Source organism: Gorilla gorilla, chromosome 2 (assembly GCF_029281585.2).
Source record: "Gorilla gorilla gorilla isolate KB3781 chromosome 2, NHGRI_mGorGor1-v2.1_pri, whole genome shotgun sequence".
In the NCBI taxonomy this organism is placed as follows: Eukaryota; Metazoa; Chordata; class Mammalia; order Primates; family Hominidae; genus Gorilla; species Gorilla gorilla.
Window position 1 is genome coordinate 197,853,747 of NC_086017.1, and position 129,297 is coordinate 197,983,043.

Sequence of the window (129,297 nt, forward strand, 5' to 3'; positions counted from 1 at the left end):
TTAGAAAACAAACAAGCAAAAAAAAAAAAAAAAAAAAAAAAAAAAAAAAAAACTTTTTTTCTCTAATGTCTCACTACAACAATCAACACAAAAGACTTCTGTCACCAGACATATGGAGATGTCCCCACACACACCAAGCAGAGGACACCAGCTGAGTGTCTTCCAGTTTAATTCAATTCTGACGTTATCATCCTGGATAGCCTCAGAAACCACAGGTCGAGGGCTCAGTCCCGCAAGTCTGCCCCGCCCCTTCTCACCATTCACAAGTCTATGCCTTGGGAATTTCTGACCAACAGGCTTTAGGTTGGGGTTCCCACAAACTCCTCTTTGGGTTTGATTAATTTGCTAAAGTGGCTCACACAACTCAAGGAAACATTTACATTTACTGGCTTATTATAAAGGATATTTTTAAAAGTATGAATAAACAGATGAAGAGAGAGAGATACATAGATACATAGTGAGAGGTCTGGAAGGGTCCCGAGCCCAGGAACTTCTGTGCCCGAGGAGTTGGTTGAATGAGTTCTTTTTTTTTTCTTTTTTTTTTCTTTTTTTTTTTGAGATGGAGTTTTGCTCTTGTTGTCCAGGATGGAGTGCAATGGCACAATCTCGGCTCACTGCAACCTCCGCCTCCCAGGTTCAAGCGATTCTCCTGCCTCAGTCTCCTGAGTAGCTGGGATTTACAGGCGCCCACCACCACGCCCAGCTAATTTTGTATTTTTAGTAGAGACAGGGTTTCTCCATGTTGGTCAGGCTGGTCTTGAACCCCCACCTCAGGTGATCCACCCACCTGGGCCTCCGAAAGTGCTGGGATTACAGACATGAACCATGGCACCTGGCTGTTGAATGAGTTCTTATTCACCTTCCTGTCAGCCTCCATGTGTTCAGGTCTCCAAAACTCCCTGAACCCTGTCCTCTTGGGCCTTTTATGGAGACTTCTTGGATAGGCATGACTGAAGCATGGACAACCATGTTGAAATGTGATTGGACAAAAAGGGAATGATCTAAACCCAGCAAGTCCTGTCTGTTCAGATTCTTCTTGGCTCTTCAGTGCAGCATTCTTACCTCCAGGTAATGAGGCAGAACTTCCTCTGGAATGGAGAGTTTTATGAGTCACAATTAGATTAGAAGCCTGCATCAGGCAGGTGAAAGAAGGGCAAGAGAAGGTCAAAGAGAGAGATTCTGTTTACTGTGACATGGGCTATGGGAGTTATGAGTCACGAACCATGGATGAAAACACATACATTGGCCAGGTGCTGTGGCTCATGACTATAATCCTATAGCACTTTGGGAGGCTGAAGTGGGAGGATCACTTGAGCTCAGGAGTTCTAGACCAGCCTGGGTAACATAGTGAGCCCTCATCTCTAAAAATAAATAAATAAATAAATAAATAAATAAATCACACACACATATAAAAAATAATATCACAAGTTTCTGGGAAAGCAAAATGGAGGGGTGTGTGTCTAACCTAATGGTCTGCAACCTGGCCTACAGAGGAAGCTGGAAGAGTTGAAGGAGAGTATTCTGGCCGATAAATTCCTGTCTAGTAGAACTGACTAGAGCAGCAGAACTGCATTGCACTGGGCATGCTCAGCCAGACACGCAGAAATTGTTGAATTTTTGTTGCAACTTGGAGTGCCAGTGAGTGATAAAGGCGATACAGGTTGGTCTCCTCTTCATACTGTGGCTTCCGCTGGGCAGGATGAGATTGTAAAAGCCCTTCTGGGTAAATGTGCTCAAGTAAATGCTGTCAGTCAAAATGGCTGTACTCCCCTACATTATACAGCTTCCAAAAACAGGAATGAGATTGTTGTCAAGTTACTAGAAGGCGGGGTTGATCCACATGCTGAGGACCATTGTGAGGCTACAGCAATGCACCGGGCAGCAGCCAAGGGTAACTTGAAGATGATTCCTATCCTTCTGTACTACAGAACACCCACGAACATCCAAGACACTGAGGGTAACACTCCTCTACACTTAGCCTGTGATGAGGAGAGAGTGGAAGAAGGAGCAAGTGTCCAAGGAGCAAGTATTTACATTGAGAATAAAGAAGAAAAGACACCCCTGCAAGCGGCCAGAGGTGGCCTGGGTTTAATACTCAAGAGAATGGTGGAAGGTTAAACAGCTTGGATTTATTCTTACCTTTTTTTTTTTTTTTTTTTTTTTTTGAGACGGAGTCTCGCTCCGTCACCCAGGCTGGAGTGCAATGGTGTGATCTTGGCTCACTGCAACTTTTGCCTCCCTGGTTCAAGCAATTCTCCTGCCTCAGCCCTCTGAGTAGCTGGGATTACAGGCATGTGCCACCATGCCCGGCTACTTTTTGTATTTTCAGTAGAGACGGGCTTTCACCATCTTGGCCAGGCTGGTCTCAAACTCCTGACCTCAAGTGATCCGGCCGCCTTGACCTCCCAAAGTGCTGGGATTACAGGCATGAGCCACCATGCCCAGCCCTATTCTTACTTTTTATGTTGTGTTGTTGTTCCCAGTGTCCTGGAAACTAATGTACTTGTGCACAAGACATCATCTATGAATGATAAAGTTTTCTCACCTTCAAAGTCGTATAAATACGTTGACCATTGTTCCTGCTGAGTAACTTGTTCTAAGCTTACAGCTTTGCTTTCCAGGCAAATAACTGTTGAGATTGTTCTACTGCTGTCATATATTCTTGTATATTGAATTCTGGTTAATTTTGAATAACTAATTCTGTGGCTGTTGTGAGTTTTCAGCACCCTCCCATGTACCTTATATCCCTTTCTGAAACAGAACCGCTCCAATAGAAATAAGCCAGTTGTTCTGCCAGATGTTTCTATGTGGTTTCTGTAATGTGCCTCCATATAGTTAAAACATCCTAACTTGTTTTTCAAGCTTTCTCAGGCCTATGCCAACATTTCTGTTTGTTTGTTTGTTTGTTTGTTTTTATTTTGTTTTGTTTGTTTTTGAGATGGATTTTCACTTTTGTTGCCCAGGCTAGAGTGCAATGGCACGATCTCGGCTCATTGCAACCTCTGCCTCCTGGGTCCAAGCAATTCTCCTGTCTCAGCCTCCTGAGTAGCTGGGATAACAGACACATGCCACCACGCCTGGCTAATTTTTGTATTTTTAGTAGAGACGGGGTTTCATCACATTGGTCAGGCTGGTCTCGAACTCCTGACCTCAGGTGATCCGCCCACCTCGGCCTCCCAAAGTGCTGGGATTACAGGTGTGAGCCACCGCGCCCAGCCTAAAAATTGTTGTTGTTGTTGTTTGGTTTTTTTTTTTTTTTGAGACGGAGTCTCGCTCTGTCACCCAGGCAGGAGTGCAGTGGCGCAATCTCGGCTCACTGCAACCTCTGCCTCCTGGGTTCAAGCAATTATCTTGCTTAGCTTCTTGAGTAGCTGGAATTATAGGCGCATGCCACCACGCCTGGCTAATTTTTGTATTTTTAGTAGAGAGGTTTTTCACCACGTTGGTCAGGCTGGTCTTGAACTCCTGACCTGGTGATCTGCCAGCCTCGGCCTCCCAAAGTGCTGGAATTACAGATGTGAGCCACCATGCCCAGCCACATTTCTGTTTTGTTCAGCCATGAGATTTAATTTATTTTTGTGATAGGAGGAACATTTCTTTTTCTTTTTCTTTTTTTTTTTTGAGACAGAGTTTCACTCTTGTCACCCAGGCTGGAGTGCAATGGCATGATCTCAGCTCACTGCAACCTCTGCCTCCCGGGTTCAAGTGATTCTCCTGCCTCAGCCTCCTGGGTAGCTGGGACTACAGGCATGGGCCACCACACCTGGCTAATTCTTTTTTGTATTTTTAGTAGAGACGGGGTTTCACCATGTTGGCCAGGCTGGTCTTGAACTCCTGACTTCAGGTGATCCACCTGCCTTGGTCTCCCAAAGTGCTGGGATTACAGGAGTGAGCCACCGCGCCCAGATGGACATTTACATATTTTAGTGGACCAAATTTTAAGTTGGAGGGTGTGCTCTGAAATAATAAACAACAATAGCCCATGTACCCACGTATTTTTTTGATGAGCTGTTTACTCTAAAATAAAATGTATGGCTTTTTAAAAATACCTATATTGAGTCATCTTGTATTGAAAAGAATGTTAAGCTTGTTAAAATGATATGTAACAAAAATGTATTTTGATTTGTATTTCGGAAACTAAAAAATAAGATGTTGAAAGAAAAAAAATCACAAGCCTGATAAGTTATAATGAAGTTTTTCTTCACCAATCCGTTTCCTTTAATCCTGATATCACCAGACTGTACATATTCCTCACCCCTTCTTTTTATTTATTTTATTCTGTTTTATTGTATTTTATTTTTTGAGACAGGGTCTCACTCTGTCGCCCAGGCTGGAGTGCAGTGGAGGATAACAAAGTAATGGTGAATACTTTGAAAATTTGAAGTACTCGACATAATAGCTTTCTTACAAAGCATATTAAATGATATTGTAATTTATAGTTTCTTTCATTGAGATCAAGGCTAAGCCCAAAATTTTAAAGGAAAATAAAAATGAAAGGGCACTACCCCTTGACTCTTTTCTCTCTTTAGGGAAGACTCAAAGACCTTCTAGTAGATAGTATCAGAAAGTACCAGCGACTTATGCATCACTTCAAGTGTTTCAATTGGGACAGACAGGAAAGTGGCATAGTGGTGGTTCTAGGAGATATTTTCCCCCAAATCCTAGTAGTTAATCAAAAATAATCGTCACCAGCAACAACTGAAAATACTTATGTGTCTAGTCACAGACTTCAGCAGTCCCACTATTTAGAATTTTACATTGAAAGCAAGATCTAGCTGGGTGAGGTGGCTCACGCCTGTAATCCCAATGCTTTGGGAGGCCGAGGCAGGCAGATCACCTGAGGTCGGGAGTTTGAGACCAGCCTGGCTAACATGGCGAAACTCTGTCTCTACTAAAAATACAAAAAATTAGCCAGGCATGGTGGTGGATGCCTGTAATCTCAGCTACTTGGGAGGCTGAGGCACAAGAATTGCTTGAACCTGGGAGGTGGAGGTTGCAGTGAGCCGAGATCGTGCCATTGCACTCTAGCCTAGGAGACAGAGCTAGGCTCTGTGTCAAAAAAAAAAAAAAAAATCTACATTTGCCTCTGCCATGATTTGGCTAATGACTACAGATTCCAGTAGGCTACAATCTGTCAGTACCAGCATATCCCAGTGAGAAGATTTCAGATGGAGTATTTATTTTGATAGTTATGTGATTATTTTAATCAGCATTGGAAAAAATATAGCAAATTTAACCTGTGATTTCACTGAAGCTAAGTAAATGCGAATTGTAACCTATAGTTACAAAAATTTGTTAAGAAAAACTAGGCATCCCAGCACTTTGGGAGGCTGAACTGCGAGGATTGCTTGAGGCCAGGAGTTTGAGACCAGCCTGGGTAACACAGCAAGACCTCATCTCTTAAAAAAAAAAAAAAAGAAAAAGAAAAAGAAAACTTGGGTAAATATGTCAAAGAGTACTCAGGTATAGCAAAAATTATGAAGCCTGAATAACTGAAGAATGATTGGATTTATACCAAAAAATAAGGTCTGTAAACCGCTGCTTTGCTTCTGAGTTGACTGCGCCTCAGGCTTAGATGCAGGGACTACATTTAAAGGGCACCCTCACCAACCCGTGATACAGGCTCAGCTTTGAATCTGGGCAAACACCATACAAAGTCTACAAATAATATCAGCAGAAGTAACAACACAAAACAACGAATGTGGGAGTAAATAGGAGGAACTATTCTGTCACTCTGAGCTTGGTTCCTTAATGTAGTAGGAGGCGGAGGTTGCAGTGAGCAGAGATGGTGCCACTGCACTCCAGCCTGGGCGACAGAGCAAGACCCTGTCTCAAAAAAAAAAAAAAAAAAAAAAAAAAGGCTGGGCATGGTGGCTCACACCTGTAATCCCAGCACTTTGGGAGTCTGAGGTAGGTGGATTGCTTGAGGTCAGGAGTTTGAGACCAGCCTGGCCAACATGGTGAAACCCCATCTCTACTAAAAGTACAAAAATTAGCCAGGCATGGTGGCTTATGCCTGTACTCCCACCTACTTGTGGGGCTGAGGCAGGAGGATCACTTGAGCCCAGAAGGCAGAGGTTGCAGTGAGCAGAGACGGTGCCAGTGCACTCCAGCCTGGGGAACAGAGTGAGACCGTCTCAAAAAAAAAAAAAATCTTGAGATGGAGAGATTATCTTGGATTATTCAGGTGGGCCCATTGGAATCACAAAGTCCTTATAAGAGGGAGGCAGGACACTGGTAGACCAACGCAGGCGGATCATGAGGTCAGGAGATTGAGACCAGCCTGGCTAACACGGAGAAACCCCGTCTTTACTAAAAATACAAAAAATTAGCCGGGAGTGGTGGTGGGTGCCTGTAGTCCTGGCTACTTGGGAAGCTGAGGCAGGAGAATGGCGTGAACCCGGGAGGCAGAGCTTGCAGTGAGCCGAGATCGCACCACTGCACTCCAGCCTGGGCGACAGAGCAAGATTCTGTCTCCAGAAAAAAAGGGAGGCAGGAGGGTCAGAGTCAAAGAAGGTGTGACAATGGTGAAAGCAGAGGTCAGAGTGATGTGGCTATGAGCCAAGGAATGTAGGCAGTCTCTAGATAATGAAAAAGGCCTGCCCTGGAGCCTCCAGAAGGAACACATCTCTGCCTACTGCTTGATTTTAGCTCTGTGAGACCCATTTCAGATTTTTGATTTTTTTTTTTAACTAAATATCCAGACTTCAAGGAGACCATTTCAGATTTTTAACCTCCAGAGCTGTAAGATACTAAATTTGCAGCCGGGCACAGTGGCTCATGCCTGTAATCCCAGCATTTTGGGAGGCTGAGGCGGGTGGATCACCTGAGGTCAGGAGTTTGAGACTAGCCTGACCAACATGGTGAAACCCTGTCTCTACTAAAAATTCAAAAATTAGCCGGCCGTGGTGGTGGGCACCTGTAATCCCAGCTACTTGGGAGGCTGAGGCAGAAGAATCGCTTGAACCAGGAAGGCAGAGGTTGCAGTGAGCTGAGATCACGCCACTGCACTCCAGCCTGGGCGACAGAGTAAAACTCCATCTCAAAAAAAAAAAAGATACTAAATTTGTGTTGTTTTTAAGTCACTAACTTGGCAGTTTTAGTTATAGCAGCAACAGAAAACTAATACAAGCACCAAGGCACTGGGCTTTATATTGTGGGAGATACAAAGATTAATAAACATAATCTACCCTCTCAAGGTGGATACAATTTAGTAGAAGAGATGAAACACATTACTAAATATGCTAGAACATATCATAAAAGCAGCAGAAAGAATGGCTATGGGAGTCCAAAGGAAAGAAACCACTCTGTTTCTAGGGTTATTCATACTGGAGGAGGAGGTTTTTGAGCTGATCTTGAAAGGATAATGTAGATTTTCTTTTTCTTTTTGGAGACATGGTCTCGCTCTGTCACCCAAGCCAAAGTGCAGTGGCGCGATCTCAGCTTACTGCAGCCTCCACCTCCTGGGCTCAAGTTATCCACCCAGATCTCGGCTCACTGCAGCCTCCGCCTCCTGGGCTCAAGTTATACACCCACCTCAGCCTCCTGAGAAGTTTAGACTACAAGCGTGAGCCACTGCACACCGCACCCAGGCGGGATAAGTAAAAATTTTTTTTTTTTTTTTAGATGGAGTCTCTGTCGCCCAGGCTGGAGCACAGTGGCGCCATCTCGGCTCACTGCAACCCCCGCCTCCTGGGTTCAAGCAATTCTCCTGCCTCAGCCTCCTGAGTAGCTGGAACTACAGGCATGCGCCACCATGCCAAGCTAATTTTTTTTGTATTTTTAATAGAGACGGGGTTTCACCATGTTGGCCAGGATGGTCTCAATCTCTTGACCTAGTGATCCACCCGCCTCGGCCTCCCAAATTGCTGGGATTACATGCGAGAGCCACTGTGCCCTGCCAGGATAAGTAAATTTTTAGAGATGAATTTAAAAAGCTGGAGAAAGTGGCACACTTTTACAAATTAAATCACAATATAAGGCATTTTTAAATAAACCTATTATTAGTCATTTGATAAAGGAAATACTCCCATAATAAAAAACAATCATGCCCTAACATATCTTTTGTTTTAAGGAAGACACAAGGCCGGGCGTGGTGGCTCACGCCTGTAATCCCAGCACTTTGGGAGGCCGAGGCGGGCGGATCACAAGGTCAAGAGATCAAGACCATCCTGGCCAACATGGTGAAACCCCGTCTCTATTAAAAGTACAAAAAAAATTAGCTGGGCGTAGTGGCGCCTGCCTGTAATCCCAGCTACTCGGGAGGCTGAGGCAGGAGAATCGCTTGAACCTGGGAGGCAGAAGTTGCAGTGAGCCAGGATTGTGCCACTGCACTCCAGCCTGGCGACAAAGCAAGACTCCATCTCAGAAAAATAAAAATAAAAATAAAAAATAAGGAAGACACAATTAGATTTGCTCGAACCTAAATAATGACAGCATTGTAATTATAGTTTTAAAAATTATAAATGTCACTGGGTCCAGTGGCTCATGCCTGTAATCCCAGCACTTTGGGAGGCTGAGGTGAGAGGATTACTTGAAGCCAAGAGTTCAAGACCAACCTGGGCGACAGAGCAAGGCCCTATCTCTACAAAAATAAAAATTAAAAAATCACTGGGCATGGTGGCACCTGCCTGTAGTCCCAGCTACTTGGGAAGCTACGGTGGAAGGATGGTTTGAGCCCAGGAATTTGAGGTTGCCGTGAGCTATGATTGAGCCACTGTACTTCAGCCTGGCAACAGAGGGCGACCCCATCTAAAAAAAAAAAAAATTATAGTTGTAATATATGCTCATGGTACTAAAAAAACATAAACTGAACAGTAGTGTGTCAAGCAAAAAGTAAGTTTTCTGGCCGGGTGTGGTGGCTTACGTCTGTAATCTCAGCACTTTGGGAGGCCAAGTGGGGGCGGATCACCTGAGGTCAGGAGTTCAAGACCAGCCTGGCTAACGTGGTGAAACCCTGTCTCTACTAAAAATACAAAAATCAGCCAGGCATGGTGGCACACGCTTGTAATTCCAGCTACTTGGGAGGCTGAGGCAGGAGAATAGCTGGAACCTGGGAGGCAGAGATTGCAGTGAGCCAAGAGCATGCCAATGCACTCCAACCTGAGTGACAGAGTGAGTCTGCCTCAAAAAAAAGTAAGGTTTTCCTGTCTGTTTCCCATTTGCACTCTCTATTAGAGGAAATCACTGTTTCCTTCTAGAAAAGTTTGATTGAAATAATTATGTATAATACATGTTTCTCTGCATAAACCTACGCATGTACCCATCCATTTTTTTTTTAAATATAGAGATGGGGTCTTACTATGTTGCCCAGGCTGGTCTCAAACTCCTGAGCTGAAGCAGTCCTCCCACCTCGGCCTCTCAAAGTGCTGGGATTATAGATGTGAGCCACCATGACCTGCTTATCCATCCATTTTTTTAAATTATTACTATTTTTGAGACAGAGTCTAGCTCTGTCGCCCAGGCTGAACTGTAGTGGCACAATCTCGGCTCACTGCCTCCTCCACCTCCCGGGTTCAAGCAATTCTCCTACCTCAGCCTCCTGAGTAGCTGGGATTACAGGTGTGTGCCACCATGTCCGGCTCATTTTTGTATTTTTAGTAGAGACAGGGTTTTGCCATGTTAGCCAGGCTGGTCTCGAATTCCTGAGCTCAGGTGATCCACCTGCCTCAGCCTCCCGAAGTGCTGGGATTACAGGCATGAGCCACTGTAGCCGGCTTACCCCTCCATTTGTTCACACAAACAGGACCTTGCAAAATATAATGATCTTTGAGAAGTTACAATATATAAACATCTTTGCATATTGGTACACAGAGATCTAGAGACTTCATTGTTATTGTTATTTTTCACTAATGTCATTTTGTTACAGGAAGGGGGTCCCGATCCAGACCCCAAGAGAGGGTTCTTGGATCTCACACAAGAAAGATTTCAGGGTGAGTTCACAGTGCAAAGTAGAAGCAAGTTCATTAAGAAAGTAAAGTAGTGAAAGTACAGCTATTCCATAGACAGAGTAGAATGTTCCCGAAAGTAACAGGAAGAACGCATCCACCCTAGGTACAATACTTGTATATATAGAATAAAAAAAGATCATGGGAAGATGTGCTGTGCTCAAGAGTTTGTGATAAAGGATTAATTTTCTTAATTACTGTATTTTGCAAGAATCGATATTATTATCTTTAAAGCAAAATTAGGAATGCCTTTGTTCTCAAGATATTGGGATATCAGGACACTCCCAAGTCTGGGTCTGTTTAGTAAACATTATCAATTTGTTCCCTTACTAAACATCTAGAGGCTAGGAATACCTTTCTGGTACAGCAGCCCAGCAAGTTCCAGCCTCATTTTCCTAGCCCTCACTCAAGATGGAGTCTGTCTGGTTAGAACGCCTCTGGCAATTCTATTGTACCAGTATTCACTCTAGGAGGCCATATTACATTTAACAATCATTCTCTCTCTTTATTTTATTTTGTTGGAGACAGAGACTCACTCTGTCACCCAGGCTGGAGTGCAGTGGCACAATCACAGCTTACTGCAGCCTCGGACTCCTGGATTCAATCAATCCTCCCACCTCAGCTTCCTGAGAAGCTGGGACTACAGGCGTGCACTACTATACCCAGATAATTTATTTTTAAATTTTTATTTATTAACTTTTATTTATTATTTATTATTATTATTTTTTTGAGATGGAGTCTTGCTCTGTCGCCCAGGCTGGAGTGCAGTGGTGTAATCTCGGCTCCCTGCAAACTCCCCCTCCTGGGTTCAAGTGACTCTCCTGCCTCAGCCTCCCAAGTAGGTGGAATTACAGGTGCACATCACCATGCCCAGCTAATTTTTATATTTTTTAACCCCTGACAATCACTACTGTTTTCTATTTCTATAATTTTGTGTTTTCAAAAATGTTATATCTTGCAGGAGGTAACTATTTATTTATTTATTTGAGACAGATGTTTACATATTGTAAATGCTCAAAGATCATTATATTTTGCAAGAGACCAGGTTTCACCATGTTGGCCAGGCTGGTCTCAAACTCCTGACCTCAGGTGATCCATCTGCCTCAGCCTCCAAAAGCGTTGGGATTACAGGTGTGAGCCACTGGGCCTGGCCCATGTTGCCCTTTAATAGCCACAGTTCATCTGTCTCCTGCCCCCATTCTCTCCTTAACCCCTGACAACCACTTGTGTTTTCTGTTTCTATAATTTTGTCTTTTCAAAAATATTATATCATGCAGGAGGCAACTATTTATTTATTTATTTATTTATTTATTTATTTATTTATTTGAGACAGAGTCTCACTCTATCACCCGGCTGGAGTGCAGTGGTATGATCTCAGCTCACTGCAACCTCCACCTCCTGGGTTCAAGCAATTCTCCTGCCTCAGCCTCCCGAGTAGCTGGGATTACAGTCATGCGCCACCATGCCCAGCTAATTTTTGTATTTTTAGTAGAAATGGGCTTTCCCCATGTTGGCCAGGCTGGTCTCGAACTCTTGACCTCAAGTGATCCACCTGCCTAGGCCTCCCAAAGTGCTGGGATTACAGGCGTGAGCCACTGCGCCTGGCCAAGGGGTAGCTTTTTAGCATTGACTTAAAATTCAGCATAATAATCTGGAGATTCATACAGGTTGTGATATGTAATAATAAATAGACCCTTTCTTTTTATTACCAAGTAGTATTCCACAGTATGAATATATCACAGTTTACCCATTCATCCATTGAAAGACATCTGGATTGTTTTCAGTTTCTGCCTATTACAAATAAAGCTGCTCTGAACATTCATATCAGAGTCTTCATTTCTCTCAGCTAAATGCCCAAGAGTGAAATTGCTGGATCACATGGTATGGTGGTGGTTACCTGTTTAGCTTTTTAAGAAACTATTGCTGCAACCAGGCGTAGTGGCTCACGCCTGTAATCCCAGCGCTTTGGGAGGCCAAGGCGGGCGGATCACCTGAGGTCAGGAGTTTGAGACCAGCCTGGCCAACATGGTGAAACTCTGTCTCTAATAAAAATACAAAAATTAGTCAGGCATGGTGGCGGGTTCCTGTAATCCCAGCTCCTCGGGAGGCTGAGGCAGGAGAATCGCTTGAGCCTGGGAGGCAGAGGTTGCAGTGAGCCGAGACCATGAAACTGCACTCCAGCCTGGGCGAAAGAGCGAGACTCCGTATCAAAAAAAAAAAAAAAAGAAAGAAAGAAAGAAAGAAAAGAAAAGAAAAGAAACTACTACTGCTTTCCAGGTGGCTACACCTCACTTTACATTTCCATCAGCAGAGGATGAGAGATCCAGTTTCTCTGCATCCTTGTCAGAATTTGTTGTTGTCACTTTGTTATTTTAGCCATTCTAATAGGTGTACAGCAATATTTCATTGTGGTTTTTATTTGCATTTCTCAAATGGCTAATAGTGTTAAACATCTTTTTGTATGCTTGTTTGCCATCTGTATATCCTCCTCAGTGAAATGTTTGTTTTCTTTTTTAAATTTTGTTTAATGTTTTAAAAATATGCAACACTTCATGAATTTGCATGTCATCTTTGCGCAGGGCCCGTATTGTTCCGATTTTTTAATACATGTGCTGCGGAAGTGAGCACAGAATGTTTCTCAAATCTTTTGTTCATGCTGTATTAGGACTGTTTTGTTTTTGCTTTTGTTTTTGAGACAGAGTCTTGCTCTGTTGTCCAGGCAGGAGTGCAGTGGCTTGATCTGGGCTCATTGCAACCTCCGTCTCCCGGGTTCAAGAGATTCTCCTGCCTCGGCTTCCCGAGTAGCTGGGATTACAGGCGTCTGCCGCGACGCCCGGCTAATGTTTATATTTTTATTAGAGATGGGATGTCACCATGCTGGCCAGGCTGGTCTCGAACTCCCAGCCTCAGGCAACCTGCCTGCCTCGGCCACCCAAACTGCTGGGATTACAGGCATGAGCCACCGCGCCCGGCCAAAACTGTTGTTTTTTTACTGTTGAGTTTTTTTGCAAGTTTTTATCTATTCTAGATACCAGTACTTTGCCAGATACGTGGTTTGCACATATTTTCTCCTCTATAGCTTATATTTTCATCCTTATTTTAACAGGGTCTTTCAAAAGCCAAGGTTTTCCTGTGCGCTCGGAGGAGCCATAGCTGCCAGCTGGGCTGGCGGCGGGGAGAGCTGGCCTGGGGGCCGGGTCCCGTGGAGGGTCGCGCAGACAGTGTGTCCGGAGCGCCCCCGGCGGGAGCGCAGGCTGCGGGGCGAGAGGGGAGAGGAGGCGGCGGATAAGGTGATGGCGAGAAGATGGAGGAAGAGCAGACGAAGGAAGAGAAAGGAGATGGAAGAGAGAATGTCACCAGAGGAGACCGAAGGGACACATTTTGACGCTGCAGGAGAAGCTGTGGGCCAGGCAGAAAGAAAAGGACCAGCTTTTTCTGCAGCTCAAGAAAGTTTCCATGAGGAGGAAAAACGGAGGCGAAAGGAGCAGAGCGACCTGACCTTCTGACATCCGCTGTGAGCCGGCGGAGCCCGATTATTCACGCGGGGACTCGCTTCCTCCTCGGCATGCAGGCAGCGCTGGAGGGCACGATCGCCCGGGCATTGTCATAGCAGCTGACCCAGCCAAGCAGATGTTCAGACCCCACGTGCTTACGACCCGGAAGTCCGTGGGCTCAGCGGCGGCTTTTGCAGGGACCCCAGAGCAGGCAGCCTGGGCGGTGCCGCTGGGACTGCTCAGCCCCTACCTCAATATGGGCCCACATAGCTAGCCTATGGCCCTAGTCGGCAGCTCAGAGCAGTTCAGTGCTCCCTGGGGTGCATTCATGTCCCAGCCACAACCTTATGTTCTGCTGGGCCACTTTCAGCACACCCAGACAGGGTTCCTCCTCTGGTGCTGCTCTGTCTTTGAAACCGCAGATAGACCATGCTAACCAGCACACAGGTTTCCCTGGTCCATCCTCCCTGACCCCCATGCATGCCCAGGCTCTGCATCCAGGCCCTAGACTCCTTGCCTAATCCCAGCTCCCCGCGAAGATGCAGCCAGCAGGAACGTCTAGGTTTTGCAGCTACCAACCAACCAGGCCCTCAGCAACTCGTCATCCAACACAGCCAGAACGTGTCATGCTGCAAGTGACCATCAGATAGCTTCAATTTCGTCCTGCCCACACACACACACCATGGGTGTGGGTTCCCCCCGAGTGTCCCAGCCCAAGGCCAATATAATCTACTTGCCATTGGGAGAAGGAGAAGGAGAAGGACAAGATGGAGAAGGAGGAGGAAGGAAGAAGAGAGCAACGGGTTTTAAGGATAAGTCCAATTTATCAATTTTTCCTTTTTATTTTTTCATTTGTCTCAAGCATGTTCATAATTGGTCACCAAAGCATTTTCGTCATGGCTGCTTTACAACCTTGACCAGTATAATAATTCCAACATTCCTATCATCTCAGAGTTGGCATCCATTGTCTTTTTCATTCAGTTTGAGATCTTCATTTTTTTTTTTTTTTTTTTTTTTTTTTGAGACGGAGTCTCCCTTTGTCACCCAGGCTGGAGTGCAATGGCACAATCTCTGCTCACTGGAACCTCCACCTCCTGTGTTCAAGCAATTCTCCCACCTCAGCCTCCCGAGTAGCTGGGATTACAGGCACCTGCCATCATGCCCCGCTAATTTTTTTTGCTATTTTTGTGGAGATGGGGTTTCACCATGTTGGCTAGGCTGGTCTTGAACTCCTGACCTCAGGTGATCCTCCCACTTTGGTTTCCCAAAGGGCTGGGATTACAGGTGTGAGCCACCGCGCCCGGCCACGATTTTTGGCTTAAGTGATTTTTTTTGTTTGTTTTGTTTTGAGACGGAGTCTCGCCCTGTCCCTCAGGCTGGAGTGCAGTGGCGCAATCCAGGCTCACTGCAAGCTCCGCCTCCCAGGCTCACGTCATTCTCCTGCCTCAGCCTTCCCAGCAGCTGGGACTACAGGTGCCCGCCGCCACGCACTGGCTAATTTTTTGTATTTTTAGTAGAGACGGGGTTTCACCGTGTTAGCCAGGATGGTCTCGATCTCCTGACCTTGTGATCCACCCGCCTCGGCCTCCCAAAGTGCTGGGATTACAGGCGTGAGCCACCGCGCCCGGCCGGCTTAAGTGATTTTCTATTGAAATCTGGAAACTTCTGTATTGTTATGTGACTCAAGATCTTTTTTTCTCTGTGTATTTTTCTTTCTTTCTTTCTTTCTTTTTTTTGTTTTTTTTGAGACGGAGTCTCACTCTGTTGCCTAGTCTGGAGTGCAATGGCGCGACCTCAACTCACTGCAACCTCCGCCTCCTGGGTTCAAGTGATTCTCCTGCCTCAGCCTCCTGAGTAACTGGGATTATAGGCGCGTGACACCACACCCGGATAATTTTTGTATTTTTAGTGGAGATGGGGTTTCACCATGTTGGCCAGGCTGGTCTCGAGCTCCTGACCTCAAGTGATCCACCCGCCTCGGCATCCCAAAGTGTTGGGATTACAGGCATGAGCCACCGTGTCTGGCCTGTTTTTTAAATCAGTAGACTAACAACTACAATTAGGTGGGAAAACAAAACATTCTAATGGATTAACTTCCTTCTAACTAGATTATCTGGCTAGGAATATATTTTTATTTTGGTAAAATAGGAATAACATAAAAAGTACCATTTTAACCATTTTTAAGCGTATACTTCAGTAGCATTGTGCATATTCATGATATGATACAACCATGACAGCTATTCATCTGCAAACCTGTTTCCCCAAATTGGAACTCTGTTCACATTAAACAGTAACTATTCATTCTCCCCTCCCCCAGTCCCTGATAACCCTCCTACTTTCTGTTTCTATGCTCTTATAAGTGGACTCATATACTACTTGTCCTTCTGTGTCTGGTTTATTTCACTTAGCATAATGTCTTCAAAGTTGCATTCGTACTGTAGCATGGATCGGAATTTCATTCCTTTTTAAGGCTGAATAATATTCCATTGATGTATAAAGCACAATTTGATTTTTTGTGTTGTTTGTTTTTTGGAGACAGGGTCTTGTTCTGTTGTCCCCGGGCTGGAGTGCAGTGGCGTGATCATGGCTTACTGCTGCCTTCACCTCCCAGGCTCAAGCAAGCCTCCTGCCTCAGCCTTCCCCGAGTAGCTGGGACCACAAGCACATGCCACCACACCTGGCTAATTACTTGATTTTTTTGTAGAGATGGGGTCTCCCTATATTGCCCAGGCTGGTCTCAAACTTCTGGACTCAACTGATCTTCATATCTCAGCCTCCCAGAGTGCTGGAATTACAGGCGTGAACCACCGCGCCCAGCCACACTTGTTTTATCTACTGATAAAACAGTAGTCAATGAATGCTTGGGTTGCTGTCACCTTTTGGCTATTGTGAATAATGCTGCTATGAACACTGGTGTACAAATAATCTGTCTGCATCCCTGCTATCAATTATTTTAGATATATACTCAGAAGTGGAATTGGTGGATCATATGATAATTCTTTAATGTTTGGAGTAACTGCCATACTGTTCACAGTGGCTATGCCATTTTACCTTTCTACTAGCAATGTACAAGGATTTTGGTTTTCCACATCCACACCAACAATTGTTATTTTCTATTTTTTAAAAAAATTAATAGTCATTTCGGTCAGCCGTGCTGGCTCACACCTGTAATCCCAGCACTTTGGGAGGCCGAGGCAGGAGGATCGCTTAAGCCTAGGAGTTCACGACCAGCCTAAGCAACAATTGAGACTCGCCTCCCAACCCTTCCCACCCCGTTCTCTATTTAAAATAATAATAGTCATCTTAATGGGTGTGAAGTGGTATCTCACTGCGGTTTTGATTTGCATTCCTCTAGTGATTAGGGATGCTGAGCATTTTTCACATGCTCATTAGATCTTACTTCAATCTCTGGCTCTGGCTGGCTTTCTCTGATGCCGCTGTGGCCGGGGAAGGACAGCACAGCCTTCCTACTGCCAGCAGGAGGTACAAGTCCAGATTTCTCACACACACACCAGAAGGGATGATCCTTGTTACTGCTGGGTGGGGGCTGGAGTTCCTCATGTTGTCTCCGCCGACACTACAATGAGGCGGCCTCATGATGACTGTCGATCAAGTCCTGATTTCCCAGCGGGCCTTGTATAACACCACCTTAGTGGGATCTGAAGGATCACCTTTGTTCCTGCCCGGTGGGCCTGGAAGTTGAAGCTGCTCCATGGTCTCCTCTGACAATGTGGTGGTGGTAGTGGCGGGGGTCTGGGGGTGGAGGTTGTCAGAGAACCTCATTACAGCCTCCCAAGGGTAGAATCGTGGGCTCCCCAGTTGGATTTGCTGGCATGGGTGTGAGTAGGACCACAGCTGCTTCTGTGGTATTTGGCTGAAATAATGGAATTACTGTCTACAGCTTTTCTATCTTCCTAGAATGCCTCTGTCCTGGGTGGAGAAAGCAGCCTTTTGCTGGAGCTTTTCTAGTCTATGCCGGTTGGCTTTTCTGGGTTGCTAGCTTCTTCAGCATTTTTTTTTTTTTTTTTTTTTGAGGCAGAGTCTCGCTCTGTCGCCCAGGCTGGAGTGCAGTGGCGCGATCTCGGCTCACTGCAAGCTCCGCCTCCAGGGTTCACGCCATTCTCCTGCCTCAGACTCCCAAGTAACTGGGACTACAGGTGCCCGCCACCACGCCCGGCTAATTTTTTGTATTTTTAGTAGAGACAGGGGTTTCACCGTGTTAGCCAGGATGGGCTTGATCTCCTGACCTCGTGATCCGCCCGCCTCGGCATCCCGAAGTGCTGGGATTACAGGCGTGAGCCACCGCGCCCGGCCGCTTCTTCAGTTTCAACTCAGGATGTGTGAAGGAAGAAGAAAACCCAGGGAATTCACTATCATGTGTATCTTGAGGTTCCTACCTGTCTGCCTTCTTTTCCCCACCTCCCAGAGTCTTCTTGTGTTTGCTTTATATATAATGTCCAGGGTTTTCAGTTGCACTTGGTAGGAGGAACAGGAAAAATTTTGCCAACTCCATCTCTCCAGAAGTAGAAGTAGACCTCATTGTTTGTAATGACTGATACACACGGCATACAATTTACTAACCAATCTTCTTTTGACAGCCATTGAAGTCGTTTATAGTTTTATTATTTTAATAGTTTTTTTTCCTATTAAAATAATGAATGGCCAGGTGCGGTGGCTCAGCCTGTAATCCCGGCACTTTGCGGAGCCGAGACGGGTGGATCACCTGAAGTCAGGAGTTCGAGACCGGCCTGGCCAACATGGCAAAACCCTGTCTCTTCTAAAATACAAAAATTAGCTGGGTGTGGTGGCATGCACCTGTAATCCCAGCTACTCGGGAGACTGAAACAAGAGAACCACTTGAATCTGGAAGGTGGAGGTTGCAGTGAGCCAAATCGCACCATTTGCACTCCACCCTGGGCAACAGAGACAGACTCTGTCTCAAAAAACAAAAACAAACAAACAAAAAAAGAAAAAAGAAAAAGAAAAAATAGAGGAAAAATTTTTTACCTAAAGTATGATTTCCATTATGTTTAAAAACAAACAGACATTCTTGGGGTTGGTGATTGTTTTCTGTCATTTCCAAAAAATGATATAACTATTATTTTTAATGAACTATATAGGAATATATGTATATATATAGTTTATATATACATATATAGTTTATACATATATATAGTTTATATATATGTATATATAGTTTATATACGTATATATAGTTTATATATATGTATATATAGTTTATATATGTATATATAGCTTATATATACATATATAGTTTATATATGTATATATAGTTTATATATACGTATATATAAACTATATATTTATGTATACGTATATATAAACTTTATCTCATTTATACGATAAAGATGAAAGATGAGGCCGGGCAACGTTATGAGAATTAAAAGAGATAAATTCCTGGCCAGGCATGGTGGCTCACACCTGTAATCCCAGCACTTTGGGAGGCGGAGGCGGGCGGATCACCTGAGGTTGGGAGTTCGAGACCAGTCTGACCAACATGGAGAAACCCCATCTGTACTAAAAATACAAAATTAGCGGGGCGTGGTGGTGGATGCCTGTAATCCCAGCTACTCAGGAGGCTGAGGCAGGAGAATCGCTTGAACCCGGGAGGCAGAGACTGTGGTGAGCCGAGATTGCACCACTGCACTCCAGCTTGGGCAATGAGAGCAAAACTCTGTCTCAAAAAGAAAATAAACAAACATGAAAGATGAGTTGGTTGTGTCACATGAAGAGGGTAGTATAGAGCCCCAGGTAATGGGGCACAGGAGTGGGATTCCAGATACCAGGCCCACATTTCTGGGGTGAGATTGCCAATCATGGTCTTTCTTCCATCCCTCACAGAGGTGTAGGTTTGTCCTGAAGACAAACCTAATCCTGGAGACTTCATGCAATCTAGAAGAGATGTGCAAACTGATGAAAAACAGTGATTTTTTTTTTTTTTTGAGACAGTCTTGCTCTGTCACCCAGGCTGGAGTGCAGTGGCGCAATCTTGGCTCACTGCAACCTCCACCTCCTGAGTTCAAGCAATTCTCCTGCCTCAACCTTCCGAGTACCTGGGATTACAGGTGCCCACCACCATGCCTGGCTAATTTTTTGTATTTTTAGTAGAGACAGGGTTTCACCACGTTGGCCAGGCTGGTGTCAAACTCCCGACCTCAGGTGATCCACTGGCCTTGGCCTTCCAAAGTGCTGGGGTTACAGCTGTGGGTCACCATGCCTGGCCAAAATAGTGAATCTTTGAGGTAAAATAAAGATGTCGCCCAGGCTGGAGTGCCATGATCATGCCAGTGCACCCTCTGCCTCCCAGATTCAAGTGATTCTCCTGCTTTCCTGCCTCAGCTTCCCCCGTAGCTGGGACCACAGGTGTGCGCCACCATGCCCAGCTAATTTTTGTATTTTTGATAGAGATGGGGTTTCACCATGTTGGCCTGGCTAGTCTGGAACTACTGATCTCAAGTGATCCGCCCACCTCGGCCTCCCAGAGTGCTGGGATTATAGGCATGAGCCACTGCTCCCAGCCTTAATTTTTCAAAATCAGAAGCCGGCCCCACCTCAGTTCAGATCCAGTGAATCTGGGTGAGAGGGCAGAGACCACAAGTATCTGCATTTCAAATAGATGTTCCCATTGATTTTTATGCATACCACAGTTTCTGATCACCTGATTTGAAGTACAGCAATGTACTTGTATTTTAGTCTTCCTCTATAATGGTAAAAAAACTTCTGTATCTTGGCTACACAAAAGAGTTTAATAACCTTGGATCAGCGGATTCAAAACTAGTTCTTAGCTAGTTTAAAAGTCCTTCCATGGTCCTCCTCAGTTTTCTCCATTTTCTTCAACTCTGTTAATATCTTTACCTATCTTGATGCAAATTATTATTATTATTATTATTTTGAGACATAATCTTTCTCCATCGCCTAGGTTGGAGTGCAGTGGTGGGATCTCAGCTCACTGCAACCTCCGCCTCCCGAATTCAAGCGATTCTCCTGCCTGAGTAGCTGGGATTACAGGTGTGCGCCAACACAACCGGCTAATTTTTGTATTTTATCCCCCCCGAGACGGAGTCTTGCTCTGTCGCCCAGGCTAGAGTGCAGTGGCGTGATCTCGGCTCACTGCAACCTCCGCCTCCCAGGTTCAAGCAATTCTCCTGCCTCAGCCTCCTGAGTAGCTGGGATTACAGGAGCACACCACCACATCAGACTGATTTTTGTATTTTTAGTAGAAAGGGAGTTTCACCAGGTTGGCCAGACTGGTCACGAACTCCTGACCTCAAGTGACCCACCCGCCTCGGCCTCCCAAAGTGTTGGGATTAGGCATGAGCCACCATGCCTAGCCTAATTTTTTTATTTTTAGTAGAGACTGGATTTCTCCACGTTCGCCAGGCTGGTCTCGAACTCCTAATCTCAATTGTTCGGCTCGCCTCAGCCTCCCAAAGTGCTGGGATCCCAGGCGTGAGCCACCATGCCCAACCACAAATGTTTTTTAAGTTATAGTGTAAGAACATGGCAGTAAGTTCAACCCTCCAAATTGTGTCAGGGATCACAGGCAAGCAGAACCTAGCCTCTAATTTCCTCAGAAACTGTGTAATAAAAAGAGGTTACAGAGATTATCCTGGGTTTGCCAAAAAAGAAAGAAAGGAAAAGAAAAAGAAAAAGAAAACGAGGTGAGTAGCACCACCATCTCTATCCAGCTCTGGGCAGTTCTTTTTTTTTTTTAAGGTGGAGTCTTACTCTGTCATCCAGGCTGGAATGCAGTGGCGCGATCTCTGTTCACTGCAATCTCCACCTCCTGGGTTCAAGTGATTCTCATGCCTCAGCCTCCTGAGTAGCTGGGACTACAGGTACATGCCACCACACCCAGCTAATTTTTTATATTTTTAGTAGAGATGGGCTTTCACCATGTTAGTGAGGATGGTCTCAATCTGCTGACCTCGTGATCCACCTGGCTTAGCTTCCCAAAGTGCTGGGATTACAGGCGTGAGCCGCGGCGCCTGGCCCAGTTATTTTTAAACACTGAAATTACAGATGTAAGGACAGCATGTACTATATACTTTGTGCTTTATACTTTATTATTACTAAATGACAACATTAATAAGTAATAATTAGATCCAAAACACGTACCTTAACAAATGTCTATATATCAATAGATTATCTAGACACCGCTTTAAATGTGCAGCTATCACTTAAAATCAACTGATGGGTTCAAAATAATGTAAGAATCTCAAGATGGCATACAAATGCGCCCTGAATGATGAGAGTACATGGTACTTTTTATAGGAAGATGTCACTATCAACACAAAGCATATTTTTTATTTATTTATTTATTTTTAGACAGAGTCTCGCTCAGTCACCCAGGCTGGAGTGCAATCTCCGCCTCCCGTGTTCAAGCGATTCTCCTGCCTCAGCCTCCGGAGTAGCTGGGACTACAGGCACACACCACCACACCCAGCTAATTTTTGTACTTTTAGTAGAGACAGGGTTTCATCATGTTGGCCAGGATGGTCTTGATCTCCTGACCTCGTGATCTGCCCATCTTGGCATCCCAAAGTGCTGCGATTACACGCATGAGCCACCGCGCCCGTCTGAAAGCATATTCTTTTAAGGTTTGTTATTGTTTTTCCATGTAGCACTGACAGATTTGTACTAATTCTTTGCTTCTCTGGTTGCTAGATAGCTTTAGAATTGTCAGCTGAGGCTCTTGAAGAGCAAAACTAAACTACCTTAGTTGGCTTAGATAGGGAAATAATCTGACTTTTAGGATTATTTGCAGTATAAATGATTTCAAACACTAAAGGTTGACAAAGAAGCATTTATAGTTCACTGAGAAGGCTATCTTATTTCAGATTCCAGGTAAGCAGAATCACTTAAATTTAAAAGAGCACGCTCTGTGTTGATATGCAAAACTTTGTTAAAGTATACGTTTTGATCTTTAATTCATTTATTAGTTACAAATGTTATTTACTATTTAGTAAGCACACGCAAATGTGGTAAGCACTGCATTTATTAGGAATACACTGTAAGGTTACAGGCAGTGTGGGTGTGGATTTTGACTGTATTTGAAGTTTTCTTACCTTGAAACTTACTTAGCACTTGTAAACCTATACCATAGAGTTTAGCCTTTATTTCCTCTTAAGAGACTTGAAAATTCTACACCATCTAGTGTAGTGCTAATCCTAAAGAAAACAACCAACGATAAAGTGTTAATTGTTGATTGGTATCACCCTATGATCAATTGTTTTCACCCTAAGGCTCAAGTGAAACCAAACGGTTGGTCACTTTTTCGATTTAGTATTTTTTCAATTTCTTAAATCTCAGGATATTTTTAGTAGATTTTGGATGAGACAACAAGGATCTCTGACGACCATCATTCTCAGAAAATATCTGGCATCACCTCAAATCTGGATTTCGAACATTACAGAGGGATGAATGAGGAGCAGTACCACTGGACTGAGGGCCTGGCCCACTTTGCCATCTTGGTATTCTTAATCTTTGTCCTAGTTCCTGGCACGGTAAGAATTTTCAAATAAATAAATAATTTTTGTATTAAAAAAGTAGTATTTAGTACCGAATATCTTCTATAATATAGAAAATTGAGTCAGCTTTCCCAGTAATGATTCTTTAAGTTGGCCTTCTGAAATATGAGAAAATGTTACCCTGATAGTCTCGATGATATTTTGCACCATGGGTAGGGTTGTACTTTAAAGTTAAATGACTACATATATTGTTTTTTGTTTTTGTCGAGGGACCTGAGATGGGGCTAATTGAAAACGTCTGGAGCTTAAAGACCCGTGCAGTTTACGCAGCAAGGATATTATTGCTCTGAATTTCAATAAATCAACATTTCACTATGTATCGGCAAAGTCTACAGCCTTTAAAAAATGACCAATATAGACGGAATCAAAACCGATGTAGTCCCAAAGCGGCACAGAGCTGTATCTGCCAAAGCGTCCATTTAAATTCGTGCGTTCCAAGGAAAATTACTGCTCCTTAGTTTCTATCCATTTGCAAAAGTTTATGATTTTTTCAGGCATTCCTCACACCTGTTAGGTTAAAATCAGTAACACTCTTAAAAAGAAAGCGAGAGACCGGAAATGATATGAGAATAGAATTGGCCACTCCAGAGACATCTGCAAATGACACTCCATTTTTTCTTCTCGCGCTGCAAAATGTACCGGTAAACCGGACTTTCCGGGACTCGCTGGGTGGCCGACATTTTCCCTAGCAGGAATTTTACGTTTCCAAGATCTGAATGGATGTTAACGGTCGGGCTAAATGCCAGGCAGGTCTTCATTGTCGAATTAAACAGCGGTGGGAGCAAGCGGAATAACCGAGTTCCCCTCCCGCACCTGAGTGCCGGCAGCGAGCCGCGAGCCGGGACCTGTCGCCCGCGGGAAGCCCCGGCCGCCCGACGAACAGCATCTCCGGTTTCCGCCTCCGGCTCCGGCGCGGCTCCCCCGGCCCGCCTCTGCGTCAGGGACGCGGAAACCCCGTAGGAGCAGGGCGGGCGGGGAAAGCGAGGTTTAACTAACGCCGCAGCGATATTCTTCCGCCGCGAGGTAAAGAGTCCCAACCCAACCCGGGCCCTAGGATTTCCAGCGACCCTGTAATATCGAGAAATTACCACATTTGGATTTTTCTACCAACTTGCTTAGGATTTTATCCGAGGTAACGACCCCAGGATCACAATTTTGTAGCTGACCGAAGCACGGCGAGAAAATTCCTCCGCAAGAAACGGGTTCCGGCCACGAGCCTATAAAAAACGGGTGGCTGGGCGCTGCTGTCTTTTCAGTCGGGCGCTGAGTGGTTTTTCGGATCATGTCTGGTGGCTCCGCGGATTATAACAGGTATGCAGTCTGTCGGCGGTCGCGGTCTGTAGTGAAGGTCAGACGGCGCCAGGAGAGATGATAGTGGATGGCACGGAGGCAAAAACTCTAAATTAATGGACGTTTTCTTAGGGTACAGCACTCCTGTGCCCTTCCAGAAGCTTCCATGATGGGTAGGGCCCGGATTGTGGGGAGATAGGACGATGGTGCGAAAGCAGTGGCTAAAGGGCGTTTTTCCTCCCTAAGACATTACGAAACTTCGGCTGCTTCCCTTCCCAGTGTAGAGCACGGGAAACATGCAGTAAAAAGCCGTGGCGCAGTCCGCGTTCGGTACAGTGTAACCAGGACCCGAAGCTTTATTTTCGGTTATCCACACGAGTGGGGGGAGGGTCCTAGGCTTTAGTTGGGGAAGGGTTGGAGGCAGCGGTCTCCACTCGGCCACGGCGCGGAGGCGACGGGACAGGACCGGTGCCGGTGAACCGTTGGCATCGCCCTCGCCAGGCCGCTCCGCCCGCGTCAATCACCCGGCTTGCGCATTGTTGGGGGCGGAGTTCGGCGCTCCGAGCTCTCGCGAGACGCTCCGCAGTTGAAACGGGATCGCCATGCGCTCGGGCCCGGGGGGCTGGCTTTCGGGGCATCCGCAGGCCCCAACCTTTGGGGAAGGCGCACAGTGTGATATTCGCCCTGTGGCTGCTGCTTTAGCTTGTGCGGGGGAGGCTAACGTGCTGAGACGGGTTGCAAAGTGCTATCCGTTTAAGGTGCAGTTGAGGTGGCTTGGAAGGGGTGTCTGACTGCAGTATTCTTGTCAGCAGAGAACATGGCGGCCCAGAGGGAATGGACCCCGATGGTGTCATCGAGGTAAGAAACGGTTGTGGATCTTGAAGCTTTGGAAAGGTGAGTGTGTTCATCTCATTTATGCGTGCATTATTTTTTCTAACTTACAGAGCAACTGGAATGAGATTGTTGATAACTTTGATGATATGAATTTAAAGGAGTCTCTCCTTCGTGGCATCTATGCTTACGGTTTTGAGAAGCCTTCCGCTATTCAGCAGAGAGCTATTATTCCCTGTATTAAAGGTAAAAGAAACTGGCATTTTTTAGGAAATTGTTCTACATAGACATGAACCATAAAAGGGAAAGTAACCTCTGGGGGACTAGCACCTGTTTGTATTCCTTAAAGTGAAATGATGGCAATCATCTTTCGGGACTGACCTGAAATGAAGAGAATACTCATTGCTGATCACTTGATTATTTGGGCATAATTCATGTTCCAAATGGAATACATGGTGTGAAGTAGAAGTGACAATTTGATGTGGGATCGGTAAATGTGTATCCTACTTTTTTTAGGGTATGATGTGATTGCTCAAGCTCAGTCAGGTACTGGCAAGACAGCCACATTTGCTATTTCCATCCTGCAACAGTTGGAGATTGAGTTCAAGGAGACCCAAGCACTAGTATTGGCCCCCACCAGAGAACTGGCTCAACAGGTATTGATAGTGTAGTTCAAAAAAACTGCTTGCGTGTTGCATAGGTTTCAGGTTTCACAACTGTGAAGAATTTAAAACTTAGTATAAATTGGTCCTACCAGATCCCTCCTTTTAATTGTCCATGCATGCAGGGAGTTTTTGTTGAAAGTTTTAAAAGAACTGGGTATGCAGGTATGGTTTGTAGGGTTGTATACTAATAGATTGAGAATCCGAAGCGCTCTCTTGGATGTACTAGATCTGTCCCCATTTTTTAAGTTTGAATGCAGTTGTGCAACATGAAAACTGCAGTGACATGTTACCATTTGACTGTCTCCGTAGTTTGTGATGCATCTGTTGCATGCTATGTTTTCAAAGCTCACTGCTATATTGGCTTTGAAGTAAACCTTCCTAATAAAGCTGTAGGCTTTATTGAGGTCAGGATTATATAAGGCACAATACCCTCTGGGGGAAAAAAACATTTGCCCTAGCTGTAATTACAAAACATAAATTTCACTACGTACTCCCTACCTACAGTGAAGAATAATGTAGGAAACGTTATTCTTGAATTGTCTAGCTGATGCGTGGAGCAGCAGCATCCCAAGTTTGACAAGGCATAAGAAAGACATTAAGGGAATTTTACCTTGCAGCAGTTAGGTCGTCTGCATTTTAAGCTTGGAAGTAGTTTTGTGCTGTGCATGCATAAAAGCTGTTGGCAGACCAGATTATATTTGCCATTATGCTTTAAAAATTAGTCATTATCTGCAGGATAATAATTAAGGCTTGGTTTTTAGATCCAAAAGGTAATTCTGGCACTTGGAGACTATATGGGAGCTACTTGTCATGCCTGCATTGGTGGAACAAATGTTCGAAATGAAATGCAAAAACTGCAGGCTGAAGCACCACATATTGTTGTTGGTACACCCGGGAGAGTGTTTGATATGTTAAACAGAAGATACCTTTGTAAGTATTGTCTTTAAGAGAGTTTTTTTTGGTTTTTTTTTTTTTTTTTTTTTTTTTTTTTTTTTTTTTTACTGTTAACATAGTTGAAAAGTCAAATTGTATCACTGAGTAGATCTAGAAATGACAGTATGACTTTGTTTCTAACAGCTCCAAAATGGATCAAAATGTTTGTTTTGGATGAAGCAGATGAAATGTTGAGCCGTGGTTTTAAGGATCAAATCTATGAGATTTTCCAAAAACTAAACACAAGTATTCAGGTAAGCATTACTTCACCCCCGTCTTAAAGGTAGAGAGGGGGTTGATTTAATGCAGGTACTGTTACAATACAACTGACATGTTGTACTGTCGTTCCCCCTGCTTAAAGCACTTGATGCTCTACCTCCATTCCGTAGTAAGAGACGCTTGGCTTCAAACATGTTCCTTTGGGTATTAATGTGTAAGTTGTGCTACAACATAATTTTCTCTTTTTAAGGTTGTGTTGCTTTCTGCCACAATGCCAACTGATGTGTTGGAAGTGACCAAAAAATTCATGAGAGATCCAATTCGAATTCTGGTGAAAAAGGAAGAATTGACCCTTGAAGGAATCAAACAGTTTTATATTAATGTTGAGAGAGAGGTAACTGTCTGATTGTTAGACATTATTTTACCTTCTTGTATAAGCACTGTGCTAAAATTGCAGACACTAGGACCATGTCTTGGTTTTTGCAATAATGCTAGCAGAGTACACACAAGAAGAAAAGTAACAGCACTAGATTGTAAAGACTGGGGTGGACCTCTTTCTTAATGTCCAATGTCCTTTGTCTTAAGATTTGGTGCAATATCTCATTAGACCTAACAGAATGAAGTTAATTTTTATAATTTCTACGTTTTGAGACTGGGTTATGAGACTGGCTAAGACTGGCCAATTTTGGTATTTTGGGTAGAGACAGTTTCACTTTCTTGAAACCCTGGTCTGGTTGGAACTCTGGGCTCAAGTGCTGGGATCCCAAAGGGCTGGGATTACAGGCATTAGCACTGTGGCTGGCCCAGAATGAATTTTTAGCTGAAGAAAGTTGGAAAAACTAAATGACTGTTAACTTTATCTTCTAAACATTACAGGAATGGAAGTTGGATACACTTTGTGACTTGTACGAGACACTGACCATTACACAGGCTGTTATTTTTCTCAATACGAGGCGCAAGGTGGACTGGCTGACTGAGAAAATGCATGCCAGAGACTTCACAGTTTCTGCTCTGGTAAGAGGTGTTCTAAAATGTCTGGATTTCCACTAAAGCAGGATTCAGACTACAATATAGCTGCTAAGTGCTGTGTTGTCGTTCCCCCTGCTCAAAATAAAGTTGTTTCTTAACTATACCTGTCTGCTATTCTCCTGTAGCAGCCAGGGACGCTTGGTCTCATACATGTTGATTAAAATTAAATACTGACCTGACTGGTGATTCTTGAATTAAGGTTTATTAATTTGCAGCATGGTGACATGGACCAGAAGGAGAGAGATGTTATCATGAGGGAATTCCGGTCAGGGTCAAGTCGTGTTCTGATCACTACTGACTTGTTGGTAAGTCTCTTAATGCTTTTTAAAAATCTACCAAAAGTTAGCTTTTTGGGGGGCAGGTTTTTAAGTAACCTTTGCCAACTTGGGCTATTTGGAAGAGTAAAAGACCACACTCCACAGTGGGCTATACCACTTAGTATAGTTCGCTACTATTTTGTGGCCTACATGACAGGTGTCAAGTTTTTTTGAATCAATTTTTAAAACATGCCATTGTGTTTCAGGCTCGCGGGATTGATGTGCAACAAGTGTCTTTGGTTATAAATTATGATCTACCTACCAATCGTGAAAACTATATTCACAGGTGAGAAGCCAGCATCTTGGCTGTATTGAAAAAAATTCATACGTTTTTCTACTGTGATTTGTATGAAAGGTAACATCAAATCAAGGAATAGATTCAGTAAAGTCAGTAGTGTTAAGATGATGTAATTAAACTTGTACTAGGGAAGGTTGATGAGAACAAAGTGGGAAAACTTGTAAACATTGCCCAGATTGTGGACATAGGTTTTTTTTCCACAATTGTTGGTCTTACCTTATGCTTGAGCTTTTAGTGATGTTCTTGTGTCCATGTGTTTTTCTTGGTGATTTTTTCTATAGTTGGGATTTTCTTGGTGTCGCCTGGTAGCAATTTGAGTGAACCCTGGTTTAGTTATAGTGGCTTTATCCCTAAATAAATTGAATTGTACTTTGTTATATGATGTAAAAAAAGACTTTTTAAAAAATACAGGAGTCGATAGCAGCAGTTGATGACGAGATGGCACTCAGAAACGGCGTTGACGTAATTTAGGACGTGGAATCATAAGCGAAACAGCACACTGTTTGAATAAAGAGCGAGTCGGTATTTATATTTGTTTTTCTTTTGTCATGATTATTTGATTATTTTTAAGTTGCTCCAGCTAAGGCATTTTTTTGTATTAGTATTTCTATTAGGGAACCTTTCTTATTAGGTGGTTTGTATTGTCTGGTTTCTAACATGCAGGTAGCTGTTTGGCAGTTAAACACGTTTAGAGTAATTTGAGTTACAACGTGTGAAACTGAGCAAAAAAGCAGTGATAAGTTTGGGTTACCATACCAAATATTTGTTTTCCCACTGGAAAAAAGTAAGTTTTAGAAAATAGTTAACCTTTGCAGCATTTGTTTACAGTTTACAGTTCCAGAAGTGCGTCGAAATGGATTACATAACTGCTCTTTTATTCCTGGTGTTCACATCTGTCCCAGGCTGACACCTGCTCTTGGCTGGCCCACTTTGGTATGGGCTTTAATTTCACTACCCCAAACACGATACTGTCATCTGCTTTATAATAATGCTCAAGATGCCTGATAAAAATCTCATTTTGCAGCCAGACAAGCCTTGAATCCTTTTGGCACTAACTGCAAAGGAAGATTTTTTTCTCTAGATATGCATTAGCAGCTAGTGCTCCAGTTAGAAGCACGAACTATAACCTTGATAAGTAAACAGCAGCTGGTGGTTAACAAGTGGATCGTCATGTTCAGTAGTTTATACATTATGTGAGAAGTAACATTCTGATTGTTTCTTTTTCTTACACAGAATTGGCAGAGGGGGTCGATTTGGGAGGAAAGGTGTGGCTATAAACTTTGTTACTGAAGAAGACAAGAGGATTCTTCGTGACATTGAGACTTTCTACAATACTACAGTGGAGGAGATGCCCATGAATGTGGCTGACCTTATTTAATTCCTGGGATGAGAGTTTTGGATGCAGTGCTCGCTGTTGCTGAATAGGCGATCACAACGTGCATTGTGCTTCTTTCTTTGGGAATATTTGAATCTTGTCTCAATGCTCATAACGGATCAGAAATACAGATTTTGATAGCAAAGCGACATTAGTCGTGAGCTCTTGTGAGGAAAGTCATTGGCTTTATCCTCTTTAGAGTTTAGACTGTTGGGGTGGGTATAAAAGATGGGGTCTGTAAAATCTTTCTTTCTTAGAAATTTATTTCCTAGTTCTGTAGAAATGGTTGTATTAGATGTTCTCTATCATTTAATAATATACTTGTGGACTAAAAGATATAAGTGCTGTATAAAATCAGCCAATTATGTTAAACTAGCATATCTGCCTTTATTGTGTTTGTCATTAGCCTGAGTAGAAAGGCCTTTAAAATTTTTTTAGAAAGTATTTGAATGCATTTTGTTTGGTATTGTATTTATTCAATAAAGTATTTAATTAGTGCTAAGTGTGAACTGGACCCTGTTGCTAAGCCCCAGCAAGCAATCATCCTAGGTAGGGTTTAATCCCCAGTAAAATTGCCATATTGCACATGTCTTAATGAAGTTTGAATGTTAAATAAATTGTATATTCACTTTAAAGGTGCTTTTGGTCATTTTATTTTTATTACAACCCCATCATTTACAAACCCCCCCCATCCAGATATATTCACGTTAACAATTCTGAGATAACTGCTGCATCACAGTTGCACAAAGGCTGATGAGTTGCAAATGTTCGTCAGCACCATCTGCTAGGCATTTGTCAACTTCCTACAAGAAAAATTTAAGAAATTAGCATCCTTCAGGTAGTTAAATGTTCCATTGACATGTGCAAAGTACCTACTTACGGCAAGTTTTTCTGTGATAATAGACTTCTGTTTATCAGATAAGTTATTTTCTACAACCACATCATGGAGTTGATTGACGAGCTGAGTTGCTGCATGACCCTCATCTATTAAATCCTATAATAAAAAAAACTTTTGGTATGATGACTTAATATTCCTTTCCCCAAAGTTAGTAAGCTGACTTTACCTTGACCACAGCTTCTAGTTTGTCAAAAGAGCCACTCTGACAGGCAGCAAATACTCCATCAATTTTCTCAGCTGGTATTACCTAGGTAATTGAATGTTCGGTATTAAAGATGTTTCTAGGTGAGACTAGATGTACATTCTGCCAACTGGCCCCCGTGCCCCCAGTCCTTTCTGTTCCACACCTAAGTTCCATACTTTTCTGGGAAGGCTTTGGGAGAAGAGAAAGGGCCAGAGTAACTCCAGTCACCACTAAGCAACCAAGGTGCTAACAACTGTGCTTTTAAAGCCCTTTAATGGCTTCTTTGTGAACTTCCAAGTTTGGGCACACATGGATTATAGCTTGTTCTGGTCAGTGGATGAAGATTAAGTTTTCCCGTAGTGGCTATAACGATTCCTCAGAACAGTGGCCAAGATCCACCAAAAAGACTGATATCTTTAAAGGGGAAGTGCCCTTTCTCTCAAAATCTCTCCATGTAAAGATGCCACTAATGAGATTGGTTTAAAAAGTCCACAATATCCAGAAAATTAAAGAGGATTAGTGGTACCAGTCTTGTCATATGGAAGGCCTACTGTGAAGGTGAAAAACGTCATAGAAACAAAGGATTAGTGGTGCCAGTCTTGTCATATGGAAGGCCTACCGTGCAGGTGAAAAATGTCACAGAAACAAAAGTTTTTAAGTAGCAGTGATTCTGAAGTGAGTTTTTACATGGGAGTATCCAAAGACAAGTGGGGTACTCCATTCTCTTTAATAAATGATTACTGTAAGTTGGATATGCCTTTTGTTTATATACAACTGGCAAAATAGTTTTCATGTATAAGAACACCTGCTAAAATTGATTTAACTGCCAAAGGCATCTCTTATAAAATGTAAAAACTGAAGGCTGGGCGCGGTGGCTCCCACCTATAATCCCAGCACTTTGGAAGGCTAAGCGGGGGGCGGATCACCTGAGGTCAGGAGTTCCATACCAGCCTGGTCAACCAACATCGTGAAACCCCGTCTCTACTAAAAATACACAAATTAGCTGGGCATGGTGGCAGGTGCCTGTAATCCCAGCTGATTGGGAGGGTAAGGCGGGAGGTGGAGGTTGCAGTGAGTCGGTATTGCGTCACTGCACTCCAGCCTGGGCGACACAGCAAGACTCTGTCTCAAAAAAAAAAAAGAACAAAAAAACTAACAACTGAAAGTGTCCTTTTCTTTCCTGAAATGTCTGTTACATGCCTGACAAACTGAAAAGTCAGTGCTATCTCGTCACCTCAAACACTCTGATACTCCCAGGTTATTCCCTTAGACTTCCTAGTGCAGTACTTGGCACTTGCTAAACACTCAGTATTTGTTGGATGAAAATTTCCTAAAAGCCACAAAAAAGCCAACTAAAAAGAAATTCAGAATATCCAGTACTCTTACCCCAGCAATGTCTGTAATCACTTTCTCTGTGATCTCCTTTCCACCTGTTAATCGAGTAGCGCTTTGAAGAAATGTAATGGCTTTTCTTAAGTCTCCTTCTGACACTTTAACAAGATAAGCTATTCCCTGAAGAGAAAAGAGTTGTTTTTAACCTATGATGGCCAATTAAGGATTTATAACTTTAATTTTAAAATGTTTAATAAAAGTGAAAAACCCTATGTTTTAGAGTTAATGAGAAAAAACATTTCTGTTTTGGGAGAAAATATGATCAGTCTAGGGGCCAGGTACAATGGAAGGATAGAGATCTCTTGCTTCTGAAATAAATTTGCAGAGATGAAAAAATGTTCCATATTTATACCATTTTCTTGCTCACATAAAGCTAATTCAAATTATGGTTAAATTCTGTTATAATGAATAAGGGCCTTATGTTTCTATCAATTTTAGGGAAGTACTGAAGTATTAGCTAGAAGACTAAAATCTTGTCATCATGCAGAGATTTATGTTGCAGAATTTGCATTATATGTATGAAATCCACCTCAGTTTCGGGTCTCTGATATATTAAAAGATAATTAACTCAAAAAGCAATAGAAAAGCTAAACCCTGTAATTCCTACACATTTCAATTGTTGCCCCTTTAGCTTAAGTTTGTCTGAAGAACTGGCATCAGGATTGAGGCAACACACATTTAAATCTTTCAGGGCCTCTTTATATGCATTCATCAAGGGAATTAGTAACTCTAATAATTGTAATAATTAGTAATTACCTCATCACTAATTTTGACATTTTCCTTCTTGGCAATGTCTAGTAATCGCTGCTGTTGAATTTTATCTGACAGAGGCTTGAAGCGGAATTTTGAGCATCTAGAGGTCAGGGGTTCAATTATTCTGTGGAAGATGAGAAAAACCAAGTTGGTGTCTAAAGAAAGAATTTCCCCAAAAGAACTCATTTTTATCAAGAACAAATCAAGATTTGATGGAGGAAAAATTAATGTAGCCTTGAAAATTCTAAATTTCCTTTCCCTAATTGGGTTATGAAAATAAGGCTGCCTCGCATCTGTCTTCAGGGCAATATACCTACCGACTGACATAGTTACAGATAAGACAGAATCGGGTGGTTTTCGACTCCTTCTCCATGGTACGTCTTAAAGCTGCCTGAGCAGCTGAGGTCATAGAATCTGCTTCATCCAGAATCACAATCTTAAAAGGCGGACACGGCTTCCCACTGATTCAGAGAAACACATAAGAGTTGAACATTAATATGTATATTGGTTTTAACAACTTTGTTGAAATATACACATACCATACAATTCACCCATTTAAAATGTACAATTCAGTGTTTTTCTGTATGTTCACAAAGTTGTGCAACCATTACCACAATCTAATTTTAGAACATTTTTATCACTCCTAAAAGAAACTTTGTACCTATTAGGAGTCACTCTTCTTCCCCCAGTCATTCCCAGCTCTAGGCAATCATTAGTCTACTTTCATCTCTATAGATTTGCCTATTCTGGACATGATATGAATGGAACATATAATATGCAGTCTTTTGTGGCTGACTTCTTCCACTTAACATATTTTAAAGGTTCATCCATATTGTAGCATGTGTTTGCGTCATTCCTTTGTATTGTCAAATACTATGGCAAATAGATACACCACATTTATTCATCCATTAATCGGTTGGACATTTGGGCTGTTTCCATGTTTTGGTTATTAAGAATAATGCTGCTGTGAACATTTGTGTACATGTTTTTGAGCAGACATGTCTTCCAAGAGGCTGCACCATTTTACATTCCAACCAGCAATGTATGAGGTTTACCATTTCTCCACATCCTTGTCAATGCTAGTTATTTTCTGTATTTTTTATCATAGCCATCCTAGTGGGAGTTACGTGGTATTTCAATGTGGCTTTGATTTTCATTTCCCAAATGGATAATGATGTTGATGAGCATCTTTTAATGTGCTTATTACACATTCACGAAATGTCTATGCAGATCCTTTGCCTTTTTTTTTTTTTTTTTTTTTTTTTTGAGATAGAGTCTTGCTCTGTCGCCCAGGCTGGAGTGCAGTGGTGCGATCTTGGCTCACTGCAAGCTCTGCCTCCTGGGTTCACGCCATACTCCTGCCTCAGCCTCCCGAGTTGCTGGGACTACAGGCGCCCACCACCACACCCAGCTAATTTTTTGTATTTTTAGTAGAGATGGGGTTTCACCATGTTAGCCAGGATGGTCTCGATCTCCTGACCTCGTGATCCGCCCGCCTCGGCCTCCCAAAGTGCTGGGATTACAGGCGTGAACCACTGCGCCCGGCCTTTGCCCATTTTTTAATCGGGTTATTTGTTTTTATTACTGAGTTTTTAAAGTTCTTCATATGTTCTAGATATAAGTACCTTTTTAGGTATATGATTTGTAAATATTTTCTCCCACGTTGTGGGTTATTACCTTCTTCTGTACATTGATTTTTGGTAATCTGCCATTAAAGTTTTTCTCCCACCAAAAGTGGCATTAACATAATTGTATGAAAATTATACCAAGAAAACAGATTTGAAGTATTAATGGTGGAAGGGATCTCAGAGTCTTTCAGTCCACCTCCCAGTCTTCATTTCACATAAAGATACATCAGGTGCTATAGCAGTTGTGACTGACTGCACCGTCAATTTAAGGTGGATATCAAAAATTAGTCATTCACTTTCACAAATTTTGAAATGTGCTCATGTAAAATTTACATATATGTCTAGGTACCACCAATGTAATCCTGGACCTTTGCCACCTAAGGAGCATAAGTAGTTGATTAAATTCCTGTTTACCTCAGGCAGGATAGTCTTCTAACATGAAAAGGAAGTTGACAATTTGGCAGAAATACACTTGATCTTAGCCAAAAGGCTGAGGAGCGACGGCAGAAATACATATTTAAAATAATACACGCTATGGAGGAGGGAGGGCAAATTTACTTACTCTGAACGACTTCCTGACACAGTTAATTGAGCAAAATTTTTCACTTTCTCTCGAACTACTTGTATTCCACGTTCATCAGATGCATTTAACTCAAGAACTCTTAATCGGAAAAGTTCAGGCCTATTTCAAAATGAAACAAATATGAAACATAGAGCACAAGTAGGCTTAAATCACATTTTAACATTTTCACACTTTGCAGACGTTTAAAATCCACCTAGTAAACAATATGGATAGAAGGCACACAATCACTTTTGCATTCTCGCTTCGGCAGAGTGCTGCAGTTAACATTTTGGCTTTTTTCCATGCATTTAAAAAAATGTAGACATTACATAACATATACAATTTCTTTTCTTTTTATTTTTTTGGAGACAAGGTCTTGCTCTGTCACCCAGGCTGGAGAACAGTAGCATGATGATGGCTCACTGCAGCCTTGAACTCCTGGGCTCAAATGATCCTCCCACCTTAGCTTCCCAACTAGCTGGGACTATAGGCACATGCCATCACACCTGGCTAATTTTGTTTACTTTTTGTAGAGGCAGGGACTCATTATGTGGCCAGGCTGGTCTCAGGTGATCCTTCCACCTTGGCCTCCCAAAATGTTGGGATTACAGGTGTGAGGCACCACACCTGGCCCCACATATAAAATTTTAAATCGATTTTCCACTTTGCATTTATAATAAGTATCTTGGCATATTATCAAAACCACTGTAAATAACATTTTAATAGTCATATGATATTCCATCCTATGACTGTACCATCATTTATTTCACATTCTTCTATTATTAGACATCTAGATAGTTTTAAATACTGTAATTTTAAATAATGTTACAATATAGCATATTTTAAATTATTTCCGGCCAGATGCGGTGGCTCATGCCTGTAATCCCAGCACTTTGGGAGGCCGAGGCGGGTGGATCACGAGGTCAGGAGTTCGAGACCAGCCTGACCAACGTGGTGAAACCCTGTCTCTACTAAAAATACAAAAATTAGCTGGGCGTGGTGACAGGCACCTGTAGTGCCAGCTACTCAGGAGGTTGAGGCAGGAGAATTGCTTGAACCCGGGATGTGGAGGTTGCAGTGAGCTGAGATCGCACCACTGCACTCCAGCCTGGGCAACAGAGCGAGACACTGTCTCAAAAATAAATAAATAAATTCCATAGGGTAGTTTGCTATAAGGAAACCTACTGGATTAAGGAAAATTAATGGATTAAAACATGAGCAGGTTTTTAAAGTGAGTTTTAATAAAAATTACTAAAAGTAATATATGCTTACTGTAGAGAAATTTGAGAAATCAAAAGAAAAAAAATGGGCACACTGTCAAAGCACTGTTTTTGAAACTTCCCTCTAGTCTTTTACACATACAGACACACACACACACACACACACATTTAAATAAAAAACAAGAGTTGTGATTTAGTTTCATCTCTATTTTTCCTAATCAGCATGGTATCCTAAGCATGTTTATGGACATAAACATTTACATGCATCTATTTTGTATTTTAAAGCCACAATATTAAATATGAAATTCACTGTTAAAGTAAGTTCTTTAAAGACAAACATTATTTCATAAAGGATATAGAAAAAGTTGTATAATCTGGACTGAACTACTCTAAGTAATAATAAACAACTGTTAAGGCTGATTCAAATTGGTTCTATCTGACTGAGTTGTGGAATAATCAAAAAAGTTCTTGTATAATTTTACTGAGAATAAAAAATTGCTGTCAAATAAAATATTAGGCACATAGCAGCTTCTCCCTTTGTCTTTTACATTTTGACATAACTAATATTCCTTACACATTTGGTGATTTCAGTGGCATCTTTTTTTTTTTTTTTGAGACGGAGTCTCGCTCTGTCACCCAGGCTGGAGTGCAGTGGCATGATCTCGGCTCACTGCAACCTCCACCTCCCGGGTTCAAGTGATTCTCCTGCCTCAGCCTGCCGAGTAGCTGGGACTACAGTTGCATGCCACCATGCCTGGCAAATTTTTGTATTTTTAGTAGAGATGGGGTTTCACCATGTTGGCCAGGCTGGTTTCGAACTCCTCACCCCAGGTGATCCACCTGCCTCGGCCTCCCAAAGTGCTGGGATTACAGATGTGAGCCACCGCACCCAGCCTATTTTCATATGTAGGATTTCAGATATTTCTATCAGTTGTATGTCTGATATTAATTCTGGATAAACTCAAAATAGCTTTTGTTATGTTGGTGCATGTTTCATGTATATCAGACCCAGCCCACTACACATCTTTTAACTCTAGGTAAAAGGCTCCTCTAGAATGGCTGGTTAAGCCAAGATGGTCAATCTAGGAAGAGGAACATAAGAAGGTGACTCACAGGAAGATTTTCTGGTGTACCTGGAATCATACTACACCAACCACCACTTATGCTCAGGAGACCTGAGGCAAGGAGCTGGACTGGCCACTCCAGAGTCAGAGCCTAGGAAGTCCAGAGCAGGACTCAAGAATGGATCGTGCAAACAGTACCATCAGAAACAGCAGATTCTATCATGTAGCCACACAGATGTGAACACAATCATTAAGAGGGTGATAAAACTATCAGCACAATTGGACATTAAGTTGGGCCCTCTGGACTCCAAAGTTATAATGGAAAATTTAAAGAAAGTGATGGAAAAAATCATAGGCTCCCAGTGTTGTAGTACATTCAAACACTTGAACAAGATTCAGAATGAAGATCACAAAAGACGCAGGCAAGCTGATTTCTTCAGGGGAGTGAGGGAGGAACAAAACGGCTCATGGGATTTTTAAAAATCACAAATAGAAAACTATCCTACAGAAAACGAAATGCAAATTTTTAGAGGAAAAAAAGCAATCAGAGAATTTTGATGTCAAATCTTTAAAAAAAGAAAAACAGACCGATTTCAACGTACCCAAAGAGTTCTCTAGCTGCTGCCAAAATAGTGGATGTTTTTCCAGTTCCAGGTGGTCCGTAAAACAAGAGATTAGGAAGCTGTAGAAATTAAATTTTATTTTTAATAAATGGTATTCTGGCACAAATAGATGAAAAGGAAGATCAAAAAAATTGTCTGTGGAATAGTGCAATGACTTCTCTAATAGGGCACGTAATTTCTAAGTATAAAGTTTTCTTAATATAACTGATATCATAGTACTGACAGATTTAAATCCTGCTTTTTCATATACTATCACTTTTTTCCCCAAGTGTCTTTTTAATCTCTTAAGCTGAACCAATATTTATGCTTGCTCTATAGCTAATCCACTTAGGTGAAATTTTCAAAGCTGGAATGAGAAACCTTTTATTTCTAAAGGGAATCTCAGTTTCCTGTCCCACCTCTATGCTCAAGATTAGGTAAGATTTTATATTACACAAAATGTCAGCTGCTTCAAAGGGGAAGCAGACCAAAAGAGTAATGGGATTTGGCCAAAACTGAGGAAAAAGGACTAAAAAAGACATAATTAGGGCTTTGGATGAGCAGAAGTACCAAGAACAGAAATATTAACAAAAAATCCAAAACTAGATATATATTAAATACTAGGCACTGTTCCACATCATGATTATGTACTCTGTAAGGATGCTTGCATGTATCAGGGAGAATTCATTAGAAGAGGAAAGGATAAGATTAAATCACTAGCTACCTTCTTTTATACCTTGTATCTAGCTAGTTTGGCTCCTATCAAGCAGTCGACTGATCCGTGGTGAAAATTAATAAGTCAACTAAATTCTAATGAGCTCTGTTATGATACTGTGCAATCTTCAGTATGTCCTGTCACATAAGGAAATCAGTGTACACAGGAAACTAGGCATTAGAGTTTGTTTCCACTCTTGCCTAACCCTCCTTCTTCCTGTCCATTCATTCTTCACCTAAATCAGACACCACTCTGCTTGCTACTTAAAACTATTCCACTTAGAAAAACAAAAACAAACAAAAAAACCCTCAGCTTTTTACCATGGCCTAAAGGACTTCCATGATCTGCCTACCACCTCCTTCACCTTCCAGGCCCTAGCTTACAATGGCCTCTAACAGCTTGGCACTTTCTGGCCCGAACATATGTTGCTCCCATGACCTGGAGTCTGATCCTCTTCTTTCTGCCTGGCCAACTCCTAATGCATTACAAATCAGAAACCATTCAGTCTAAAGTAGGTCTCCTCTCCTATTCTCTCATTAGTGTTTGTTGCATTTTGCATTGGTTTATTGTTATTTAACTGTGGGGCTTAATTGTAAAATGCCTGTCTACTTCATTAAAAGACCAAGAACCTTATTTATTCTATTCACATCTGTATTCTAGCATCTACTACAGTAGTCAATGTTGGCCAAATGAATGAATAAACCAATACATAGACAAATATGTTAATTAGAAGACTATTACTGTTACATTCATAACATATAGCTTACAGAACAAACTATGAGATTCATAACTTAAAAACCTCCCAGGCTTCTTAGTAATTAAGGTCTACAACTATTATTTTGATCTGTGCATCCCTTAACAATGTAACGATTCATCCAGGTTAACTATCAGATACAATAATTTAAATTCTTTGAAACAGGGTAAAATTATTAAACCTTAATTATACACTAGTCTAATATATGTAGTACATTCAAGAACTGTATGTGGAATACCAGTTCTTAAAATCAATTTCTGAAAAAATTATCTTCTTATAATTCTTTACAACCTTTCAAAATAAATTGAATGAATTGTTTTCCTTTACTCTTTTGAATTAAAAAAAACTATTTCACCTCTTTACAAAACTTAGTCTGAAAAGATGCACAAAATATTAAACTGAAGTTCTTACTTCAGCCTCATAAATTACGTGGCATAAAGTCAAGAACTAGATCTTAGGCTGGGCATGATGGCTCATGCCTGTAATCCCAGCATTTTAGGTGGCCAAAGCGGGCAGGTCACTTGACATGGCTAAACACCATCTCTACTAAAAATACAAAAATGAGCTGTGTGTGGTGGTGCATGCCTGTAGTCCCAGCTACTTGGGAGGCTGAGGTGGGAGGATCACTTGAGCCTGGGAGGCAGAGGTTGCAGTGAGCTGGTATCACGCCACTGCACTCCAGCCTGTGTGACAGAGCAAGACTCTGTCTCAATTACAAAAAAAAAAAAAAAACCACAAAAGAACTGGATCTTAATCTCACTACATTTGCTGAAGATACTAGTAATTAAATTAGATATTGTCCTGCAATCTGTGTAATTACTATGCAACTGCAATTAAAATGGTATATACTGTTACCAAGATATGCAAGCAGAATATACCAAAAAATAAAATGCTATACTATTATAAAATTAAAAGGTATAAGAGTATTTGTGTTATTTATTTTTCATTACTTATTTATTTATTTATTTTTGAGACCAGAGTCTCACTCTGTCACCCAGGCTGGAGTACAGTGGCACAATCTTGGCTTACTGCAACCCCTCCGCCTCCCAGGTTCAAATGATTCTCCCGCCTCCTGAGTAGCTGGGACTACAGGTGTGTGCCACCACGCCTGGCTACTTTTTCTAATTTTTGGTAGAGATGGGGTTTCACCATGTTGGCCAGGCTGGTCTTGAACTCCTGACCTCAAGTGATCTTCCCATCTCAGCCTCCCGAAACGCTAGGATTACAGGCGTGAGCCACTGTGGCCGGCCAAAAAGGTATAAGAGCATATGAGTCAAATCAAAACACATACTGGTAAAGAAAAAGATTCTAAATAGTTTTATAAATTTAACTTCTTTCAAAATGTGTACTGTAGTAATATAATTTCAGCAAGAGAATGATGGCAGCAAAACCCAAAAGAACTTCTAATTAAAAGCAGCCAGATTGAGAGGAAGGAAGCAAATCTTGAAACTAAAGCAAAAGCCACATCCCACTTCACCACTTTACTGAGCTGTTAAAGCACTTTGGGCATTCATCATAACACAACTTTAAGTTGCTAATTCTTCACATGGGTTTATCTTATCTCAGAATAATTTACAATGCAAGTTATTCATGGATATTTTATCCCCCATATCACAGCAGAAGAGAGAGCTATAAGCAGAATTCAAAGCTCGATTTTTTTTTTGTATTATAGGTCAATCCAAATACTGAAGTTAGTAAGCAATTATACTTTAGAGGAATCTCTGGCTCTTCTTTATAGCACATATTACTACCTATAATTATTTATTGGTTTACTTGTTTATTCTATCTTTCCTTACCAATAAAAAGCCATGAAAAAAGGGGCATAGTTTGTCTTGTTCTATGTTTTATGTCTTGTTCTATGTCTATGTTTCATAGTTTGTCTTAATTACTATGACTTTTACTTGAATACTAGGTAACACTGCTATGTAAGATTAAATAGGAGATGCTCAATAAATATTTGAACTAATTATCATTGTACAAATAGTTATCAAGGACCTACTGTACACAGAGCAAGATATTTAATGAGGGCTAGAAGTTATAAAGGAAGAAAGAGGGTGAATAAATTAAGTCTTAAATATCCCAGTGACATTAAACACCATTTGCAACTCACATCTGCTCCTTCTAAAGATTTTTTCAGCACTGCAACCACTTCTTCCTGGAAAGCAACTTCATCCACACATTTTGGGCGACTTGCGGGGTGGGGAGGAGGAAAGAGGTTATTTACTATATTATAGTAGCCACAGAAAACTCTCAAGTGTTCCTTCTACTAAAATACCAATGACCATTCTTAAACATCAGCAATGAAATGAGAAACTTTTTCATAATCGGAAATAGGTGGAAACCCCACTTGTTTTTACCGTAACCAAACACATTCTGAAAGAGTGAAATAATGTTTTACTTCCTATCTGCATTGCTCGAATCTGTTATACCCACAAAAATTAAAGAAAAAGGATTTTATTTTATACGCTACAAACACTAATTAGAAATTAAAGTGGGGGATTAAGACCATCCTAGCTAACACAGTGAAACCCCGTCTCTACTAAAAATACAAAAAATTAGCCAGGCGTGGTGGTGAGCGCCTGTAGTCCCAGCTACTTGGGAGGCTGAGGCAGGAGAACGGCACGAACCTGGGAGGCAGAGCTTGCAGTGAGCTGAGATCGCACCACTGCACTCCAGCCTGGGTGACAGAGGGAGACTCTGTCTCAAAAAAAAAAAAAGAAATTAAAGTGGGGCTGGGTGCGATGGCTCACACTAATCCCAACACTTAGGGAGGCTGAAGCAGGTGGATCACCTGAGGTCAGGAGTTCAAGACCAGCCTGACCAACATGGAGAAACCCTGTCTCTACCAAAAATATAAAATTAGCCAGGCATGGTGGTGCATGCCTGTAATGCCAGCTACTTGGGAGGCTGAGGAAGAAGCACTTGAACCCTGGAGGCAGAGGTTGTGGTGAGTCGAGATCGTATCACTGCACTCCAACCTGGGTCACAAGAGCGAAACTTCATCTCAAAAAAAAAAAAAAAAAAAAAAAATTAAGTGAACACCTGCTTAGAAAGCATTATTATTGGCCGGATGCGGTGGCTCACGCCTGTAATCCCAGCACTTTGGGAGGCGGATCACCTGAGATCAGGAGTTCGAGACCAGCCTGGTCAACATGGTGAAACCCCGTCTGTATTAAAAATACAAAAAAAATTAGGTGGGTGTGGCGGCACACGCCTGTAGTCTCATTTGAACCCAAGAGGCAGAAGTTGCAGTGAGCCAAGATCGCACCACTGCACTTCAGCCTGGGCGACAGAGCAAGACTCTGTCTCAAAAGAAAAAAAAAAAGCATTGTTCCACTTTGACAAAATAAGATCACGAATCTTAAGATGAAAAGGGAAAACCATTTAGTAACCTTAGTATAGGTAACTATTTTGGTTAACGTAGTTACATATATACTTAGTATGTGTTAACTGGTTAATGCCAATTTTTTCCATCATCTAACTGCATAAAAAAATGAAGACCTATTCATTTCATTGAGGGCTAACAAAAACAACAAGCTTAACCAATATGAAGTATCATATATAATTTTCATCTTACAACAGTGATTTTTAAGAGAAGCTAGAACAAAGTTACACTTCCAACTCTAAGCTTAGGCTTTGTGCTTAGTTAACTAATCAAAAGTTCTTTGATCCATACTTTTCGATAAATCAGGTTAACACTAGGTAGGAATTATGATTTTTTTTTTAATGTCTTCTCTTGGGAATCCAGTATATGTTATAAAGCAGGGACTCATATTCAAATACCTGCAGAGATTAAGCAGATAACAAGAGTGAGGAAGGCAGAGTGTGATGCAAGATATAGTAGGGACCATGGCAAACTGAGGAACACACAACCTTTCCAAAAGGAGAAGCAGTACACAAGTCCATATAACTCTTGTCATGTGAGAACCTGCCCCCAGTGTTGCCTGATCTCCTGAGAAGCTGAAAATCCAGACCCTCCTCCACATAATTAAAAAAATCTAGATTTTCATGAGGTTTATTGGTGCCAAACAAAACATATAAGGGGCTGGGCGCAGTGACTCACGCCTGTAATCCCAGCACTTTGGGAGGCCAAGGCAGGCAGATCACCTGAGATCAGGAGTTGAAGACCAGCCTGGTCAACACGATGAAACCTTGTCTCTATTAAAAATACAAAAATTAGCTGAGTGTGGTGGCGCATGTCTGTAATCCCAGCTACTCGGGAGGCTGAGGCAGGAGAATCACTTGAACCTGGGAAGCAGAGGTTGCAGTGAGCTGACATTGCGCGACTGCACTCCAGCCTGGGTGACAACGCAAGAATCTGTCCCAAAAAAACAAACAAACAAACAAAAAGGCAAGCAAAAAACAAAAACACAAAAAACATATGAGGTCCTTACTCGGCCTATAAGTAATCTGTAAACATTGGTAATTACCGAGGCTACATTCAACCAATAGTTACAATTACTTGTGGTAATATCACTTAGATGACTGACAATTTTATTTATTTATTTGAGACAGAGTCTCGTTCTGTCACCCAGGCTGGAATGCAGTGGTGTGATCTCAGCTCACCGCAATTTCTGCCTCCCATGTTCAAGTGATTCTCGTGCCTCAGCCTCCCAAGTAGCTGGGATTACAGGTGCCCGCCAACACGCCTGGCTAATTTTTTTTTTTTTTTTCAGTAAAGAGGGGGTTTCGACATGTTGGCCAGGCTGGTCTGGAACTCCTGGCCTCAAGTGATCCTCCCACCTTGGCCTCCCAAATTGCTGGGATTACATACAGGATTATAGGCATGAGCCACCATGCCAGGTGGTGACTGACAATTTAAATGCTAATTCAAGTGTTGTTTGGACAAAAATGTATGAGCTAACCAAAACTGAATTTCCAGGGCTGGGCGCGGTGGCTCATGCATGTAATCCCAGCACTTTGGGAAGCCAAGGCAGGTGGATCACTTGAGGTCAGGAGTTTGAGATCGACCTGACCAACATGGTGAAACCCCGTCTCTACTAAAAATACAAAAAATTAGCCAGGTGTGGTGGTGGGCACCTGTAATCCCTACTAATTGGGAGGCTGAGGCAGGATAATCACCTGAACCCAGGAGGTGGAGGTTGCAGTGAGTCGAGACCATGCCACTGCACGCCAGCCTGGGCAACAGAGTGAGACTCCGTCTCAAAAATAGTAATAATAATAATAATAATAATTTCCACCTATTGTAATGAGAAGAAGGGGGAACAGATTACATATTTGGATTTAAGTGGAACTCCTGACCTAGTATTTATAGCCAGTTTACAGAAACTTTTGTTTTCTTCACTTCTGTATCCCAGCCCCTAAAATGGAAGCCTCTGCTTGTAGAGATCTCAGTTTATCTACAAAATAAGGGAGTTAAACTAGATTATTCTCAGGTAACTTTAGTTCCAGGGTTCTATGACTTATATAAGTGGGTGATTTTTTTTCAAAGACAACTTCTAAACAGAACAAAGCATTCCTTCATAAGTTAAAAAAAAAAAAAAGTGATCAGTACTGGTTAGAGAGATAATTTATGAATTATTTTAACAAAGACACAAGTGTTCTTACTATTTTTCCACCCAGGGAACGGGTTTGGCTTTCTTGTTCTCTCCGCTACTTCCCGCAGTGGCAGCTACTCCTCGATCCTTGGTCAGCGGGGGTTTAGTACTGATGGATGTACCTTTAAGAAATGCTTGCATGGTACTTCACCCTGGTCAGGTGCAAGACAGAAAAAAAAAGCTTTTATTGAAACTTTTATTGCGAATCAGCACCATAGGAAAGCGGGGGTGGTGGTGGGGAACCATTATGAGAAAGTACAGCCCGAAAATACACTTAGCCTTGTGCAAAGATGTTACTTAATAAAGGACATCACCCCATGACCTAGGACACTCTGAATGCACTGTACTGAGGGCTACAAGAACAGAAAAGTGGTCAAAGTCCTTAACGAACTTAGAATCTATTTCTAGTGCAGGAGTTATAGAACAAAGATCATATGTCACAAAAATGTTTAATGAGTTCCAAATGCATTGATAAATATGATGTTGCTAATGACCAAACCACATGGGCCTCCATGGTTTCTTTCACAGTCATGGGCCTAGCTCTAGCTCAGACCCTGAAATGGACTCTTCAGCAATTAAAGGTGCTCTGCTTGCACCACAAATGAGAACCTTCACTCCTTTCCTTGGGTCAGAACCCAAAGACCTTTTTTTGTTGTTGTTGTTTTTGAGACAGGGTCTCACTCTTTTGCCTAGGATGGAGTGCAGTGGCGCAATCATGGTTCACTGCAGCCTTGACATCCCAGGCTCCTGTCATCTTCCCACTTCAGCCTCCCCAGTAGCTAGGACTACAGGTGCGTGCCACCACCCCCGGCTAATTTTTTTAATTTTTGGTAGAGACAGGGTTTCACCATGTTGCCCAGGCTGGTCTGGAACTCCTGGGCTCAAGTAATCCTCCTGCCCCGGCCTCCCAAAGTGCTGGGATTACAGGTGTGAGCCATCGCCCCTGGCCAGGGACCTATTTTAATGGCAGAGTCAATGCTTACCTACCTTCAGAGACTTTCTGTGGGGAAGGGAAGGTGGGGGACTCTGTTGTTAAAATAGAAACAGCTGTTTTTCTCATAACACACTCACTTGAAGAAATCAAAACAATGCATAAAAGCATGAGAGATTTAAAAAAGTAATACAAAATCCCACCCAGAAGGTAACTATTTCTAACATGCAGGTAAACATTCTTCCAGGCTGTTTTCAGGGATAAAAAGCACCATTAGCTCGCCTGAAAAGTCCCCGGTTAATTCTATTTTTTTCACTGCTACATGCCCTGGTGCCTAGAACAGTGCCTGGTACATGGTAGATGCTCCGTAATATTTGGTGAATGAATTACCATCTATGATACCCGGTTTCCTTTTCTGTTAAAGGAGCTAAGGCCTATTCCACAGGACAACTGAGTTAAATAAAAGAATGTATGCAAATACATAGTTCCTTGCTTGGCATATGGGGATATGCTCAATAAAATAAAATTTTAATATCTGTTAGCAGCCAAGGTTTTTATAACGTTACTGGATTAGTCCATCCCTGCCTCGGGCTGTTAAACATTAATACAGCCCAAAGCCGGGGTCTGCAAGATGCTGTCCGGAACCACCATTTCACCAAAGGGCGCGGCCAGGGCATGAAAGGGCCACTAGGCTGGGGCCCCGAAGGAGGTGGAAGACCTCACAAGGGCATCAAGGGCAGGAGTGGGGAAGGCGAAGCGGGCTTGCAATTCCTCCAGCAGGTTACCAGTTAGCCTGGCTTCTCGTGCAGGTCACCGCCGCCGGCTCGTTCCTCAGGTTTCCGCGATACAAAAAGGACGAGATGGTCTCAAAGTCTTAGCTCCGTCACCTAATCTGAGAATAACGGGCCCAGGAGACTTACGATCACTGATGTCCCCACAGTCGCCTCAGTTCCCGCCACGGAACGGCGGGCGAAAAGCAGAGCGGGAATACGCCGGTAGGAATACGCGGGCACGTAACGCGTCACTTCCGGTCCTGCGGCGCGCTGCTTGCGGAGGAAGTTTGCACGTATAAGGTTTTATTTAAGCAGGTGATGAGCCAGCCGGACTTTCAGGCAGAACTGGACTGGAACAGGCATGGCCTAGGAGGTGTCCCTGTCCCGGTGCATTGCTCCCACTTCAGACGTGAGCGCGACCCTCCCGGAAGGAGTAGAGGTCGCGCGGGCACGGCGCTGGGGCTGCTTACCTGGCAGGCTCAGCAATGAGGGCGGGGCGGCGGCGCGCGGGCCTCTGGAACCCTGCGGGTCCACCGAAGGTCCCGAGCCCGCTATCTTCGTAGGTGCGGGCCTCCGGAGGTGCAGGTCCCTGTCCTTGTCCTGCTTCGTCGCAGAGCAGAACGCGTGTGCTTTAAGGGCAGAGACATCTGAAGATGCCTTGCCTTGCCCTCTTGAGGACACGTGGCTTTTACTTCTAATAGTGTCTGCCTGTTGTGGAGAGAGAAGACCATGCAGCTGTGGACATCTATTATAATTCCTGAGCCCCACTTAGAAATCTGGAAGTGAAGGCGTTCAATAAAAGTTAAAGGACTGATAATCATGTTTAGCCCCACCAAGGTTCATGCACAGTGGGTTCTAGGCTGGTGTCTGAGCCCACTGCTTTTATCTCTTCCAAGTACTTGGTTTAGCTCTGAAATGCTCCTTAATCCTATTGAAACCTGACCCTTCTCAAAGGCCACCTTCTCTACTGGTCTTTACTAATTAGTAACCCATAAGGTTGTTCCGGGTCTTCTTCAAATGACTGTTTTTTTTGGCACAAAATTGTTAACTTTGTACGTTTTTTCATTTATCTTGCAACAAATGCTTACGGAATGTCCACGCACTGTGTTAGATGCCTGCAGATACAGCAGGGAAAACGCTAGAAGATGCCCTCAAGTAGTTTTACAGACTAGGAGAGTGACAGACAATGTGATGTGTGGTTATGCAGAGGAAGTAGGGGGCTGTGAGAATTTATATCCCAGGCCTAACCCAATCAAGGGTTTAACCAAAGTAAGGATACTTTATGCTACTTTGTAATTTCCACAGGGTCTGATACAATCTCTGGACAGTATAAAAAACACACAGGTTACCTATCTGGTCACTGGTTTACACTACCATAACTCATCAAACTGTATACTTAATGCTTGTATATTTTATTGTATGTAAATTATACCACAATACAGTTGATAAAACAAGGTCTATGAAAATAGATGGTATCCATTTGCTACCTGAAGGAACAGCACAACCACAGAGAGGGGGATGTTATGATCTCATTTAACAGACAAGTTGGGCTGGGCACGGTGGCTCATGCCTGTAATCACAGCACTTTGGGAGGCCGAGGTGGGCGGATCACCTGAGGTCAGGAGTTCAAGACCAGCCTGGCCAACATGGTTAAACTCCATCTCTACAAAAATACAAAAATTAGCCAGGTATGATGGCGGGTGCCTGTAATCCCAGCTACTTGGGAGGCTGAGGCAGGAGAATCGCTTGAACATGGTAGGTGGAGGTTGCAGTGAGCTGAGATCACGCCATTGCATTCCAGCCTGGTGACAGAGCGAGACTCCGTCTCAAAAACAAAAAAAAAACAGACAAGCTGATGGATAAGTGGTCTTTGTCCATTTTGGCTGCTATGTTTATAAGCCATAGATTGGGTGGCTTATAAACATCATAAATTTATTTCCCACAGTTTTAGTGGCTGGGAAGTCCAAGATCAAGGAACCGTAAGATTCAGTGACTGGTGAGGGTTCACTTCCTCATTGACAGCTGTCTTACTGCTGTAACCTCACTTGGTGGAAAGGGCTAACTAGTTTTCTCCAGCCATCTCCTTTATAAAGGCATTTCTCCCATTCATGAGGGTTCCACTCTATTGACCCAGTCACCTCCCAAAGGCCCCACCTCCTGATACCATCACCTTGGGAGTTATAATTTCAATAACTATAATTTGGGGGTGTGGGGACAAACATTCAGGCTACAACAAAGGTTAATAGCAAGTAAGTGGCAAAGCCATAATCCACATCTTGGACTGACTCCAGACTCAAAGCTTGTGATCAGTCACTGGGCAGGTTCAGGCTGGCATAGAGGTGCCTTAATGTTAAATAGAAAAGAGAGACCTGAGTGGTATCTTGTTTTGGCAATTGGTTTAAAAAAAGTGCCACCTTTCTGCAGGTACATTCAGCCCTTGGTGGGATGAAAGACTTGGTGATAAGAGATTGGGCTGGATTTCTATCTCCACTTGCCCCTCAGCTGACTACTCTGTTATTGTACACAACTATAGGCAGCATCCTAATCCAGGTAGTTGAAGAATTTGTGTGCACACCAAGCATTGTCTCTCTCACCAGAATAAGAAATGTCCTTATATAAATACTTATCTTTTTTTGTGTCATACATATGTGGGTGTTCACATGATTAAACCAGTTTAACAAGTTTATAATAGCTTTTATTATTTATTGTAATGGGCATTCATTCAGTTACTACTATGATACTATTATGTGGCAATTTGTAAAGTTTTTTTGTTTTATTTTTGTTTTTTCTTTTTTGAGACGGAGTCTCACTCTGTCACCCAGGCTGGAGTGCAATGGCTCGATCTTGGCTCACTGCAACCTCCGCTTCCCAGGTTCAAGTGATTCTCCTGCCTCAGCCTCCCAAGTAGCTGGGACTACAGGTGTGCACCACTGCACCCAGCTAATTTTTGTATTTTTTTTTTTTTTAGAGATGGGGTTTCACCATGTTTGCCAGGCTGGTCTCGAACTCCTGACCTCGTGATCGCCCACCTCGGCATCCACTCACCTCGGCCTCCCAAAGTGCTGGGGTTACAGGTGTGAGCCACCGTGCCTGGACCCTGTGAAGTTTTTAATCTTAAAAGAGGGCTTTGAAAAGTTGAGTACAGCTTTATTTAGTGCGTTGCCCTTTGAAACAGATGATACAAAACTGTACCTGCATGATGTGTGTGTGTGTGTGTGTGTGTGTGTGTATATATATCTATAGAGAGAGAGAGAGAGAGAGAGAGAGAGAGAGCACGAGATCTCCCTATGTTTAGTCTTGAACTCCTTGGCTCAAGGGATCCTCCCACCTCAGCCTCCCAAAGTGCTGGGAATACAGGTGTTAGCCACTGCCTCTGGCCCTGGATTATGTTTTTTTTTAAATTTTTTGAGACAGAGTCTCACCCTGTTGCTTAGGCTGGAGTGCGGTGGCACTAACTCAGGTCACTGCAACCTCCACCTTTTGGATTCAAGTGATTCTCGTGCCTCAGCCACTTGATTACAGACACATGCTGCCAAACGTGGCTAACTTTTGTATTTTTAGTGGAGACAGGGTTTTACCACGTTGTTGAGGCTGGTCTCAAACTCCTGACCTCAAGTGATTCTCCCGCCTCAGCCTCCTAAAGTGCTGGGATTACAGGCGTGAGCCACTGTGCCTGGCCTGGATGATATTTTATAAGGTCACTAGGAAAGGAAAAGAATTGGGTAGCAAATGAAAAAAGAGAGCTGTCAGGAGTGGAAAAGATCAGATAGTGGATGATACTGTCATTTTGAAATCAGAAAATGCAGGCTGAGTGCAGTAGTTCATGCCTATAACCCTAGCACTTTGATAGGCCAAGGTGAGAAGATCACTTGAGCCCAGGAGTTTGAGACCAGTCTGGGCAACACAGCTGAGACCCCCATCTCTAGAAAAATAACAAATAAATAAAATAGAAAAAAAAATCAGAAAATGCAGGTGTAGTGGATGCTCTGGTATGCTACCTTTCAGGACTGAGATACTCACTCCCCCAGCTGCTGGGAGGGTTGCCGGCCAACTCTTGAATGAGTCCCTGTCCAGCAACTGTCTTCAGCCAACAAAACCACTTTATCAAAAATTGCATTCCTTTTGTGGAGGCAGCCCACCTCCAAGGGCTAGTCTAGGAGGATGCTATAGTTTGGATGTTGTTTGTTCCTGCCCAAACTCATGTTGAAGTTTAATTGCCAGTGTGGAGGTGGGGCCTAGTGTGAGGTGTTTGGCTCACTGGGGTGGATCCCTCATGAATAGACTGGTGTCATTCTCAAGATAGTGAGTGAGTTCTTGTTCCCGGGAGATTGTATTCGTTCTTATGGAAATGGATTAGCTCCTGAGAGAGCAAGTTGTTATGAAGTGGGTCAGCCTCCTTGGTCCCCTCACTCAGCACATGCCTGCTCACCTTTCTGCTTCTCCTCCATGTCATAAGGTAGCATGAGGCCCTCACCAGAAGCTGAACAGCCTGGCGCCATGCTCTTGGACTTTGCAGCTACCAGAATTGTCAGCTAAAGAAATCTCTTTTCTTAATAAATTACCTGGCCTGACAGTCTGTTATAGCGACAAAATGGACAAAGACAGAGGGGTATAAAGGTTTAGCCCTTTGTCTTAAGGTGGCACAGTTCTTATGCGTTATTCAAGCTCCAGATCTTCGTTGCACCTGCATCACAATACAACTTCTGCCCAGTCCTGCCTCCCTCATCCCTCTCTTGCGTTGATTCTTAGAGTACCACACCATTAAAAGCCTGCAGGCAAATCGCAAAATCTGTTTCCTAAGGAATCCAACCCAGAAGTGGTCCTTGAAAAAGGCTCTGAGACGGGATTTTGAAGCTGTATCCCCTCCCAGCCTGTTGGTAACGGAAACCCCATCACTGGTGGTGGTGGAGCTCCCATGGCCCCTGGCATCCTATGGCAATTGTTAAAATGTTCATCAGTGCAAACTGGAATGGGGTGCCAGTAGAAGGAAATGCATAGCAGATGTAATATCTCAGGGGTTGTAAGAAAGAGTAATTATAAGAACTTTGGAATTGGGTGGACATGGCTGGGGGGGATGTTACTAATTCCTTAAAGATAATGAAGGGTCGAGTGTCACCAATTGCCAGTGAGACCAAGGATGAAAGCCAGAGGGTCTGTCTGGCTGGGAGCAGTGGCTTACGCTTGTAATCCCAGCACTTTGGGAGGCTGAGGTGGGCAGATCACCTGAGGTCAGGAGTTTGAGACCACCCTGGCCAACATGGCGAAACCCTGTCTCTACTAAAAATACAAAATAATCCCAGCTACTCAGGAGGCTGAGGCATGAGAATCACCAGAACCTGGGAGGCGGAGGATGTAGTGAGCCGAGATCATGCCATTGCACTCCAGCCTGGGCGACAAGAGAAAAACTCCATCTCAAAAAAAAAACCCAGAAGGTCTATTTGGCAGCATATAAAATTATTCACATATCCTGCAGCCAGAGGGGAAAACAATCTGTGAGCCAGACCCCAAAGATCAATTATATTAGTGGCAGGGTTTGAGAGAAGGTTAAATTCTCAACTCCAGTAAATCTACCACACCAAGTTCAGGACCCTGTTGGGAAAAAAAAAAAAAAAACTGAGACGCTGAGACTTGAATTGGGGCCATCTGGGTCAATGCATTTGAAAATCTTAAATTTCCAGATTCCTCTGAATGCTATTGATCTACAGAAGTAGCCCATTCCTCTCTGTTAAGTGCTGATGCTCCTCTCTTAAGGATATATGTACAAGCTTCTGCCTTGTAAGACAGCACATATCTCCCCTCATCCCCCATCATTTCACCCTCTTCTCCACTCCACCAGCACTGAAGGGGAGGTGATTACCCACAAGTGTGAACACCTGGAGGTAGGGACCATGGGAGCCACTCTAGAGTCTGCCTGGCGCAGAATACGTGGAGGATTCCTATGACCAGATGACAGAGGAGAAAAAGGCTAAGCCTGGTTCGTGGATGGGTCCGTTGGTACGTAGGTATCAGACAAAAATGGGCAGCTGCTGCGCTACAGCTTCACTTAACGGTAGACCTCAGGGACAGCAGTGAAGGAGTGTCCTCCTAATGACAGAGCAGCACACAGTGCATCTGTTCATCCACTTTGTGAAGGCAGAGAAGGGGCCTGAGGCAAGGTCATACAGAAGACTCATGGGCAGGGTGAGTAACTTGGCCAGTTGGTCAGGGACTTGAAAGGAGGAAGATTGGAAGATCAGGGATGAAGGTGTCTGGGGAAGAGATGCGTGGCAAGTGTACTAAGGCAGCGGGAATGGAATGTGAACATCTTTGTAACATATGTTAACACCCAGCAGACAGAATTTCCTATGGGGGAGGCACTCATCAAGCAATGAAACAGAATGGCTTTTCCAGTTATTCTCAGCCACCTTCTTCCCTCGGCTGCCCTAGTGTTGGCATAAGAAGTTCATGAACACGGTAGTCATGGTGGCAAAGATGGACACTATACATGAATCCAACAGCATGAACTGTTATAGCTACTGCACTACTGATAGTGTAACCTGACAGAAGGTTAGACTGTATATGTTAGAACTTTCACTGCTAGCCGAGCACGGTGACTCACACCTGTAATCCCAGAACTTTGAGAGGCTGAGGTGGGTGGATCACTTGAGGTCAGGAGTTTGAGACCAGCCTGGCCAACATGGTGAAACCCTGTCTCTACTAAAAATACAAAAATATGGTCAGGCACAGTGGCTCACGCCTGTAATCCCAGCACTTTGGAAGGCCGAGGCGGGTGGATCACCTGAGGTTGGGTGTTCGAGACCAGCCTGACCAATGTGGAGAAACCCTGTCCCTACTACAAATACAAAATTAGCCAGGCGTGGTGGCATACACCTGTAATCCCAGCTACTCGGGAGGCTGAGGCAGGAGAATCGCTTGAACCTGGGAGGCAAAGGTTGCGGTGAGCTGAGATCGTGTTATTGCCCTCCAGCCTGGGCAACAAGAGAGAAACTCCATCTCAAAAAAAAAAAAAAAAAAATTAGCTGGGCGTGGTAGCACACACCTATAATCCCAGCCACTGGGGAAGCTGATGCAAGAGAATTACATGAACCCGGGAGATAGACGTCACAGTGAGCCTAGATCACACCACTGAACTCTAGCCTGGGCAACAGAGCATCTCAAAAAAAAAAGAACTTTCACTGCTGAAATTCCTAACATATACAGAAGCCAGTGATGACCACTCCTCTCCCCCTGTGGCATCACCCTCAATGAGATCAACCAACCTTTTCCACAGAGAGAAATAAAATTTTAGTTGTTTCCTCCAAAAACAAAATTCTGCTCTCTGGATTGTTTTAAAAAATCCTTACTTCCTAGTGTTTCTCAAAGAAAGAATGGTTTAGGGCCACGGCAACAGAATCACTTATGGGGCTTATCACAAGTGCAGATTTCCAGTCCCCGCCTAGAAATAATGAATCAGAATCTGTAGGTTTGGTGTCTGGGAATCTGTATTTATGCAATGTGGAGGTTTTGGGTTAGTGGTTACTATGGTTTAAATGTTTTTGTCCCCTCCAAAACTCATGTTGAAACTTAATTCCCAATGCAACAGTGTTGAGAGGTAGGGCTTAGTGGGAGGTGTTTAGATCATGAGGGCTGTGCCCTCCTGAATGGAGTAATGCTGCAATAAAATGGGCTTTGGGGAGTGGTTTTACTCTTGCACATTTCCCCTTCCTGCTTCCATCCTGTGATGACTAAGCAAGAGGGCCTTGAAAGATGCTGGTTCCTTGATCCTGAACTTTCCAGCCTCCAGAACTGTGAACCAATACATTTATGTTCATTATAAATTACCCAGTCTCAAGTGTTCTCTTATAGCAGCACAAAATGGACTAAGAGAGTGGCCTTTCACAACACGATTCAATATTCTAATTAAATTTCTCCCAGAAAACAATTCGCTTGTTATGAGATGGAAAATGAAAATATAAATTAGGTACATGCAAATGGAAAAGTCACCTTACCATATCAGTAGGTGTGTTGAAAAATCACCTTACCAGGAGATAGAGACCATCCTGGCTAACATGGTGAAACCCTGTCTCTACTAAAAATACAAAAATTAGCCAGGCATGATGGCAGGTGCCTGTAGTCCCAGATACTCGGGAGGCTGAGGCAGGAGAATGGCGTGAACCCAGGAGGAGGAGCTTGCAGTGAGCCGAGATCGCGCCACTGCACTCCAGCCTGAGCAACAGAGTGAGACTCCATCTAAAAAAAAAAAAAAAAAATCACCTTACCATATCAGTAGGTGATATGCTTGCATTGCTATAAAGAAATAGCTGAGACGGAGTAATTTATAAAGAAAAGAGGTGAATTGGCTCACGGTTCTGCAGCCTATACAGGAAGCATGGCACCAAGATTCGTTTCACTTCTGGAGATTTTACTCACGGCAGAAGGCAAAGGGAGAGCTGGCATCTCACGTGGCAAAAGCAGCAGCAAGGGGGTTGGGTTGTGGGGGAGGTACCACACAATTAGATTTTGTGAGAACTCACTCACTATTGTGAGGACAGCACCAAGCCATGAGGAATCCGCCTCCATGACCCAGACACTTCCCACCTGGCCCAACCTCCGACACTGGCGATTACATTTCAACATAAGATTTGGGCAGGGACGAATGTCCAAACTATTATCAGTTGGACAAATCCACTATTCACTTACCAATAGAGAACCTCATTTACAGGGTCCCATGTGAACCTGGCATTGTGTTCTAGGTTGTGGGTAGAAATCAAAAGCATGAAGTTTAGATGAAGAGGAAAAAAAAATCAATATATGGTAGTCCCCCCTTTTCTGTGGGGGATGTGTTCCAAGACCCACAGTGGATGCTGAAACCACGGCTAGCACTGAACACTGCATATACTATGTTGTTTCCTGTACGTACATACCTCTGATAAAGTTTAATTTAGAAATTAGGCACAGTAACAGATTAACAACAACAATAATAAAACAGAACAATCATAACAACATCCTGTAATAAAAGTTCAGTGAATGTGGCCTCTCTCTCAAAATATCTTACTGTACTGTACTGTACTGTCCAGTTAATATTTTTTGTTTGTTTGTTTGCTTGTTTTGAGATGGAGTTTCACTCTGTTGCCCAGGCTGGAGTGCAATGGCGTGATCTTGGTTCACTGCAACGTCCTCCTCACAAGTTCATGCAATTCTCCTGCCTCAGCCTCCCTAGAAGCTGGAATTACAGGCGCGCACTACCACACCAGGCTAATTTTTGTATTTTTAGTAGAGACGGGGTTTCACCATGTTGGCCAGGCTGGTCTTGAACTCCTGACCTCAGGTGATCCACCCGCTTCGGCCTCCCAGAGTGCTGGAATTACAGGCATGAGCCAATGCGCCCAGCCGCATTTAACATTTTTTTTTTTATTATACTTTAAGTTTTAGGGTACATGTGCACATTACACATATGTAGCATTTAACATTTTTGAACTGCGGTTCACTGAGGGTAATTAAAACTGCAGAAAGTGAACTGCGGGTAAGAGGAGGCTACTGTATGTAAATCATTGTAACTAAAAGGCCCAGAGGTATTGTCCCAGTCCCTTCCTTTTACAGAAATGCAGGCGGGGGGTCAATTTCATGCAGCTTGTTGACAGCAGAGCGGAGTCTCCTGTGCCTGGTGCACTAGCACGGTCTGATGATATGTCATGGTGAGTGATGCAAACAGCGAGGGCTCTAAGAATTCAGCAGGGATCCATAGTGGATGGTGAGGGAGCAGGAGCCAGTGCCTAACAGGGGATGAGACTCTAGGAGCAGAATGCAGTCTCAGGGGTATCCAGGCAATGGTGGGAGGGTGGTGTCCAAGATTCCAAGATCAGGAATACTGGGAAATATCAGTACCTCACATCTGTCTAGCACTTTACAAAGCTCTAACATATAAATATTATCACCTCAGTTCATTCTTACACCACCCTACAATACCTATCAACCTTTGGGAATTGTTAAGCATAATAACCCTATATACTGGGCAAAGCATACAGGGACCTCAGGGCCATGGGTGAGAGGAAGGACACTGGGAGCCAATGAGGGATGTAGAGAGAGGGCCTTTCAGAGATAACCAGGCAGAAGAGGACATTGTACCAGATGTATGGAGTCAGCTAGGGCTTGGGCAGGGAAGAGAAGAGCGTCACTGATGGGTGAGACACAGCAGCACAAGAAGCTGAGGAGAGAGGCAGGTACTGAGGTTGGGGACAAGCTCCTCAGCTGTGGCATGACTACCTGTGATCGGGAGGTGTAGGGAGACTGCGGGGAAAGATCAGGCCCCACCCAGAAGAGTGCAGGGGAAGGCAGGCAGCGGGGTGGGTGGGAAACAAGGCAAAGCCTCAGTCCTGGCAGAAATCAAGGCCACTGTCCCATCCTAGCAACGGGGCAACACGTGGCAGTCACATCGGGAGTAAAAGGTGAGCCCAGGAACCTTGAAAATCACAGAGCTGCTTCGAAGTGAGCACATTCAGTGATGATCTGGAGCCTAGCCTGGGAGAGTCAGGGATAGGGTGGAAGGAAATAAGACTGGGGGCAGGTAGGCCTCAAATATGGGGCTGAAGGGTTTGGCTTTTATGCTGTTGTAGGCAATGCGGAGCCCCTGGAGGCTGAGCTCACAGATGGCTTTCTTTGTAGACCTGAGACAACACGCGAACGAAGTATATGATCACTGTCCCGGGAATGTGTGAGTTTTCCTCCACAAACTTACACAGTTTGGGCTCATTTCTCTTCTTTTTGCAACACATAGAAGATTGGAGAATTTGGTGGGCATACTGATACTGCTTAACTCAATATGAACAGAGCTGGCTGTTAAAACTTGGTTGGACCCTAATCAAAGTATGCAGGGAACTCAGTAGGATGGGCTGGAGAAGTGGGAGAGGATGCCAGGACCAAGTGAGCCAGGGACTGAAGCAACTTTTTCTGAATGTATGAAAGAGAAAAGAAGAGCAAATATATACATGTAAATACGTGGTAACAGCATTTTATGTGTGTGGTGGCCTAGTTCCTTTAATATTTGCTTACTCAAATAGGTGTATATATAAAATAAGTTAAAATTGTTTTCCATTTGAGTGCTGATTTTTTTTTTCCTTTCAGCCTGAAATAAGTCTCTGTGTGAAACATGCAAAAATTGCTGGCTTGGGTAGACACTACACACACACACATGCACACACACATTTTAGAGACAGGGTCTTACTCTGTTGCCCAGGCTGGAGTGCAGTGATACAATCATAGCGCCTTGCAGCCTTGAACTCCTGAGCTCAAGCAATCCTCCTGCCTCAGCAAAACAGTTTGAGAGTTCATGCAGATTACTGATTTTCTAAGCTTACTACAAGGTATTTTTAATTTTTTTTTAATTTAAGTTTTTTTTCTTTTTGAGAAAGGGCTCACTCTGTCACCCAGGCTGGAGTGCAGTGGCACAATCTTGGCTCACTGCAGCCTCTGCCTCTCAGGTTCAAGTGACTCTCCTGCCTCAGCCACCCAAGCAGCTGGGATTACACCATGCCCAGCTAAATTTTGTATTTTTAGTAAAGACAGTGTTTTGCCATGTTGCCTAGGCTGGTCTAAAACTCCTGAGCTCAAGTGATCTGCCTGCCTCAGCCTCCCAAAGTGCTGGGATTACAGGTGCGAGCCACCACACCCAGCTGGTATTTTTTATTTTTATAAGATACTTGGCTGGGCACGGTAGCTCATACCTGTAATCCCAGCACTTTGGGAGGCCAAGGCAGGCAGATCACGAGGTCAGGAGATCGAGACCATCCTGGCCAACATGATGAAACCCCATCTCTACTAAAATACAAGAACTTAGCCAGGCATGGTGGTGCGCGCCTGTAGTCCCAGCTACTCGGGAGGCCGAGGCAGGGGAATCGCTTGAACCCGGGAAGCGGAGGTTTCAGTGAGCCGAGATAGCACCACTGCACTCCAGCCTGGTGACAGAGCAATACTCCATCTCAAAAACAAGACAAAACAAAAAAAGAAAGATACTAATTCTCTCTCAGTGATTATTAGCAACTCTGATTCCTTTTGGCCCTACATTGGTTTGGAAAAGAAATACACACTTCAGAGATACACCAGTCTAAATGTACAAGTTTAAACTCTGGTTCACAGAGCAAAACTTTGCAAAAGGCCCTGATGTAGCCCAGTAACCTAGGTTAATCTTGAGACTCCTCCTTTCATGAGACCTAGTTTGCTAGTGGGGCAGATTAGGCAGAAATTAGCCATGCAGTTCACCACTCACGAGGCAGCAGCAGTAGCATGGTGGTGAAGTGCTTGACACCCTGCAGATCCAGGTTCAAGAAAGACCAGCTTTGTCCTTTTGGATAAGTTACCTTATTTCAGTGCCTTAAATACTACTTATTTATTTATTTAGAGACAGGGTCTTTCTCTGTCACCCAAGGTGGAGTGCAGTGGCATGATTTCCGCTCACTGCAACGTCTGCCTCCCAGGCTCAGGTGGTCCTCTCACCTCAACCTCCTGAGTAGCTGGGGCCACGGGTGTGTGCCACTATGCCTGGCTAATTTTTTGTAGAGATGGGGTTTTGCCATGTTGCCTAGGCTGGTCTTGAACTCCTGGCCTCAAGCTATCTGCCTGCCTTGGCCTCCCAAAGGGTTGGGATTACAGGTGTGAACCACTGCGCCTGGCCAAATATTTAATCTTTTGTTTTAAAAAATGGAGGTGACACCTTCTAGTCTCCGTATGAAGAGTAAATGAGATGGGAGAAGCACAGCACCTGGCTCAGAGTAAAGTTTCACTAATGTTAGGACAATGGTACTGGCCAAGTTTTCTCTAAAGGATAAAGCCCGAACTCAGCCCCTCAGACAGTGAATAAGAAGTTTCTTTTTTTCTTTCTTTCTTTTTTTTTTCTCGAGACGGAGTCTCGCTCTGTCTCCCAGGCTGGAGTGCAGTGGTGAGATCTCGGCTCACTGCAAGCTCCGCCTCCCGGGTTCACACCATTCTCCTGCCTCAGCCTCCCAAGTAGCTGGGACTACAGGTGCCCACCACCACGCCCGGCTAATTTTTGGTATTTTTTTAGTAGACACGGGGTTTCCCCGTGTTAGCCAGGATGGTCTCGATCTCCTGACCCCCTGATCTGCCCGCCTCGGCTTCCCAAAGTGCTGGGATTACAGGCGTGAGCCACCACGCCCGGCCAAGAAGTTTCTTTTCTGTATTTTTACTTTTTTTTTATTTTTTGAGACAGAGTCTTGCTCTGTCACCCAGGCTAGAGTGCAGTGGCCCAATCTCGGCTCGCTGCAACCTCCGCCTCCCGGGTTCACGCCATTCTCCTGCCTCAGCCTCCCGAGTAGCTGGGACTACAGGCGCCCACCATCACGCCTGGCTAATTTTTTGTATTTTTAGTAGAGACGGGGTTTCACCGTGTTAGCCAGGATGGCCTCGATCTCCTGACCTCGTGATCCGCCCACCTCGGCCTCCCAAAGTGCTGGGATTACAGGCGTGAGCCACTGCGCCCGGCCCAAGAAGTTTCTTTAAGGCAGCTCCAGCTTTTTCAGTCAAAATGAAATGGTCCTGAAATTTGCATATGCAATGTTTATCTTTCTTTTTCATTAAACGAGAGAGGGAACCAAAACAAAAATACAGTTTGACTATTTAAAATGTTGGAAGAGCTGCCAACTTGGTAGCACTATCTAGAGTGGCTCCATTCTGCCATCTAGTGGACGGGAAAAGACAAATTTAGACCAAAATACTTCCATCTTTAATTTACAAAAAAGTGTGTTCTTTTGTTTTTTGTTTTTTAAAGTTGGGGTCTTGCTCTGTTACCTAGGCTGGAGTGCAAGCAGTGTGATCATAGCTCAACAGCCTGGAGCTCCTGGGCTGAAGCCATCCTCCCACTTCAACCTTCCTGCTCACTGGGATTACAGGCATGAGCCGCAGCACCAGGCTGTGTTTTCTGATTAGCATAATTTAAATAATCTACTAAATTTGCTCGTTAATAGATTCACTTTGTAAAGAAAAACCACACAGTATTCTAAACACTAAGCAGTAAAACTAAATTTCCCAAAACATTTATATTTATAAACTATGAATTTCAAAGATCTGCAGAGGAGAGAACGTTCTTGAGCTCTTATTATCATAAATTTTCCTGCCCCTCCCTTTCCCGTTTATATTATCCATTTCTACACATACTCTTTATGTTTATTTTGGCACATAGACTGGGAGTAGCCCAGAGTCTCTGAGGATTATGTCTTTCCCAAAATACTGAGCAAAATCAGTGGGCGAGTAAGATCATTCCATTCATTTTTCAAAAATGTACACTCACTTAAAATGTTGATGTATCCAGGCGTGGTGGCTCAAGCCTGTAATCCCAGCACTTTCAGAGGCTGAGGCAGGCGGATCACAAGGTCAAGAGATTGAGACTATCCCGGTCAACATGGTGAAAACCCGTCTCCACTAAAAATACAAAAATTAGCTGGGCATGGTGGTGCGTGCCTGTAGTCCCAGCTACTTGGGAGGCTGAGGCAAGAGAATCACTTGAACCCGGGAGGCAGAGGTTGCTGTGAGCTGAGATCATGCCACTGCACTCCAGCCTGTTGACACAGTGAGACTTCATCTCAAAAACAAACAAACAAACAAAAAAGTTGATGTAACCAAGGTGAGTATTTGTTAAGGCCTGTGTGCTTGAATTTGTTTTTTGCTGGTGTATGCATGCATGTTTGCTTTGTTTTGATTTCTATGGACATTATCTAGGTATTTATGATGATTTCCATTGCCTAGGATGAAGACATCTGCAGCCAAAACTCCCTGAAAAGTTAGTAACAGTAGCATACCTGAAGTGACTGGTGCTATTCTGAGGCTGTTACTCTTTTTTTGAAACAGGGTCTTGTTCTGTCGCCCAGACTGAGTGCGATGACATGATTTCGGCTCACTGCAGCCTTGACCTCCCAGACTCAAGCAATCCTCCTGCCTTGGCCTCCCAATGTGCTGGGATTACAGCACAGGCCACCACACCCGGCTAATTTTTAAAGTTTTTTTTAGAGACGGGGTCTCCCTATGTTGCCCAGGCTGGTCTCAAACTCCTGGGCTTAAGAGATCCTCTTGCCTTGACCTCCCAAAGTGTTGGGATTACAGGTGTGAGCCAACACATCTGGCTGGTTATTACTCGTATTACTAGCAAATGTTATTTATTGAGCTTCTATGGTGTACTAGACACTGTTCTTTTTTTTTTTTTTTTTTTTTTTTTTGAGATGGAGTCTCGCTCTATCCCCCAGGCTGGAGTGCAATGGCACAATCTCGACACACTGCAACCTCTACCTCCCAGTTCCAAGGGATTCTCCTGTCTCAGCCTCCCAAGTAGCTAGGTCTATAGGTGCCCACCACCATGCCCAGCTAATTTTTGTATTTTTTTTTAGTGCAGACAGGGTTTCACCAAGTTGGCGAGGCTGGTCTCGAACTCCTAACCTCAGGTGATCCACCCACCTCAGCCTCCCAAAGTGCTGGGATTACAAGCGTGAGACACCCTGCCTTGGCCAGACACTGTTCTTGATGTACATTTTGCTAATCCTTCCACTAAATCTCCAAAGTAGATATCATTGTCTTCACTTTAGAAATAAAAAAATGATGCTTATGACCACCTACCAGCAAATCTTGATGCGCCAGGGCCTGGGGGGATAATCATTGACTGGCTGGCTGACTATTATGAGTCACAGTTTCCATTCCTGCAAAATGAGAATTTTTTTGACTTAGGGGTGGGGTGTTCTCTAAGCTTTTTGCCTGATTCTAATTCTTCTGCTAGAAGCTGTGGGTTTACAGAGGTGAAAAAGATAGCCCTTCCACCAAATATATATTCTATTATACATATCTTATCTATATATATTATATATATTCTATTATATATATCTTAGCTATACATATTATATATTCTATTATATATATCTTATCTCTATACATTATATATATTTTATTATATTTATCTTATCTCTATATATTATATATATTCTATTATATATCCCTTCCACCAAAAATATATTCTTTTATATTAATAGAATATAAACCCAGGGTCCAATGGAAAAGACTTTAGGGCAGACACAGAGTGGGATGTGGTTTGTTAGGAGAGGCCTGAAGGGACATCATGGCAGGCATTTGTGTGACCTCCCACAAAACACCCTCCTCCACTCTGACCTCACTTTCTCTGTTCTTCCTTCCCTTTGTCCTTATTATTTCCTTTCTGCTTCTCTTTCTTTTCTGTCTCCCTCTGCCCTGCCCTAGAACAGTGCCTTTCTAATTGTGGGTTATAACACATTATTAGTAGGTCATAAAATCAATTCAGTGGATGTGGACCAGCATTTTAAAAAGTGAATTAATAGAATATAAACTCCTTAAAAGGCGTCACTCATACTCAGGATAATACTGTTGTGTAAAATTTGTTTTAATATGTGTCAGCATGTGTACACTGTGTCAAGATGTAACACTTACATCCTATTTTAAGACCCTGCTGTAGACTAAACCAGGACCCCCATGGTGCTCCAGGCGCCCCCACCCTCACCTGTGGCACCAGGAGCTCCTACTGTCACTGGCCCAGCTGGGTCCTGTGTCTTTCTCTGCGTTGTCAGGGCCTGCGCTGGCAGTCCACCTACAGGGAGGTGGAATCCGGGGCTTGACGTCATTGGGAGGATCCTTCATCTTTCCAGGCTCAGGCAAATCCTCGCCTGGAGGCGGGGAATGGGCTAGATGACCCCTGAAACAGTCCAGTCCAGCATCTGAGAGCTCCTCTGGGTCCAGCCCTGTGCCGCCTTTCCACGCTTCCCTGCAGGGCCCTGGGGAGAGCAGAGAAAGCAGCTGCCAGCTCCAGGCAGTCATTTTACCCCAGGTGCCACTTACCCTGCGGAGGGGCTGGAACCAGCTAATCATTTTACCCCAGGTGCCACTTACCCTGCGGAGTGGCTGGAGCTTCTCAGGTTTTTCAGTTCCTGTGTCACCTCCCAGCCTTGCCCACCACATGCTGTGGGTGTCTATGGCTGACGAACGCCCCTGAGCCAGGCCAACCCCCAGCCTCCCAGCGGGTGGCTCTGTGGTACCTGGCAGCCCCGGCATCATCCGGAGCACAGAGGCCATGGACACTCAGGGGATGGTCAAGGTCGTAGCTCCCTCCGTTCTTCCGTTCCTCCCTCACAGAGCTTTCAGCAAGATAGATGGTCATTCTTCTGTCCTCACTGCTCCTGGCATAAGGGGACCCCAGGGCTGGATGACTTCCCTAAAGAGGAATCTCTCGGGGTTTCCTGCAGCCGCTCCCAAGTCCCGTCTGGAGGATGAAGGTGGGGGACACATCCCTGACGCAGTTTCTCCTCTGCCCTCCACCCCTCACCCATCCCACCTCCTGGACTAGGAACTCAACCACGACTTGCTTCAACCTGAGAAGATGGTGTCCAGCCCCCTTGGAGCCTGCCAGCATCCGGCGGGATTTCAGAGGGGCCTCCAGGGAGGCGCTGCCCAGCTAACCCCCGTGTTGCTCACACAGCCCCCACTGATCTGCTCTGGGGAGGCCCCGGCCCCAGAACGCGGCTTGTGGGGGGCCTGGGGCAGCAGGCCGGGAGACGTCACTTGTCCGCTGCCTGCTCACCCAGATAACCGCAGCTCCCTCCACTGCCGCCTACCGCCTACTGCCCTCCCGCCATGCCTCTGCCCAGAAGGCCCTCCCTCTCCAGTCCTGTCCGCCCCTCAAGGCCTGCCCAAATCTCCCTGAATTCTCGCCTGAGCAGACAGTCTCCTGCACGACTCCCGCCGCGTGGATTACTCAGCTGAGCCTCAGTCTGGGGCTGCCCTGTGCTGGGAGCTTTATGCAGATGTTCGGCTCCCTACCCTGGCTTGTGAGCCGTGTGGCGCAGAAACTGCATCTCACTCAGAGCGAGGGTAAAGAGCAGCAGTGCTGGAGAAGCCAGGTGCCCTGCCACAGGCCAAGAGGACTTGGCCAAGTGACCATTGCTGTCTGTTTCCCCAACTGTAAAGGGGGCTGAGACCCTTACAGGGTTGTGAGGCTTAAACTTTGACAAACGCCTACCATTCCACCAGGCACAGGGCAGTTGCTGAGTATTTGGCGGTGGATGCTGTTCCCCACAGTGTCCAACACCTCCCGGGGATGTAACAGGTGCACCACGGGCAAGACTGATGGGTTTATCAGTTCACTGCGGAGAGAGGCAGGATGGATGCACTTGCTTGTTCCTCTGATTTTCCCTTATGGGGAGCAGTGACACTTGGCAGAGGCTGCCAGGGAGATGGGAAATGGACATTAATTACGGGAAAGAAAAGGAGGCAAGAAGGGGAGGAGGGTGGGAAATAGACAGGGGAGGAAGAAGGGAAGGAGGCATGGTTAGAAGACAGGCAAGCAAAAAAGACGACTGTTTTCTTGGACGAACAGGGAGGTAGGGCCATGAAAAGCATGTGGACGCTTCTTCTCAGTGAATTAAGGCATTTCAGCGCTGGAAAGAGCCTGAAAAAATCACAGACCCCCTTCACAGCCCAGCGGAGTGCAGGCCCTGAGAGAGCAGGAGTTAGAGATGGGGAGGACCCCGCCTGCAACAGGCACTGCCTGCTACACCCTGCCATGGGCAGAGGGATTGTCCTCCCACCCCAGAGAGGCCCCATCCTTTCCTTTCTCTCCCCAAGGCTGCTCCAGCAGGGAGTTTAGCTCCATGGACACCTTTGAAGGCTATGAAGGTGCAGAAGACATGGAAAAGGTGAGCAGCGCTCTGAACGTAATTTCTTTCTTTCTTGTTTATTTCATCTTCTTCCTCCTTCCTATTCATCAGCTCCTCCTGCCTACTGTCCCTCGCCTCCATCCCTCTCCCCCTCTTCAGGATTCTCACCCATAAGGACCTCGTTAAGCCAGGGAACCGAGGTCACTAGTCCTCAAAGTGGCTCTGACCCTGCTAGCCCGGCATGTCCCCACGTGGCTGTCTCCTTGGCGGTGCGCTGGTGTCCGGTCATAACTGGGGCTCCTGCTGGGAGCCCCGTGGCCCAGATGGGAGGGCTGGGGTGGGCCTCAGCCTGCCAGCGGAAGTCACCACCTTGCCCGGCCTGGCCACAGCCTCCAGCAATAACTCTGAGGGTGCACCCGTCCCCCCCCCCGCCCCCCTTCCAGCTCGCGGGGCCTTTTCCAGTTGGATGACAGTCACGAAACCTGTTCCTCCAAATCCGCTTTCCTGGAGAGGAGAGAAAGCACCCAGGGAGAAAAAGAAGAACGCGACGAAGAGGCAACGTGAGTGTGAGCGAGGAAAACTAAGCGCCTCTGTGGGCCACGGCGTCTCTGACTTTCTTCTGGGAATTGCAGGGCGACCGGCAGCACCAAGAAGGAGCGTGCTGGGGCGTCCACGGCCGGCTGACTCCTGCGGGGGCGACGGCTGGTTTCCAGGCGAGGGCGCGGCGCCCGAGGACCTCCACCCCGGAGAGCTGACCTCCCTGCGGTCGCCCCGGCTCCCCGGCTCCAGAGCGCCCGCATTCCCGGGAGAGGCGATGTGGGGGCCCGGGCCCTGCCCAGCTACGCAGAAAGCAGCCGGGGCCGCGGCGGCGGCAGAAAGGGGACGCCCAGGGCCGCCTCCCGGGAGCCCGAGGGGTGCCCTGCGTGCTTGTCTAGCTCCCGCCTGCGGAGCCCACTGTTCCTCGGCCAGCCCGCGAAGGACCTCGCGGGACGGGGGACCCCTAGTGCGCCTGCGCGAGCGCGGTGGGCGGAGGCAGACGCTCGCGGAGGCCACGCCTCCTAAGGTTCGGCCGAGCCTAGGAGGAGCCGGAGCTGGCTCGGGGCTGCTCCCACCCGCCAGCGCCGGCTGCCCAGCCTGGCAGTGGACCGGGTGCGCAAGCCACTTAGCACCTGACAGGTTAATTCAGAGGGGGTGGTTCCAAGGTAACTGCTGAGAGATTTACGTTTGGATTTGTTAGTTTAAAAATTAGTTTTCCAGTTCTTTGTTTTGAGACGGAGTCTCGCTCTGTCGCCCGGGCTGGAGTGCGATGGCGCAATCTCGGCTCACTGCAGCCTCCGCCTCACAGGTTCATGCAATTCTCCTGCCTCAGCCTCCCGAGAAGCTGGGATTACAGGCATGTGCCACCACGCCCGGCTGATTTTTGTATTTTTAGTATAGATGGGGGTTTCACCATCTTGGTCAGGCTGGTATCGAACTCCTGACCTCAGGTAATCCGCCCGCCTCGGCCTCCCGAAGTGCTGGGATTACAGGTGTGAGCCACTGCGGCCTGCCGATTTTCAGAAATTTTCGTCAGAGGTTTGCACCTGTTTAGTTTTTTAGTTATCTTCAGACTTGTCATGTTTTCTTTTTATAAGTTGCAAATTAACTTTTCTGTTTTTAATTTTTACTTACTTAGTTTTAAGGTGTATTTACTTTCAGAATTTCTTAGGTTTAACATTGCTGTCAGTCAGGGTCCAATCACTGAAATAGACCCCACACCAATTATTTTAACAGAAAATTTAATATAAGGAATTGTCACACAACTATTGGAGAACTAAAAAGGCAAAAAAAAAAATAGGATGATATTGAGATGTCATGGAGATTTCAACTGCAAGAAGCAGCTACTACCTCAAGAGCTAAGGGAACAAAAAGAAGTTGGAATGATCAAAACTCAGAAGTCTGAAGATGGCCCTAGGGCTGGGGTTGTTCTCTGAGGAGGAGACACTGCTCAGAGCCTGGGGTCTGGGAGCTGGATGCAGAACTCGGGAGGGGACATGGCCAGCTCGTGCTGGTGTCTCTGAATGGGCATCATCAGGCTGGTTATGGGAGTGCTGGGAAAATGACAAGCTGGAACCAACTGCTGCTACTGACACCACCTGTCATTCTCAGAGTGGAGACCTGTTGCTAGAACGCTGACAGGAACCCAGGAGCACAGGAAGGAGCCCATCGTGACCCTGCACCACAGAGCAGGGGCAGGGATGGGGGTGGGGGGCAGGGGGGTTGTAAAAGCTGAGGACCATGGCTTAACTACCCAGCACACTTGCTTTGGAGTTACGTAGAGCTCCGTTAGGATTCAGTCAGTTTTGGAATGGTTAGGGGTGATTTCACTTTTTCACTACATGCGGGATCTGGCAGAATCTTCAGTCTCCTGGTCTTATTTCTGGAATGGAGTGGGTCACGAACACCTCACAGGAGTCTCTCCCAGGAGACTTGAGAGGATCACTTTAGAATTTAAGAAAACAAAAATAACATGTCTCACTTTGTTCACAAAGAAGCCCTTTGACAAAGTGGCCAAAAACGGGCAGAGCCTAAGGAACAGACTCTTAGGGAGGGGTCCTTGGAACAGTATCCTGCAGAGCGTTCCTCTTTCAAATTCTTTAGTATTTTACGCTGTTTTGTGGGGCCACCCTCTCCCACTCCCTTTCCTAACAACACAGTGCCTTTCTTGCTTTGAAGTTGTAAACTGTTTTTTTAATTGTTTGCACAATAAAATAAAGTTCCTTCCAATAAGGGACAGACTCTTAGGGAGGGGTCCTTGGAACAGTATCCTGCAGAGCGTTCCTCTTTCAAATTCTTTAGAACTTTATGCTGTTTTGTGGGGCCACCCTCTCCCACTGCCCTTCCTAACAGCACAGTGCCTTTCATGTTTTGAAGTTGTAGACTGTTTGCATAATAAAATAAAGTTCCTCCCAAATCAATAATCTGTAATCTTAGGTTCTTCTACCTGTATTATCCTTCAGCCCACATTTTTCCATTTGACCATCAGAAAGTTTACATATGTATGTACATACGTATGTACGTATGTATGTATGTATGTACGTACGTATGTACGTATGTATGTATGTACATACGTATGTACGTATGTATGTACGTATGTATGTATGTATACACTCCCTTTATTCAATACCTATTTCCTGAGCACTCCCCTGCCCTGAGGACGGGTCTGGCACCAGGTAGAGACCAGGGAGGTATGAAGATGAGTGAAGCATTCAGTCCAGTGGGGGAGACAGATGTGTAAACAGAATCACAACACGATGTGGCAGATTCTCTGAGAGCACAGAACACCATCACTGACTCTTCCTGATACAGTCAGGAAGGGGTGACACTGGAACTGGGTCTTACAGGAAAGTGTCTTCTGGTGGAGAAGGAGAAGGGCACCCTGGCGGAGGGAATAGCATGAGCTCAGGTACAAGGGCACGGAGGAGCTGTGCATGGCAGGTAGGACGAGTTGATGGGGGCTGCAGGGTTGCAGGGTTCAGAAAGGCACTAAGCTTAAGGGCTGACCCTGGTGCTTGACACATCCTGCCTCATTTGTTCCTGCAGCAAGTCTGCAAGATAGTAGGGAGCAACCTCAGGAGTCCCATGTTTCTCCTAACACGGTTGACATTTCTGGATATCTTAAGCGCCTTCCCAACTTTCTCCTTCTCCCACCCTTATTTTCATTTGTCTATTGAAGATGAGTCCTTCCTTCCTTCGCCTTTTCACTCCTGCTTCTTAAACATATGTAGAGATGGAGGAGGGTTGAGACCAGCAAGCTGTGAAACACAGGAGACTTCAGCTGAAAAAGGAGGTGGAGAAGAGCAGAGCAGAGGAGACCAGCTTGTGGGAATGGCTGCATAAGTTCTGCAGACCAGCACGGTGAGGAGTGGGCTCCGGGCATCACCAACCGTGACTGCCTCCAACTGTATTCAGCAACCATTGTAAGGTCATGAGGATGCCTTTCCCAAAGGGGGAACCTGCTGTAGATCCAACCCAGGTTTGTGAATGTAACAGATTGGAATTTTTAAAAGCACACAGAGCCCTTTGCTGCACTAACAGCAATGGACATGTCTACCAGGTCAAAAAAAAAAAAAATGGTCCTACACAATCTGTGGTGGTGTATTTTCACACTTTTTAATAATACACACCTATGCATTCAGTCTTGGGGTGTGTGTGTCTGTGTGTGTGTGTGTATGTGACTAACTTAACACACTGAACGCATTACAATGCATTAAAAAGTTCTTCAGCAGACTTCTCTGCTTTAGCCTCTGCTATGGTCTAAATGTTTATGTCCCCACCAAATTCACTTGTTGAAATCCTAAACCCCAGGGTGATGATGGTGTTAGAAGGTGGGGACATACGGAGGCGATCGGGTCATGAGGGCAGAGCCTTCATGAATGGGATTATTATCCTTATAAAGGAGGAGAGACTTCCTTGCCCCTTCCACTGTGTAAGGACACAGTGAGGAAGCACCACCTATGGACCGGAAAGAAGGCTTTCGCTACTGGTGTCTTGATCTTGGACTTCCCAGCCTCCAGAACTGTAAGCAATAAGTTTCTGTTGTTGTTGTTGTTGTTCTGAGACTGAGTCTCGCTCTATCGCCCAGGCTGGAGTGCAGTGGTGCGATCTCGGCTCACTACAACCTCTGACTCCAGGGTTCAAGTGATTCTCATGCCTCAGTTTCCCAATTAGCTGGGATTACAGGTGCACGCCGCCACGCCAGGCTAATTTTTGTATTTTTAGTAGAGAGGGGGTTTCACCATGTTGGCCAGGCTGGTCTTGAACTCCTGACCTCAAGTAGTCCACCCGTCTCGGCCTCCCAAAGTGCTGGAATTACAGGCATGAGCCAGTGCGTCCGGCCAGTTTCTGTTGTTTATAAGCCACCCAGTTCATGGTATTTTCTTATAGCAGCTCAAATGGGCTACAACAGCATCTCTGATTATCCTATAACAATATATCCATTTCTCTATGAGAATCCATTTCTGTGCGAGAATATGTAAGAACCTCAGATGTTTCATGCCATTGCTGAACAGGAGTCTCCTGGGTTCTGGCCACTTGCCTTGGGAAGCACATCACTTGGTTCCTCTCAAATGCATTTGACCACTGAATAGCCAGCCACTCACTATGGAAACACAGCCCAAAGCATTCTCAATCTTTTGGACCTCAGCCCTTTTCTGGATCTACGAAAATGTCCATACTGGATGGTGCTGGCAGGTTGCGAAGTGCCCAAACCTCCCACGCTTCACAGGAGGAACCCTCTGCAAATCTTACATGGCAGGTGGGTGACCAGAGGAGCCATTCCAATACCAGTCATTGCTGGATGTTTCTGGGGTTCTGTCCCAGGTGCTATGGAGCATATCTACTCTGTCTAGTCTGTCTTTCCATTCCAGTCCAGTGGATATTGTGTCTTCTTCTTCAGGTCCTTGTTCACTGTAGCTGCTCAGGAAATAGTTGTGAAATGGATTGTTGTTGTGGTACATTCTTAAAGTCCCTTGAAAGTAAGAAAATAAACGAATGACTCTTCTGTGGGTAAAACTTTGGTCATCTTTTCACTTGTTTAGATGAGAAAGAATACAGAACAATGAGATTATAGTCTCCTAAAACTTTTGGAAAAATTCTTCATGTCCTCTATAGTGTTATAATTTTGCTATTGTCCCCCAAAGGGACTCAGGTAACATGCTTTGGATGGAATGGTGGGATTAAAGGCACCTTTGATTCTGTACATTTGGTGGTGTTGTGAATACAAACTAAACACTAGCTGTGCAGTATGCAATATTTAAAGGAAGTAGAAATCATCCAAATCAGCATTTCCAGAGTGTTTTTCAGAACAAGCAAGAGAATACAAGAGATCAGCAGTTTTCTCCCTCAAGTTGTTCTATAGGAAAAAAAAATTATCCAGGCTCAAAGAAATTCTATAGGAAGGAAATCTGCATACTTTTGCTAACCCCATCATTTCCCAGACTCTTTGAATTCAGTAGGAAGACCGCTTGCTCCACACAGTTATTCAAGATTCCCAAGATTCTTCTATCTGGGTTTTCCATCATGCCCTAGAACAATGACTTTATCTGCATGGTCAAAACTGACTTACAGTCATATCTGTGTTCACAGATAGGGGAAGGGGACTGAGGATTACATGTGCAATATTTTAAGACTCAACCTGGAAGTGGCACACATCACTTTCTCACACATTCCATTAGTGAAAACTTAGTCATGTGGTCACTCCTCCCTTCAAGGAGAGGTAGGAATTGTGGTCCCTAATGGGGAGGCCATTTCTACATTATTTCTGACAGCTACAAGTCTGTTAATGTGTATCATAGTTGTCCCACCAGCCTGCAACAGAGCAGGGGCTAGAAGCCAGGTCTTCCAACTCCTAGTCCAGAGTTCCCATTACCACACTAGTATTTCTGTACAGTAAGTCCTCACTTAATGTTATCAGCAAGTTCTTGGAAACTGCAATTTTAAGTGAAATCATGTATAATGAAATCAATTTTGAAACTTCTCATCAATGTTGTAACTAACTAACATTATTTGAGGACCTGCTTACATAATTTTGCTTGAAGTCCAAGTTCCAAGAACCTATTGATGACATTAAGTGAGGACTAACTGACTGTGTTCAGCCAACATATATGGAGTCCTCCTGTGTGCCAGGCTCTATGTCAATATGAGAGTGGAAAGTCCTACAAAACAGAATCCCCTAATTATATATTTACTCTAGTATCAAGCTTTATTAATGGATAAACGTTCAGATAGCTTTGTAAAGCTATCCCAAATTATCTGATAGCTTTGCATGATGTTCCTTTCATTTGCCAAAAACATACATATTCTTGGTGAGGGATTAACACATATAATGAACAGAGTAGAGAATCCTGAAAGAGATCCCAATGCATTTGAAAAATGGGTATATGAAAAAGTCATTTAAAAAATAGAACCAAAAAGATAAATATGCATTAAAAAGGAGGGTGTTGAGTCCACTAACCAAGAAAATATATATATATATATATATATAGCTAGATTTCCCTTTAATTCCCTCTTGAAGAAGGAATTGCTTATGCAGGACTCCAAAGCTGAGAACCAGATTGTCTTTCAGTTGTCATGCAGCCTGGAAAGCCCCCACCTTATTTACCAATAGATTATGAAGCAATCAAAGACTACTACATATACTTTAAAGCCAACCAGAAAGACTCTTTCCCTTCCAAGTATCTTTTACCCTATTGGAACTAGAATATGTCACCCTGAAAGAACACTCACCAAAGATTGGCTTAAGTCTTCCTCCTTTTAGTCTGTAAAACTTACTCTTCTAGGCTGGCGCAGTGGCTCGCGCCTATAATCCCAGCACTTTGGGAAGCTAAGGTGGGTGGATCACCTGAGGTCAGGAGTTCGAGACCAGCCTGGCAAACATGGTAAAACCCCGTCTTTACTAAAAATACAAAAATTAGCTGGGAGTATTGGCAGGTGCCTGTAGTCCCAGCTGCTCAGGAGGCTGAGGCAGGAGAATCGCTTCAACCTGGGAAGCGGAGCTTGCAGGGAGCTGATATCGTGCCACTGCACTCCAGCCTGGGCAAGAGTGAGACTCCATCTCAAAACAAACAAACAAACAATAAGACAAAAAAACTTACTCTTCTTTCAAACCCCTTCCAACCTCTACTATAATGAAAATGATGGCAGCTGACTCCCTTATAACAGTAAGTTTTGAATAAACAGCCTTTGATTAATTCTATTTTGTTTGCCAAAGAAAATAATTAAAGTTTGGTCAAATAAAATAATTAAAAGAAAAAGAAATCATGGACACTCTAGAAGAAAACATTTATTTGAGCTTTACTGCTGAAAAAGAAAACATATTTTAAAAAGTAACCTTGACTGCACAGCAAAAGAAACTATCAACAAAGTAAGCAGACAACCTACAGAATGGGAGAAAATATGCACAAACTATGTATCTGACAAAGGTCTAATATTCAGAATCTATAAGGAACTTAAATCAACAAGCAAAAAACAAATAACCCCATTTATGGCCTTTGCTTAATTTTTGGGCAGTCCTCAAAGGAAGACATCCAAGTGGCAAACACTCATATGAAAAAATGCTTCTCATCACTAATCATCAGAGAAAAGCAAGTCAAAACCACAATGAAGTATCATCACACACCAGTCAAAATGGCTATTATTAAAAATAACTGATGTTGGCAGTGCTGCGGAGAAAAGGGATTGCTTATGCACTGTTGGTGAGAATGTAAATTCATTTAGCTACTGTGGAAAGCAGGAGATTTCTCAAAGAACTAAAAATATCATTCAAACCAACAATTCCATTACTAGATATATATCCAAAGGAAAATAAATTGTTCTATCAAAAAGACACATGCACCTGTATGTTCATCGCAGTATTATTCGCAATAGCAAATGCATGGAATCAACCAAGGTGTTAATCAACAGAGGAGTGGATAAAGAAAATGTGGTACATATACACCATGGAATACTATACAGTCAGAAGAAAGAATGAAATCATGGCCTTTGCAGCAACATGGATGCAGCTAGAGAACATTATCGTAAGTAAACTAATGCAGAAACAGAAAAGCAAATGCCACATGTTCTCATGTGGGAGCCAAGTGAGTACACATAGACATGAAATGGAAACAATAGACACTGGAGACTACAAGAGAAGGGAGGGGGACAGGGATTGAAAAACTACCTATTGGGTACTATGCTCAGTACTTGAGTGATGGGTTCAATCATATCCAAATTTCAGCATCATGCAATATACCCTTGTAACAAACCTGCACATGTACCCCCCCCCGAATCTAAAATAAAAGTTGAAAAAAAAAAACAAAAAAAACCCTTGGAATGGGAGGAGTCTTTTCAGACCAAACATGAGATCCAGAAGACAAAAAGTAAAATGTTAATAAGTTAGGCTGCATAGCAAGCCAAAATTTTTATATGAAACATTTTTTAAAGTGAAAAGATAGATAAATTTTCAAAACATATAACAAAGAATTAATTTCTTTGGTATACAATGAGCTTTTAAAAATTAATAAGAATAATTCAATGAGAGGTTGAAATGGGTACAAATATAGAGTTAGGTAGACGCATAAGACCTAGGTGTTCGATAGATCGGTAGGGTGACTATAGTTCAAGATAATCTATTGTACCTGTCAAAACAGCTAGAAGAGAACAATTCAAATGTTCCCAGCATTAAAAAAGATAAATATTGCAGGTGATGAATACCCTAATTACTTTTTTTTTTTCCAGACAGAGTCTCGTTCTGTCACCCAGGCTGAAGTGCAATGGCGCAATCTTGGCTCACTGCAACCTCCGCCTCCTGGGTTCCAGTGATTCTCCTGTCTCAGCCTCCCAAGTAGCTGGGATTACAGGGGCCCACAGCCATGCCTGGCTAATTTTTGTATTTTTAGCAGAGATGGGGTTTCACCATGTTGGTCAGACTGGTCTTGAACTCCTGATCTCAGGTGATACACCCACTTCGGCCTCCCAAAGTGCTGGGATGACAAGCGTTAGTCACTGTACCCGACCTCCTTAGATCTTTACACATTATATGAATGTGTCAAATTATTACATGTATCCCAAAAATATGTACATTATGTGTTAATAAAAAGATTTTAAAAATTAATAAGAATAATTCAATAAGGAAAATGGACAAGGGAAGAAACACACAATTCCAGGAAAAAATACAAATAATCAATAAATATATGATGCATTTAATCACATATAATAGAAGAAATACAAATAAAAATAAGGCACTTTTAACACAATCTATTAGAATACCAGACATTTAAATTTGACAGAATTGAGTATTGGTGAGGATATAGAGAAATGGGCACTCTCATCCTACATTGGGAGAAATATAAATCAATACTGGATTCTTGAGATTCAGTTTACAATAAGTACAATTTAAGATGTGCATATCTCTTTACCCTGCAATTCCACTTCTAGAAATTTATCCTAAATATTTACTTACAAATGAGCAAAGACGTATATGTACAGGGATGTTCAGATTTTTATGTCGGGTTTTTGTACGGACATAGTTTTTTTTTTTTTTTTGAGATGGAGTTTCACTCTGTCGCCCAGGCTGGAGTGCAGTGGCGTGATCTCGGCTCACTGCAACCTCCGCCTCCCAGGTTCAAGCAATTCTCCTGCCTCAGCCTCCCAAATAGCTGGGATTACAGGCATGCACCACCACACCCGGGTAGTTTTTATATTTTTGGTAGAGACAGAGTTTCACCATGTTGGCCAGGCTGGTCTCGAACTCCCGGCCTCAGGTGATTTGCCCGCCGTGGCCTCCCAAATTGATGGGATTACAGGCATGTGCCACTGAGCCTGGCTATATGGACATAGTTTTTAGTTCTTTGGGATAAATGCCCAGAAGTGTTACTGCTATTTAATCTTTAAAGAAACTGCCAAACTATTTTTCAGAGTGGCTGCATTATTTTCCATTCCCACCAGCAAAGTATGAGTAATCTATTTTTATGCATTCTTTCCCAAATTTAGTATTTTCACTTTTTTTTTTTTTTTTGAGGCAGGGTCTTGCTCAGTTGCCCAGGCTGGAGTGTAGTGGCACTATCTCGGCTCACTGCAACCCCTGCCTCCCAGGCTTAAGTGATCCTCACATCTCAGCATCCTAAGTAGCTGGGGCTACAGGTGAGTGCTACCACCCATGGGTAATTTTTTTTGTATTCTTATTAGAGGTGGAGTTCCGCCATGTTGCCCAGGCTGGTCTCAAACTCCTGGCCTCAAGCGATCCACCTGCCTCTGCCTCCCAAAGTGCTGGAGTTACAGGCATGCACCACTGTGCCCGGCCATTCTCACTATTTTTAATTCAAAAAAAGTTTGTGTTCTCTATTCTCCACATCTTTTTGTTCTTTTTAATTATCTAAAGTCCATAGTTTGTATTAGGATTAACTTAGTGTTGTACATTCTCTCTCTCTCTCTTTTTTTTTTTTAATGAGATGGAGTTTCTCTCTTTTTTGCCCAGGCCAAGCGCAATGGCACAATCTCGGCTCACTACAACCTTTGCCTCCTGGGTTCAAGTGATTCTCCTGCCTCAGCCTCCCAAGTAGCTGGGATTACAAGTGCGTGCCACCACACCTGGCCAATTTTGTATTTTTAGTAGAGATGGGGTTTCACCATGTTGGCCAGGCTGGTCCCCAACTCCTGACCTCAGCTGATCTGCCTGCCTCAGCCTCCCAAAGTGCTGTAATTATAGGCGTAAGCCACTGTGCCTGGCCTAGTGTTGTACATTCAGTGGGTTTTGACAATTGTATGCATCTACATGTATCTACCATTATAGTATTCCTATTTTTAATTTTAGCCATTCTAGTAGGCATGTAGTGATATCTCATGGTGATTTTAATTTGCGTTTCCGTAATGGTTAATAATGCCGAACATCTTTGCATGTGCTTGTTTGTCATTTGTGTTTCCTACTTGGTGAAATAATTGTTCATGTCGTTTGTCCATTTTCTAATTGAATTTTTTTTTACCATTTAGTTTTGAGATTTCTTTATACAATCTAGATCCAAATCTCTTGTCTCAAATATGGTTTGCAAATACTTTCCTCTAATTCATATATTGCCTTTTCCTCCTCTTAACAGGATGTTTCACAGAGCAAAAGTTTTAGTTTTGTTGAAATCTCACTTTTCATTTTTTTCTTTAGTGGATCGTGCTTTTGTTGTCATATGTAAGAACTCTTCACTGGCCCTAGATCCTTGTATTGGTTTCCTAAGATTGCCATAGCAAATCACCATGAACTTAGTGACAAAAAGACAGAAATTTATTTTCACCTCCTACTGTGGGCAGACTAGACATTAATTATTTTCACGTATGCTCATTCCTATGACATCTTTCTGATATAATAATTATAGTTATTCTTAAGCTTCACCCTTTTTTCTATTAGCTTTGTTACCTTGGGTGTCACTTTTTCTTTTTTGACATTGTGACCTATGCCAGATCATGTCTGTTAGTACTTAGCCCTCCATTCACCTCTCCATAATCCCTTTTGTATTCCTGGAGCTTGATGCCTGAAATGACACATCCTACATTCCTTTGCCAGATGGGTACCAGTTAGCTTGTGCACATGGGAGACAACTGTGAAAAGACTGAAGTGGGGAAGAAGGGAGGAGCTGTTGTGTTTCAGTGAGCGCCCTTGGCAGTGGCGGTGACAGTGGCTCCTGTTCAGTGGCAATGGTGGAGCAGCTAGCAAGACATGCAGTAAGCGCAGGCTCATAGGCTACGGTCCAGGAGCAGTCACTGATTCCTGGTCTTTAGGCAATATCATCTCCCTTTGCTTCTCCAGCCTTTCTAAAATTATTGTACCTTGACTAGTACAATTTTTTAGTATCGGGGGTAGTCCAAGGACACAGGCTTTAAAAAGTATGAATTCAGGGTTGCCTACCTGCATTGACTGTGCTTGAATCATGATGGCCTTCTGGTCGGTGGCAGGAGGTGACAGTCCAAATCATGCAGTAGCAAACCAGATACTTAAATTATCATCTGAGATACTTCAGAAGTACAGCCGTAGCCATACCTTCAGAAGAGATAAAGAAATGTTCTCCTGGCCAGGCGCAGTAGCTCACGCCTGTCATTCCAGCACTTTGGGAGGCCGAGGGGGTGGATAACCTGAGGTCGGGAGTTCGAGACCAGCCTGACCAACATGGGGAAATCCTGTCTCTACTAAAAATACAAAATTAGCCGGGCGTGGTGGCACATGCCCATAATCCCAGCTACTCGGGAGGCTGAGGCAGGATAATCGCTTGAACCTGAGAGGCAGAGGTTGCGGTGAGCTGAGATCATGCCATAGTACTCCAGCCCGGGCAACAAGAGTGAAACTCCATCTCAAAAAAAAAAAAAAAAGAAAAAAAGAAAAAAAGAAAAAGAAATGTTCTCCTTTCTTGCCATTTCTAGGGGTTTGGGGATGGTGTACATTGCCGCAGGGCATGCTCACTCTACCATCTTGCTCCAATCTTTATTTTTCAAAATACAGTGCTTATGCTTGGTTACTTCAGTTAAGATTATTTTTAAAAATCATAATTAAGCAAAAATATATGGCAATGCTTAACCATACTTAAGATAAATTAAGTGATTTGGCCTGTTTCAGTATCCCAACTCACATGCTAACAGGGGCTTGACCTGTAGCTACGGTACCCTGGAGGAAATGATTGCATTTATTTGGTTATTTCGGTCTAAGTAGTAATAGTTCTGTCCTGGGAAAAAGACTAGCCTCAAGGCATTTCTGATTGAATGTTTTTCAATTACAGTCTTTAAACCAGTATGCCACAGAACTGCCTCTTTCCACATGACGGCCTTTGTGGTGGGTGGCAGATTGCCCTGAGGCCTCGCAAAATGCTAGGCTTTCACAATGTCACTGACTGACAGCCAGGCCCAGCACAGTCTTGCTGTGATTGTGGGGCTAAAGTTATTCCACCTTGTGCAATAGCTAAAGCCTTCTCTAACCAGCTGCATTCTTATAAAGTTAGAAGAAAATACTTTTTTTTTTTTTGAGATGGATTCTCGTTCTGTTGCCCAGGCTGGAATGCAATGGTGCAATCTCGGCTCACTGCAACCTCCGCCTCCTGGGTTCAAACGATTCTCCTCCCTCAGCCCCTCGAGTAGCTGGGATTACAGGTGCCTGCCACCACGCCCGGCTAACTTTTTTGTATTTTTAGTGGAGACGGGGTTTCACCATCTTGGTCAGGCTGGTCTCAGACTCCTGACCTCAAGTGATCCACCCACCTCAGCCTCCCAAAATGCTGGGATTACAGGCATGAGCTACTGTGCCCGGCCAAAGAAAATACTTTTTATGCCAGCCCTGAAACTACCCTGAAGCACATACATCAACCTTGAGGCCTCACACTCCATCAAGAGGGGTGAAGGGCATGAGGAATTAGAAAGCATAGGGATTTTTAGTTAGACAGATCTGGTTCAAATCCTAGACTTGTGCCTTGAACAAATTATTTACCCTCATTGAACTCTAGATTCATTATTTGTAAAATGAAAGACAATAATGGTTATCTCCAAAGGAAAGTTGAATATGATCATTCATTTATTCATTAATTCAACATTTATTATTGCCTACTTTGTGCCAGGTTCTATTCTAGGAACTAATGGATACAACTTTGAATAGGCAAAATCTCTGCTCTCCTGAAGTTTACTTTTTTTTTTTTTGAGACAGAGTTTCACTCTTGTCACCCAGGCTGGAGCGCAATGGTGCTCTCAGCTCACTGCAACCTCCACCTCCTGGGTTCAAGTGATTCTCTTGTCTCAGCCTCCCAAGTAGCTGGGACTACAGGCATGTGCCACCACGCCCGGCTATTTCTGCATTTTTAGTAGAGATGGGGTTTCACCATGTTGGCCAGACTGGTCTCAAACTCCTGATCTCAGGTGATATGCATGTCTTGGCCTTCCAAAGTGCTGGGATTACAGGCCTGAGCCACTGCACCTGACCTGAAGTTTATGTTCTAATAAATAGCAACAGACAGTAACATAAACCAAAAATAAATAGGAAAACACCATAACAAAAATCAAACAGTGATATAATTGAGAGTTGCTTCTATTTCTTTTTGTTGTCTTCTTGGTTCAATCAGCCTGCTAAACTATATGGAACCTCATTTTCATGGCGCACTTATCTAAGCCGGGGGACCTTGGAAAGTCTCTCATGTCTCTCATCTCAATGGCCTACCTAATGTGACTTCTCTTGAAATATTTGGACATTAGCAGGAAGCTGAGGCTTTAGATCAGATCTTTACTTTAATGGTGGACTTGACTTTACTGGTAGATTTTTAGGCTCTGTGTGGACTGTGGAGATGATATCTGGGGGGCAGGCAGACACTTGCCCTGCCTCTGTCTGAGAAAATTCTGTTTTGGATGTCTTGTTGATGTTGCTGCTGGCATCCTAAGCCCTTGCTGGGGTCGTAATTTAATTCATCAGAATGTGTGGCTTGCAAGAACCAGCTCAGATCCCGCCCTTCAAAAACAAAACGTGAGTGCGCCAAGAAAGTCCAGGTGTTGAATGTTGCCACTTCAAGCCTAAACTTTCTAGGAACACCTAAGTGGGTGGCAGCTTCCAGTTCTCCAGGCTGCTTCTAGGCCAGAGCTGGGTTCCACAAGAGACAGAATAGGCATATATATACTTAAGGAACTGGAAAAACAGGCTCACTCTCTCTCTCTCTCTCACACACACACACACACACACACACACACACCAAGGTAGCTGTCAAAATGTTATCCGAAATTTTGGAACCAAAAAATCTTGAAAGATGGTATTCCAATATCACATTTTATGTAAGTTTTCTATTATATTAGATTCAAATTACGATTCGAGGCCACAAGCTTTAAGAATTCGGGGGCCTTTTTAACTTGCCAAGCCCCACACCACTCCAGGAACTTCCCCACACCCCAGTTCTCAGAATTCATGTGCAAGGTCTTTCCTAAATCCAGGGTCCAGGTCAGAGAGTGGAGGATGTGCTCTATTTCTTACCTGATTGCAGACCCCTCTGACAGTGCTTCCTTCTGAAGCACTCACTGTCTGAACTTACACAGTCTCACACTTAATCATGCACAGTGAGCAAGACTGTGATGTGATAATTGGCATCCCTGACTTATTAGGGCAAATCTATGGGAGGGGGAGACCTCCTGGACCACTGAGCAATTAATTCATTTACATTAGGAAGTTTCTCCGTCAGATGCAGGAAAAAAATCTTGTTTTCCTGCTGTGGTTTTGACTTTTGCCCCATCTTCTGTTGCTGTTGTAGGAGGCAAAATAAGGGTCAAGGCCTGGAAACACAAGTGCTTTGACTGAAGCTCCACTTGGCTTCCCAAGCCCAAGCTGGGTTGCACCAGGTTCCCTAGGGTGCAGGCTGTGGGCAACTGCCAGGGACATGTGCCTGCCCACCGGCCTCTGGCCCTCACTGAGTTGGCCAATGGGAAATGACAATTGTGAGGTGGGGACTGCCTGCCCCCATGAGTACCAGGCTGTTGAGGCTGGGCCATCTCCTCCTCACTTCCATTCTGACTGCAGTCTGTGGTTCTGATTCCATACCAGAGGGTAAGAGCAATTCTGTGAAGTTCCAGGCTGGGTGGGGGATGCATGCATAGCCTCTGGCTGGGATCACCCAGGCTCTCCCGTCCGTAGTAGTGTGGGAGTGGATACAGGTGGATACTCTGGTCAGAGCAGCACTGGTGGAGGCAGATATGCACTGGGCTTCTTCCTCAGTTCTCCCACAGCCCCAAGAGAGAAAAGGTTATTTCAGACATTCCTTCTAAGATGCATGGAACCATTCTGAATTTTGCCCAGTTCGCTCTGTAGCAGGATACCTATTGAGAAAAACTTAGGGTCAGTAAGGTGGAAGGGTCTGTCCACAGATGAAGTCCAATTCGATTAAGGGGGATAAGGGAATACATTTCCTCTTAGCTTGACCAGGTAGGGCGAAGGAAGAAGCATATATGAAGGCAGCTTCAGAAAAGTCAAGCTGAGCACTGACTTCAGACTGGAATTAGGAATCCAGCTCTGCCACTTTATTCTATTCAGCAAATATTTACTGAGCAAATTCTATGGGCTAGACAGTGGGTTGGGTTCACAAGATACAATGAGTGTGACATGGTTGTTGTCTATGGATTTGGGGATATATGTAGGTATAGGGATATCTTACAAGGTAATCAAGAGGTTCTAATGAGGCCAGCCATGGTGGCTCACACCTGTAATCCCAGCACTTTGGGAGACTGAGGCGGGCGGATCACCTGAGGTCAGGAGTTCCAGACTAGCCTGACCAACATGGAGAAACCCCGCCTCTACCAAAAATACAAAAATTAGTCGGGCGTGATGGCAGGTGCCTGTAATCCCAGCTTCTCGGGAGGCTGAGGCAGGAGAATTGTCTGAACCTGGGAGGCGGAGGTTGCAGTGAGCCGAGATTGTTGCCACTGCATTCCAGCCTGGGTGACAGAGCGAGACTTTGTGTCAAAAAAAAAAAAAAAAAAAGAAAAAAAAAGAGGCTCTAATGAGATAAAATGAGAAAAGCCTGGCATATAGTGGGAACTTATGAAAAATTGTAATTAAAAAAAACATTTTCTGACAGAAGAAACTGGATCTACCTGGTTTTTCTGAAGCCTAATCCCGCTCGCCCCAGTGAGTGCTGTTTCTGAGGCATCCTGGTTGTTTTGAGCTGTAGATGCTGAAGGTTAGAGTGGGAGGGATTTTAGAGGTTAGGTCTGCCCCTCTTGTGTTAGAGGACATGGATCCCTGGTCTGGAGAGGTTCTGGTTTTTGGATCAAGCCTCACAAGGGGTGGCACCAACTCACTCCTAGGAACTCCGCTAGAAGTAAGGCCAGCTCTGCCTAATTCAGTTGGGGAGATGGGGGTCCCTTTATGCTAGCAGAATATGTCCGAAGGAGCATGATGGTGTCAGCTTTGTTCATGAAGGCCAGTGGTACACAGGGAGCCCAGCAGCTTCCTCAGCAGTTCCTGCTGCCACTCTTCCTTAAGTCTTGAGGAGTCTTTTTTTGGCACGATCTCAGCTCACTGCAACCTCCGCCTCCCAGGTTCAAGCGATTCTCCTGCCTCAGTCTCCCAAGTAGCTGAGACTACAGGCATGCGCCACCACGCCCAGCTAATTTTTGTATTTTTAGTAGAGATGGGGTTCACCATATTGGCCAGGATGGTCTCGATCTCTTGACCTCATGTTCCATCTGCCTCGGCCTCCCAAAGTGCTGGTATTACAGGTGTGAGCCACTGCGCCTGGCCGAGGAGTCTTAAGCTGAGATCACAGCATTGCACTCCAGCCTGGGCAAAAAGAGCAAAACTCCGTCTCAAAAAAAAAAAAAAAAAATAGGCACAAGACTGGGTCCTTGTCTTTTTTTGGGACAGGGTCTCACTCTGTCACCTAGGCTGGAGTGCAGTGGTGCAATCACAGCTCACTGCAGCCTCGATTTCCCAGGCTCAAGTGACCCTCCCATCTTAGCCTCCTGAGTAGCTGGGACTACAGGTGTGTGCAACCATGTCTGGCTAATTTTTAAAAATTTTTTGGAGAGATGAGGTCTCACTATGTTGGCTGGGGGGCCTCAAACTCCTGGGCTCAGCAGTCCTCCCACCACAGCCTCCCAAAAGGCTGGGATTATATCCTTGCTCTTTTTAAGGTGGCTGTAGGGACAAACTTTCCACCTACTCCTTGTCAAGCCAGTGGACCGGTGGTCCCAGACATACGGCTAAAGTCAAGAGGTGATGTCTTTTGGAGAGATATTTTCAATCAGATAATTTCTGATTGAAATTCAATCATGTGGAGAGAGATTTATCCTAAAAATGTGGTGGTGCATGGGATGCTCTGTTTTATTAGTTCCTTGACAGTATGTATGTGTGTGTGTGTGTGCGCACACACTCATTTGGATGGGTGTGTAGGTGTGTGTGGGGGTGGTGCATATGTATGTGGATGTGTGGATGTGGTGCGTGGGTGTGCGCGTGCATAGGTGGAGGTGTGTGTATGGGTGCGGGTATGTGTGTGTGTTCGGCATGGAGATATTGACAGCTCTCCCAGGGCTGAGTGAAGGCTTTCGGGCAAAGCTCCTGGGAGCTAGGCAAAGCTGAGTTGATTCCTGGTTATGCCATTTATTATTGGGTTGCACCGTGTGAAACTGCCAATATTCTACATTTTGACTTTTATTTATTTTTATTTTTATTTTTTTTGAGACAGAGTTTCACACTTGTCACCTAGGCTGGAGTGCAGTGGCGCGATCTCAGCTCACTGCAACCTCTGCCTCATGGATTCAAGTGATTCTCCTGCCTCAGCCTCCCAAGTAGCTGGAATTACAGGCGCCCGCTACCACACCTGACTAATTTTTGTATTTTTGGTAGAGACGGGATTTCACCATGTTGTCCAGGCTGGTCTGAAACTCCTGACATCAGGTAATCCACCCACCTCAGCCTCCCAAAGTGCTGGGATTACAGGCATGAGCCACTGCGCCCGGCCCATTTTGACTTTTAAAAATGGGAGTTTGATATAATTCAATCCAGTGGTTGAATTAGCTAGCATCGTTCCCTCTCCAAGTCTCAGGTTCTCCTACACGTTAGAGTCAAAAGCAGGGCTATGGGAAGATTAAGTAAAATAAATTTTGAAAATACCTTATGAAAATTACACTCCAAAGAACTCGCGCCAGTGTCAGTGTTCTCATGTTCCTCATCTCACATGATCACATTTCGTGGATTAGGAAGCTGAGTCTGAGAAGCTCCGTGTAGTGCTTTTTCGGAGGCACCGTGATGTGACGGAAGGCTCACTGGTTAGGAAGTCAGAACAGAGTCTCTGAGGGATCATTTCCTTAATCTGTCAGTTTCCTCATCTCTGAAGTTGGGCTCATTTCCTTCCTTCATGGAGTTATTGTAAAGATGAAGATAAATAACGTGTAAAATCTAGCATGGGAACTGGCTTCTATAAGGTTCTAATAAGTGCATTCCTACTCCTTCCCCTCAGCCTTCCCATTTGTAAAAGCAAGGCAGGGGTGAGGTGATTTCTGGGGCTCCTTTTGGCTCTCACATTTGAGGATTTTGCATACTTTTTTTTTTTTTTTTTTTTTTTTTTTTTTGAGACAGAGTCTTGCTCTGTCGCCCAGGTTGGAGTGCAGCTCAATGCAAATTCCGCCTCCCAGGCTCAAGCAATTCTTATGTCTCAGCCTCCTGAGTACCTGGGATTACAGGCAGGCGCCACCACCCCCAGCTAATTTTTTTGTATTTTCAGTAGAGACGGGGTTTTGCCATATTGGCCAGTCTGGTCTTGAACTCCTGACTTCATGTGACCCACCCATCTCAGCCTCCCAAAGTGCTGAGATGACAGGTGTGAGCTACTGTGCCTGGCCAATTTTGTGTGCTTTAATGCCCTTTTCTGCTGGAAGAGTTGGCACCAGGTTTGGTGATCTCTTTCCCCCACACAGCTCTGCCTCCTGCCAGTCCCAGAGGGGACCCTGTTCTTGCATTTCACAGGATTCTGCTGTTGCAACTGAAATTCCAGTAGGTCAAAGTGAAATTTCTCATACACTTTAACATGAAGATAAATGATCACAGTATCGCCCTTTAGGATCCTGAGAACATCACGGTCATCCCCTGGTATAATTTTAAAAGCAAATGAATCCATGCCTGTGCGAGGTTTGCCAGGAAAGCCAGTGCAGGAGAAAGCCAGAACAGTGATTTGGACTTCAGATCACACCTCTGCCCTCTTTTACTTGTTATCTTTGGGCAGAAATTACTGAACCTGTTTGGTCCTTGGATTTCTTCTGTGGGAATTGCATCCTACCTCCGGGAGTTGTGTGGTCAAATTGAGGTTAAAGGGGTGATGGCTATATAGCAGTGGTCCACGCACATTTGTTTGCTTCCTTTCTCTTCACTTATGTGTGGAACACTTTATAGATTTATAAAATACTTCTTCAGACTTTCCATCAATCAGTTCTCACAATGCTATTGTGAAATAGGTTAAATGAGGATAGCTATCCCACATTTATAAGCAAACAGCATGAAGTTGAGGAGGTTGGATGGAGACAGGAAGTTCATCCAGAGAGTTAGGTGAAGCCTAGACTAGAAGCCAGGTCACTTGCTTCATAACCTGGAAGTCTTTTTCTTTCTTTTAAATTGGACGGAGTTTTGCTCTTGTTGCACAGGCTGGAGTGCAGTGGCGCGATGTCGGATCACTGCAACTGCCGCCTCCCAGGTTCAAGCAATTCTCCTGCCTCAGCCTCCTGAGTAGCTGGGATTATAGGCATGCAACACCCGCCTGGCTAATTTTGTATTTTTAGTAGAGACAGGGTTTCACCATGTTGGTCAGGCTGGTCTCGAACTCCTGACCTCAGGTGATCCTCCCGCCTTGGCCTCCCAAAGTGCTGGGATTACAGTGGAAGTCTTTTTATGCTACTTTTTTCTTGTATCCCTCACCCCATGGGGTGGCATATTGAAAGGCAGGATGTGTGACCACGATACTTTTCTCCTCCTGGACTATGTCTAAGAGTCTGTTATTGGGTTCTGAAGATCAGAGTTTAATTTCCAGCTCCTTTCTGTGTAGCTCTGGGATCTTGGAAAGCCACTTAACCTTTCTGAAGTCCCCTTTCCTCATCTCTAAAATGCATACACTCATCACTAACATTTACTGAGCACTGACATGTTCCAGACACCATTCTAAGCATTTTACATGGACTACACCATTTGATCTTCCAACAAACAGAACACTGAAATGCATTACAGGTCAGAACAAATGATTTGTGCCTAAGCACCAAGACCATAGAGCCCGTGCTCCCTATTCTACCCTATCCTGTCTCTCAAAATGATTGTGAGAATCGAATGAGACACTAGGTGAGAAAAGGGTTTCATAAATAGCATTTTTAAAATTTTTTAAAGTCCACACAATTTTTAATACAGATAAAATAGATCCCTTTGTTTTATAAAAAGTAACAAAATTTGTTATACAACAACTATGTTATTTATTAATTTTGCCTTTTTGTATGCTGCCAGGAAAGAAATATTAAGAAATCTTAAATTGATTATGGTGAATCAGAAGGTCTGCCTGGACTTTTTATTGCTCTAACTGTACAGCTGATCATACTACCTCAATTTTTTTTATGACGCTTCAAAGGTGCGCTTAGCTTCATCACTCCTTCGTTGCCAAAAGCTTTGTGACCAAAAACAATTAAGCAGATTCCTGAGTCACTAAATGACACATAACCAGAGTTGAGACTTAGGAACTTTTAGTGCCATGCTAAGCCCACAGGGACACAACAAATAGCATTTTACAAAGGCAAAGAATTGTGACACTTGAGATTTAGCTTGTTGATCCATGTAAAAGTTTTCTTTTTAGGCATAATTGAGTTTTAGATCATAGTACTCACTATTACTTAGTAATAATTTTTTTCTGATAGAAATACAGCGTAACAGGCCGGGCGCAGTGGCTCATGCCTGTAATCCCAGCACTTTGGGAGGCCGAGGCGGGCGGATCACTTGAGGTCAGGAGTTTGAGACCAGCCCGGACAACATGGTGAAATCCCATCTCTACTAAAAATACAAAAAATTAGCCAGGTGTGGTTGTGGATGCCTGTGATCCCAGCTACTTGGGAGGGTGAGGCAGGAGCATCAGTTGAACCCAGGAGGCGGAGGTTGCAGTGAGCCAAGATGGTGCCACTGCCCTCCAGCCTGGGCCACAAAGCAAGACTCCACTTCAGAAACAAAAAAAAAAAAAAAAGAGAGAGAAAAGAAGCAAGGAAGGAAGGAAGGAAAGAAGGAAGGAAGGAAGGAAGGGTAACAAGCAAAGTGTAACAATGGCAATATCTAAAAAAATAGATATTTTTATATGTTTGTCGTTTTATATATATGACCCCCACTTTAGAGATGAGGAAACTGAGAGATTAAGGAAATGATCCCCGAGAGACTCTGTTCTGACTTCCAAATCAGTGAGCTTTCCATCGCATCACGGTGCCTCCAAAAGCATGACACGGAGCTTCTCAGACTCAGCTTCCTAATCCACTAAACGGGATTATGTGAGATGAGGAACATGAGAACGCTGACATGGGTGAGGGTTCCTTGGAGTATCATTTTCATGTGGCATTTTCAAAACTTATTTTACCTAATCTTCCCAAAGCCCTGCTTTTGACTCTAATGTGTCTCCTGAGACTTGGAGAGCGCAAGATGCTAGCGACAGAGCAAGACTCCATCTCCAGATAAATAAATAAGTAAAATAAAAAAGAACACAAATAATTCTGAAAATTTTTTTTGAAAATTACGCACGTTTGCACTGACCTTCAATTGTTATTAATTGCTGGTTTCCCACCCAGAATTAAGTTGGAATGCAACTTTCTTTTACAATCAGAGTCCGTTCTGGGTCTTGGAAACTTCTGAGGCTCCTGTGCTCCTCCCACTCTTGTATTTTCGGCACCTCTACCCCGTGCCACTGTCATGGAACCCAGGCTGATCGCACCTATTAGTGGAGAAATCTGTCCATAATACTAAAGTTTGGGGACAAACAATGTTCCCTTAGGGTAGGAGAAAGGGATCTTTATTTTTAACAAAGGGGGAGGAGCCAGAAAACTCCAGAGACCCCTGAGTTTGCCCTCTCTCCAAGGTTTGGGGTAAGCCCCGTCACCCTTTATCTCTGAGGCCTTCACATATTCTGGATTCTCTCCTCCTGTTTCCCAGCAGAAAAGGATGGAGCCTCATAGATTCTTCCCATTTCTGGAGAAAAACATGCATGGAGCTCAAAGTGCTTCTCAGGAGTTTTATTGCCAAATCCATAATAAGAAAGGGCAGAGGTGACAAGCAGTGAGGAAGTTTAAAGATGCGTGAAAGCTGTAAAGTATCAGAACAAGAATTCTCCTAAAATGCAAAAGGGGCTTTGCTGGTCTCCCCTTCGCTTCTCATGTAGCTCACCTCTTTTTTCTTATCTTGAGACTAGTCAAACCTAAGCTGTTACTCATTTTATTTCCAGCAGCTATTGAGAACTCTCTCCTGAATTCTTCAAATTCAGTAGAGGGCGACAAATGTACATATAAATGATGGTAGTGGGTCTTAAATAAAGACTCATGACACCTAAAGGGAGTCTGATTGCACCTGTTTCTGTTGCTGTTTCTGTCTTCTCTCTGTCTGCCATTTCATTCTCAATGGTTACTTTACTTATAAGATCATATTAGAACCTGATATTTGATAAATGATGCATCAGATCTATAGTGAGAGAAAAAATTAATGCAATTAAAGGTGTTGTAACAGCTAGTCTTCAAGTGGGGAGAAATCATTTGAGTACCTTAGGTCATAGCTTACATCAAAACAAAAAATCAGAGCTACATTAAAAAGTGAAATTTTAACTATATATATCAAACAATAGAAAAAAAACAGAAGAAAATTGAATACTTACTAAATCTTAGCATGAATAAGAACTGTTTAACACTTAGAGACAAGGACTGGGCGTGGTGGCTCATGCTTTTAATCCCAGGACTTTGGGAGCCCAAGGCGGGCGGATCACCTGAGGTCAGGAGTTTGAGACTAGCCTGGCCAACATGGTGAAATCCCGTCTCTACTAAAAAATGCAAAAATTAGCTGCGTGTGGTGGTGCATGCCTGTAATCTCAGCTACTTGGGAGGCTAAGGCATGAGAATCGCTTGAACCTGGGAGGTGGAGGCTGTAGTGAGCCGAGATTGTGCCACTGCACTACAGCCTGGGTGACAGAGTGAAACCCTCTCTCAAAAAAAAAAAAAAAAAAAAAAAAGCAAACTAGAGCAGTGAGGTACCATTATTTCTTTTGCTCACTAAACTGACAACACACAAATGTTTTTTATAATACCCAAAGCTGATGAGGGTAGTTAAGGTATGCCCTTTTATACAGACACTAATGTACTACTGGTTGGCGGTATAACATATGCTGCCATGTGGGGATATGTATCAGGAGACTTAAAAATGTACATACCTTTTGGTCCAGTAATTTACTTCTGGGAATCTGTCATAACAGAATAATAATCTTGGGGAAAGCTACATGCCTAAGGATATTTAAAATATTATTTAAAAATCAAAGTATAATTTCTTACAGAATATAAAATAATATTTTAAAATGAAAATATGCTAAAAGTTTGATGAAATATAAATGGTCAAATATATATTGATTATATCCACTTACTAGACTAGCACTCACTCTGAGACGTTAAAAATAGTCATTATAAAAACTAGAAAATGCCAAAGACAAAATAGAGGAATAAAGTTTTACATAAAGTATGATTCCACTATGTTTAAAAATAAACAGAGGCATTCTTGGAGTTGAGTATTGTTTTCTTTTCTGTCATGTCCAAAGAACTATATAACTATTATTTTTAATGAACTATATATGTAATATATACATATAGTTTATATGTATATACAAAATTTATCTCATATATATGATAAAGATGAAAGATGAGTTGGTTGTGCCACGTGAAGAGGGTAGTATAGAGCCCCAGGTAATGGGGCATAGGAGTGGGATTCCAGATACCAGGCCCATGTTTTTGGGGTGAGATTGCCAATCACGGTCTTTCTTCCATCCCTCACAGAGGAGTAGGTTTGTCTTCAACAAACCTTCAGTTGTCCTGAAGACAAACCTAATTCTGGAGACTTCATATAATCTAGAAGAGACAAGCAAACTGATGAAAAATAGTGAATTTTTAAGGTAAAATAAAGTACATGGACGACACTTTGTTTAGAATCAGATTCTTGGGATTAACCACATTAACCCACAGAGGGTCTCAGTGATGCCTCTAATCCAGGATCCTAGGACCTATTTCTCTCTGTGAGATGCTTTCTCCCAACTCCTTGGTGAGAATGGGAAGACTAAGACCTCAGCAATCTGAGGTGGGGGCCTAAGATCCCCCTAAGATCAGGGGCAGAATCTGAGAGGGGATAAAAGTCCCTATACCTGTATTGGGCCCTTTTCTGGGAGGGGGATATCAAAGAATGATTTTGAGACAGGGAGGCTTTTGACTACCTGTACCACTTGAGCTCTTTGCTAGGGCTCCAGAATATATATTTCAAATACATTCCCCCTCCCTCCTTCCTTCCGTCTTCCACTCTTCCTTTTTATCTTCCTTTCTTCTTTTTCTTCCTCCTTCCCTTCCTTTCTCTGGCTCTCTCATGATTTCTTTTCCTCATTATAAAAGTACTTATTTAGTCCCTACTCTGCTATTAGTGTGTTAGTCTTTGTCCCCTGGTACTTGCTGTTTAATGGAGAAATGGGTGAGCAAAACAGAAATTACAGCAGAGTGCAATAATAGAGCTAAGCCAGGTGTATAAATCCATTCTCACACTGCTGTAAAAAACTACTTGAGACTGGGTAATTTATAAAGAAAAGAGGTTTAATTGACTCACAGTTCCACAGGCTGTACAGGAAGCATGGCTGGGGAGGCCTCAGAAAACTTACAGTCATGGTGGAAGAAAGAGTGAAGGGGAAGCAAGCACATCACACAGTGGCAGGAGAGAGAGAGAGAGAGAGAGAGAGAGAGAGAATATAGGGGAAGTGCTATACACTTTCAACCAGATCTTGTGAGAATTCACCTACTATCATGAGAACAGCAAGGGGTAAGTCTGCCTCCATGATTCAGTCACCTCCTACCAGGCCCCATCTCCAACACATGTCGACGTGCTATTTGGGTGGGGACACAGACCCAAACCATATTACCAGGGCACTGGAGAAACACAGAGGGGAAAGAACCAGCCAAGGAGTGAGATGGAGAACAAGGAGGACTTCTTGAAAGAGATGACATCCAAACTGGGTCCTGAAAGCTGAATAGAGATTAGACAGGGGAGGAGGGGCAGCTAAAGATGGCCCAGGCAAACAAAGGGCCAGGGGATATGTTCATGGGATGATGTGTCTCTCGTTGTCTGCTTAACACAAGGTAAGTCTCTCCCTCCCTCTCTCTCTCTTTTTCTCTGTGTGTGTGTGTGTGTGTGTGTGCATGTGTGCAAATGTAACATACCAAATAGTTAAACATGTGCCCCAGGAGAGGGGTAGAGGAAGAAAGAGAATGAGAGAGTAAGAAGGAGGAATAGACACAGAAAATGAGAGAAAAGGGGGGAAAGAAAAAGAAGAAAGGACCCAGAGGAGAGAAGCGGGTTAGCATTGAATGGAGCAATCTGTGTCATCGTACTTGGGAAACCCAAGGATGGATTCTTGGCAAGTCGACTCTTGGAGCTTTCCCTGTGCTTGGTCCTGTGCTCAGATACGGGAAAATTAGAGGAGTGTCAACTGTGCAATCACTGAATTCATAATCTTGGTGAGGAAAGGAGACTACACACAGGGAATAATGCTAAGTATTACAAATTTCAGGGCAGAAAGAGATCAAGGTGGGCTGCAATATTCAGAAAAGTCTTCCTGGAAGAGTTGAATACTGAGAAAGCAGCTCCTAGAAGTAGACACTGCTGAGATGGACGGAGTCCTTTGTAGGTCCCAACTGGGTGTGTGTGTGGGGTCTGTCTCTCCATGGCTGACAGTGCACATGTGGATTCCAGGGCTCAGGATGCTGTTGCTGGGAGCTGTTCTACTGCTATTAGCTCTGCCCGGTCATGACCAGGAAACCACGACTCAAGGGCCCGGAGTCCTGCTTCCCCTGCCCAAGGGGGCCTGCACAGGTTGGATGGCAGGCATCCCAGGGCATCCGGGCCATAATGGGGCCCCAGGCCGTGATGGCAGAGATGGCACCCCTGGCGAGAAGGGTGAGAAAGGAGATCCAGGTAAGAATATTTCTGGCCTCTTTCATCACAGACCTCCTACACTGATATAAACTATATGAAGGCATTCATTATTAACTAAGGCCTAGACACAGGGAGAAAGCAAAGCTTTTTTATGTTAACCATAAGCAACCTGAAGTGATTTGGAGTCGGTCTTCCAAGGATGAGAGTAGATGGTGCCTCTATAACCAAGACTTTGGCTTTGCAGCATCTGCAGCTCCTTTTCCATCCCATTTCCCATCTTCACCCTCATCCCTATTCCCAGTACATTCATATTCTGATTCCTCTTTCTCTCTGTTTAACTTCCATTTCATCCAGTGGCATTCAACCACATTTACTGCACACCCCCTGAAGGGCTCAGTCCTGCCTTTGGGGAACTCTTGATCTAGGTAAGATGTCTAATGTGCAAGGCTCTGTTGGTGGTTACTACAAGAAAGTCTACTCTAAAAATGTCAAACTGAATGTGAACAAGTATTCAAAGTATAGAGCATAGAGAAAGTATACTCACCGTGGACCTGATGAAGAATGAAGGCTTCAAGGAGGAGGCAGAGCTTCAGCTAGGCCTTGAATGATGGGTAGGCAGAATAGAGGAGGAGAGACATCCTAGATGGAGGGGGTAGAATTGCAAAACCAGGGTTGATGGTGCCAGCACATAAAGGGCTGGCAGGGTGGAGGGTCTATGATAGAGACCTACAGGAGATAAAGATAGAGTTGAAATTATTGGATCCTCCGTGTCTGTGGGAGACATAGAAGGAGGAGGTAACACCTCTCTCCTTTTGGGAGCTGTTATTGGTTTCTTGATCTATAAGTCAAGAAGGTTGTGAGTGGGAGCCACAGGGATGGTAATTTAGGCTGTAACCAACCTAGGCAGGAGTTCTGTTCTTTGTAGTCACTGAGGTCTTCTCATTCCTTAGGTCTTATTGGTCCTAAGGGAGACATCGGTGAAACTGGAGTACCCGGGGCTGAAGGTCCCCGAGGCTTTCCGGGAATCCAAGGCAGGAAAGGAGAACCTGGAGAAGGTGCCTATGTATACCGCTCAGCATTCAGTGTGGGATTGGAGACTTACGTTACTGTCCCCAACATGCCCATTCGCTTTACCAAGATCTTCTACAATCAGCAAAACCACTATGATGGCTCCACTGGTAAATTCCACTGCAACATTCCTGGGCTGTACTACTTCGCCTACCACATCACAGTCTATATGAAGGATGTGAAGGTCAGCCTCTTCAAGAAGGACAAGGCTATGCTCTTCACCTATGATCAGTACCAGGAAAATAATGTGGACCAGGCCTCGGGCTCTGTGCTCCTGCATCTGGAGGTGGGCGACCAAGTCTGGCTCCAGGTGTACGGGGAAGGGGAGCGTAATGGACTCTATGCTGATAATGACAATGACTCCACCTTCACAGGCTTTCTTCTCTACCATGACACCAACTGATCACCACTAACTCAGAGCCTCCTCCAGGCCAAACAGCCCCAAAGTCAATTAAAGGCTTTCAGGATGGTTAGGAAGTTGATTATTATTTAGTTGGAGGCCTTTAGATATTATTCATTCATTTACTCATTCATTTATTCATTCATTCATCAAGTAACTTTAAAAAAAATCATATGCTATGTTCCCAGTCCTGGGGAGCTTCACAAACATGACCAGATAACTGACTAGAAAGAAGTAGTTGACAATGCTATTTTGTGCCCATTGTCTCTCCTGATGCTCATATCAATCCTATAAGGCACAGGGAACAAGCATTCTCCTGCTTTTACAGATTTTATCCTGAGGCTGAGAGAGTTAAGTGAATGTCTAAGGTCACACAAGTATTCAGTGACAGTGCTAGAAATCAAACCCAGAGCTGTGGACTTTGTTCACTAGACTGTGCCCTTTTATAGAAGTACATGTTCTCTTTGGAGTGTTGGTAGGTGTCTGTTGCCCACCTCACCTGAGAGCCATTGAATTTGCCTTCCTCATGAATTAAAACCTCCCCCAAGCAGAGCTTCCTCAGAGAAAGTGGTTCTATGATGAAGTCCTGTCTTGGAAGGACTACTACTCAATGGCCCCTGCACTACTCTACTTCCTCTTACCTATGTCCCTTCTCATGCTCTTCCCTCCAACTGGGAAAGCCAACTCCATCTCTAAGTGCTGAACTCATCCCTGTTCCTCAAGGCCACCTGGCCAGGAGCTTCTCTGATGTGATATCCACTTTTTTTTTTTTTTTGAGATGGAGTCTCACTCTGTCATCCAGGCTGGAGTACAGTGACACGACCTCGGCTCACTGCAGCCTCCTTCTCCTGGGTCCAAGCAATTATTGTGCCTCAGCCTCCCGAGTAGCTGAGACTTCAGGTGCATTCCACCACACATGGCTAATTTTTGTATTTTTAGTAGAAATGGGGTTTCGTCATGTTGGCCAGGCTGGTCTCGAACTCCTGGCCTAGGTCCACCCGCCTCGACCTCCCAAAGTGCTGGGATTACAGGCGTGAGCCACCATGCCCAGTTGATATCTCACTTTTTATTTTGCCATGGATGAGAGTCCTGGGTGTGAGGAACACCTCCCACCAGGCTAGAGGCAACTGCCCAGGAAGGACTGTGCTTCCATCACCTCTAAATCCCTTGCAGATCCTTGATAAATGCCTCATGAAGACCAATCTCTTGAATCCCATATCTACCCAGAATTAACTCCATTCCAGTCTCTGCATGTAATCAGTTTTATCCACAGAAACATTTTCATTTTAGGACATCCCTGGTTTTAAGTATCAATCCTTGTTCAGCTGGACAATATGAATCTTTTCCACTGAAGTTAGGGATGACTGTGATTTTCAGAACACTTCAAGAATTTTTCATCAAGAAGGTAGCTTGAGCCTGAAATGCAAAACCCATGGAGGAGTTCTGAAGCCATTGTCTCCTTGAGTACCAACAGGGTCAGGGAAGACTGCGCCTCCTGAATTTATTATTGTTCTTTAAGAATTACAGGTTGAGGTAGTTGATGGTGGTAAACATTCTCTCAGGAGACAATAACTCCAGTGATGTTTTTCAAAGATTTTAGCAAAAACAGAGTAAATAGCATTCTCTATCAATATATAAATTTAAAAAACTATTTTTTGCTTACAGTTTTAAATTCTGAATAATTCTCTCTTATATGTGTATTGCTAATCATTAAGGTATTATTTTTTCCACATATAAAGCTTTGTCTTTTTGTTGTTGTTGTTGTTGTTTTTAAGATGGAGTTTCCCTCTGTTGCCAGGCTAGAGTGCAGTGGCATGATCTCGGCTTACTGCAACCTTTGCCTCCCAGGTTCAAGCGATTCTTCTGCCTCAGCCTCCCGAGTAGCTGGGACCACAGGTGCCCACCACCATGCCAGGCTAATTTTTGTATTTTTAGTAAAGACAGGGTTTCACCATATTGGCCAGGCTGGTCTCGAACTCCTGACCTTGTGATCTGCCCGACTCCACTTTTGTTGTTATTTTTTGAGAAAGATAGATATGAGGTTTAGAGAGGGATGAAGAGGTGAGAGTAAGCCTTGTGTTAGTCAGAACTCTGTGTTGTCAATGTCATTCACAACAGAAAATCCAAAATATTATGCAAACTACTGTAAGCAAGAAAAATAAAGGAAAAATGGAAACATTTATTCCTTTGCATAATAGAAATTACCAGAGTTGTTCTGTCTTTAGATAAGGTTTGAACCAAAGCTCAAAACAATCAAGACCCTTTTCTGTATGTCCTTCTGTTCTGCCTTCTGCAGCGTAGGCTTTACCCTCAGGTGCTACACAGTATAGTTCTAGGGTTTCCCTCCTGATATCAAAAAGACTGTGGCCTGCCCAGCTCTCGTATCCCCATGCCACACCATCTGGCTAAATGGACATCATGTTTTCTGGTGATGCCCAAAGAGGAGAGAGGAAGCTCTCTTTCCCAGATGCCCCAGCAAGTGTAACCTTGCATCTCATTGCTCTGGCTGAGTTGTGTGCCTGTTTCTGACCAATCACTGAGTCAGGAGGATGAAATATTCATATTGACTTAATTGCAGCTTAAGTTAGGGGTATGTAGAGGTATTTTCCCTAAAGCAAAATTGGGACACTGTTATCAGAAATAGGAGAGTGGATGATAGATGCAAAATAATACCTGTCCACAACAAACTCTTAATGCTGTGTTTGAGCTTTCTTGAGTTTCCCAGAGAGACATAGCTGGAAAATTCCTATTGATTTTCTCTAAAATTTCAACAAGTAGCTAAAGTCTGGCCATGCTCACAGTCTCACATCTGGTTGGGGTGGGCTCCTCACAGAACACGCTTTCACAGTTACCCTAAACTCTCTGGGGCAGGGTTATTCGTTTGTGGAACCAGAGGCACAGAGAGAGTCAACTGAGGCCAAAAGAGGCCTGAGAGAAACTGAGGTCAAGATTTCAGGATTAATGGTCCTGTGATGCTTTGAAGTACAATTGTGGATTTGTCCAATTCTCCTTAGTTCTGTCAGCTTTGCTTCATATATTTTAGCGCTCTATTATTAGATATATACACATTTAGTATTATGTCTTCTTGGTGCATTTACTCTCTTATCATTATGTAATGTCCTTCTTTATCTGTGATAATTTTCTGTGTTCTGAAGTCTACTTTGTCTAAAAATAACATACGCACTCAACTTCCTTTTCTTTCTTCCTTCCTTTCTTTCTCTCTCTCTCTTTCCTTCCTTCCTTCCTCCCTTTCTTTCTCTCTCTCTCTCTCTCCCTCTCTCTCTCTCTCTCTTTTTTTGACAGACTCTCGTTCTGTGGCCCAGGCTGGAGTTCAGTGGTGTGATCTTGGCTCACTGCTACCTCTACCATGAGCAATTCTCCTGCCTCAGCCTCCCAAGTAGCTGGAACTACAGGCGCATGCCACTGCGCCCGGCTAATTTTTGTATTTTTCGTAGAGACGGGGTTTCACCACATTAGTCAGGTTGGTTTCAAACTCCTGACTTTGTGATCCACCCGCCTCGGCCTCCCAAAGTGCTGGGATTACAGGCATGAGCCATCACGCCTGGTCAACTTTCTTTTGATTAGTGTTTTCGTGGTATATCTTTTTCCATCATATTACTTTAAATATATCTATATTATTGTATTTAAAATGTGTTTCTTACAGACTGCATGTAGTTGGGTATAATTTTTATCCAGTCTAAAAATATCTGTCTTTTAATTGGTGTTTAGACAATTTATATTTAATAAAATTGTTGAATTTAAGATGGATGACTGTTTTATTTGTTTGCTATTCACCACTTCTGTTTTATTCTCTTTCCAGAATTCTTTTGGATTGTTTAAATATTTCATAATATTTTATCTTAATTTATTTATTGGGTTTTTGCCTATATCTCTGTGGTATTTTTTAGTGGTTGCTTGAGGGATTACAATGTACTTAACTTTTCACAGTGTGCATAGAGTTAATATTTTGCCACTTGCAGTAAACCGTAGAAGGCTTATAATCATATTAGTTCCTCTATCCATTTTCTTTTATGTTGTAGTTGTCATATATATTACATATATATACATTGAAACATTATAGGCAATGTTATGATTTTTGCATTCATCAGTCATATATATATTTTAAAGAATTTAAGAGGAGAAAAATACTTATTCAGATATTCATCATTTCCTTTGTTCTTTATTAATTTCTAATGTTCTGTGTGTCTCTCTGGTGTAATTTCTCCTCAACCCGAAAAACTTTATTGAGCATTTATTTTAAAGCAAGTCTGTTGATGGTGAATTCTCTTAGTTTTTCTTCATCTGAGAATGGCTTCATCTTTTCTACATTCCTGAAATATATTTTTGCTGGATATAGAATTCTGAGTTGACAGTTCTTTCTTCTAGCATTTTATCTTATTTAGTTTATTTTTTTCAGTGCATTAAAGATGTTTCTGTCTTCTGGGACCCATGGTGTGTGTGTGTATATATATATATATATTTTTTTCTCTTTATCTCAAAGGCTCTGTGGTTTCAGATGAGAAACCTGCAGTCATAGTTTTCCCTTATGTGTAATTTATCATTTTTTCTTCCAGCTGCTTTCGAGATGCTTTCTTTACCTCTGATTTTCAATAGTTTGATTATGATGTGTCTGGGTGTTTTCAACTTTCACCTATTTTAGGGTTCATTAAACTTCTTGAATCTATAAATATAGGTCTTTCAGCAAATTTAGGACATTTTCTGCAGACATTTTTTATTTTTATTTTTGAGATTAGAGTGTTGCTATGTTGCCCAGGCTGGTCTCAAACTTCTGGGCTCAAGTAATCCTCCTGCCTTGGCTTCCCAAAGTGCTGAGATTATAGGTCTGAGCCACTGGATTTTCTCGCCCTCAGAACTGTGAGCCAACAAATTTCTGTTCTTTATAAATTGCCCAGTCTGTGGTATTCTGCTATAGCAGCACAAAATGGGCTAAGATACAGGGCCGACCAGATTCCTCCAGGAATACGAATTAGGATGGATGTAAAACATGCAGATTCAGGACTCATGGGTCCTTCTGCCCTGCAGTGTAGAACAAGAAGAGGCCCAGCTGTGAGAAAGGTAGAGGCTTTGAGAGAAACAGAATTGAAAGTCAAAGAGAGAGAGAGAGAGAGAGATCTTGGATGCTTTCTACTTTTTGGTTCAGTCCTTCCTGAGATTTAACTGTATCCCAACCCACGGGGGCCGTAAGACACCAGTTCCTGTATTTTTATGCCATCTCTCCTTTTAATGTGAGTTAGCTTGAATGTATTTATTTTATGTACATCTAGAAAGTACACAGGGGGCTGAGCGCAGTGGCTCATGCCTGTAATCCCAGTACTTTGGGAGACCGAGGTGGGCAGATCACTTGAGGTCAGGAGTTCGAGACCTGCCTGACCAACATGGTGAAACCAAAAATACAAAAATCAGCTGGTTTTGGTGGCATGCACCTGTAATCCCAGCTACTTGAGAGGCTGAGGCAGGAGAATCTACCTGACCTGGGAGACAGAGGTTGCAGTGAGCCAAGATAGTGCCACTGCACTCCGGCCTGGGCAACAGAGAAAGACTCTGCCTCAAAAAAATAAGTAAATAAAAATAAAAAGTACACAGGGTTGGAAATTAAACTGTGATTGTGCCCAGGCACCAAGCTCAGGCTCAGTTAGGGAGAAGACTTGGCAACAGGATAATAGAGTCAAGTCATTAGGCACCCATAAGATTAAACCTAAAACCCTAGCTTCACTTACATGTATTTTATTAGCAATTAACCTCCTAGCTTAGAAATTCCTTGTGGACAGAGACTTTGTATTTCATCTTTGAATTCTTTACAAAGATCATTGATTTATTCAGTAAATATTTATTGTCTATTTTATACTGGGTACATCATAATCTTAAAAATAGAAATAATATAATTATCATTTTGAAGTAGCTGCTTGAAATACATTATTTTATTTACTCTTTACAACATTCTGTACATTAAATATCATTGACCCCATTGTTAGATAAGAAAACTGAAGCTTAGAGAAGATAATTAACTGGCTCAAAACTGCAGCTAGTAAATTGTAGAGCAAAGATTCATAGCCAGAGCTGCCTGACACCAAAAGCTATGCTGTTATGAAAAATAAACCCCAATTTCATTGGACTTTTTTTCTTTATATTTCAGGACATTGGGGGATAGAGTTATACAACCTGTAGCCTTAATGTTAGCAATCCTGTAAATACCGGTAATGGAAGAACTTGCCTTTGTAAAATGAGTCATTCAATTTGTTATGTGGCAGAAAGTCCGGTTGTTTAAAGAAAATATGATGAAATGTCTCACTCATCTTTCACGTGGGCAAGTTCTGAGGACTGCACTGAGGTTCTTTGTAGTGTGGTGCAAGAAAATAAGGGCCTTCCAAAATAGTTTGTTCATGCCAGCTGAAATAGGTTAAGTCAATGCTCAACCTTTCTTTATTTAAAAAATTCTATAACTTAAGGCCAGGCATGGTGGCTCATGCCTGTAATCCCAGCACTTTGGGAGGCCGAGGCCAATGGACTACCTGAGATCAGGAGTTTGAGACCAGCCTGGGCAACGTGGTGAAATCCCGTCTCTACTAAAAACACAAAAACTAGCCGGGCATGGTGGCTGGCGCCTGTAATCCCAGCTACTCAGGAGGCTGAGGCAAGAGAATCGCTTGAACCCGGGAGGTGGAGGTTGCAATGAGCCAAGATCACACCACTGCACTCCAGCCTGGTTGACAAGAGTGACACTCCGTCTCAAAACAAAACAAAACAAAACAAACAAAAAAAACTATAACTTAAAGATAGAATGTTATTTCCCTGGTATGATAAAGAATAACAAATTGTAAATAATATCCAACATTATAATTAATAGCAAAACACTAAATAAATCCCCATTAAAATTGGTACAAAACAAGGATGCTTGCTTTCACCATTCTAACTTTAACAATGTTCTGGGAAATTCCGTTGATTTGTCCTCTTATCTTTGAACTTCCTCTTGTTTTATTTTATTCATGTTCTTATCACAGTCTTCCAAAAACAGGAATTCATGGAGAGTTTTGTGGGTTTTTCTAAATTTTGGTATATATATACATATATATAGCAAATATAGATAATATATGTATAGCAAATATATTTATATATATATATATTACATATATATATATTTCCCAGACTGGGTTCTTGGCATGCTGTTCATTTCTTCTTCTTGTTGCTTTTCTGTAGTATACCTGGCTGATCCAGCTTGCTTGTGTTGAACGTGGGTCTTTCTAGACTTTGTTTGCTCTGATACAGTGAGCATGACTGCCATCTCTGATACTTGCATGTCTCACCTCCCAGCCACAGAGCAAGAGCTGAAATCTCATTTTCTTTCCACTTTTCTGAGACGGAGGGAAGAGAGAATAGAAGCAGACTCTGGAGATTGTGCAGCCTTTGTTGGGTAACCTGGCTTTTACTCTCTCTTCTGAAATGCTGTTAAATGTTTGGTACCACAAATTAACCCATCTCGTTGGCCATGCATCCTATTCCCACGGTGGAATACCTCTAGGTCCACAGGTTCCTAGTAACCCCTAGGAACCATCAGCTCTTCCACAGAGATCTTGAGATACTCTAGTTTGTACTCTGACAGGAGTCTGTACTCTGACAGGTTTTTTCTAGACTTTTCCTTGGGATACTTACTTACCTGTTGGGTCTTCTTTGCCCCAGGTTGAGGAGAACTCACAGGAATTTGTCCAATCCTCTTCTTTTTAGTATAGTCTTGGTGGGTGGGAGGCTACAGTGATATTAGAAGCCTTGCCATGCTCTGGCAGAATCTTTTGTTTCCTTCCTCAATAGCCATGTTTTGAAGTCTGTGACTTGTCATTACACCCTTTTCTTATATTTTGCTTCTGGTGAATTTTCAGGGGTGTTAATGTTTTTCTTTTTTGATGGTCATTTGAAAGAGCACACAGGTGAGACTGTATAAGAATTTTTAAAAACAGTAATTTAGGTGGGATAGGCAGCTAGCCTTGCTAGGTACTGAAAACATACTACAAAATCATAGCAGTTAAAAGAGTATCCTGGGTCAGGCGCGGTGGCTCAAGCCTGTAATTTCAGCACTTAGGGAGGCCGAGGTGGGTGGATCACTTGAAGTCAGGAGTTCGAGACCAGCCTGGCCAACATGGTGAAACCCTGTCTCTACTAAAAACACAAAAATTAGCCGGGCTTGGTGGACATGCCTGTAGTCCCAGCTACTCAGGAGGCCGAGGCAGGACAATTGCTTGAACCTGGGAAGTGGAGGCTGCAGTGAACTGAGAATGTGCTGCCGCACTCCAGTCTGAGCAACAGAGTGAGACTCTATTTCAAACCCCCACCGCCCTCCCCCAAAACAGAGTATCCCTAGCATAAGAATAGACAGACAGGTTAATGAAAGATAAGAGTGACCAGAATTAGACCTTAAGATATGTGGAACTTTAATATGTCATAAAAGATTTATGCACTTTAGTTATTTAGAAAAAAAGGAACACTCTTGGCCTCTTCCTCATATATACTTGAAAAATATTGCAAATAGATCAAGTAGTTAAATTAAGGGTGAAAAATGAACCCATAAAAAACCACTCTAAAAGTATATAAAAATGGCTACTAAGTCTCTAGATCAGAGGGGAGACCTTCTAAGTTTAAAATAAGAGAAGAAGCAAAAGAAGAAACATAAATAGATGTGACGACATAAAACTTTAAATTTCAAGGCTTTATGAAAAATGGCCAAAATTACAAGGCAATCAGCAAACCTGAATGCGGGAGGTACTAAAAATTCCTTGACCAGGGGAGTCCTTTGACACAGGGTTTTGTTTGTTTGTTTGTTTGTTTTTGTGACGGTGTTAAGGATAAGAAAGGAACAAGACAAGCAAGCAAGGTGAGGCTTGCCCTAGGTCAACCTCTAGTGTTCATGGAGAGGAAGCTGTAAATTATGAGGACTAGGTTCAGGAGTGGTTGCTAGGGAGGAGGTAGCCTGTGGCTGAGCTGGGAAAAGTTGCAGCAGAACCACTGCCCTTACAAGAGGTAAGTGCAAGTCACTTGGGGTGACCTAAGACAGAACTTCTTTTTTTTTTTTTTTTTTTTGAGGTGGAGTCTTGCTCTGTTGCCCAGGCTCGAGTGCAGTGGCACAATTTCGGCCTCCTGGGTTCACGCCATTCTCCTGCCTCAGCCTCCCGAGTAGCTGGGACTACAGGCGCCCGCCACCACACCCGGCTAACTTTTTGTGTTTTTAGTAGAGACAGGGTTTCACCGTGTTAGCCAGGATGGTCTCGATCACCTGACCTCGTGATCCACCCGCCTCGGCCTCCCAAAGTGCTGTGATTGCAGGCGTGAGCCACCACGCCTGGCCTAAGACAGAACTTTTGCTTTTCCATTATTCTTTTTTTTTTTTTTGAGATGGAGTTTCGCTCCTGTCGCCCAGGGTGGAGTGCAATGGTGCGATCTCGGTTCACTGCAACCTCTGCCTCCCAGGATCAAGTGAGTCTCCTGCCTCAGCCTCCTGAGTAGCTGGGATTACAGGTGCCCACCACCACACCTGGCCAATTTTATATTTTCAGTAGAGACAGGGTTTCTCCAGGTTAGCCAGGCTGGTCTTGAACTCCTGACCTCAGGTGATCCGCCCACCTCGGCCTACCAAAATGCTGGGATTACAGGCGTGAGCCACCGCAGGGGCCTGTCCTTTTTTTTTTTGAGATGCAGTCTCGCTCTGTTGCCCAGGCTACAGTGCAGTGGCATGATCTCGGCTCACTGCAACATCCACTTTCTGGGTTCAAGCGATTTTCCTGCCTCAGCCTCCCAAGTAGCTGGGACTACAGGCATGTGCCACCACGCTCGGCTAATTTTTGTATTTTTAGTAGAGACAGGGTTTCACCGTGCTGGCCAGGCTGGTCTCGAACTCCTGACCTCAGTTGATCCCCCTACTTTGGCCTCCCAAAGTGTTGGGATTACAGGCATGAGCCACCACGCCCGGTCCCATTATTCTTCTTAGACAAAACAAATCCTTTCAAAGGAATGGTAAACTTGGGTTACACAATATATTTGTTAAAAAATTGGAATCTCATGCCTGTAATCCCAGCGCTTTGGGAGGTGGGAGGATCTCTTGAGTTCAGGAGTTTGACACCAGTCTGGGCGAAACAGGGAGACCTCGTCTCTACAAAGTTTTTTTTAAAAGTTGGAATCATCCTGAACATCTATTGTTTGGCCCGCCTTTTCAAATGATTTGAATGCTTTTCTACACCACAAAATATAATTTTCAAATGTGATGTCTTTCAAATGTGATTTGTATGTGGATGCATAATGTTTCCTTATATGGATGTCACTGTCATTTATTTGAGCAATGTTTATGCCTAGAAATGAGACTTGTTGGCAATGTGTGTATAGTTGGAGCAAAATGTCTGAGTACTTTGAAAAATGGTGTCAGAGCCCAAATGACTTGGACATCTCCACTCTGAGCCAACTGGCTCAGTGTTAGTCACAACTGGAAAAGGGAGATGGAGAGAATGCCTCACAGACTCATGAATGTGTTTGTATGATGTTATTAACAGAGTAAATTATAAAATCCAGACCTACAAAAGCTCAACTATTTCGTATAATTAGAGCTTGTAGAAAACTTCCTTAATATTCCACTGCTGCACGCACACATCTGTTAACTGGCTGAGGTTTGGCAAAGGCAAATCAGTGTTAAGAGTTGAAGTAGCAGCTCTTTCTCAGATTCACACATTCCTTTTCACTTATTGGAAACAAGATATTATCTGACTCCTAGTGTTGCTTACTTGGCAGGCACCTTTCAGTAAATATGAATACATTAAATCTCAGCCTTAAAGACAAAGACCTTACTGTCTTCCTTATTCATGACAAAAATCACAGCCATAAAATAGAAAGAATGAATTCTGGTATTCAGCTGAAGAAAAAGTTTGACTGAGTTGCTTTCCCACCCTGGAAAACTTTCTCTCAGAATAATTTCATGATGGATGATTCTGTGAGGAATGAAACAATGCTGTATCATTGCTATAAATGCTGTAATGTCTGCATGCCAAACTGCTTTCAATTAGTGTTTTCTCTGGAAACTGGAAAGTATGACACAGTCGAGGCATTAGCGTGCCCATTTTCTTCAGTAATAAAAAGAAAGGATACTGAGCGGAACTCAGGTGTGATAGAGATTTGAGGTATTTCCAAGTGATGCTTGCCTGACACTCTGTTAAATAAAATTAAAAAGAAAAAAATAAAAGCAAAAAAAATCTCTCTAAGTGGTATGGCATGATTTCCCAGCTACAGCAAAAGAAGCTACCATTATACCCTGCCTTTTCCTCCATCTTGTCTAGAGAACCTAGACATATAAACTCATAATTTCCTTTTAACTTAATAAAAATTTATAAAATACGATACAGGAGTTAAGAGGGGGGATGGTTTAGGGTGATGGAAATGTCAGGAGGTCTTTGTGTTGGGGATGACATTTGAACTAGGTCTTGCTAAACTGAGGAGTAAAGGAAGATATTCGATTTATAGTGAAGAGCGGATGCAATGTCAAAAAACAAACCAAACATAAATAAGTTGATAAGGCAAGGTGAGAAGTTCAGTGTGGCTGAGAAAAAAATATGTAAGACAAAAGGTCAGAGATAAAGTTGAGTGTGGCCAAGCAAAGCAGATAGGGTAGAAAGTATCTGGACTTCATCTTTCCATGACGGAGGCCAACAAAGAACTTTTAAGCAGGAGCAAAATATGACCAGATTGACATTATGTCAAGGTCACCTGCTGGAGTTACTGATAATTGGAAGATATTTGTTATTGGTCCCAGTAAATGAAGACAAAAGCAGTGGTAATTGAATTGAAGGCTCAGTCCTGGAGAAATTTCTGTATTAGAATTATACAGTTAGGATATAAAATGATAGACCACTGCTGTTTAATTCCATTGGAATGTGGGTATGAGCCAGGTGAAAGTATGAGTGTGTGTCAGGTGGAGGTGGGAGACTTGGCCGCTACTCTCAGAGAATAAACAGACACAGAGTTTGCCACATACCTCTATCCTATCAGATGGGGGCTGTGCTCTTGAGAAAGTGGTGGATATGTCAGTCCATTCAGGAAAATCCTCTGTGACCTCCCTCACATTTGAACAATTGAAATTACGGGAAGAGTGCTTTCTCTTAGGAAGTCCACTTTATTAAATGTGCCCTCTGGATGCTACCTTGCCCTCTGGATGCTACCTTTGTATTGAGAATTAGTGCTTTTTAGTGCATTCATTTTGTCATCTTAGATTTTCATGCTGTTCTGCAAGTTATCTTAGCAAAGGGCTCTCTGTAGGTTGGGGGATGATGTTATGAATAGTCGGGGTGAGGTACTTAGAATTTATTTAACTACAAGCCTTATGAAAGTGTCTTCTGAGGCTGGTGGAAGCCTTTTGATGAAGACCTCTTTCAGGGGTTGATCACAACCAGTAAGAACCTGGTTCTCCAATTATGATGATATTTCTGATTTACTTTTCAGCCTATCCAAGCAAATGTTCAGGTCAATTATGGTTTCTCAGAAAGGGGCAGGAAGTGCATACAGCAGTCAGGCAGATTATCCAGACGTACCGCTTCCCTTTGTCAGCTTATCACTGAGTCTGGCTTCCTCCTTGATTGGGTAAACATCCTTTTCTTACCCCTGTTTTTCCCCAAAATCAGCACTTTCCTAATGATTTCCTGTTTCTGAGCAAAATCTTCCATAAATCAAACATGAAATCAAGCAGGATAAATTAGTAAGGCCAGCCATGGAGAGAGAAGGTGAAGTCCTACAATTTGTCTGGGGTATGGAAAGTTCAAGAATTAGAAGGGGGTGCCATATTCAGGACACACAGCCTGCTATCCCTTCCTTCTGCGCAGGGCTGTGTGTCATGATAGGAGACACTGATAGGCAAAAAGATCTCCATGAAAGTTAACTAAGATTAGAAATAAACATTTGTCATTTAAGAGCGTCAGATAACTTCTAATTAGTATAGTGCTTATATCCAAGGTTGCAGGATATAAATGCTTCACAGTGAATACATTTCTACTACTTCCTTTATATGACTGGCAATTTTTTTCCTTGAGCCACTGACAATTTTATCAGGGGAAGAGTTTTCTTCTAGTGATCATAACTTTGATAGCTGTCTTTGTCCATTTTATGCTGCTAAGTAGAATACCTGAGACTGAGTAATTTATAAAGAATAGTCCAAGATCACGGCGCTGGCATTTGGTGAGGGGCTGGTTTCTGCCTGCAAGATGGCGCCTTGCGTGCTGCATCCTGAGACGGGAGGAACGCGATGCCCTCACATGGCAGAAGAGCAGAACAGAGGAAACCTGCTCCAACAAGCTTTTCTTAATAATGGCATTCATTAATTCATTAGGGAAGAGCCCTCATGACTTAAATACCTTCCAAAAGACCCTACCTCTCCACACTGTTGCATTGGGGATTGAGTTTCCAACACATAAATTTGGGGGGGATACATTCAGACCATAACAATAGCTTATTTTTTGATATGCCAAATATCTTTTTCAAAAAATGTTTTTGAAACATTGTTCAAATGTTACATTGTTCACGTTATTTGCTAAACACAGTGGCACATGCCACCCCCAGCTACTTGGGAGGCTGATGTGGGAAGATCTTTTGAGCCCAGGAGTTTGAGACTGCAGTGAGTTATGATCACACCACTGCACTTCAACCAGAGTGAGACTCTGTCTCTAAAATAAAATAAATACATTGTTTATATTATGTATCATAAACTGGTGTCTCCTAGGAGAACTTATGATGAATTCAAACTGTGTTAGTTTATGTAAATGTTAAACAGTAAGTTTACTAATGTTTTCTTTTCTTTTTTTGAGACGGAGTCTCGCTCTGTCGCCCAGGCTGGAGTGCAGTGGTGCGATCTCGGCTCACTGCAACCTCTGCCTCCCGGGTCCACGCCATTCTCCTGCCTCAGTCTCCTGAGTAGCCGGGACTACAGGCGCCCGCCACCACGCCCGGCTAATTTTTTGTATTTTTAGTAGAGACGGAGTTTCACCGTGTTAGCCAAGATGGTCTCGATCTCCTGACCTCGGCCTCCAAAAGTGCTGGGATTACAAGTGTGAGCCACGCGCCTGGCCTAATCTTTTCTTAAGACTGCAATGTATTAAAATCTGTAAAACCAAATTTTTCACGGGGTTAAGATGAACACTTTACTTGGACCCTTTTCTGTAACAATAGAAATAAAAGTGATTCTGTCAGTTTTCTTGATTATTAAACACATTGAACAAAAACTTTGTTTTGTTTAAACTGGTTTTGACTAAAGAAAAAGAATTTTAAAAATGGTTTTGATGGTCTCCCAAATCATCTATGTCTCCTTTTCTTTCTTTTCTGGGCCAGCTATTGGGTTGCTTGATGGAGATCAAAAGATGAGTTTGAAAATGAGACACAGTTCATGGACAAAAAAACTCATTAGTTTAAATAGGTCATTTCTGCCCCTCCAAGTTAATCCGTACAGTCAATACAATTTTAATTAAATCCCAACAAAGTTTTCATGGTATTTTCCAGGCCGATTCTAACATTTTTATGAAGGATGAGAGGGCTGAGAAAAGCCAAATTTTTCTAAATAAAGAACATGGATAGAGAGTTTGTCCTTCTGGATAATGAGACTTATTACAAAGCCATAGTAATTAAAACAATGAAGTTTAGTTCATGGACAAAAAAATAAATAGAACCAGACATGAATCGGTGAATATATGAGAATTTTATTCCATATGTTCATGTAAAATAATTCATAATGAAGGTTGCTTAACAAATCAGTGGGAAAATTATAGATAATTTAATTACTGATGCTGGGATTACTGACTCTAAAGATTTTTTAAATCATGAAATTGAATTCCTTTCTTGCTCCATACAAAGAAGTTAATTCCAAGAAAGTTAAAGACTTAAATATTAAATAAAAACTTTAAAATTTTATTTATTTATATTTTAGAGATAGGGTCTTGCTCTGTTGCCCAGGCTGGAGTACAGTGGCACAACTGTAGCTCACTACAGCCTCAAATCCTGGGCATGAGTGATCCGCCTGCCTCAGCTTCCCGACTAGCTGCAACTACAGGTACATGCCACCAGGTTTGGCTAAAACTTTAAAAGAAAACATGAAGGTAAGAAAATATTTTATAAACATGACTCAAAAGATATAAACAATAGAGGAAAATATTTATATATCTTGATGCAGTAACATTGAAAACTTCTGTTAATCAGAAAATAATCTTCAAGAAAGTGAAAGAGACAAGCCACGAATAGGGGGAAAGTTATTTGCACCACATATCACTGGTAAAAAATTAACATTCAGGAGACATAAAGAATTAAAAACCAGTCATATAAAAATTAAATAAAAGTATCAAAAGATACATGATTGGTCATTAATATACAAAAAGATGGCTATTCTTATAAGTAATTTAGGAAATTAAAACTAAAACCACAATAAGATACTATCTAAAAAATTTATAGTAACATCAAACTATTTAAAGAATCTACATTGAAAACTATAAAACATGCTGATATTTTAAAAAAATCAAAGTAAATGAAAATATATCATGTTTATGGACAGAAAGTTTCAATATTACTAAGATATCAATTCTCTCCAAATTGATCTATAGATTCAATTTAATCCCTGTCCAAATCCCACCAGTCTTTTTTGGTAAGATTTCACAAGCTCATTCTAAAATTTATTTGGAAATGCAAAAGACCTAGAACAGCCAAAACAATTTTGAGAAAAAAAAGAATCAAGTTCGGAGACTTACGCTACAGAAATCAAGAGTGCATGGTATTGGCAGAGAACAGCCACATAGATCAATAGATAAGAATAGAGAACCCAGAATTAGACCTACACATTAGAACACTTATAACTCAATAATGAAAAGACAAATAACCATATTTTTAAAAAGAGAAACATGAAGATATATCAATGTCCAATGAGTTAATAAAACTACGTTCAAAATCATGAATCATTAGGAAAATGTAAATTAAGATGATGAATACCCGTTCATAAGCACTAGAATGACTAAAATTAAAAAGTCTGACCATGCCAAGTATTGGTGAAAATGTGGAGCCACTGGAACTCTCTTACTTTGTTGTTAGAAATGTAAAATAGCCAACCACTATAGAAAAGCAGTTTGATAGTTCCTTATAAAGTTTTACATTTACCACCCAAACTGGAGAAATGAAAACATCTGTCTGTTAAAAAGTTGTACATGAATATTCATAGTGGATTTATTCACCACTCGTAATGGCCTCTAAAAACAACCCAAAACTTCATCTACAGGCAAATAGTAAACAAATTGTTGTGTATTCACCCACTCAGCAATTAAAAGGACATTTCTGATATTTGAAATAGTATAGTATAATCAAAAAAATGTTACATTGAGTGAAAGAAAGCTGAATTCAGAATTTTAAGTACTGTATGATTTCCTTTATATATATAGGTGTAGATTGTGCAGAATAAATGTATGATGATAGAAATAAGATCAGTGGTTGTTACATAAGGTGGTGGTGGTGGTGGTGGTGAGGAGAAATTGGCTGTAAAAGAACGTGAAGGAAATCTATCTATCTATATTTTTTTGAGACAGAGTCTTGCTCTGTGGCCCAGGCTGGAGTGCAGTGGTGCCATCTTGGCTCACTGAAACCTCCACCTCCCGGATTCAACCAATTCTCCTGCCTCAGCTCCTGAGTAGCTGGGATTACAGGTATGCGCCACCACGCCTGGCTAATTTTTTTGTATTTTTAGTAGAGATGGGGTTTCATCATATTGGCCTGGTCTCGAACTCTTGACCTTGTGATCCACCCACCTTGGCCTCCCAAAGTTCTGTGATTACAGGCATGAGCCACTGCACCAGGCCGGAGATAGATCTACCTATCATCTATCTATCTATCTATCTATCTATCTATCTATCTATCTATCTATCTATCATCTATCTATCTATCTATTTTTTTGAGACGGAGTCTCCCTCTGTCGCCCAGGTTGGAGCGCGGTGGCATGATTTCAGCTCACTGCAACCTCTGCCTCCTGGGTTCAAGCGATTCTCCTGCCTCAGCCTCCTGAGTAGCTGGGACTACAGGCATGTGCCACCATGCCCAGCTAATTTTGTATTTTTAGTAGAGATGGGGTTTCACCATGTTGGTCAGGATGGTCTCCATCTCTTGACCTCGTGATCTGCCCGCCTCGGCCTCCCAAAGTGCTGGGATTACAGGTGGAAATCTTTATTTCGATGCAGAGATGGTTACATGGGAATTTACGCTTTTCAAAGCTTATTGCCTCATATGCTTAAAACGTGTGTATTTTATTGTATGTAAATTACACTTCAATAAACTCGATTAAAAACACAATGAAGTACACAACGTGAGTGTACTTAATGCCACTGAAAACTTAAGAGTGGTTAAAATGCTAAATTTTGTGTTATGTATGTTTCACCACAATAAAAAAAATGAGATACATTTTTCTTTTTCTTTTTTTTTTTTTCCGAGATGGAGTCTGGCTCTGTTGGCTAGGCTAGAGTGCACAGGCGCAATCTTGGCTCACTGCAACCTCTGCCTCCTGGGATCAAGTGATTCTCCTGCCTCAGCCTCCTGAGCAGCTGGGATTATAGGCACGTACTGCCATGCCTGGCTAATTTTTGTATTTTAGTAGAGGCAGGGTTTCACCATGTTGGCCAGGCAGGTCTAGAACTCCTGACCTCAGGTGATTCGCCTGCCTTGGCCTCCCAAAGTGCTGGGATTACAGGCATGAGCCACCACATCCAGCCTGATATACATTTTTCTAATATTATGATATGTAATTAAAAATTTCAAAAAGACATAAAAATAGAACCATACAATTATTCTCTTTATATCCATTCTGCATTATCTAGATTTAACCATTATTAAAGCAAATATGATGAAATTTTTACAATGTACAATTTTAACAATATACACATACCCTGGAGTAAACTATTAAATTTATAATTATATTTATTATAATTATTAAATTTATCAATATCTATTACATTTTTATACCTGTATAAATTAACAATAATTCATTAATATTATCTTTTATCTGCCCAATGCTCAAACTTTCCCAGTCTCTAAATTTCTCTTCTATCCCAATTAGGATTTAATCAAAAAGTGTGTTTTGTTTTGTCCTTTTAGTCTCATTTAATCTAACACAGTTACCTTCCTCCTTTATGATACTGATTTTCTAAAGTCATCACACCAGATGTGGAAAGTCCTGTATTCTGGCTTTGTCTGTTTCCTCATAGTAACAGTCACCTTGCTACTTGATCCCCTTTACCTTCTTGTAAAGTGGAAGCTTCTCCTGGAGCTTGATTGATTCGGGTTATAATTTCTGACAAGAATTATTCTATAGGTAAATCCATGAAAATTAATATTGCATTACATCAGGGGACCCATAATGCCAGATAGTCTTATTGTTAGTGATGTCAAATTTGGTCACTCAGCTAAGGTGGTGACAGACAGATCTCTCCATTGTAGTGGTCCATGTTTCTTTTTGCAATTTACAAGCAATAGTTTTTGCATCCACCAATGATCATTTGTTCTTTTTAAACCCAATAGATTGGCAAAAATTTTTTAAATCTGATAATACCAAGGGTTAACATAAGTGTAAAGTCATTATTAATTGCTGGTAGGAGTGTAAGTTGATCTAATCACTTTGGAAATCCATTTCATATTATCTGCTAGAGCTGAAGAGGCTTATAGTTTACAATCCATTCTATCTTCCACCATTTTAAGAGAAACTCTCACGCAGGTGTACAAGCAGACACACACAATAATTTTTATAGCAGATTGTTTTGTAAGAGCAAAACTTGGAAACAACCCAAATGTGCATCAAAAAAAGAATGAATAAAGTTGTATATAGTCAAACAATAGGATACTGTAAAATAGTAATATTGAATGGCCTAAAGCCACAAACATCAGTCTGATGAATCTCACAATCATTACACACACACACACTCTCTCTCTCTCTCTCTCTAGGAGGAAACATGCAAGGCTTTTGATAAAGATGCTGAAATTAACACATGTATTTGCCTCTGCAGTTTCTCCAAACTCCACTAAAACAACACCAAATTTTTTTAAAAAGCATAAACGTTTGCACAAAAGCAAATGAAGAAGAGGGTAGACAGGGGCAATAACAACTTGCAGGCATAACTAATGATAATGATTTAGCAGACTGAAAAAGTTACTCTTAAGCTGGCAGGGAAAATGCAAAGAAGTACTATATATGTTTCCCAAAACACACAAAAGTTTCAGGAATTGGCAGCACCAAGTATCTCTTGCTATAGGAGTAAATATGGGCTTAAAAAAGACAAGTTGGTTTCAATTCTACTCTAAACCTGCAGCATGATGACTGTCCCTCTCTAGCCTGGCGGAAGATTGAGAGGGTAAAACAAAGAGCTCGGGTGTAGGACAGGAAAAGTGGTGGTTATAGCACTAATTTAGCATTGGACAGGTAGGTTGCTGGATCCTAGGAGGCCTGTGAAAATAGCTTAGGTATTCAACAATGGGTACAGCCACGGAGGCCTACGCAGATTCAACAGATTGGTAGAAAGGAGGAAACAAACATTACAGAAATGCAAAGAGAAAAAGAAGGTATAGTGAGAGCGAGTGAGAGAGAGAATGAAGGGGTGGGTTGCCCCTCCACACCTGTGGGTGTTTCTCGTAAGGTGGGATGAGAGACTTAGGAAAGAAAAAGACACAGAGACAAAGTATAGAGAAAGAAATAAGGGGGCCTGGGGAACCAGCGTTCAGTATATGGAGGATCCCGCCAGCCTCTGAGTTCCCTTAGTATTTATTGATCATTCGTGGGTGTTTCTCCGAGAGGGGGATGTGTCAGGGTCACAAGACAATTGTGGGGAGAGGGTCAGCAGACAAACACGTGAACAAAGGTCTTTGCATCATAGACAAGATAAAGGATTAAGTGCTGTGCTTTAGATATGCATACACATAAACATCTCAATGTTTTACAAAGCAGTATTGCTGCCCGCATGTCCCACCTCCAGCCCTAAGGCGGTTTTTCCCTATCTCAGTAGATGGAACGTACAATCGGGTTTTATACCGAAACATTCCATTGCCCAGGGACGGGCAGGAGACAGATGCCTTCCTCTTGTCTCAACTGCAAGAGGCATACCTTCCTCTTATACTAATCCTCCTCAGCACAGACCCTTTACGGGTGTCGGGCTGGGGGATGGTCAGGTCTTTCCCTTCCCACGAGGCCATATTTCAGACTATCACATGGGGAGAAACCTTGGACAATACCTGGCTTTCCTAGGCAGAGGTCCCTGTGGCCTTCCGCAGTGTTTGTGTCCCTGGGTACTTGAGATTAGGGAGTGGTGATGACTCTTAAGGAGCGTACTGCCTTCAAGCATCTGTTTAACAAAGCACATCTTGCACCGTCCTTAATCCATTTAACCCTGAGTTTGACACAGCACATGTTTCAGAGAGCACGGGGTTGGGGGTAAGGTCACAGAATCTCAAGGCAGAAGAATTTTTCTTAGTACATAACAAAATGGAGTCTCCCATGTCTATTTCTTTCTACACAGACACAGTGACAATCTGATCTCTCTTGCTTTTCCCCACAAGAGAATGATTTGCAGATGTGAGGTAAGATTTCAGAGGTGAAGTTCTAGTGATGACCAAACCCTTGGTTTCTCTTCAAGGAAATCTTGCTGAGAAACATGCCCCTAAAAACAGCTTTGATGCCTTGTGATTAGGGGTGATGGCTTTCATTATTTTCCTCCACTCTCAATAAGCGCCAACAGAAAAAAGGTACTCCAGAAAGAATCTTTGTTGTTGCAATATGAGGCAGAATGAACAAAATTGCAACAGCTACTGTTATAATAGGAAATAACATGGTGTAAGATGTAGTTTTAACAAGTAGAAGAGGCCCTGGTGCATCTGATTTGCCCTCTCTGAGTGCCAGAGTGTTAGCTACCATTGTCAGGAAGCCTGTCTCGTGCATCTTGACTTTCCCAACATCTAGAGGACTTCTTTAACCTAATGAGATGAAGATGAGCTGAGAATGACATCTTGAAAAGATCTGAGCCAGTAGTTTTCCAAGCGGTTCTCAGACCAGCAGCATCAGCGTGGGAACTTTGTAGAAATGCAAATAATTTGGGATCTATCCCAAACCTATTGAATCAGAAGTTTTTGGGGTGGAGCCCAGCAATATGTGTTTTTAAAAGCTCTTCAGGTAAGCACACCAAGGTTTGAGAATCACTGACCTGGATGTAATTTTTAATAATTTTTTAACATTTTTTTGAGTCAGAGTATCCATCACCCAGGCTGGAGTGTAGTGGTGCGATCTCAGCTTACTGCAACCTCCGCCTCCTGGGTTCAAGCAATTCTTGTGCCTCCGCCTCCCAGTAGCTGGAATTACAGATGCACGCAACCACACCCAGATAATTTTTTTTTTTTTTTTTTGAGATGGAGTCTAGCTCTGTCACCAGGCTGGAGTGCAGTGGTGCAGTCTTGGCTCACTGCAACCTCTGCCTCCCAGGTTCAGGTGATTCTCCTACTTCAGCCTCCTGAGTAGCTGGGATTACAGGCGTGTGCCACCGTACCTGGCTAATTTTTGTACTTTTAGTAGAGACAGGGTTTCACCATGTTGGTCAGGCTGGTCTCGAACTACTGACCTCGTGATCCGCCAGCCTCGGCCTCCCAAAGTGCCAGGATTACAGGCATGAGCCATCACACCCAGCCAATTTTTGTATTTTTGTAGTGATGGGGTTTCACCATGTTGGCCAGGCTGGCGTCGAACTCCTGACCTCAAGTGATCTGCCCACCTCAGCCTCCCAAAGTGCTGGGATTACAGATGTGAGCCACCGTGCCCGGCCTAGATGTAATTTTTAGTCAACTTAAGCATGTGTAACCATATGCAATTATGCGCAAACAGTATAAATAGAGCTGATGTTAATCTCTAGCCCCGTTGCCTGGAGTGTTGGTGAAACTCTTTTATTCTGTAATCCTTTTTATATTTTAGTGGATGTTTCTATTGATTCTCTTCTGTACCCGCTGTTTCCTCTTTTATTGGAAGCCACTAAAACAATTCAGAAATTTTTATAGGGATGCAGAGGATTCAAAATGTCTCAGTCGCGCTCTTCCAAAGCAAGAATCATGTCATAGCCATCTTTTTTTTTCTTGTAAGAGCTTTATTGAAATATAGTTTACATACCACACAATTCACCCATTTAAAGGAATCCCCTCTCCTGCCAGTCAATGCTTTTTGGGTTTCACAGAATTGTGAAACCATCACTACAACCAATTTTAGACTAATTTTATCATCTCCAAAGGAAACCTCATACCTATCAGCAGCTACTCCTCGTTTCCTCTGAAATCCTCCAGTCTTAGCTTTTACTAATCTAGTTTCTGTTCCTATAGATTGCCTAGCCTGGACATTTCATGTAATGCATTACACTATGATGTTTCACGACTGGCTTCTTTCACTTAGTATAATGTTTTGAAGGTTCATCCATGTTATAGCATTTACCAGTACTTTGTTTCTGTCAATTGCTTAATACTCCCTTATGTGGATACACAGTAGTTTCCTCTTATCTGGGGGGCATATGTTCCAAGTTCTCCAGGGAATGCTTGAAACCACAGATAGCACTAAATCCTGTATATACTATGTTTTTTTCTATATCTAGATACCTGGGATAAAGTTTAATTTATAAATTATAAGATAAAAATAGAAATAAAAATAAATTAGGCTCAGTAAGATATTAACAACAGCAATAACTAAATAGAACAATTCATAAAAATATGCCAGCATCACTGCTTTTGTGCTTTAGGGCCATTATCAAGAAAAATATGGGTGACTTGAATACAAGAACTGTGATACTGTAACTGTCAATCTGATAAGTTACTAAGTGACTAATGGTGTTATAGAGAACATAGATGCACAGGATAAAGGGATGATTCACTTCCTGGGAAGGATGGAGTGGGATGACATAAGATTTTATCATGCTACTCAGAACAAGACACAATTTCTAACTTTTTTTTTTTTTGAGACAGCGTTTCCACTCTGTCACCCAGGCTGGAGTGCAGTGGCTCAATCTCTGCTCACTGCATCCTCTGCCTCCCAGGTTCAAGCAATCCTCCCGCCTCAGTCCCGCAAGCAGCTGGGACCACAGGCATGCGCCACCATGCCTGGCTACTTTTTGTATATTTTGTAGAGATGAGGTTTCACCAAGTTGGCTAGGCTGGTTTTGAACTCTGGGCCTCAAGTGATCTGCCTGTCTTGGCTTCCCAAAGTGCTGGGATTACAGGAGTGAGCCACTGCACCTGGCCCGCACAATTTAAAACTTATAAATTGTTTATTTCTGGAGTTTTTCATTTCACATTTTCCCAATGCAATTGACTGTATGTAACTGAAACTGCAGAAGGTGAAACTGCGGATGAGAAGAAGCACTACTGTACTACATTACATTTGTCCATTCATTAGTTGATGGACATTTGGGTTGTTTTCACTTTGGGGCTATTATGAATAATGTTGCTAAGAACATTTGTGTACAAGTTTTCGTGTATGCATATATTTTCATTTCTCTGGGTATACATACACCTAGGAATGGTAACTATGTTTAACATTTTGAAGAACTACCAGGCTGTTTTCCAAAGTCACAAGACACGATTTCAAAATTTTTCTTTTTCTTTGAGACAGATTCTCCACTGTCACCCAGGCATTGTACCATTTTACCTTCCTGGCATCAGTGCATGAGAGTTTCAGTTTCTCTACATTCTCATCAACATTTGCTCTTATCTGTCTTTTAAATTATAACCATCCTAGTGGGTGTGAAGTGGTATCTGATTGTGGTTTTGATTTGCAGTTCCTTGAGAACTAATGATGTTGAGCATTATTTTTGTGGTTACTGACCATTTGTGTATCTTCTTTGCAGAAGTGCCAATTTAGTTTCTTGCTTTTATTTGTTTATTTAGTTAGTTTTCAAGACAGAGTCTCTCTCTGTCTCCCAGGCTGGAGTGCAACGGCTTGATCACGGATCGCTGCCGCCTTGTCTTCCCAGGCTCAAGCAGTCCTCTTGCCTCAGCCTCCCTAGTAGCTGGGACTACAGGTGTGTATCACCACGCCCGGCTAATTTTTGTATTTTTTGTAGAGACAGGGTTTTGCCACGTTGCCCAGGCTGGTCTCAAACTCTTCGGCTCAAGCCATCTGCCCATCTTGACCTCCTAAAGTGCTGGGATTACAGGCTTCAGCCACCACTCCCAGCCTGCTAAGAGTTTTATGGTTTCACCTCTTATGTTTAGGTCTTTAATCCATTTTGAGTTAACTTTTGTGTGTGGTGTAAGGTAAGAGTCCAACTTCATTCTTTTGGATGTACATATCCAATTGTTTCAGCACCATTTATTGAATTGTCTTAGCACTTCTGCTAAAAATCAATTGACTCTAAATGTGAGATCTATTTCTAGACTCTCAGTTCTATTCCATTGATCTATATGTCTATCCTTTTGTCAGTGATACTCTGTCTAGATACTGAAACTTGGTAGTAAGTTGTGAAATTAGAAAATGAGTCCTTCAACTTTGTTCTTCTTTAAAATTGTTTTGACTCTTTGGGGGTCCCTTGCAATTCCATATGAATTCCTGTTCCCCCACCCTGAGAAACACATAGTTTCTCAGACCACAGCCAATCCTTATTGACCCACTAGCATAGAATAAATTAGTAACTTCCAGTTGCAATCATTATGGACGATTATTGACCCAGTCCTCAAATCAGAAAGGTCCAGGTGGGTAAGGGGCTGCTATTACTGATGAGGAGGGGACATAGACTGGGTCCCAGGGTCACTGTCCTGAGCATGGTAAGAATGAACTTGAGCATGACTCATGGGGCTGTCTGTGGAGCAGATTCCCTCTCCATAAGACAGAGGCCCAGATACAGAGCAACCAACCCAGCACAGAAACTCCTCAGTGTGGGGATGCAGAACAAACCTCCAGGAATTCCTGCATTCTGGGGAATATGTGCCCTGGCAGCTTTGAAACAAGGGAACGACATCATACTAGACAACCTAAAGTAGTTCCCTCTTCAAAACCTCTGAAAGAGTTGAATAAAATATAGTCCACATTCTTTTAAATGCACACCTGAACTAACAGAAAAGTGAAGAAAATCACCAGGGGCCAAAAATAGAGACAGAGGTAACTGGAGCAATCATTATGGGCTCAGGCTAAGGCTGTCTTGGGGCCTTGGTCTCAGCAACCCAGGCGCATGGCTTTTAACACATTACAATGCAAGGAGTAAAGAACTTGTGCCCTGATGAAGTGAGAATTCAGAACATAATAAAAGTGGACTAGAAAGCAATGCTCTTCCCACCCTCATCCTAGAAAAAAAACAAAGCAACTCATTTGTTTCAGCCTGTGTCTCCGTAAAGGAAAAAAAAGAGTCTCCTGAGCATTTGCAACACAAGCCCAGTACTCCTGGGGATTAAGGGTGTGGGTTCCCACTTCCCAGGGTGGGTAGTCCTTGAACAAATAACTTGAAAGTAAAAATTAGTCCCTGATCATTTGCTTGGCAACAATTTTAAAGTGTAATAATGAACATGGGAGAAGAGGTGTAGATCCTCAGGATCTTTCACACACTGCTAGTGAAAATGTAAATTTGTGCAGTCACTTTGGAAAACGGTTTGTCATGACCATTACCTCCTAAAGTTGAACATTTACACACTCTATATGACACAGAAGCTCCTTTTGAAGGTGAATGCCCAAGATAGTTGCCCATGAACAACAGGAGATATAATATGTATATGAATGTTCATAGCAGCATTCCTCACAATAGCAGACATGTGAAGAATCAAAATATCCCTCAGTGGGATAAGAAACAACATAAACTTAGTGAAATTCATGCAATTAAATATTATACAGGAGTCAAAATGAATAAACTGTAGTGACATGCAGTAACATAAATGAATCTTAGCAATATAATATTAAATGAAAAGAGCAAATCCTGAAAGATTATAGATTATACATAGCATAATACCCTGTGAGTTATTTAGGAATATATATACATATATATTTCTTTGCACATATATATATTTCTTTGCATATATACATATTTATGTATATATACGTATATAGAAGAATTCATGAGAATCAGAATTCCATCCCCTTTGGTAATTTATTGTTTTGTCCTAAATGCTCCTTCTTGAGGGCTTTGTTTCTAAGAGTACTCTTTGTTTTTAATACGAAGTATGGTGCCATCAACGTGAATATGCACCACCATGCTCTCTCCCCCACAGGACTGCGCCAGTGCCTACAAGCTCCCCATTAGACCCTTATCTCTTCCAGTCAGATGTTGACATTGCCAGTTCCTCCTTGGAACCTTTATTACTTCTATTTATATCATTGCGGCTGTGTATGAACGTGAATTCTAACCCAGTTATGGGCAGAGGGGAGGGGTTGGAATGAAGAGTCATCGAGCAGGGGGAAGGGTGAAAAGAGACTGACAATTCAAACATGTACAGGGTGATTTAGGGACAGGGTACTAAAGAATAGAGTGCAGGAAACCTGACACCTTGCAGATGTAACGAGAGACAGGATTCAGGGTAAGATTTCTTTTTTGTAAATTCATTGAGGCCTCCCTTTCCTGGCCACCTCTGCCTGCTTCAATATCTACCTCCTTAAAGTCGCCTCTTACTGTGCTTATTGTTATAGTTACTCATAATATCCTTGGGACACTTTTTTCACTGTGGTCCTGAGCTGTTATTGAGGTTATAAATTGCTGAACTTTTCACCAATTTATGTCTCTGATTTCCAGTTAAATCATAAGAAAAGTGTCCTTAAGTAATATGCTCATTCATCCATTCAGCTTAGTCCATTCATTATTACAGACTCAAGTGCTGTAGGGACTTCAGAAATTTTCTTGTCCAATCATCTCATTTTATAAATGAAAAGGTGAGGCTTAAATTGGAAGACTGACTTATAGTAGGATCTACAGGGGTAGTTCTTGGCACGCACAAAATGTCAGCTACTGGTGACACTGAATAGATCTGACATCCTCAGTGACTAGATGAAACATTCAATGTTATCTTCTCCAATGACAAGAATCTACAGTACAGCAAAGTAACCTGAATGGACATACTGTAGTCACTTTTGTGGAGTAGCAGATAAAAGGGGCTATTTCCTAACATACGCCAAACCTAGAGGGCAGCCCAAGTCCTTGGGGGGTCACGATAATAAGTCCATGTTTCTAAGAGCCCAGGGAGAATCCTTCAGATCCTAACTTCATCACAAAAACATCACAAAACAAGAGGGAAGGAAAACATACCAATGATCATCTCATTCACATCTCCATTGTCACTCACCAAGAGGGAGATGCTGCCCACCCTGCATAGGACAAATCTGGGAGGCTTGAGGTTGAGGAAGATGTGAGGAATAATCTTCTTCTTCTTCTTCTTCTTCTTCTTCCTCTTCTTCTTCTTCTTCTTCTTCTTCTTCTTCCTCTTCTTCTTCCTCTCCCTCTCCCTCTCCTTCTTCTTCTTCCTCTTCTTCTCCTTCTCCTTTTCCTTCTCCTCCTTCTTCTTCTTCCTCCTCTTCCTCTTTCTTCCTCTTCTCCTCCTCCTTCTCTTCCTTCTTCTTCCTCTTCTTCCTCTTCCTCTTCTCCTTTTCCCTCTCCTTTTTTGTTTTTGAGAGAGTCTTGCTCTGTCACCCAGGCTGGAGTGCAATGGCACAATCTCAGCTCACTAGCAACCTCCACCTCCCGGGTTCAAGCGATTGATTCTCCTGCGTCAGCCTCCCAAGTAGCTGGGACTACAGGCATGTGCCATCACACCCGGCTAATTTTTGTATTTTTAGTAGAGATGGGGTTTCACCATGTTGGTCAGGCTGGTCTTGAACTCCTGACCTCAAATGATCCACCTGCCTCGGCTTCCCAAAGTGCTGGGATTACAGGTGTGAGCCACAGCACCCAATCTGGAATAAAACTTCTTAAATTGAAACTTGTACCAAGATGGCGAGAGGAATGGAGTCTAAGAGGCAATGAATAGAAGTTGTTCTTTCTCAGGAAGACCTGGCCACCTTGGGGTCAGTTCAACAGTCACCTGATCAATTAAAACATAACACCAAAAAATATAATAACCTTGATGTTATACATAAATATACAAGGTTGTCCATTGTAGCAATGTTTGTATAACAGCTTAAATGTCCATAATAGAGAATTAGCCAACGAATTCTAGTACCTTCAGAATGAAATGCTATGTAGGCAGTAGTCAGGAGGCAGTAGACAATAATGCAGTTCTATATTCATTGGCTTGAAAAATTTCCATGAAGTATTTTTTAGTGAAAAATATTATTTACATAAAACCTTTAGATACTATGCAATTTATATATAGTATGTGAATACATATAATTAACATTTTATGTGTGTGTGTAATGTTTAGGGTGTATGTTTAGGGAGAACTCTGCAAAGACTACTAACAAAATATTTGCAGTGGTTACTTCTGGGGGTTAGTATTTTGTTCTTTTAAATTTTTTCATAGTGTTCTGTATTGCTTGACTTTTCTATACAATGTTTTCTGTTATAATCAGAAAAATCAATAAAGGTATTTTAAAGTCATTTTGCTTTGTCTTATCTCTCTTTGTGAGAGCATATTGCATTAAGAGAGGGAAGTCCAGAGAGGAGTAGGGGTGGGTCATACCTGTGGGTGCTGGAGCAAAGCCTGGGCTTATATGCCAGAAGTAGGTGTGATCACTGCCATTTACGGACCTTTATAAGGAGGCTGAGGCTGTCCAACCACATTCTTTCCCACTTTCCATTCAATGTCCTACCAGACTACTTCATATCCCCAGTATGAATGTTGTGAATTTTATGCCTTTTTACCTGCCTCGAGTGGCTTCTTATCTGGCTCACTTTCGTCCATACTTCAAGTATCACCTCCACTTTAAAACCTTCCTGGGCTCCACCAGGTAGATACAAAATTGCAAATTTTGTGTATACATCTGCTAACCGTGCTAGATTGTGACTTTCTCAGTGACAACCATGGTGATTGTGATTTTAACTGTGGAGAAGCCAGAAGAAGCACACTATAGTATTAAAGAATAGTCAATACTGAGGCTGGGTGTGGTGGCTCACGCCTGTAATCCCAGCACTTTGGGAGGGTGAGGTGGGCAGATCATGAGGTCAGGAGTTCAAGACCAGCCTGACCAATATGGTGAAACCCTGTCTCTCTTAAAAATACAAAACTTAGCTGGGCGTGGTGGTGCACGCCTGTAGTCCCAGCTACTCGGGAGGCTGAGGCAAAAGAATCGCTTGAACCTGGGAGGTGGAGGTTGCAGTGAGCCATTGTGCCACTGCACTCCAGCCTGGGCAACAGAGTGAGACTCTGTCTCAAAAAAAAAAAAAAAAAAGAAAAAAGAATAGTCAATACTGTGTTTAGCAGGAAGATAAAACATTAAATACTACAGAGTAACAGACAGCTAGGGCCAGGTTAGTGGTTATGCTACCCAGAATTCCATGCAGGGTGGAAGACAAAAAATGCCAAAATTTCAATCATCAAGTTAGATAAAAAAAACTTAAACATATGGAAAGTCACTCAACCTTAAGTACAAGATACTATTTTTCATCAACTATATTGTTAATAATAAACAAGTTTTATGAAGCAACATATTGGTAATGTTATGGAGAAACAGAAACATTTGGACAGGTGCGGTGACTCATGCCTGTAATCCCAGCACTTTGGGAGACTGAGGTGGGTGGATCTCTTGAGCTTAGGAGTTTGAGACCAGCGTGGGCAACATGACAAAACCCCGTTTCTACAAAAAATACAAAGATTAGCAGAGTGTGGTGGCACACGCTTGTACTCCCAGATACTCAGGAGGCTGAGGTAGGAGGATTGCTTGAGTTTGTGAAGTCAAGGCTGCAGTGAGCCAAGATTGTGCCACTGCCCTTCAGCCTGGGTGACAAAGCAAGATCTTGCCTCAAACAAAAACAAAAACAAAACCAGAAATATTTGCTGGTAGGAGGGTAAATTGGTATAAAGTTTTTGAAAGGCAATTTGGCAATATTTGTCAAAATTTTAAATCTGTTTATTTTTAGCCAAGCAGTTCTACTGAGAATTTAATATCTTACTCGTATGCATACACATCTATGAAATGACATGTATGCAAGGTTACTCACTGGAGCATTTTTCTTTGTAATAGCAAATTTTGTAAACAACTTGAAATTCATTAATAAGAGAGGTCAAGGCTGGGCACGGTGGCTCATGCCGGTAATCCCAGCACTTTGGGAGGCCGAGGCGGGCAGATCACGAGGTCAGGAGATTGAGACCATCCTGGCTAACACGGCGAAACCCCGCCTCTACTGAAAATACAAAAAAAAATTAGCCTGGCGTGGTGGCGGGCACCTGTAATCCCAGCTACTGAGGGTAGGAGGCTGAGGCAGGAGAATGGTGTGAACCTGGGAGGCGGAGCTTGCAGTGAGCCAAGATCGCGCCACTGCACTCCAGCCTGGGCAACAGTGCGAGACTCCGTCTCTAAAAACAATAAAAAGTAAAATAAAATAAATAAATAAAGAGAGGTCAAATAAATTACCAAACATCCACACAATGGAATATGCTGTAGTCTTTTAAAAAAATAAAGGAGTTTTAGGTGTACTGATTTGGAATGATCTCTAAGATGCAGCTTAAAATGAAAAAAAGCAAAGTGCATAATAGTATTTATAATATGTTAAAAGTTGTGAATATAAAGGGATATATATGTTTCATCCAAAGATATACATAAGTGTATACATAAGTGTATAGTATAAGATACACACTTATATATATCTTTGGGTGAAGATACACACTCCTGAAGCCCTAGTTAGCTGGGGTTGCTATAACAAAATACTACAGACTGTGCGGCTTAAGAAGAGAAATTTATTTCTCACAATTCTGGATGAAAGAAATTTGAGACTGAGTTGTCAGCAGGGTTGGTTGGTTTCTTCTGAGGTCTCTTTCCTTGGCATGTTGATGACTGTCTTCTCCCTGTATCTTCACATGGTATCTTCACATGGTCTTCCCTCTGTGTGTGTCTGTATCCTATAATCTCTTCTTCATTTTTTTTTTTTTTTTTGAGGCAGAGTCTTGCTCTTGTCACCCAGGCTGGAGTGCAATGGCTCAATCTTGGCTCACTGCAACCTCCTCCTCTCGGGTTCAAGCGATTCTTCTGCCTCAGCCTCCCAAGTAGCTGGGACCACAGGAGTGTGCCACCAAGCCCAGCTAAGTTTTGCATTTTCAGTAGAGATGGAGTTTCGCCCTGTTGGCCAGGCTGGTCTTTAACTCCTGGCCTCAAGTGATCCACCCGCCTTGGTATCGCAAAGTGCTGGGATTACAGGCGTGAACCCTTTCACCGGACCACAATTTATGCCTTTCTATTACACACTGAGGTCAGAAACTACCCTTTGGGAAGATCCTCTGTCCCTTCATCCTCGTCTGTCTCAGCCTCTAACTGCCTGCCTAGCCACCTTTCTAAAAATAAAAACTGCTTTCTCCTTTTCAGAGGAATTTAATGACTGGGGTGGCTAACTAAGAGCTGTGCTCATCTCAGATAAAGTTCATGGCAGAATCAGATTTTTTTTTTTGAGATGGAGTTTCACTCATTGCCCAGGCTGGAGCGCAATGGCACGATCTCAGCTCACCGCAACCTCCGCCTCCCAGGTTCAAGCGATTCTCCTGCCTCAGCCTCCGAAGTAGCTGGAATTACAGGCAACCGCTGCCGTGCCCGGGTAATTTTTGTATTTTTAGTAGTGATGGTGTTTCACCATGTTAGCCAGGCTGGTCTCGAACTCCTGACCTCAGGCGATCCGCCCATCTCAGCCTCCCAAAGTGCTGGGATTACAGGCGTGAGTTACCGTGCCCGACCAAGACACTTCTTCAAGAATCTGGTTCTAGGTCAGGTGTTGGGAGCAAGCCCCCCAAAATCTGGCCATAAACTGACCCCAAAACTGGCCATAAATAAAACGTAACATGTCCATAATGGCCATAACGCCCAAGCTGGAAGGTTGCGGGTTTACGGGAATGAGGGCAAGGAACACCTGGCCCACCCAGGGCGGAAAACTGCTTAAAGGCATTCTTAAGCCACAAACAAAAGCCTGAGCGATCTGTGTCTTAAGGGCGTGTTCCTGTTGCAATTAATTCAGCCCAAGTCTTGATGATTAGCATTCTTGATTTTACATTATTTGATGCAGAAAGGGAGTCAGATACAATCTATAAGAGCAGAAAATCCCCAAGTATGTTTTAGCAGGGAAGGCATGACACAATTTCTTCAGAAGTAAACTTACCCTCCTAATTATGGATGCCTGGGATTACAATTACAGATAAATAGCATTTCCAAAGACTAAGGTTCTTCCTGCTTCCTTCTCCAAAGCCCTTCTGGCAAAGCTCCCTGAGCCGTAGGTGCTGCAGAGGTGGGTGAGGCAGGCTCGGGGAGCAGGCCTGACCAGAGGGCCAGAGGCGAGAGCAGGACAGAAGTAAGATGCCTTGTCTATATTCCCCTCGAAGGGAGGGCTTGCCGCCCAGCTGCAGGGACTGCAGGGCTCAGCTGCAGGGTCTCCAGGACTCAGTTGATTTGCCCTCTGCCTCAGCTGTAAAATGGCCTCACACACAGCCATGCCCCTCCTGGGGCAGCCTGCATCTGGTGACCGAATGAAGTGGGGACCTAATCTTAGATGCTGACAAGCAATCCTCACTCCTCACCTCCACTAGGGGCTCCTGAGCATTTTGTCAGGCCCGCATCACAGTTCAACTTGTTCCTGGGCCTGATCCTGCTTCTTCCCTTTCCTTTCAGAGGTGCTGATCCTTAATAAGCATATTGTATCCCCAAACTCCTTTTTAATGTCTGCTGGAAAACCCACCCTGTGACAGTGGGTTAGGCGATAGAGAGTAGGCCCAGCTGCAGATATAGAAAGAAGAGGTCTCTCTGGCCAAGTCTAACCCACATCAGCTCTGTGGCCCCATTTGAGGAAGAGATGTTCTAGCTGGTGGGCAAAGCACAGCGCTGTACGCAGAAGGGCCGGTGGTGCTCAGCTCCAGGGGGCCTGTCAAAGGCAATGTGCATCTTAACTGTGACTCTGTTCTGTTCCCCATCATATCCCGATGTAGGTCCTTACCGTATTTCTCCTGAATCATTGTGTAGTCTTCTAATTCTTCTTGTCTTTCACCAGACTGATCTTTCTGAAACCCATATCTGATTATGTCATTCTCTTCCATAAAACCTTTCAAAGACTCCCCTTAAACCTCAGGATCAGGCCCAAATGACTTAACTCGAATTATCATTGCCTTGGGATCTGGCCTTGGTTTGCTGTAAGCTTATCTCTTGCAGCTCTGGACTCAGTCAGCCCCTTTCCCGTTTCTCACCACTGCCACTTAACGGTCTGAGGGGGGCTTTTCCTGTTACTGCACGCACCAGAGCCAACAGCTGAAAACAGTAGGCAACAGTACTCTCCCTCCTAAAGAGAGCTGCCAACTTAGGCACAACCACCTTCCTGGGGCTTTTTAAGAGTTAGCAGAGCAGCCCTGATGCCCTACCAACCACCACAAACACCCCCCACCACATCCCAAGTCTGGGGAGAATGGAGGGTGGTAGAGTGATGGAGATGGCAAAGGCAGACAGCAGAGTATCCTGAGGACATGGCCTGCCGCATTTCACACTGGAGGGCTGTGCTCTGGGCCAGGCCACTCAGCAGAGGGGCAGACTATTGGGTTGGGAGCAGTGGAGGTGGGAAGATAGCAGAGGTGTGCAATGCCTAACCTTGTTTTTTACTCTAGCTCGCTACTTTAAATTTTCCCTTTTTTGGTCTCCTTAATTCCCAGCCATGTTTCCCATATGAATAGACTCTCCCTGGCTGGGAAAGCCGGACAAACTCCATTTGAGCTTTTGATTTACAAGACATTAAGTGCTCCATACCCGACCCCCTTCCTCAAGGAGTTAACCTGTGTAAGCAGATCCTCAGCATTTCATAGGACCCCAGTTAACTGATAAGGTACTGGAACAAACCATGTATGAAGTTCCCAGGATTTTTCTCAAAGAGATAACAACATAAAGCCTTGAGTTCGTGTCCGGCATAGCATCTATATCTAACTCTAATGAAGGATTTAGAGCCCTGCACCTGGTACCGTTGCTTTTTGTAATCATTTGTCTTTTAAATTGTTTATCTCTCTGTAACCATTTGCCTCTGTTGATTCTTGCATGTTTTTACTTCTGTAGAATTATTGCATCTGAGTTCCCCTCCCCTTCCTAAACCAAGGTATAAAAGTTAATCAAGCCCCTTCCTCAGGGCCAAGAGAATTTTGAGCATTAGCCGTCTCTTTGGCCGCCGGCTGAAATAAAGGACTCTTAATTCGTCTCAAAGTGTGGCGTTTTCTCTAACTCGTTTGGGTGTAACAGGTGGACCTCCCATCTGGGAGCACCAAGAAGTGCTCTCATCTGAGCCCATGGCAGACCCAACACCTAAATGCCTGCTACCCCAAGGGCAAGGAGGCCAGGCTGTGTTAGCCAGAGGGTCACAGAGACCACAGAGAGGATCACTACAATGGCTGCTTAGAGAGTGACATTCACCCCATGCCCTTCTCTCTTGTGCACCCCTCACAGGAAGTGCTGGTTGTCATCGGAATTCCAGCTCCAATCTTGGTAAGTGAGTTTGAAGGTTTTTTTTTTTTTTTTTTTTTTTTTTTTGAGACAGAGTCTCTCACTCTGTTGTCCAGGCTGGAGTGCAGTGGCGTGATCTCAGCTCACTGCAACCTCCACCTCCTGGGTTCATGCGATTGTCTTGCCTCAGCCTCCCAAGTAGCTGGGACTACAGGCACGCACCACCACGCCCAGCTAATTTTTGTATTTTTACTAGAGACAGGGTTTCACCATGTTGGCCAGGATGGTCTTGATTTCTTGACCTCGTGATCCGCCCGCCTCAGCCTCCCAAAGTGTTGGGATTACAGGCATGAGCCACCACGCCTGGCTGAGTCCGAGATTTTAAACTACCTTTTAATAAACTAGAAAGCGGGATCTGAAAGAGGGTGGTTGAAGACAGTAACTCAAAAAGAAAACGATT

The 129,297-nt window shown here is 43.2% G+C and overlaps 3 protein-coding genes, 1 long non-coding RNA gene, 4 other non-coding genes and 2 pseudogenes across 17 annotated transcripts; 7 read left to right on the forward strand and 3 right to left on the reverse strand.

Annotated features, from left to right (window-relative positions):
- The first annotated feature begins 1,228 nt into the window (after window positions 1–1,228).
- Window positions 1,229–2,120, forward strand: LOC129532498 (26S proteasome non-ATPase regulatory subunit 10-like; annotated as a pseudogene).
- A 10,361-nt stretch (window positions 2,121–12,481) lies between these two features.
- LOC115934158 (uncharacterized) lies at window positions 12,482–12,575 on the reverse strand (annotated as a pseudogene).
- An 8,868-nt stretch (window positions 12,576–21,443) lies between these two features.
- Window positions 21,444–30,584, forward strand: EIF4A2 (eukaryotic translation initiation factor 4A2). 7 transcript variants are annotated; one of them, XM_063704448.1, is made up of 12 exons: window positions 23,665–24,015; window positions 24,112–24,303; window positions 25,095–25,140; window positions 25,227–25,359; window positions 25,630–25,769; window positions 26,540–26,708; window positions 26,856–26,965; window positions 27,181–27,324; window positions 27,807–27,944; window positions 28,175–28,264; window positions 28,483–28,562; window positions 29,808–30,584. In XM_063704448.1, the coding sequence occupies exons 2-12, from the start codon at window positions 24,275–24,277 to the stop codon at window positions 29,950–29,952; spliced, it is 1,224 nt and encodes a 407-aa protein (XP_063560518.1). In that variant the 5' UTR covers window positions 23,665–24,015; window positions 24,112–24,274; the 3' UTR covers window positions 29,953–30,584. The 7 variants fall into 7 exon arrangements, 5 of the variants coding, with proteins under 5 accessions (XP_018878807.1, XP_004038218.1, XP_063560518.1 ...); XR_010133024.1 differs by lacking the exon at window positions 23,665–24,015 and adding an exon at window positions 28,986–29,096 and having other exon boundaries at window positions 24,203–24,303; window positions 25,092–25,140; window positions 29,808–29,852; XR_010133023.1 differs by lacking the exon at window positions 23,665–24,015 and adding an exon at window positions 28,986–29,092 and having other exon boundaries at window positions 24,203–24,303; window positions 25,092–25,140; window positions 29,808–29,852.
- On the forward strand, window positions 25,460–25,528 carry LOC115934247 (small nucleolar RNA SNORD2). Its single transcript, XR_004070064.1, has one exon. It is a non-coding gene; the product is annotated as a small nucleolar RNA SNORD2 (small nucleolar RNA).
- LOC115934244 (small nucleolar RNA SNORA81) lies at window positions 27,354–27,531 on the forward strand. Its single transcript, XR_004070061.1, has one exon. It is a non-coding gene; the product is annotated as a small nucleolar RNA SNORA81 (small nucleolar RNA).
- Window positions 27,980–28,111, forward strand: LOC115934179 (small nucleolar RNA SNORA63). Its single transcript, XR_004070002.1, has one exon. It is a non-coding gene; the product is annotated as a small nucleolar RNA SNORA63 (small nucleolar RNA).
- Window positions 28,292–28,429, forward strand: LOC115934191 (small nucleolar RNA SNORA4). The gene has a single exon (XR_004070013.1). It is a non-coding gene; the product is annotated as a small nucleolar RNA SNORA4 (small nucleolar RNA).
- A 2-nt stretch (window positions 30,585–30,586) lies between the features above and the next one.
- RFC4 (replication factor C subunit 4) lies at window positions 30,587–63,601 on the reverse strand. Of its 3 annotated transcripts, XM_004038171.5 has the most exons (14): window positions 63,485–63,601; window positions 62,578–62,657; window positions 47,454–47,691; window positions 46,996–47,253; window positions 45,290–45,431; window positions 41,832–41,910; window positions 38,253–38,332; window positions 35,367–35,486; window positions 33,494–33,637; window positions 33,180–33,300; window positions 32,418–32,543; window positions 31,014–31,094; window positions 30,830–30,943; window positions 30,587–30,752 (listed from the first exon to the last, which is right to left on the reverse strand). In XM_004038171.5, the coding sequence occupies exons 5-14, from the start codon at window positions 45,418–45,420 to the stop codon at window positions 30,657–30,659; spliced, it is 1,092 nt and encodes a 363-aa protein (XP_004038219.1). In that variant the 5' UTR covers window positions 45,421–45,431; window positions 46,996–47,253; window positions 47,454–47,691; window positions 62,578–62,657; window positions 63,485–63,601; the 3' UTR covers window positions 30,587–30,656. The 3 variants fall into 3 exon arrangements, with proteins under 3 accessions (XP_004038219.1, XP_004038220.1, XP_055238064.1); XM_004038172.5 differs by having other exon boundaries at window positions 47,131–47,691; XM_055382089.2 differs by lacking the exons at window positions 46,996–47,253; window positions 47,454–47,691; window positions 62,578–62,657; window positions 63,485–63,601 and adding an exon at window positions 46,267–46,968.
- An 18,049-nt stretch (window positions 63,602–81,650) lies between these two features.
- ADIPOQ (adiponectin, C1Q and collagen domain containing) lies at window positions 81,651–95,346 on the forward strand. Of its 2 annotated transcripts, XM_063703544.1 has the most exons (4): window positions 81,651–81,690; window positions 84,487–84,537; window positions 92,620–92,841; window positions 93,753–95,346. In XM_063703544.1, the coding sequence occupies exons 3-4, from the start codon at window positions 92,628–92,630 to the stop codon at window positions 94,271–94,273; spliced, it is 735 nt and encodes a 244-aa protein (XP_063559614.1). In that variant the 5' UTR covers window positions 81,651–81,690; window positions 84,487–84,537; window positions 92,620–92,627; the 3' UTR covers window positions 94,274–95,346. The 2 variants fall into 2 exon arrangements, with proteins under 2 accessions (XP_063559614.1, XP_018878674.3); XM_019023129.4 differs by lacking the exons at window positions 81,651–81,690; window positions 84,487–84,537 and having other exon boundaries at window positions 92,595–92,841.
- LOC109026159 (uncharacterized) lies at window positions 91,449–100,936 on the reverse strand. The gene is made up of 4 exons (XR_002005110.4): window positions 100,801–100,936; window positions 93,702–95,686; window positions 93,347–93,441; window positions 91,449–92,811 (listed from the first exon to the last, which is right to left on the reverse strand). It is a non-coding gene; the product is annotated as an uncharacterized lncRNA (long non-coding RNA).
- Between the last annotated feature and the right edge of the window lie 28,361 nt (window positions 100,937–129,297).

Bases quoted from the DNA above. Each gene is read 5' to 3' on its own strand.
- EIF4A2 (XM_019023262.4), top strand. From the start codon at position 24,275: ATGTCTGGTGGCTCCGCGGATTATAACAG. The intron at 26,709-26,855 runs GTAAGTATTGTC...TGTTTCTAACAG, and splicing joins GTTAAACAGAAGATACCTTT to CTCCAAAATGGATCAAAATG. The intron at 28,563-29,807 runs GTGAGAAGCCAG...TTTCTTACACAG, and splicing joins CGTGAAAACTATATTCACAG to AATTGGCAGAGGGGGTCGAT.
- ADIPOQ (XM_019023129.4), top strand. From the start codon at position 92,607: ATGTGGATTCCAGGGCTCAGGATGCTGTTGCTGGGAGCTGTTCTACTG. The intron at 92,842-93,752 runs GTAAGAATATTT...CTCATTCCTTAG, and splicing joins GGGTGAGAAAGGAGATCCAG to GTCTTATTGGTCCTAAGGGA.
- RFC4 (XM_004038171.5), bottom strand. From the start codon at position 45,420: ATGCAAGCATTTCTTAAAGGTACATCCATCAGTACTAAACCCCCGCTG. The intron at 41,911-45,289 runs GTAAGAACACTT...CCACCCCGCAAG, and splicing joins GTTCCCTGGGTGGAAAAATA to TCGCCCAAAATGTGTGGATG. The intron at 30,753-30,829 runs GTAAGTAGGTAC...TTTTTCTTGTAG, and splicing joins TTATCACAGAAAAACTTGCC to GAAGTTGACAAATGCCTAGC.